The sequence below is a fragment of the Drosophila teissieri genome, chromosome X (genome assembly GCF_016746235.2).
Source record: "Drosophila teissieri strain GT53w chromosome X, Prin_Dtei_1.1, whole genome shotgun sequence".
In the NCBI taxonomy this organism is placed as follows: Eukaryota; Metazoa; Arthropoda; class Insecta; order Diptera; family Drosophilidae; genus Drosophila; species Drosophila teissieri.
This window is the reverse complement of record NC_053034.1, coordinates 21,949,265-22,077,985: the sequence shown is the minus strand read 5'-3', so window position 1 is coordinate 22,077,985 and position 128,721 is coordinate 21,949,265. Positions and strand designations below refer to the sequence as shown.

Here is a 128,721-nt window from a genome sequence, read left to right as displayed (position 1 = left end):
CTTCCATTGATGAAATTCTTTGTGTTCACATTGTTTTGAACCAACTGCTTTTGTGCGTCCAATCGCCGCCTCCCGGAGGTCAAAGGGAATCAAATGAAATAAAAACCATCTATTTTAATTTTTTGCTGTATAATTACTTAGCGATTTCGCGTTGCCGTGTCCGTCAAAAACAGTTTCTTTTTTAAATCAGAAGTTGGCGACACCGATGTGGCGACACCAGTGCCAACTTTCCACACCACACACTGCTGTGGACACCTTGTCCTCGGGCGCAGTTGAATTCCACTTTACCCCGGTCCGGCATTTTTATAGCTCTTAACTTGGCCAAGTGAAGCTGCCGAATGAAGACTGCCCGCTTAATTCACTTACCACTGAGCAGATTGTTGGCCATCGGGGCACTTTTTCCTTTTTTCCTGGTCCACTGCCAAGTGAAGCCAACCAAGTCAATGGATATCGAGCTGGCTTCTGCTTTTTTTCTCCTTTTACCTTTGCCCACTTAACAAGTATTTGAGCCGCCTCATGGACTTAAAGTGCACATTTTTTGTGGCACAACAATATCGTCTCCAAGAATCGATGTTACTTAAATTCCCGCGATTTCTTTCCAAAGAAAATTCGGGCAGGAAAAGGTTTCTTGGTTGATTACAGGAACATTACAAATTCACTATAAAAATGGTGTTTTTTTTATGGTTATAAATACGCATAACCACTTCAATAAATTCAAATTACCATTAGAAATTCGTTTCAAAATATATAATATATTATTAATACTATTTTTTGCGAAGCTTTCTCCTTACATGTATAATATATCCGATCTGATTTTTATTTATTTTCCCCAGCTTAGAGGTATTTGTTAGTAGCAGTAACAGCTTTCCAGCGTGTGTGCGCATTTTCTGACTGAACTTTATTATGCGATTTTCCTTGGCATCACCTCGTGCGTGTTTCCTTCGAACTCGAGCATTTCCCACTGCTGATTGTTTTATCGTTCGTTTCATTTTGTTGGCCTTTCAAGTGTTATTATCCTGGCCGTGCCGTGCCGTTTGTCCTTTTCAGATGCGCCCATCTCAGTCGGACGCCCATTAGATGGGAAGAACAATTACGTGTTGCGCTTTTATTGCGGCCAGCTCGTTTGGTTTGCCACCCTCTTCTCTGTTATGCATCCTTCGGCGAGGTCGGACAACGGACCCGGGACAAGTGCGAAAAAAGGATACGAGCCCGAGCCACGTGTGATTGCCCTTTGATGTGCCCCTGCCGTTGTTGTATTTTCTCTAATGTTTATTTGCCATTTCTGTGCCTGTTGTGTGCCATTTCACCTATCCTCGATCCTTTTCCGTTCGCTTCCTGCCCGCCAGTTTGCCGATTGTCCTGTTTGGCCAGGACAGGTGCGACATTTGGCATGTCCACGCAATTAGCGCCCTTGTCCGGTCCGCTTTCCGAAGTCCATTTTCCGTGCCCCTTCCCCCACCCCCACCCGCGCCCACTCATTCTTGCAGCCCTCGATTAACTCGTTTTCACCAGCCAGCCGCTAACGAGGCCGCATTTGTCCGGCCATCGAAAAGCGGACGAGGCAACACACCAAACAGACCAACATGCACTTTAAAAAATTCCACTGGTTGGTGGTGGAGATCGAAGCCACAGAATCAGGGCGTGATTACTTAACATAAATATCAAAGAATACGGATGAGTTATGTACTAAGATATTATAAATGGAATTTCTCTCGATTGCCCAGGGGTTTTCCTCAGTGGAAATGCTCGGGCATGAAGTGCCTGTTCTCTGCAAGTGCATTCTCTCCGTGTAATTTTATGATGGATGTGAGCACTCACGGGTGATCCGCCTTAATAGATGTGTAAAAGGGTTATGAGGTCGATACATGCACTACATGAAAAACATATTTATATATTCCGGAGTTTGTAACACTAAAAGTATACGGGCCATAGATGAGAGCGCCTCAAGCGGGACTTCAACAATACATCCATCTGTGGAATATTGGTCATACATTTAAGCAACCATTATCACTTTTGATATCAGGCTTCGAATTGCCTTCCTTTCAAATAATCCACACCTTAGACCTATTTTTGCCAATTGCATAGCTTATATTTCTTCAGCGACTCGTCATTTTGTGTCTAACTCATTATTTAGCATAATTATTTATGGTTTTATCTATCCCTTCCGACTAGGAAGGTGCCTCTGTCGCCCCCAAATAAAAGGTGTAGAAGCCAAAATGCAGGCAGAAGTTTCCCAGGCCAGGAAAAAAGGGAAAATCTTCTGTGGAGCGGAGGGATTTTGCGGGGTCCCACGGAGCTGCTGGGCAAGGCAAAACATTTAATATCAAATGGGGCAGGAGCAGGACGAGATTTTGATCCTGTTGTGCGCTGCACTGCCCCACCGGAATCGGAGGAGCGGGATATTTAACACTGTTAGAAACTCAAAGAAAGCGATTATAGTCCAACTTTAAGCTAAGACCCAAGTACTTGGAGAAAATATGTGGATAAACTGTAAGCTCCTGCTTGCTAAAAACAAATATATAGAATATTCTGTATAGACTATTTTGTATTCAGAGAATCTGTAATTATTCACCATGTGCATGGTGTTTTTCATGAGGCTGGGGACTTCGATTTTTCTGAGTGTTCTTTCTCCGCTTGCCTTGGGCCAGTCTTAGTGCCTTAAATAGTTGCACCTTTGGCCACTCCAAGCCAGAAGAAATCCAGTGCAGAGGGCCAGTGGGAAAGTGGAGTGTGGAAAGAAGTGGAGTGCAGTCAAGTAGAGTGGCTGGCAGTGGAGTGGACTGGATTGTTGTGCTGTTTTCTGCTTTTATTTTCTATTTTTTATTTTTTTCGTTTTTCGTATACCTCGGACACTGCTGCCGGATTACCGAGCACATGCTTAGTGCCTATTATTTATGGACTCTTGAAACTGCAGCAGCTGGCTGCAGTGCACTGCAGTGGCAGCCACAAGAAGCCATCGCCACGGCATGGTCAATTGATTTCCGGATTCTTCGTCCTGCGTCCTGCGTCCATTGTCCGGCGTCCTTTGTACGGCTAAATACAGATCCCTTGCCATGGTAACAGCAACACAACATCAACATTACTTCGTCTTTGGTTCGGCAATCAGGTGTTGAGGAGCTTCCTCCTGACCAAGTTAATGTAAGAAGCAAAAGCTCACTTTGTGGTCAACTGCCTTTGTTGAGTCGCTTCTCAATATTAGCTTTTACCCTCTGCTGGGATTACATTTGTGATCAGCTATTAAGGCATAAGGATCCTGAGTTTGCTGCTGAATTGACTGCCTTTTATATACTACTACTATTGTTTTAGTATACTAATACTTTTAGTATACTACTACTACTTTTTTAGTATACTACTACTCCTTTTTAAGTGTACTACTACGTTTTAGTATACTACTACTTTTTTAGTATACTACTACTACTTTTTTAGTATGCTACTACTACTTTTATATACCACTTCTACTTTTATATGCTACTAATACATTTTTAGTACACTACTACTACTTTTTTTAGTATACTACTACTACTTTTATATACTACTTCTACTTTTATGTATATGCTACTACTACTTTTATGTATATGCTACTACTACTTTTATGTATATGCTACTACTACTTTTTTAGTATACTACTACTTATTTGACATACTACTACTTTTTTAGTATACTACTACTTATTTGACATACTACTACTTTTTTAGTATAATACTACTTTTTTAGTATACTAGTACTTTTATATTCTACTACTACTTATTTGACATACTACTACTTTTTTAGTATAATACTACTTTTTTAGTATACTAGTACTTTTATATTCTACTACTACTTATTTGACATACTACTACTTTTTTAGTATAATACTACTTTTTTAGTATACTAGTACTTTTATATTCTACTACTACTTTTATATACTACTACTATTTTTTTACTATACTACTACTACTTTTTTAGTATGCTACTACTACTTTTATATACTACTACTATTTTTTTACTATACTACTACTACTTTTTTAGTATGCTACTACTACTTTTATATACTACTACTATTTTTTTACTATACTACTACTACTTTTTTAGTATGCTACTACTACTTTTATATACTACTACTTCTTTTATATACTACTACTACTTTTATATACTACTACTACTTTTATATACTACTACTACTTTTATATACTACTACTACTTTTATATACTACTACTACTCTTATATACTACTACTACTCTTATATACTACTACTACTTTTATATACTCCTACTGCTTTTATACTACTACTGCTTTTATATACTCCTACTGCTTTTATATAAACACTAATTATAAACACTAAACACTTTTCAATACAATAAGCATAGCTACAATCATTCAAAATGGGAACTAAAATACATAATGTTTGATAATACTATGTTAATTGATTGATTTCGGAAAAGAGTGCCGGCTATTACCTTTCACTCTTTGAATTTCACCGCCATATCTTCTACAGCAATCGGCATTCTTAAGGTCTCGGTACACACCATCTAGTTTGGTTATCATAATAGCGGAATTATATATGAATTATATAAGATTATATGCCCCAAAATGATCAATTTCTACAAAGCTATAATTTGTAATGGTTTATTTTCCGATAGTTTAAGACAGTGCAGAATTATCGATACGCATAAAGACATATTCTGCGTAAGCAAGCTGAGCAATTAGGAGTTTTAACGAAAAATTTCAAAATCCTAGAAGTGGTATGGTGCAGCTGAAAAGTGTTAATTACGACTGCAAAGGACTCGTAATTCTATCCTTCTCCACTTTTTCGTTTTCTTTCCCATACATACATACATATATCCTAAACTCCTTGACTCAGTTTTTGGTCTTTTGGTCTCTTTTTGTGAACTTGCAACTCGGGGCCAACTTCGCTTTGGCAACAAATTGCACGGGCTTTGTCTTTGGGATGCGTTTTAATCTGGCCATTGTTCCTCGTCCCCTCTTTTTGCGCTTTTCTTTTCCTGCCACTCCGCCTTGTAAATTATGTGTTTTAATATTTTACAAAGACTCAAAAACTGAGCACTTTGTTTATAATCTTATGCCGTTTTTGCAGCTCCCTCTTCGCATCTTCGCATCTCCGGCTTTCATAAGCCCCGAATGCTTACACCGTGCTTGAAGTGGGCTTATGAAAGCCAGGGGGTGGTGGTAAATAAAAATAACTGCAACGGACAACTGAGACAAAGATCCGACAGGCGACGAGCAGAAATTATAGAAAAATCTTGCGGATGTAACTCTTCATTTCGCAAGAGGGAAACGAGTTTCAGCAGTTCTCATTTACTCGTATTTGCGTTTCCCCTGCTGCCTAACCCTTTGAAGACCCAACGGCGCTGTTAATTGCCGGATTCCGACTTGATTAGACAGAGCTTAAGCTGAAATTGGATATCGGACCGGACTACACGAAAATAAATCGAGCTGAAGAAACCAAATAAGAATCAAATGATTTCGCCCAACATAAACTGAAGTATTAAATACTAGTGCTAACTTCCGAGCCCATCGTAGACTAAAACTATAAGGAGTTAGAGGCTTGGTATGGTCTGAGTTGGTCAAATAGTTTGATTTCCCCACCAAGAAACGACGTCTTTTTCCGTGCACCTAGGAAATGAATTCGACAAATATGTTTGGGCCCTGGTAAATCGGAACGGAAGTGGATAGAAATATGTCTGCCAACTGCCATTTCGTGACCACTTTCCCCTCCAATTTCCTTCCGATTCCTATTCCTATTCCCAGGATGATCCTTTAATGGCCAGAACCATTGACCTGGGGCAAGCTCGGCACTGACTTACGAGTATAGGCGACTTAATTATCTGCGACAATTACAAGCAGGCAACAAATCTAAGCTGGAATGTCCTGTGTACATGGCGTGTGTATGTGTGTGTGTGTGTGTGTGGGCTGTCAGCACATTTGTCTACGTGGCGTATGAATAATTGCAAATGCCAACAATGGGCGGCATTTGTCGTTGTGGCTGTCGGTGTTTTGTCCTTGCTTCTCCTGCTGCTGCTCCTGCTCCTTCTCCAGCTTCTGCACATGCCCAATTTGAAATACAACGCACATACATGTATACCTGGCTCTGTGATCATTTGGATAAATAATTCCGAATGTTAATTGAGTGCAAGGGTTTTGCAGGCGGACAAAAGTTTCTGGCCTGGCCTGTGTGAAAATTAATTAACTAAATTATTAAGTGGCTGGCAAAGGCAAGAGTCCGTCCGCCCGCCCGTCCGTCCGTCCGCCCAAAATGAATATTGTAAATTATGCTTTTATTATTGCCGCAAGTCGTTCAGTTGTTCACTTGTTCAGTTGTTCAGTTGTTCAGCACGATAATGACGATGTCCTGGCCATGTGCCGGCTTTCAGCTTTCAGCTTTCGGCATTCGGCATTAATTGCGGCCTAGTGGCCAAAAATTACCTGACCCAAAGTCCCCATTACTGGTCAAGACATTAAGCAGTATTTATGACAGACTCGCCCGCAAATTGCAACGCCAAATGCTTATTTAATGAGTTAATTATTTTTTGTATTTATTGCAATGCCGAAATATGCGAATGAGCAAACGTGAAAATATGCGCAATTAAACGTTAAGCACACGAGCAGTGGAGAAAGAGCCATTAGAATTTTTGGGGTTTTCCTTTTCCCCAGGCAAACTCAATTAGTGAGGGGTCTTTATTGTGAAAAGACTGTGGAAAATTGGGGAAAATTGGGGAATATACGAGGAACAGCCCACAAATCATGCATGTAAGCCTTGCGCATATTCCCCCAATATTTGGATAGTTTTTAGTTCACTTTTAATTAAAATCTCGACACTGCTATTGGAAATATTTCATTGCTTCTATCGGAAGTGAAATGCATTTTAGAAATGGAAACAGCATTTCTCATAATCAAAACAATTCCTACGTTCTGGTTGTCTTAGGTTTATGCTTAAATACAATTCCATTCCATTTCTTACCTACTTAAATATTCCTTCTGTTTCGAAATTCTCAAATATTTAACCAGAGGTTGTTTAAGCAAGTTCATACTTTTTTTATTTCATCTTTTCCATTATTTCGCCATTTGATGTGATTTATTGTCTGAAAACAATTGAGAGCCACGACGACCTGCACGAAGAAGGCCGAAAGAGTTCAAATGATGGAAGGCCAAGAGCCACGCCATCGTTAACCAGAATTAACTTGTTTAACCCATTCGTGGCCGGCCGCAGAAATTAAAGGCGAGCATGATTTCAGTTTTCGGGCGCGCAGACAAAGGAAACTTTTCCAATTTTCCGAGCACATTGGCCCGATTCCTGCTGCTGCGTCAATCAATCAATCAGGCAATCGTTCATGCGCACATTAATTTATTCATTTTAGCGGAATCGCCACGAGAAATATTTTTCCCCATTTAATTGCTCTCTTACCAATTTTGGCGCGGAGCGGGCGCAAAACGCTTTTAATTACTTAACCGGAAATTGGCAATTAAAGCGATTTAACGGCCCACATGAATGCCGGCGAAAGCCGACGCAAACATAAGAATTTCGGCGAAGGCATTCGCCAGTCTCCAGTCGGCAGTCCCTCTTTTAATAGGCATTTTCCGCGCTGCTCCTCGCTTTCTCATCAACTAACGTCATCGTTCAGGGCCCTAATCAAGTTTTAAATGGCCACAACCCCCACACTTCCACACTCCCATTCTCCCGCTTTTCCACATTTCCCGCTTTTCCACTTTTCCACCACCCCCTGGTTTCCGCAGCCCCCTCAAGGTGCTGCCAACTCGTTCATTGTTATTTATTGTGTGCTGTTGTTATTGCCGGAAATTTATTTCAATTTTCGCCGAGCAGCAAACTTTTGTATTGTCATTGCGAACGTTCGCCTTTTTCCAATTAGAGATGGGCGATGGCTGGAATGGACAACCAGGGTTTGGTTTCAGGGGTTCGGGCGTTCAGGGGTTAAGGGGGTGTTTCCAGGGGGAGCGTAAAAACTCATTTAACTTTTTTGCCGACGAAACGTCAAACGCCCAGCGAAAGTTGCCGCGGCACATTGGTTTTTCCGAGCGACCCCCCGATATCTGTTGCATAGTTCTCGGGGCCCTGCATAATTAATTATTTGCCCCCCAGCGGAATGGAACGGAACTAAGTTGACCGGAAGTGGAACGGAAGTGGAAAGTGTGTGCGGAACGAAACGAAGAATGAAAGAAGTATTCCTCGAAATGGCTCTGGCCTGTTTACAAGGTCTTAATTTGAGGGGAACTTAAAGCGGGAGAAGTCACAATTGCACGGGAAACAGCCAATTATATTTCAGCTCGCTTAAAACCCAATGTTGTACAACGAGACGTAAATTAAAATCAAATACTTTCTTTGAAAACTTGGGACTCAGTGCTTTTGTGCGTATAAGTAAACATGTTTAATATTCGTTGGTGATTTCAACGCTCTGTCGATCTCCGCTTTTCCAGAGTCAAAGTGCCCTATGTACTACACCTGACTTTTCACAGATATCAGGTGTCAGCTACCTTCCGCCAATCAGTTCCCACCTCAAGTGATATCACCTAGATTGCCATCAAAATGTTTTCTGCATTAAACGAATTAATGAATTGAAGTGACTCGGAATAAGATGAATCCCGCTACCCCTTGTTACTCGCAATTTTCCGGTAAATGGCCGCACTATTTACCAGTTCATTCTTGTGGTTCGCCGCCGCTGATGAATTGAAGTTCTTAAATTCAGTGGGACATGTTCGCCGGAGATCGCTCCCTGCGGTGGGAAAACGGGAAATGGGGAAATGGGAAATGGAAAACGGAGCGAGGAAAGCGGATGACTTGCGGCTGGCCGCTTAATTTTCGGTCTTTGCCAAGCGTCCAATTTGCCGCCACATTGCAGGCAAAGTTATTCGCGAAAAACTTACAACTTTGCCACCATCTATCCCCCAAAGTGAAGTCCCTCCGACTAAAGCACTAATTTCAATTGCTCTCGGCTAATGTGGGACAAGTCGCGAACCCTTCGTCCTCCCCTCGCTAGTTTATGGCGAAAGTTGAGCTGAAAAATGCGCGGAGAAAATGTCAAGTGCAATTTATACAAATTTCACGGTTACTGCTAAAGTGTCGAAAACTTTTCATGGTTACTCGGCTACTCGGCCAACTGACGGCCACGGAATTAGCCCAAGTCCGTCGGAGCTTCAGTGTTGGTGTTGCCACTTTTGCTTGGCTTTCACCAAGCGTACCAGTTTCGACCATATCCCAGATATGTTTGCGAATTTCTCGAGTTCCATTCAGCGCGGCTGGTCCAACTTTGTCAAGATAGTTAATTAATCGATGGCGTGTGTGCATATGTTTGTGCTGCGAACCCTCTGGGGCAATCACAATATGCACTACCCACATTTCGCACCCGCATTCGCAATTCGCAATTCGCTATACGCAATTCTCGATTCGCGATTCGCGATTGACTGTTGAAGGACGCACAAAAAAGTTGGGGGTATTTGTTCAGAAAAATGGGAAGCTTCAGTGTACCGAAAGATTATACAAGCAAAACCTATATACCAAAACATATTGGAGAAATTAAATTTGCAAAATACTGAGTTTTTATAATCCTCGATAGATAGAGGTAATACTCGAATACATATAATAAAATTGTAATCCCCTCAGATACCTCACATATAGTGACTAATGATGATATTGGCTGTACATAATGTGAGCGCGGTATTTTCTTACCAACACACTTTCCACCAAAAAAAAAAAAACAAACGGAAAAGAAGTAAAAAATGCAGCCCCGTTCACCCGCACAGTTTGATTAAATATATATTCACAAATTCTTTTTCGTGTGCCACGTGCCACGTATGTATTTTTAAAACATTTCTGGCGGGGCTGAAAATGTTTGTGCATTCGATGCGCAAAACAAATGCAATCGCCAGAGTGGTCAGGGTTTTATATTTTTCCGCTGCAGCTGAATGTTTTATCTCGCCCGCTGCGTTTTGGGGGTTTTGTAATACTCCCCGGTGTCAGTTTGATGGCCAAAAAATACAAACTTTCCACAACAACAAACAACAAAAAACAAAAAACAAGCAACAAGCAACAAACAACAAGGGGCCGGCGGACGCAACAAAAAAGTTCGCCGTTTAATTGGAAAATTAAATTTTCCGCTGCTGCAGCGTGCAACAATGCGGGCGCGTAGTTGCTCAGCTTGGCCGGGCTGGCCGTACTTTTCACTTGCCAGGTAATATCTAAAGCGAAATGCATTTAAAACATTTTGCCTTGCTGCATTCCGGGGATTCCCCGGGCCACTCCAAGTGTCATGTCAAGTGTCCCCAGTGCGTCCGTGCGTCCGTGCGCTCCCCCTTCCCCACCGCTTTTCCTGCTTATGCAATTTTCCAAAATGACTCGGAATTCATTTGACAAATTGTCTGCCCAGAGGAGGAGTGGCCAAGGGGTGGCCAAGGAGTGGCCAAGGAGCGGCCGGGGAGCGGGTGCGGAGGCCAAATGCATCATTTCACTCCTCGGACTGCTGTCGGAATTCGTTTTGTGCCCTGTCATTGGTCGGGCAAGTGGCAAAATTAAATTTAACAAGACGAACGCCAGGGCTGCCACATTGTTTAAAGTGCTTAACAAGCGTCAGGATCACAAGGACGACCAGGCAGTCCCAGACCCGCTCCCAGACCCGCTCCCAGACCCAGACCCAGACCCAGACACCACAGCTCAGCTCAGCCCAGCTCGGCTCGGCTCGGTTCAGCCGGAGCCAACACCTTCGAAGGACCTTCACCACTCGCACCGCTCTCACCACTCTCCACACTCTCACCACTCTTACCACTCACACCACTCACTCTGCCCGGCCAGTTGACCCACTCGGCAGCAAGATGGAGTGGCATGAAAAATGAAATGAAAACCAGCAAGTAACCGCAATCATTGCTCGACTCGCCGCTCGTTAGCAGCTGCCGGGAAAATGGGAAAGCGGGAAGTGGCAAGTGGCAAGTGGGAAAGTGGCAAAAGCACGACGAAAATCGGGGGAAAGCGCTAGGAGTCCGTCAACCGACCTCAAAGAAAAGCGTCCGATGTATTTTCTTGCACTCTGATTCGGGCCGAATTTCCGTTGCTATCTTTTCAGCTTGACACTGCAGTACGACGATTTGCCTGCCACTAGTAGAAATACTCTACTCCAGATTTATGTTAATATACCAAAAGATCATTCACTGAGTATTTAAATTGCATTAATACTATCTATTTGTACACATATACCCTACAATTAGATTACTGATAGTTAAAGCTTTGACCAAAAACAGAATTCAAAGAATAAAGTTTAGCTTCAGTGCTGCATTTATCACTAGTTTTTATGAACCAATCAAAACCCGCATGACTTTGAAATGTTAAGAAAGCATCAATTCCTTAGTGCCAGTACATATGCATGTATATATTATATATCTTTAAAATTGTTTATTTCGCAAACTAAATACAAGTACCGCTTTGCAAGTGAATATAGGTATTTTGAATGGCTAATGTGATTTCTCTATAGAATTTTCCGGACTGTAGTAAACAAATGCTCGAACTAGGTATTAAATCATTCAGCATGGCCAGAAAACAGTTGCCTTTCCAACTTTCCCACATTGCTCTCCTCCATTCCCATTCCCATTCCGAGTTCCATTCCCGTTTCCATTCCCATTCCCGCTCCACCTTCCCCTGCCAATGCCCCCCTTTTGTCTCTGCCTGCGGGCGCTGAACTCATTTGGCTTTGGTGTCGGCCTGCTTAGCAGGAGAATGGCTACAAGTGCTGGCCAGCAGGACGAGAATGGTTGCAACCCAGTCATCCGGCCATCCAGTCATCTAGTCAGCCATTCAGCCAGGGAGCCAGTCAGCCAGTCATCCAGTCACTCATCCTGTGATCCTTCTGTCTGGCATATTGTTTGTGTGCCCGTGTGTCTGCTTGGGGGGAGAGGACGATGAAGGAGCTTTGATTTTGCGGTTGTGGGTTGTGCCACGCCCATACTCCCTTGCCCCCGCCCTCTTGCATTAGGTAATTACTTCTTTGTGACGCCCGATGAAGTGCAAATTCATTAAGCTGATGCACTCAGTCCTTGAGTTGCGGACTGCGTTTTTACAATTAATCAATATGCAGCGGCGTTTCCACAATCAAATTAAGTCGCTCTTGGCAATTTTTGTTGCCTAAACTTGAAGTTTAATGTAATTCCACTTCGTCAGATGGCACAAAATATTCTGCGCATCTGGTGCATGTGCCACAAAAGGTTGTACCAGTGGTAATATGTCCCTTTTAATTAATTCGAGCTGAATTTGGTTAGATAAACATGTGTTTGATTGTGAATCCCCTTTGTCCTTTCCTCAAAAGAGCTATGATCATGTTATAGGTGCAGTTAGTGCTTGAAGGACTTAAGGTAAAGCTAAAGGTAGCTAAAATTAAATGTGTATATATATTAAAAAGTTCGAATTCGTGTCCGAAAAGTTTAAATTCTTGCGAGCTCAACGGTCCTGTTTTGTGGTGCCTGGTGCCTATGTGGTGCCATGTGCGCCATGTGTGCCGATAATTTCACAGGTGGCAGCTTGATAGCTTCGTCCTGCAGGCGCCTTGCAGGCCCAGCTAGGCTTTCACAGGACCCATCGCCCACAGCCATCGGCTCGAATGTCTATAGCTGCTTGCAGAAGATCAGGCGGACGTGTAAAACAGAGGAAGTCGGCACTTGGCAGGCCTGCATCGGATTATGGCAGGGAAATGCAATTTGGGCGCTAAGACCCGGGCTGGCCGAAGCTAGAAGCTAGAAATTCGAGCTCAAAGCAAAGGATAAAGGATCTGGCCAGCTGGTAACGAACCCGAATTTGAAGGATGCACTTGCCCGGCCAGGCTCCGTTCGCCATTTGGCCCCGGCTTCGGCAAAGGAATAAACTTGCTTAGTGCATTGAAATGCAATTCCAGCTTGCTACATTCATGAACTGCTCGCTACACGGACTACATAGTGTTTGGGATTGGGTTTGGGTTTGGGCAGCGGATGCGAAATAAATTTCCCAGCAGCAGCGGCCAAAAGAACGGAAATTTCCTTCATAATTTCGTTGGTAGTTGGTGGTTGGCTGGTGGGTTTTATAATAAATAATTTTTACCAAAATTCCAGCACACAGACAGAAGATGGCCACTCAATAAAAAAATAAATAAGGACACTGGCGCAGCAGGAGAAAAAGGACGAACAAAGCTGAGCGCAATACAAATAAATGGGAGTGAAGCCAAAAACGGGGGAAATGGAAAAGAAAAGCGGAATGTGGTAAGTGCATGCCAGCAACAGAAACACTCAAAGTTTATGAAAGGCGCGACGACGTCGCCGCCAAAGTTTTCCCAATACCCTGCAGAGAGCGGCACTCGCGCATTTCCCATCCAGTATAAAGTATATACTTTACACTTCCAATATTTTGCGATCATACAAAACGATATTTGAACAGCGAAGATTACACATGACCGCACATGAACACACCGAAGCAACGGACGTTTAAACATTCGAAAAGAACCGAATCTTCTGCTTATAGGGCATCCAGCGGTCGGTCTTTGGTTCAGGACACATACCTAGCTTTTTTCAGCCCACCGCTTCGTAAGACAAAGTAGAGGTCTATCACGGACCGCACCCTACGTGTGCGTGTGTTGGCCGTGGTGTATCGCCAATTACTGTGTCTGTTTGAGCGTACAAAGCGTTTTATAAACCAACTCTGACTTTCGAACGGCGAACGGCGACCGCCTTGGTTTTCCGATGCCAGTCACGCTTGGACTTTGTCGAGGAACTTTTCCAGCCCTCGCCTGCTGCCGATACAGTTTCCCCACCACCCAACCACCCCACCTCCGGACCCTCCACTGGAGCTGTCGCTGCTCTTGAACTTTTTTCGCGTTTGATTTTATTGCCAATTGACCAAGTTTTTGGGTCGATTGCTTATGCTATCGCAGGCGCTGTGCGGGAAGGGCCGAGTTCGGTCACTTAAGATGCCAAGACAGCTGTCTCGGATGAGTATCTCGGCCTGGTATCTGTATTTGTATTTGTATATGTATCCGAATCTGTATCTGCAGCCGCGTATCCGTATCCGTATCTGTGCCCTAGCCGTCGGGCAATTCCCTGGATGGGTGCAGCATATTAAAAATATTTTCAACTCACCTTAACAGACACGTGGCGCTCACTGAACTGTGGATGAAAAGAGAGAGAGCAGATGCCGATGGTGAATAAGAAAGTTTATAATGTATGTAGATGGTTTGAACCAAATTAAAACTGCCTGATACTGACTTAACTTAGCGTACTGATACTTCCCATTAAATTGAAATATAGGGGGTACGAGTATCTTAAAAGACTTAGAGAATCATTAGGAAAGAACGAGAGCCAGGTGGAAAACGTTTCGAAACCCATCTTAGATGTGCGCAATGTAGTCTTTAGAATAATATTATATAGAATATGATATAATATTTGAATATTATTATTATCGTTATCCTGCACTGCCTTTGGCAATGGCCATACACCGACATACATGTTTACTTTAATGCTGCGAAGTACTTCATCGTCCCGGAAAACTCATCGACTGATTGCAGGCACTCGCCACTCCGACGAAAGGCCGCGGCGACGGCGACACTGGTAACTGGTTCCTTAGTCGGCCAGCCACAACAATGCCCCTAATTATCGACTTACCGGCATTACACTGCCTGTTAGCTTATTGGACGGCGAACCGCAGGGCAAACAGCAGGCGGCCGGCCAAATACGCAGGGTCAAGTACTTTGGGCCACTGCCTGGGGAGATGGGGTCGGAAGGGAAAACAGGAGTGGGTCTGGAGTCTGGGGTCTGGAGTCTGGGGTCTGGAATCGAAAGCAGCAGTGCAGGTGGGACTGGGGCTTTGTGGGGGCCTCACGTGGAGCTGCGAAATCTGTGCGGATTAGCTCGTGGCATAATAATAGTGATAACACAACACAATAACAATGATCAAATTGTGGGCAAAGTGGTGGTACCCGAAAAAGAAAGGGACACCAAAACCCAAAAAAGTGGGGCGGTTGCACTGTAAAAAAGACTTTTCCAATACTCCATATATCTTTTTTATTAAATCAAATCGATGCATTCATTTCATTTAAAGAAGTCCGAAGTTGGTTGCAATACGCTGTGTAAATGGTTTACGCCTTGTGCTTTCAGGTCAACGCTTTTCGCGCAGTGCACCGCCTCAAATGAGAGCGCATTAAATAAATAAGGGCATCATGTGTGTGTTTTGGTGCAGGGCATGAGCGTAATAATGCGCGATTATTTGTAGCTTTTATTAGCCGTTCTAGGGAGGCGGAGCTCTTCTGCTGGCTGCCGTCGGAAAATCGGAAAAGCCGAGTGGAAAAGCGGGAAATGCGCGCAACAAAAGGCAGCCGGAAGCCGTGAGGCTGTTGGAAAGGTAAGGAATCGAGGTAATCCCGTCCCACTCCAGCTTTGCCATCATCTCAAACGGCCGACGCACTGCCTCAAGTGGTTGAGGAATCAGACGGGAATAAGTTAATGGTAATAGAAGGAATTATTTCCTTACCCCTGATCAAGTCGCAGCTCTTTTAAGCCAGAAAAATCTGTAAGGAATAGGAAAGGTATTGAACTTTGGATTGTTGAACCGATGCCTTGCTTATAGAAAATGCCCCGAATGATTAGACTAAGTAGAGGCTTTCTATAATGTGCGGATCGTATCTGTGCCAAACGCGTGTTAGTTCTGAATTAATTAGATTCAAGTTCAAGTATATAATTTAATTCATAATTATAAGAAATATATGTGCTACCAACATGCCAATGAAGTACTTCAGTTAGACTAGAGGAACTGCTTCGGAACATGGCTTCATCGACTCACTACCTTGCAAAGGATAAAAACTAGCATTGATTAAGCATTAATTGGTATTTTTACCAAACAAGTGATGTTTTTTATCAGCACTGTACGTAGATATTGGGAGTATATTCCTGAACTCATCCGATTAACAAAAAGTTTCACTTTGCACTTTGATGGCCAATTTTAAATTCGATTTTCGGGAATTAAAGCCCAATTACCTGTTGACCCTTTAGGTGTTCGCCATTGTTTAGTTTGCTCGGCTGCTACAAATTAGCCGTCGTTGTCGCCTTTTGTTTGCCGGATGTACGCACACCATATACACACAGACACACAGACACACACACTATGTCGCGAGTGCCGCCGCGAGTGTGTGTAAGAGGTATCTGTGTGACGACTGGGTTTGGTGTTGGCCAAAATCAACACTGGCCAACCGCTCAGATTGAAAGCGGCGCAAGGCAGGCGAGCCAAAGCAAAATAAAAAAACAGCGGAAATCAACAAATTGAAACTAAATTGAATCAGTCGGACGCGTCGACTATTATTATAATAGATAGAGCCGTTTACAAAACTAAACGAACTTAAGTAATATAGCACTGGCTGCAATGCAGTCCATTAATAAAGATTTCGTTTATGTTCCCGGCCAAGTTGAATGCAGTTTCTAGCTTATCGTTTCTATATAATCTATAATAATCTTGAAAGTATAAAATGCTATCCTTGTCATCCACTCATTTGCTCACTTTGTGAAAATCATTATAGTAAATCAGCCTCAAATATGAAAATGTTCGTTTTGGGCCACTGGAGTGCTCTTTGATGTTCGGAAAATATGTAAGAATTGTTAAATTCATTTTCAATTTTAATTATATGCTTGTACTTGTCTAGCCCTATTAATTGTGAGTTTTATTGAGTGATTGAAGTGGCAAGATTCGGCGCCTGCAGCTTTCTTTTCCTGGATTTGAAATGGCCTCGGGCCCATTTCGAAATTAAACTTTTCGGCAGCCACAGTGCCATAGTTCCTGTTGGGTTTTTCCCCGCACTCCCCTTTTGCCCGTTGAAAGCACTTTCTCCGCACTTTCTCCGCACTCCAGTGAATCTGCATATGCGTTGAGAACACAGAACAGAAACTCAACAGGAGCCTTCAAAAATGCGCTCATGTCGCAAGAGCGCAAAACTTTATTGCGCCATATTTTCTCGAGATGCAACAACACACCCACGAACAGGTGCACTGAGAAAAAACGCTGCTGGAATTTGAATTTGGTTCTTTTAATTATTAGGAAAACCTACAAAGATTGTATTGACAAGCTAGGCAACCTTATGTATTTCCGTACTAACCATATCGGGCTTGATTGGATCCAGCTTACGCGGAATACACTATGATTACTATATAATGCACTCCTCCGCATTTCGCTGTGCATGCATGCATGCAATTTTTATCAGCGAAGCAGCGGAAAACATTTGTCCTGATCCTTTTTGCCAGGCCAAACTTGTTGGGTAACTTTTAATACCCGTCGTCTGACTCGAGGGTATTACTGCATTCCCGGCGCCTCGGAGCCTCGGAGTTTTGGAGTCTCGGAATCCGGCACCCAGCCAGATAATACCCTGCTGCTGCTCCTTTGGTCTGCTCCGAGGGCAAATACCCAGCTGATTGCAGGGTATGGAAGGGAGCGTCATCCGCGGAAGCGAACGGCGATGATCTCCTTTGCAGCGACACAAAAATGCTCGACGAAATTTCATTGAAAGCCGACGACATAGCGCTGTTGGGACAATTTCGGCGATTTACGTGGCGCGCACACCCCCTTTTGAAAAATGGCCAAAAACGGGGTTGCGACGGGGGAGTTTTCAAAATGGGTTCGCACTGCGACAATTAAACCCTCGCACACAGAGATACTGATACGTTGCTGCGAAGGGCAGCGAAATTCTGCCAGGAGCCGACTGGCGAATAAAATTGGCAAAGAGCGGCGCGGAAAAGCGAGAAGGCCGAGAAGGGCGGGGAAAGCCAGAAGAAAAGCCACTCAGACTAACGAGGCCAAATGCATGCGAACGGCAAACATAAATGCTGCAGATACAAATGTAAGACGGTGAATGGAAACGCCACGGCATCCGTTTTTTCCCAATCGGATTCATTTGGAGCGATTAAACACTGCTATTTTCATTGGTCACAGAGAGCACTTTGGTTTAAGGTGCAAGTACCGTTCTTCCATTTCTTACTCGTTATAAGTGTCACCTCCCTTCGAGACTTTGTCTTGTTTTCTTGAACAAACATACATTGGGGGAGTTTTTAGCTAAGCAACGATTCAGTATCTCACGTGATTTGCTCAGAATACGCCTAGTTGTACCATATGTACCATATAATTAATTAGCTATTGAGGACACATATAACAGCTTTCTTTCCCCATGAAAACTGGGAGACGATGGACTGCCATTCATGTTGGGCTTCCAGGGCGAGCTACCATGTTGAGCTACCATGTTGAGCTACCATGTTGGGTGCAAGGCGTGGGTGCGCGGAGGTTAAACACATGTAAATCACGTATCACGTTTTTCCAGCAACAGCAACAGAAACAGAAACAGAAACAAGGGGCAGGAACCGAACCAAGCCCCACAAATCAAGTGGCCAGCTCAGCACATAATGGCCATTTGGTGTTCAATGCGGCGTCGCCAGTGCTCCCGCAACAATTTCAATGGGGAATGGGAAATGGGAAATGGGAAGTGGGGAATGGGGTTCGGTTAAGGGCCAAAGTGTTGAATTGATTGCCAAGGCTGGTGGACAGCTCACTGAATTTGCAATCCGGTTAGGGCCAAGAAGGGGTCTGCGAGCCAGGCTTGCTGTCAAATTGTTCGCAGGAAATCAGGAATTGATTTCAGGTGAGAGGCGAGAGGTGGGACTCTGTGTGAAACCCCAAATACATTTAGGATTTAAGTGCAAAATATACGAAATATCAACCCACTGGCCGCAGTATTGGGCCAACAGAATCATTGCCAGAATGTGTAAAGTTATTTGTTTTGGGAGCCTGGGCTTTGGGCGTTAAGAAACTGAAGTACGAGAACGAGTACGAGTACGAGTATGTATGTATGTTATGGTGAGGTCACCCTTCGGTGGCAGCTTATTGATTACTGATTACGGATTACTGATTACGGATTACTGATTACCGCCTAACATCTTTATATTGTCGGACCAGATTCCCGCCGTTGCAGAACGTTTTCCATTCATTTTCGCCTCCAGTTTCCTCTGGACCTTTGTTGTGATTTTCTATGGCGAAGGCAAGAAGATGGGATCCGTTTTGTAAGGCGACAATGTAATCAACAGGAACCGCTGAAAGCAGACATCAGCCCTTCAATATGGGTGCCCCCTTACCACTTTCTCTGCTCTATCTTTTCCCTTTTCTTCTCGACGCTGTCCTTTTTACTTCCTTTCGTGTTTCGTGCTTGGTGTTTCGTTGTTCCTTTCCTCTGGCTTTTACTTTTTCCCCACTTGTTTTTCTACCTACTCACTTACATTTGTTCTTCCTTTCCCTTTCCCTTTCCCCTTTCCTTTCCCTTCATTTCTCTACATTTTTAAAAAATATTCTGCGTTTTTATCGTCCCTGTCGTTCTGCTTAAGCGGATTGATTGTGGCTAATAAAAATGGTAGCAACAACAGAGCTTAACAATGCGGTTGGGCCTTTAATGTTGCATGGCATACAGCCCCCCTGCTTCCCCCCTTCTTTCCCCTCTGGCCCCACCCATTTCCGTTTGCACTTTGGGCACAATCCACTGAAGAAGCGAAAAAAGAGCGGCTGCGAAAAAGTCGGAAGTGGCTTTCTTCGATGCCTTCCTGTCGGAAGCTCAGGGGAATTTTCCCGGGGCGGGGCTATCGGGGGGGAAAGGGGCAGAGGAACAGAGGAACGGAGGGGCATTCTTCGGGGGCTAAGGGTGACTTCGCAAGGGCTAAGGGGGCGTGACAACCTTGTCAACCAGCGACGGCTGCAGTTTCCCCCATCCGCAGATCACATAATGGCAACAATAAGGAAATCGCATGTGCAGAGGCCGCAGGCATCTGGATTGGGGGAAAGGGGCTTCGGAAGTGGGAATGGAATGGAGTGGAATGGGGAGGGATAGTGCTGGAAAACGGGGAACGTCGAGGACAAAAATCTGTGCGAAAGAGGACCCTGTTTTCCCTGTTTTCCCTGTTGCTGTTGCTGCGTCATCAAATGTTTATGAACAGTAAAGCGCGTAACATGGCAGTGCAGTGGGCGGGCCAGGCGGAAGTGGTGACAAGCGCAGAAAGCAGGGAAAATTGCGGGAAAACGGCACAGGATGTTTGACAGGAGAGCACGCCGCCTTATGCCGGGCAATTTCGAAGGCGTTGAATCGAAGTCGAAGTCGAAGCCGAGCAGAGCTTCCACATCCTCTGATTTCTTCGGTCATTTTTTCCAGGGTATTGCCATTTTGTTGGGCGAATGGTTCCTTTTATATTCAGAATGAAGTACGCAGCGGTTAAGCAAATTCCGAAATAAAACATAAAACTGGTATAACCGACGTTTTTATACCCTTGCAGTTAATAATCGAGACTGCAAAGCCATTTGCTTCTCTTTGATCTACGTATCGTATTTAATGAACATCTCATTTACTTTTGATATCTGTGGGCGTGTGTCAGATTGGGCGTGGCAAAGGTTTAAGAAAAAGTCAAGTTTATGTAGTAGTTTATGCTGTGTAGCATAAGCCAACTCTGCTGCTATTGCAGGGCCTTGGCAAATTTGGTATATTAAGAATATTTTCCCATTTGCTTTTGGGCTCTGTGGGTGGTTTTCTGTGCTGCTTTTCTTTTCTTGGCCGGCGGCAGTTTTTGCATTGCTTTTGAAGTGGCAACAATTTCGCCATGTTTCTCTTGGCCTTTCTTCGGCGGCTGCTGCTGGAGGAGCCTCCATTCTTCTTCCGCCGCCACATGCCATATATTCTCCATCTGCTGCTGTCACTTGTTTGGCTTTTCCCGCCCAAGTGGGTGGCTGCTAATGAACGAAAACTCACTTAAAGCGGCACTCTCAGCAGCCAGCATCACCAGCAGCCGCACCCCCACACACGCGAAGGTATAATTTCATTTGTATTTCGATTGAAAAATTCTTGCAACTTTCTTAGGCCGGCGAGCCCGGAAAAATATGCTATGAAATATTGCAAAAGCGCGAAGAGCGCACGCTTTTGATGTTTTGCATGAATGGCTTTCCTACCCACGCACACATACACTTCGCCTGTCACTGTGTGCGTGTGTGTGTGTGTGTGTGCGTGTGCGTTCTTGGTCTTGGCTTCTCCTCGACGCTTTTTCATACATTTTAATTGCATTTTTCGTATCAAATTCATATTTATTATGTGAGTGAGCTTTTCCCATTAACAAGAGGAAATTAAAACGAAAAACTCATAAAGCAACCCGCACACACAAACACACAAGCACACAAACACTCGCACACTCGCACACTCGCACACATGGCGGGAACAATTTATGATTGCCCCATCCAAGCCGCTAATTGCGTTATTTTTGTGTGTTTGATTTTCATAAAATTGATATTTTGTTGGCCTTTCATGTCGTTGTGAGTGTTTTTTACATCTGACCGAAATGAGGGATGCCCAGCCAAACATAAATAATTAATTGAATACTGTGTTTTATAAAAGCAAAACAAATTTGTTCCAAGCCAAACCAAATTTAGTTGAAAATTCAATGACAATTATCCGGTAAAACAAGGAACCTGGCAATAAATTAAACGTTAGCAAAGAGTGACTTTTACCAATCGACTCAGCTTTTCTGATTCAAATATACTTCTTATATCGCCAATGTCGCTGTATACAGTACTTCATCGATAGTGCGAACGAGAACATCAATTCCCAGCGCTCATTTGAAGGAATACGTTCCCTGGTTGCCGTCATATTCAATCGAACTGTTATCGCCAATTTCCGGAACTAAACTTTCCGCTTAATCGAAAAATGCAAACAGATACAAATAAATGGCAAATGTTTCAGCTGCTCTGCCCGCCTTTGAAGTTCCCATTTCGGCATCCACCCTCCAAAAAAGAACCCAAAAGAGCATACGGCCCAAGCAATCTTCCTCTCGATAGGCGAACCGGGCATTTTTGTTGTCTTTTCCGGCACTCTTCCTTTTGGTTTTGAATTTTCGGCGAAGTCTTGCTCCGGCACTTGAGCTTTCCCGCGCCCTTCCTTCCCCTTGCTTCCTCCTCCTTTCCCCTCCTTCCCCAGCATTTTCTCGTTTTCCAACATCAACTAACCGCGTGGCAAGAAAAAGTTTTGTTTTGGGATTTCTGTTCTTCTGCGCCTCGATGTAGGCTGCAGTTGCAGTTGCACTTCAGAGACGCCGCACCATCGCCAAAGGAGCAGCAGCTGCTCCTGCCCAGCCTCCTCCTCCTCCTGCCCCTGCTCCCGGTTCTGATCCTGCCTCCGCTCCTGGCTCCCGAGCTCCAACTAATAACAGTTTCAATGCGAAAAGGACTTCGACACTGTGAGAAACCGTACAAGTGCCCGTGTAAACTCCTGGAAAACCTTGGAAACACCTGAGTAACGGATTAACCGTCGAGTATTTAGACACAAGGCAAGGGTCTAAATATTTTGATTTGTTTTTGATGCTTCGATTTGTGGGTATCTCATCAGATTGGGCCATTCAAGACAGAGTAATATTTTCGGCAGTGTATTACGACTGGGGCTGTGGGCACTGGCAGAAAACGATTTACGCTGAAAGTGCCAACAAAGGTGCAAAAGTTGCCTTCCCAAGGTGGTCCTGGTCTGGTTTCGAATCCTCCCCTGCCTCTCCCTGCCCTTAGTCATCCTTTTACATTGCGCATACGCCAGGGTGGCTGGGGCATCTGCGTGTGAACGAGTGTGCGGGTGTGTGGGTGTGTGCGAGTGTGCCGAAGGAAGTTTGGCGCTGAGCGTTTTAATTTAATACACAAACTTCGGTGGGCGGTGGCTAGACTGCCAGTTGACTCGAGCTCCTGCAGCGACTCATTCTGCAATGCGAGCTCATCCAAGTGGATTGGCGGTGCATTTATTTAAAGTCAAGTCTGTTGATTTGTTGCACTGGCACTGGCAACAAATATCAGGAAAAATATGTAACACTCCCCAGCGATCGCTTGCGCCTGTGTTCTCTTTTTTCTGACAATTAATGCAAGCATTTGGCACTGGAGCGTAGGAAATGGTAGGGAAATGGAAAACGTTTCCTGACAGCTCCCAGAGGTTATTCAGGTGGGTCGATGTCTGAACTCCATCTCCTCCTGCCGCTCCGCCTGCCGCTCCCTACATCCGGTTGCTTTACTTTGGGGAGTTCGCTTTGTGACCAAGTCAAAGTCCTGCCAAAGGAAAATTAACAACGGCAGGACAACGAGACTTCACAGCCACCTGCCACCCTGCCACCTGCCACCTGCCACCTGCCACCGATACTCGGACATTGTGCCCAAAAAGAAAGGTACAAAGTTCGACCAACAAAGGGCATAAAATTCGTGCACAGAAAATAATCATCCGCCTTATTTTAATATCAAGCCATGCGAACAGTTGGCTGGGCCCAAATTGTATACTAAAAGCGACTTGATCTTCGGTGCTATTACTATGGAACTTTTTTATATACGAGCACCATCAGCTAAAAGTGTTCCATGAATCCTTTCAAAAGCAGTTCTATGTGTTCAATCTAAAATCAGTATTTGGCTATTAATATTCGTTTCAAAGGAGCTAAGTAGCCAAGTCAACAGTCTACACTCGAGTTCGCTTTAATCGCTTGCTTTAAATAAATTCAAGTCAAACCTTCGCTGTCGCTGCTGATTAGGAATCGATGTCCTTGCCGTTGTCTCCGGCATTTTTCCTTATAATTTGTCATTCTCTTTGTATCTATCAATCCACATTACGTCTTCGGCTTGCCTCGACTTGATTCTCTCAACGAGGCCGGATGGATGAATTGATGCCTGGCACTGACTGACTGATAAGCCCCGGGCTGCAAAAGAAACTGAACTGAACTGAAACTGAAACTGAAACTGGAAAAGAAACAGCAACAGAAACAGAAACAGAAACAGGTGTCCGGATACAAAAGGAAGATGGACGGCAGTTCAGGGTCTCGGGAAACGGAAAACGGGAAACAATAAAAAAGGACAAGGCCTAAAAATAAAATTCGTGTCGAGTCCCTTTTACGACTTGCTGACAAATGAATGCGTAGACAAATTTAATGAGAGGCGGAAATGTCTTTTCGGTTTCGGTTTCGGTTTCAGTTTCAGTTTTCGGCTTGAAACAAATTTATGGTTCTGTGGGTCCCAAAGCCTTGTTTCCATCTTTAAGCCCCTGGGCAATAGCGCCCCATAAAAACGGCCGCCTGCACTGTAAAGTCTACATATGCTCGTCCAGCGGGAGAAGTCCTTGCAAGCGTGGTAGGCAGCCGAGCTGTTTAACCGGAAGCAGAGGAAAGAAAGTGAAATAAATGATGGCAATATAATATAAATAAATAAATAAAATTAACTCATAACCACTTAGCCGACCGCAGGACACTCCCTGGTCTCCCTAGTCTCCCTGCTATCGCCCTCCCTTTCTGGCCCACGTACATATGCCCGTCTCTTTCGCATTCCGACCGCAGATGAAGTGAAACTAACAACAACATAATTTAGTGCGGCAATGGACTTGGGACTTCCGCACAAAAGGGACAATCTTAATTTTCCTTGCTGACCGGGGGATAGCCCATGTACATGTACATGTACATAAGTGTTTTTGTATGCGCCAGTGAGCGCGTGTGTGTGCCACAACTTTTTTGCCAACGAGAACGAGAACGAGAACGGGATACGGATGCGACTTCAAAAATGCCGCTACGAAACCTTCATTTATCAAGTTGACATTTTAATTTATTAAAACAAAATGGAACGAAATGAAATGAGACGCAGGCGCTGGCGCCGATGGGGGCGGAAGTAGGCTCAGTCGCAGGAGTGGGCAAAGGGCGGCGACAACCCGAGAAGGGTGTGGGCGTGGCTGTCCAGTCCTTGAGCTGAAGTCCCTTGTCCCGGGGATTCGGTAAGCAACGTAGCACACTGGAGCAGGATCAGTTTTCCGAGGAAGTAATCGGATTGAATCATTCCTATTATTTTAAAAATTAAATATACTTTGTAATGCAACTCATCCACAAAAGTGAATCTACTCTTTATAGGATTACAGATAACTGGTATATGGAACATATGTATATCATCGCAAAAACAGGAAAGTCTGCAAGTACAAAACAGTACTTCAGTTTGTGTTAAGTTAAAGTTCACTAGTTACAGATTCCATACACTGGAGTCCCTTTAAAAACTGCCAAGGTTCAGTGCCCCTCTGCATAATCGGGAAAACAGGAGGTTTTTCATATGCAGGCTTTTCCGCGCTCACTGCAGCAGTGTGCCATGGAAATGGGAAGCCTGGGCAACAGGACACGCTCTGGTCGAACTAAATGGCGTAGCAAATGAATGCGTTAAAGATGACAGGACTCTCGCAGAAGGCCACTTGAAGGTACGGGAAAAGCTGAAATGAAAAAATGAGGGGGTGGGAGTATCTTAACTGACGCATGACCAAGCGGAAAAAGTTGTGAACGGAATTTTGCAGCAAATATGACAGAGGACATCTAGAAAAGCTGTTTAAGCAGCATAAGTAGCAAAGTTGATTTTGTACAGTTCAGCAAAACGAGGGGTAACCCCAGAAAATAAATTAAAAAGACTAAATGTATGGAATGCAATTAACTTGAATTATTAAGGAATTTAATTTATATCCTTTTAAAAAAATGGTTTACATAAAATATCATAAAGTTATGGAGGTTAGGGACAAAAAGTGAAGGACTATTTTTAAAACTAGTTATGGCTTTGAAAGTATGTGGAGAGCCAACTGTTTTCTGAGTGCATTATGGCGGAAGTCAAAATATGCAAGTCGGTCACATGGGATTTTCCGGTTCTACTACAAAGTCAACAAGAAAGAACACAGCAGTCGAGTTCCTCGCCTATCAGATACCCGATACTCCGAGTGTCAAGTACAAATTTTAAAATTCCTCTAAATGTCGATAGAAATTCCCAAAAAAGAATAGAAACAGAGCAACACATTTAAACAGTTTGGGCGTGACAACGCTTCCTGCCATCTGTTACATACTTTTCAGCGAGTCCAGCATACCCTTTCACCTTACGAGCAACGGATATAGTAGCTGTGAGGAAGTCCTTTTGGTCAAAGGGTGGACGCCAGTTGAAGTGGACGAAAACTAAAGAGATCACTTTAAATCGATTATAATTGATAGCAAAGAGGACAACATTTTTCATTCGATTATATCCGCATCTGCTGCTTGAGTCCAACAATTTTTCTCCACGGTCCCCGAGAAGCTTGAATAAATCGACGTACTTGTTCAGGGTAATATTTGGAAAACGTGTCACTGTTCTTGTGGTTATATCCGCCCTCGTACAATTCCTTTTGTTCTCTGCCAAAGAAAAAAGGGGAATTTACGGAAAGCAGGCAAGACATAATATTGTATATTAAAATGACAGCGGTGAAATGCGAAATAAAATAAAATATAAATTCCGAAGCAGGCCAACAAAAGGTGCACAGCCGCAAACCCTTTTCCCATCCCACTTCCTCCTCCTGCACCACCCACTCGGAAAAGCCAAGAAGGCGTGCTGCTCCGGCGCACGGCGAATGTGGCGGTAAAGTTTTTCCGCGCCCTGAAACTCGCTAAGAAAATGTTCTTATTTATGGCTCAGCCGCGGCCGCAACCACCGCCATCACCGTCGCCCCTGTCGCTCAAAGAATCCTCATTTTAATATTCAAAAATGTTGATTTCGCCGTCCATTAAAGTAACTTAGAATGTTATGAACAACAACAACAGCAGCAGCAGCAGCAGCAGCCGTGGCAGTTGAGAAATTAAAATGAGGGACAGCCAGTGGCAAGGGTTAACATCCAGCGGGTTCAGGGGTCAGGGGTCAGCGGGTCATCTGGTGTTGGTCATTCGCATGAATGGCGGTTGCTGAATGCTTTTGAGCGATTTCTCTACCTTGATTCACTTGGCCATTGCTCAGCCCCCCCCTCAACCCCGCCAACCCCCAGCCACCGTCTCATTCCATTTTCCCCGCTTTTCCTGTTCCGCACGGGTAGCATTTCGTGGCGCCACGCCCCACCCGTTTGCCGCCCACTGCCCCACCTTCAGCGGCGTAAATTGCTTTTCATTTGTTAACACTGGGGTAGGGGCGATCTGGATCCGGGATCTGAATCGGGAACGGGGTGAGCTGGAAAAGCGGAGTGCCGGAAGAGTGGAAAAGTGGAAGAGTGGAACGGTGGACTGTCGCAGGGAGGTGGAAGAGGAGGCGGAGGTGGAGGGGCAGTGGATGTGGGGCTGTCCGGCAACAGCTGTCATGCCGTGGAGCGGTGGCAACAGTTTCGACTGCCCTTAAAAAATATGAAATTTAACCACAACCGCAACGACTACGACAACGACGCCCTCACAAAGGAGAACGTTTTACAAATTGAAACGAAATTTCCTCGTGCAAGGCAAAATGAAAGAAAATGAATGAGCAACGAGCAACGAGCGGCGAGAAGAGGTGGCCAGCTAGTTGTCCTGGAAAAGTGGGAGTGCGGTGGCAGGCCGCTGGATGAATGGTCGGGAAAGTAGGAAAAGTCGGGGAAGTGGCAGTGGCATAATCATATTCGCCAAGATGCTTGTGGTTATTAAAGGTATGGCCCTAACTCAAAGCAGATGAGCTGAAAGGATCCTTTCAATGCAGTTGTAATGAGCCCAGCTTTGGTAAGGTCAGAGGTAAATGTATATTCATCATATGCCCCACCCGAAATGCCATTCACTGCATAACTAGCGTGTCTTTAAAAACAGAAAAAAATCCTGAGCGAGTGCCGGCGACACTCAAAATGACTTGTCTTATATTTATCATAGTCACCAGGATGTGGCTATCAAAGGTATTGCCACAGCTCAAGGCAACTGATCTGAACTGATAGGGCTAGAAGTTATTAAAAGTAGTTGCTCGAAGAGTAAAAGTGTTCGAAATGAATTTAAATTGAGTGCTAGGACCTCTTAAATGCCCATCGGTTTTGCAATTGAAGCATGAAATTGAAGCGAATCATTCGAATGAAAATCTATCGAAATGCTGATTGATTCCAAATACAATTACTAAATAAAGGCAATAAATTTACGTGATTAATCCGCTGTAAACTTCTTATTTGTTGAATGCGTATTAAATTGTCTCTGCAAATGTGAAAAATAAAATAAAGTGGGAAACTATTTAAATTGCTCATTCACGTTTAATACCGTGAAACAATGAATAGGGCTTGAATGAGCCCGCAAATAAATAGGTTAATTCGTACAATTTATTCCCGCTGCGGCGACATTCACCCATTAACCCGTTGCCTTTCCGTTCCCCCGCCGCCTCCGTAGTGGCCCACTCCACTTGGCGAATACCCCCCGTCCGTGATTCGGTTTCCACGGCTGCTTTTACCTTGGGACAACCAATCTCCATTCATGTCCACCTGATCCACTGCGGCCACCGTCGACATTCCGCGAATCCATTCAAAATGAATGCATGTCCATGCCAAGGGATCGGCGTACTGGTGGACTGGAGGACTGTAGGACTGGAGGACTGGAGGACTGGAGAACTGGTGGGTTTTTGCCCGTTTCGCGGCTTTCCTGAGCGAGTGGCATTGGCGGTGGCAATGGCGAAGCTTTCACCGTGTTGCAGGCCGAACATTAAGCAAAGTGGCCAGCGTTCCATTTGCAAATGGCGTTGGCTGCTTTTGATTTTAATGGTTATGCTACTTATCATGTTCTACAATGAGCTGCAACCAGGGCAGCCCCGATACAAATGGCGAGCTGGCCAAAGAAAGACGGCTTCGCGTTACAGTAGGCGGGGCACAACACCTGTCCATCAGGGCGGCGTGAAATATTGAATGCCCGACCATTGCATACCCAGTGCTATTATTATTATTGTTTTGAGAACTACCTAAGGTGCTTGCAAACTATTTGAAGTTACTGTAAACAGAAGACTGTACCTCGAAGGTGCCACTTTAGTCGAGGGCTTTAACTATCAATTGCAGTCAACTCAGGAAGGGAAACTTTTCGAAAACGCCATTTTCCCACTGCTAAACACTTTTCAGCGAGTATAGAATACCCATTTCCCCGAAGAGTGTCGAATACCCGATTAAAATTAATTCCAAACATGTATTGCTAACCGTTTTCCTTTTTAATAATTAACTATTTATCTATATTATCAATGAATCAGTACAATTGTGTTGGATGTTGTGGAATTGCATCCATTCGATTCCTGGTTGGCGTCATTGCTGCGGCAGCTGAGGAAAATCGGTGGGGAGTTTTCCCATTCAGCGAAACATTCGCGGTTGCATTTTTCAGAGGTTTTCCATCGCCAGCGAGGCCAGAGAGAAAGGGGGGGAAGGGGGGAAAAAAAGAATAAGTGAGCCAAATATGTTTGCACAAATGAGTTTGGCTGCCATTAATGATTTGTTTGCTCTGCTCGAAATGGAAATCGAAATCGAATTAAAGACGGAAAAAGGTCAGAAACGGGCAGAGTGGGTGGGCTGCTCACCAAGTGGGCGTGGCACGTATGCAATTTGTCGTCTGCGGCGGAAATTTACATGGGAGCCAATCCAAAAAATATGAAAATAAAAATCGCTGAGAGGAACAAACGAACAATGGAATAAACAAGGAGCTTACTTTATCGTCCCCTCACATTCCGTCTATAAATAAATTAGCATGGCAAACAAGTTGGCACAGTGTTGGTGTGCGGCTTGTTACGGCTAAAAAGCTGTTTCCGCAATGAGCTTGTTTCCTGTCCGCAAGGACATGGCTCCTGCTACTGGAATGCTGCTGCTCCTGTCATTGACAAGTTGGCTATAAAAACTAAATGTGCTGCCCAACACTGGACTCGCTGCCCACTGGTCGCCGCCGAAATGGGAGGCGTGGCAGCAAAAAGCAAGAACAACAAAAACAACAAAACCAGGGGGAAAAAATCTAATTTCCTGTGAACAACATAAAGTAAATGTTTCAAAACTGACGCCCCAGGATGGTGCAGCAAACAGGGGCAACGGTTGTAGTGATGGGGGATGGAGGGGATTGGGAAAACCCCCTGGCCATGTGTGTGTGTGTGTGTGCGGCAGTGTGTGTGTGACAACATGGCCGTGGTAACAAATGCGCTACTTCGGCCCGCCATTTGCCATTTTTTGGTAACGAAGCGCAGGATGGGAGCGGGGACCTCTGGCATAAGTTATGAGGCCCGCCGTTCGCCGAGCGCAGCAGCGCCACCCACAACCCAGTACACTGGCAAAATAAAGGCCTGCGAAGCAAATCGGCAAATCATCAAAAAGGAATCACTAGTCTGCAATAACCTCCACGTTTTCACCGCACACTCCTGCTCCTCAGATCTTGTATGAATCAGGCAAATGGACGGACTGACGAGCATTGCTGGATACTAAGTTTCCAATGCATGTAGTTACTGGGAGTTACGTTGATCTGAGGCCTCTGAAAAATCGTTCAGTGCAGTCCGCCAATCCGCTGTAGCTGGCATGAAACATGTGACCGAAGCGAAAAATGGGTGGGCTGACCAAGCAGCGCCCCCTGTCGTCTGCAGATGAAACCGCAGCACCAAGCGCCCTTCCTAAAAAAGGAAAACTGCAAAGGAAAAGGAACAAAAATTGAAGAGATCAACCTCCTTCCCCACAGGCAAGGGATAGAAGGGCATACAGAGTGCTTAGGATAACTGGCCGCAGAAATGATGGAAACTGGAGAGTTTAAGTAACATTGCCCTTGTGTAAAATCAATAAATGTAATACCAATTGGCGAAGGAGTTATGCGCCACATTCGTAAAATGCTGTGTGTTAATGTCCAGAACGGTCTATTTCCGCAGAAGTATCAGCATAAATGCCTGTAGAGATATGTTTAGAACAATGAAAAGAGGAACTTGCTTCCTAAATAGCCGCTTATTTATTTATTAATTTATTTATTAACCGTTCAGCAGGTTGTGCGCAAGGCGCAAGCAGTTAATTGCCAAACCAGCAGCTAAAGAGGCGCCAATAAAATATTTACACAGCATTTACCTTATTGGCAAATCCGGTTGCGAAGCCAGCAGAGTTATCTTCACGTTTATCCTCGATCGTTTGCAGGAGTGGAGGACGTGATAGGCAAACCGCACACCGTTAGGGCACGGAAAAGGTGAAAGGCAACTCCCAAAGGACCAGCTCGCTGGCGTGTGTGGTGTGTGTGGAAATTGGCTAAAACGAATTTACACAAATTTATCAACGTGGCCAACTGAAAGCCAACGAAGCGAGTCCGCCAAGAACACGGCTGCACGTACACGAATGCGTCCACACACACACACACACTCAAGCACAACCACAGCGAAAAGAAAGTGTCAAGCGGAAGACACCCTCCCACACATAGCACACACAGAGCACACACACGCACACAAGCACACAACGCCAGAGCGGAAAGCGGAAATGAATCATTTCATTAGAGTTGGCAACGCCTACAACATGAGACACAAGAGCATTAGGCGCCTCGGGCGAAGCGTGTGTGCGGGGTGTGCGGGGTGTGTGAGCCACAGCGAACGGAACGACCCAAGAAATTGCCAAGTAAAATGTGTTTGACACTTAACGTAGGTCGCTTGACCGGCCAAAAAACAAAAAACGGAGGGGAATCCACCCAGCTTGTGCCAGGTGCCAGGAGCCAGGAGCCAGGTGCCAGGTGAGCGGGCTGAACACTTAACACGTGTAGAGCGGAGCAGCGATGCGGAAACCAGGCCAACGCTGGCGCAAAAAGAACCCGCCCCATACAGGATGAATTTTGAGCACCCAAAGTTGAAGAGCAGCTGGCGCGTGGGAAAATCAATAGCCGAATACACCCAGACTCAATCTCAATCTCAATCTCAACCGCAACCGTAATCGCAATCGCAATCCTTGAGGCCGCAGGAGAAACCCCAAAATAAAGCTTAGCCTAATTCTACGGGTGAAATATGCTTACTCAGACGCATTGTCAACTGTCGCATTTTAAATTCGTAAAGTATTCCGGTAAATATGGAACAAACTGCCTGCAATATGAAACAGACGGCAGTGAAAAATTGGTCGTGAATTCTGCAATATTCAAGTACACTTCAAAAAATCCAGGTCGAAATGTTTTCTTTCCAATTGATAAATGTTACCAAAATTGTAGGCTTATATTTACACGAAAAAAATACAGAGTAAACTTTCATTCTATAATTTGCATTTACTTTTTATTACATTTGCTGGAGAGTGACTCAAAAAAGTTGAAAGTAGTTGGCTCCTTGAAACCGAAATTAAAATTTACGAAGAAAGAGCTTAAGGATTAGTCCATATTTTCGGTTTATTTCAACAGTGTACGTATTTTTCGCTTTCTCTATTAATTGAGACTCGGGTTTGAGGCTCTCGACTTCGCCAGCTCGCCAGTTCGCCAGACTATATATTTTTGATTTATATTCAAATGCAATTTGCCCATCCCCGAGGAGCTAACGAATGCCTCGATGACTGCAATTTATTTGAGAAAATATTCATTTCCTTACCCTTTAAGCTTTCGTAGTTTTCAGCATTTTTCCTGAGATTAGTTGGTAAGCCCAACTGCAATGCCTGCAAAGTTTTCCTATAGTATACTGTTCGTGCTGCATCATCATCAGGAATATCAACATCCTCATCCTCATCATGAGCATCCTAATCCCAATCTCTGGCGGTTTTTTGTTAATCAAATTGGCTTTTGGCTCGGCTTAACTGGCTCGATCCCTTGGGCGAGTGATGGGGCGTATGCGTAATATTCACTTTTATGGCCCAATCACACACATTCTGTTGCTTCTTTTGTGCTCGGTTCAATCAATGCGTGTGTGTGCGTGCGTATGGGTGTGTGTGTTTGTATTAAATACAATTGATTTTTTTCTGATGCGTTTACGCGATAAAGGCTCCAAAAATGCTTTTATGTTTATTCATACCTGCCATGCCACCAAGGAAACGATTCGGCCTTAGAAACCCAACACCACCCATTCTCAATTTACCCCCTTTGGATTACCCTTTTCCGCACACACACACACATGCAAGGCAGATGACAGGCGTGTTGTTTTCTCCAACATTTTTGCATATTTCTTATCAGAGTTTCTGCTAATTCAACATTTTCGTTCAACTTTTGGCCACGCAGTTCCCGGGATACAACCTCTTGTCGAACGCTTTATATGCTATTTTATTTAGATGCTTGATTAACATCCGCCATTTCGTTGACTTTGTAAATAAGCTGAATATACTTACATTTTGTGTGGGGAAAAATAAATATTTTTTGCCTTAAAGAAATCCCCTTTGGTGGGGTGCTAAAATTGTTCATTTGAATTTGCTAGTATAAGTCCCAGCCTTTTATTCTGGCTTTTTTAAATTCCTAAGCAGGTTGAGAGAAAGACACCTTGTTTGTACTTCCATTAGCCAAATATTTGAATTCCGTAATAGCAGAATATACTTTAAGGGGCACTGCTGCTGAAATTTTGTATTTCACTTTTGACAGATAGAAAACCTTCGGGAATGTTGCAACCACATGGTTCGAGTAGGTTGTTAAAGCAGATCGAGACATAGACACGCCCGACTTACTTAAATTATTATAATTGTTATTATAATTAGTAATAATTGGAAAAAAAAGATAGGACGGTATTGGCTTAAATTTATTTTCCTTTGTGAAACGAAAATTTGGAATAACAAATAGGAAAATAGAGGAAAGAAGAAAATAAGAGCATTTTTTACATTTTACGGAGTAGATTTTAGGCAAAACATAAATTCAACTTGATTGTTACTTTAAACAATTGATTCCCATGGATAAAATCCCTGAATCTCTGAATGAATCGCCATAGTAGCTCCCTTGTTGCATAGGCAATGATTGCATTTCTATATGAATTATGCAGCGCAACAGGACCAAAAATCTGGGGGCAGGGGCGGCGTGGGGACTGTAGTTACTTAATCCTGCCAGAGCTGGCTACGAAACATCTTTCAATATAAATTTCAACGGCTTGTCAAGCTGTTTCCTGCAAAATGCCGCTGGCAACTGTAATGGCTTCGTTGGTCCTTCGTCCTGGGGCCGCCTCCCTCCCCCTGACTGTGCAATCCTCCGGCCAGAGGAGTCCAGTGTCCTGAGTCCGGCTTTTGCAGGCGTTGTTGTCCTCGTCCTCGTCGTCGTCGTCGTCGTCGTCTCTATTACATTACTGATTGTTTTCGTATGTGTGTCCTGCCATTTTGCCAACCCGCTCCATCCACTCGTCCGACTTTCAGTCGTAATTCTGCAATATTTTGCTCTTCTTTTCCCATCAATCCCTGGCTGCGCGTGTGTGTGTACATGTGTGTTATTCCAACTGTCGTTTACCATTCATTCTGGATAAATACAAAATGAAGATGATCCTCCGGGAGCTTTAGTTATTCAATTTGAAATGTAGTAAATTTAATCTAGCAAACAACCGTCGCGTCCAGCTTTCTCTCTGTGAAATTCCCAATATTGCCTTGGCCTCCCACTGACCCAAGTATACCTATAAAGCACGTTACAACTTCTGGACCGAGCCAACGATTTACTATTTGGGCACAGAGCAAAATTGGCAGACACATTTTAAGGCGATTGGCAATTTCGGCGTGCGACTAATTCCACCGGCAGAGTGGGTTGGCATACCATCGCAAAATTATTGCTGATGCTAAAATTTGTAACATTACATTTGTTTGCTTAGCGTCGAATTTCATTTGATTTGCTAAGTTGTTTTTTCAGTACCACGATGTTCAGGGTAAAAGGGTATCCTAAATTAATTGAATAGTATGAAGCAGTTAGTGGGTAGTGTATTAAACACTTCCTTATCAGAACCACTAACCGAGTCGATCTGACCACGTCCGTCAGTCCGTCTGAACGTTCAGATCTCGGAATTATAATGAATTATAGGGCAAGAAAGTTAAGATTACACGTAATTGATACGTATTATACGTACTATAGCTGTTCTAGATGCTCTCTAAGGACCAGAAACCTCACAAACCTGTCACGCCCATAGTTTTGAAAAACGATTTAATTTTTTTTCTTTACATTTTCGAGTACGTACTGGAATTATTTTCGAAGCGAAATTAGTTCCAAGGTACACCAGTTAACCTCGCAGAACGCTGTGACTGCGTGTTAATATTTTCGCAGTCCTAAAAGAGACAATATTTCTTCTACGTGTGTCATTTCCTTTGGCTGCGCTTCGCCACACGGTGTGTGTTTGTTGGCCTCCCAAGTTTTTTCTTTCACAGTATGTTTGTGTGCCAAATCCCCGCTGGAGCTTCAAGATTCGAAATCTATCTATTTTGCCGTGTCTCGGGCTCGGTCTCCTGCCCATGTCCTGCTGACAGGCTCAGTCACACAAGCGGACAGTTGGCATTTTTATGCGACTCCCTCCTGTCTGCACTCTGTCGCTCAGTCGCAGTGTTGGTGTATTGGTGTATTGGTGTATTGGTGAGTTGGTGTGTTGGTGAGCTGGTGAGTGTCCTTCTGGCTGTTTCTCATTGCGTTTCCCAAATGCGTTTTGCCGCCTTTGGCACCCGTGAAAGTGTGTGTGTGTGTGTGTGTGTGCAGGCTGGCTTGTTTACCCGTTTGAGTCGAAAGCCTGGCACTGCAACCAGTACACAGGAAGAAATTAGGCTTAAGTGTTGCTTCTGTAATTAGTATAGGATGGTCAGAAGCGGTTTCTAGCCCATAAGGAGCTCAATCATTTCGAAAGTAAAGACAAAGTGTATATTGCTCTCCAACAGAAAGAGTAAATAACCAAAATCGCTCTTTAAACTATTACAATCAGATTGATTTGCGCGAGCTGCGAAATTGTTCTGTGTGTAGGTCTCCCACATTTAGCCACCTCTTTCCGGCATGTTTGTTTGCTCATCTTGTTTGCCTACTGCTGCCTATTTATCTTTTCCACATCCAGCATTTGGCTTTGGGTTTCCCTCGAGCTGCTTCACCCACCTTGCCACTTCCCCGCCTCTCCTGCTGCCGCCACTTTGGTATTGCTGCATTATCTTTCAAATGGCATATTTATAGGATTTCGCTTGCTTTCCTCGAGATCAATGCACACTGCCCTGCATGTATGTATGTATGTATGTACATATATACAGATATATAAATCGGAATCTGGGGAAGCAGGCACATAGTTTATTGGCAGTGGCTCAGTGCGCCTGATGCGCATTTCCTCAATCAGCTCGTCAGCCGTCCAGCATCGGCAAACAGTTAAACAAACCCGGCCAAAGGGACACATTCGCTGGCCAAAAAGCACGTTGTTGAGTTCCGGGCCAGGGAACGAGACCAGGAGCACGGCTAGGCCGGCGGCCAAGTCCCGAAACTGGGTTACACTTGGCCGCACAGTGGTGAAAATGGCTGAATGGTGTGAACTTGAAATACTCTGCGAGTATTGTGCATCTTGGTTGGGATATAACAGACGTATGAACACTAATTCGTTTAACTTATATTGCTCAACCAACTCACATCTGCCGCATATATTGTTATAGAGTAGGAAAAACACTTGTTTTTTGGCAACATATCCACTGAAATATAAGAAAAACAAGGCAATATTAAGAAATATTAAGAAACCATTCAACTCAGGCGAGTCGGGCATTTCCGCACTTAAGCCCACTGTGCCCGTTCGACTTTCAGCCACTTTGTCTGTCTGCCCTCCCTGGCTTCGATACACAAACTTTTACTTAACCATTTCGAACACAGTAAATTCATTTTCTCAATTGCCTCTCGCCGATGTCGCTATCGCCGGAGATTCGCTTGCTTTTCCTTCTCGGCCGTCGTCCTGGGCCATATTTTATTTGTGTTTATTTGTATGCATGTGTAAATATTTTATTTTCCCTTGATTTTTATTATATTTGTACGACGCTGTCCGGCCTGCTGAATTGCAATTCCCATTGACCTCACATTCAGTTTTCAGTGTTTTGTGTTTTATGGCGAGAAATCAAGGCGCGTCATACGGCGCGATTGAATGAGGAATGCCGCGTGGCCGGCATTTAATCAGCTAAGAGAGAGGGGAAAGTAAAACGATGCTTTCGATTGTCGCCGCTTGCATGATTTTTCCGTTAAACTATGACGGAAAATTCAATTTCCCACGTCCCCAAATCCACGCCGCTTTCAGGCGTGGACTCGCTACCGCAATCCGCACACCAAACGAGGTAATGGGTATGGGTCGGCCACGCCAATGGAAATGCTAATTGGTAATCCATACCCGCCGAATCGGAATGCGAATGTGAATGTAAATGCGGATGCGGATGCGGATCCAGATGCGGAGGGAGGTGCGGAAAAGTTCGTACTTTCTCGCAGCTCGATTTCTCCGAGATATCTAATGCGAGCACTCAAAAGCATTCGACCAGATACTAATGCTTCACATCGCGCACAATGGGTTCATTATTGGAGAAGAGGGAAAATAATACAACAGTTTTGCGCACTCTGTTCACTATTGTGCTGGAAATATAGTTTCGACACTTATATAATTTGCTAGTTTCTTGATAATGAAATTAATTGTAAACAAGGCAACTACTAAGAATGATTGGATTAATTGTTTTTGTCCCTTCTGTTCTGAGCATACATCTGAGTCACTGACATTTTTGGGAGGTTCTGTGATAAGAGGACAGATACCCACCGTGGCTATTACTTTAGCTGAATCCACTCCCAGTCGTAACGCTGTTATTCACTTCTACCAAGCAACCTACTGAATCATTCATGTGGCCCGTTCGCATGCCAAGTTAATAGCAACTTGTGATCGAACGCATTAAATCAGAACTCGCTTATATGCTTGGATGCGCTGAAACACCTTTTAATTTAACGCCGACTTTTTATTATCATTACTATGCTGGATTTATTAACTCGAGGTGTACTACACTCGGCGGAAAGGACCAAAGAACCCACACCCACACAACCCACGCGATTAGGGAAACGAACAGAAGGTGGCCACGGAATTATCTATCAAGCTCGTGCGAATCTTGGTGGATGTGGGTTTTGCTTTTCGGACGGGCCACCATGAATTATTTATTTGTGCGGACATGAATTATTGTTATGAAGTTTATTGCAAACAAATTGCGTCCTGGGACAGTGGAAATCAATAGCAAATAAATAAAAGAGCCAACAGTTTTTGTGGCTTTCGCTGAAACAACAGTACGGAGGGTGGCTCGGTTTGGCTAGGTATTCCCAGCCTGGGTGGTTTGGCGGTTCGGTTCGGTTATAGGATGGTCAGGATACGTATACGGGCGTGTCCTGACCGTGTCCTGGCCGTGTCCTGGCCGAGGAGAGTTATGTTTGAGCAGACAACAATGGCAGATGATATACCCGCAGCCCCTCTCCGCACCGTAATCCCCACGGCGTTTTGTGGGCAAAGCCATCAACAACATGCACAGGATATGGCTGAGCGCTGCGGGCGATTCATGAAATTTAATGAACCAGGGCGTGGAGCGGAGCTCGGGCTGTTCGGCGACCCGGAGGCTTCGGAGTAACCACCATTGGTGCTCCACTCGCGGCGCTACACGGCGGAAAATGGAAAAAATAGGAGACAAATACATATGGCAAATTTAAAGATTTTCCGGGAGAGGTGCAAAGCTGAATGTGATAAGTGTAAGAGGTTTGTTAAGCCCAAATTCCAAACGGTGAGCTCATTCACTTTCTAGAGTGTGAGCAACACACAACAAGCTGTGCAAAAGATACTTGGTAATTGTAAAAGCCACATATGATATCAATTACAAAACGAAGCCATTATAAAATCATTAAGCAATTTGACTGAAAGTTACTGAAGGACAAGCCGGTTTCGCGCAGTACAAAGGCCACTGCCAGCAACGGATGGGGATAAGATGTGTTTTTGAAGTTGGCTTTTTAATTAAAATAAATATTTAATTAAAATTGTAATTAGGAATTAGTTGCGGGCAATGAGTCAATGCGATGACAACGAGAATTGTAAAAAGGACACGAATCCGCCGTCCATTGTCTATTGTATCTGACGGGGTAATCTTATCTGTATCTGAATCCGTATCCCTATCCCAATCCCTATCCCTATCCGCAACTCGCTATCCCATCATCGATGGCTGTGAAAAGGCAGCGCATCAATTTCTGATTAAAAGGGATAAACACTGCAGGATGCTTCGCTGAACAGCTGCGGGGAAAGCCAGAAGACGATGATGACGATGGTGACGGCGGTGGGAACATACAGTCTCGCAGATACAAGGACATTAAGGATATTAAAAGCAACCGCAACGCACCGAGGCCAATGGCAAGTGACTGGGTGACTGGGTGGCTGGTGGCTTCCTTCCAGCTTCCACTCAGGACGCAGGGCCCGGGCCAACGTATTCGATTTCAATAACATTTAGTGGCAATTTCTTTTCGCCCGTTTGCCGCATTTAACGACAGCGGCAGTAAGCCAGAGTCAAAGTCAAACCCGAACGGCGAAGGATTCCAGGAAGTGGATCGCAGGAGAGCAGTCGGCGGAAAACCAGCGACAGGACTAATGTCCTGCCATTACGCAGAGAAGCTTTCTCCCAGATTTTTGGGGCAATGCGGTGTACAATTACACACCGCGCAGCTACCACAAAATTATCAATGGAAAGTGCTAATTGTGGGCCTCCTTCAAAAGCAGTTCAATTTGAAGAATATTTAAAAATGTCATGTTCTAAAGCAAGACGTCAAGCAAGCAGTCCAACCGGTATTTTCATCTTCTTTTGTCTAAGCTTTACAACGCCCACAGTCGCACTTAACTCCAAAGTCTCTAGCGCTATAAATACACTAATGCGTGCAAAAATTATTCAAATCGAAACGATATATAACTATTAAAAGGTGATGAGAAAGGAATAAAGGCCAAACGAAGTTTGCACACCCTTACGTCATAAGATATAATACAAATGCAAGGGTATAAAAATACGAATTTAGGTAAACTTTTCATAACTGCATATGATCCATTCGATTATTATATAACTAAAAGTTAAAGTTAAAGTTAAATGTATAAAAACAAATCTAGAGTTTTTCTATGTACCAATATTCATAACATACAAAAAAAAAACATTTTGTTTCTTTTGTTTTTCGATAAGTTCTATGCTTACTTTGGGAGCATAGTTGTTTTATTGCCACTTACTTACTATTCGTAAAAATATTCCGTGTTTCGTACACAATTGTTTTAATCCACTTACCTACGTACTCTCCGGTTCACAGGTGATTGCCAGTTAGCCTGTAAGAATGCAGAAAACAAGAGCAAATCAATTTCCCAGCCGTATTTCATTTTGTTTAACTAATGTTAATTCCAGTGCGAAAGTAGCAAAGAAATGCAAAGTGCAGATATTGCATGTAGAGCGTCAGGATAAGGAGACAGGATAACGCTGATGAATGCCTGCCAGCCAGGGCAAAAAAAGTGAGAATGAATAACTGACGGGTAGACTGACAGGTGGGCGTGGAAAAGCGGGAAAAGTGGGAAAAGTGGGAAAATGGGGAAATGGGGTGTGGCCCCGCCAGCAATTGCAGTTTCAACTGAATTTTAATGTATTTGCAGCAAGACAACTCGAAGTATCTGTATCAGTGGTGGTGGGCGTGGCAGTGGGCGGCATTACAAGAGCAACATCAAGGTAAGCTTACGAGGTTTCTCATTGCAACAGACGGTGTTTGCCCCAATCGCAAATGGTGTTCGATACAAATGCAAATGAGGAACGAAAATTGCAATCAATATATGTATCCATGGGAAACTGAAGCAACTCGTTTTCAAGTCTGCAATTCTGCACTCAACATTAATTTAAGTCAATGGAAAGTATTTTACAACACAATCTGAACTTAAAATGTTGATTAATATTCATTTCGTATAATACGATACTTATATGCAATAATTCTAGTTCCGATACTTAGACCAAGTGGTATCAAGAGTGTTTGAGGTAATATCAAAGTAACTTTAAGATGGCTATTTACAGATCATAGGTATCCATATCCGAGATTATATGTGTGCCAATCATGATCTTACACTATAATCAGCTGCATTTTTTCATGACAGTCCAAATTGTGTCTAGAGCTTTATCAAAAGGTGAACACCACAAACACCGTTATTGGTCTGTTGAGTATGTAGAAGATCCCAACAATATAGCAGATTTTATTACTAAAATAATACAGTCGCAGAAATCTGTAGAAAAACTCCCCAACGCAAACATAAAAGATGACTCTAATAGGAAGTTGACACCGCTTAAAACGGATTTTTAATAAACTAGCAGAGAAATCACCATAGTGTTATTTCTAGGTCGAATTTTAAAAACCGGATTCACGTTCTTTAAACGACCCAAAGGCAACCTATATAAACGAGAACAGCAATATATTTTTAACCATACGGGAATGTCATTAATTTACTGATAATGCACACATGTGTTTAAATTTAATTACTCAGAGTTCTGGCATTGAATGCAACTCGTGAGTTGGACGACACATATCGATAATCGTAATACGATTATTACGATATACGATAACCAGTTTCCTGCCTCCCCTTGGCTACCCTTTGTTCATTAAATTAGCTGAATTAAATGCAACCAGTACATCCTGTTGTCGTTGTCGTCAGATTTCCGATTGCTGCAATCGGATGAGCAGTCGGCGGCAGGGGACCTCAAAAGGGGGCAGGGAAATGGAAAACGTGGTCGGGAGGAAAAGCGGAAAACGGAGTGGGAAACTGATTGGGTTAGATGGTGACACGCTAGCGGCGCTGGGCATAGATAAATCGTTGGTAAATTTTATATAATCTAATAAAAAATTGATGGCTTTGGAGTGCGGCGCTGCGAGCTGGCAATAAATAGCAACAGACGGGTTGCCCCTGGTTTTAAGGATCCTCCGATCCCGATGCCAATCCCTGCTTCCTCCTCCTTCCCTGCTATCAACTTAGAGGGATGCATGCGAAGCGATGCCAATCCGTTGAAAAGCGCTTGCCAATAAATGATGAGACATCGACGACGACGACGAGGACGACGACGACGACGACGACGGCAAGGCAGCCGGAAAAGTCGGGAAAGCTGCCGGAAAATGGGGGTTTGAGGAGCGCATTAGCTCGTCCTTTCCCCCGTACTTTTTTGTGCAGCGCCGAGCTTAATGAAATGAGTTTGTCGAACTTATTGCTCACTGAGGCATGCAACATGCCATGCCTGCCTTTCTCCTTTCCGGGTTTTCCGCTTTTCCAGGATTGGATGGTGCCTGCACTTATGCAGATACAATTTGCCCGAGGACCCTTAATTTCTTGGGTACATTTTAAGTTGGCTAAACAAGTTAGCTGCATCGATAAGCGCTCGAGATTTCAGTGACTTAGCCAGCAAAAATTCTTACAGATGAAGCAGAAAAGCAAAGGCCCCCTTTGGCAGCAAATTGAGTGAATTGGGCCTATGTCTTGGGGCTCATGAAGTTAATTAAATGAATTCAAAACGAATCGTGGCTAGCTTCGCCTTATTCGTATTATTTACATTCGAGAATCTCTAGAATATTGGTTTAAAGCCACATTTAAATGTTTGAGGCGTAGACGGATGATGGCGTATCAGATGACTCTTTACAATTCACTGATTTCAATGTCATGTTTTTTAAAGTCTTGCTTTTAAAAATACTTCAGTCGAAGGTAGAATAACTTATAGAGCACTTAATGACTCACAAACTGCTCCATATATACAATAAATCATATAATCTTTTGTATTTGCGGTTGCGGTAAGTAAAATATTATACCAATAATGTACAGAAGAGACTTTGTTCATAATAAGCAAGATACAATTTCTGAATCTTAGAGCAATGAGAAATAACAAGTAAGAAACTGAGATGTATACTGAGAAGTCGCTGTACAATGTTGACCACCATAAATGATGAAGATTTTCTTTAATGAAAGTTTTCGTTTACAGAGGGCCCAAGTACTCGTCCGAGAAACGACTTACAAGAATAAGTTTTCCCATTGATTTCTTGACGGAATGTGTTTTTAAATACAGCTAGCACTCTTCGACTTTCCCAAGGAGCGTGCTGAGCCAATCGATGAATATGGCCGCTGGAAAACTTGAGGCTTCGCATAACATTGACCCAAGTCTAAAATCAACAGCTACGCAACCCGACCAGATTGTGTATTGTATCCAGTGAAACAACAGACTTGTTCAAAGTATCCTTCCCCCTTTGCCCCTTTGCCCCTTTGCCCCTTTGGCCCTTCGCTGTCTTCCTTTGAGCCCTCTTGGTTATCCGTTATCGCACTTGGCGGGACGTGAACTTCGAGTAGTTCGCTGGCAATCTCGCAATGTGCGGATGGGCCAATAGTCTTCCGAGTGGCCAACAATTAAGTGGGTCACCAGCCGCAGGTCGCGCCTCGTTGGCAAGTCAATCAGCCCATCAGCCCATCAGCCAATCAGCCAATCAAGCAGTTAGCCCATGACCCACTCAGTTAGTCAATCTTTCAATATGCCAGCTTAAAGTGGGAAAATTCAAAGCAGAGAAAGAAAATGGGGGGTGGAGAATGTTGTTGGTTGAAGAGCCAACAAGATCTTATGACCTTCTCTAATGGTTACTTAAATTTTTAAACATTAGTGGTGCTCAATGAAATAATTTAATTTTAATTCACAATTCAATCATGTGAAACCAAATGATCTCGATTATTTCACAATATATGTTAACTTCATGTATCACTTGTGGTGCGCAAAAAAGGGAATTAGCATATTCTACCACAAACTACACTAAGTGCCATTTTGCTTATGTATACATTTCACTGCTTTCACTGATTTTTCAGTGTAGGAGTCGCTCTGCAGAAAACTTTTGCTTTGTTATCTTGCAAACGTTTCAAAAGTTACACAAACCAGTGGTCCAGTGGGCTTGGACTCACAAAAGGGGGAATGTAAACAGTTTCAAATTACAACCAAGCAACTTTCGTCTATTAACAAATTGGCACGCGTCGCGCCTCGGCCAAAAGTCTTAGCCTTAAAGGCGTCCCCAAATCTGCTCAAAATGTTAGCCAAGAAAATATTTATTTATGACTAAAGTTCGCACCCCAGCTCCGCGCACTCTCATCACATGTGGGGGCAACGTTAATGTTTTTATTAGCAGGGGCATGAAGTTCGGAAATCACTAGCGGGGGTGGAAAGTCGGAAAGGCGGAAAAGTGGGAGTGGGAGTGGGAGGCGCTGAAATCTGTCGAAGACTTGGCAAACTTTCTGACACCGCGTTTTATGCTCGACTTCGACGACAACGATGATGATTATGACTGGATCGCAATGATGCCCTATGGTGATAGGGCAATGGTGATGACTTCTCCACCGACTGTGATGAAGGCATGCATACGTGCAGTAGTATAGGTCGGAAAATTGGGCTTCCCGCGGGAGGTGAGCTACTCTTTATATCAGCTGTATGACAGAGCCCCAGTTCTGTGGCAAATAGGAAATAGTTATTGTCCAACTAAATAAAGTAAAAACGAATATAAAAGGGAAGGATTACATTGAACTTAACTGTTTGCTTTTGAAATAATCAGTTTCGTTTTCAAGCCGTTTTGCTGTCCATGAAGATCGCCACCATATTCAGTCCTAGTTCGTTGTCCGCACTTGTTCGAGCTTTGGGTAGGCGTGGCAGTTCGCCTGTTTGCCCCGCTCGATGTTGACTTTGAAAAGGAGTCATTCCGCGCATTTCAGCGAGAGTCTGTGTTTTTTAATGCCTACGAAAACGTTTGGCAGTGCCCGAAATGGGCAATCAAGCGAAATGGGCCGCCGAACACACCGCACATTTCCCACAAACAAACACGCAGCACACAAATCAATGCCAAACAGTTTTGCAATGAGCCTTTAAAGAGGACGAAAGGACAGCGCCAGTCAGATTTGAGCAGTCACTCAGCAGCAGTTGACAGACATTGAGAATCTGGGCAGGATTGGGCTAGCATAGAAAGGAGCAACCAGGACACATGTGGTAATGTCCCCGGGCACTAAAAGCCACTCAGTCAGTCATTCAGTCAGTAAGTTTTTCGTGTCGCCCGAATCGCCGAGAAAAAAGTACCAGCGACAGATTCAGGCCAGGGGAACTAACACAAATAGAAGCAAGCAAAATTAAATTCAGTTGGTGAAAATTCTGGAACTGGAGTCAAAGGGACCACAAGCCTTCAGAACGACGTGTTCCAGCCACGAACTTGGGAGTGTCAGCCCAGCTTCACTGTCGCCCCTACTGCAATATAATTGTTTTAAATCTATGTGCTTAACTGGCAGCCGCACCTGCTCCGTCCATCTTGCGTATGAAACTGCATCAGTATTTTCTAAAAGTGTATACCCTTGCGGCTCAGCCATGTTTAACAAACCGAACAAATCGTAATTTAATAATTTATGTTTATGTATACAAAAGGGGAAAAAAACCTTGATACTCTTTGGATTTTTCAGTAAACTCGTTGCTCAATTAATTGGGAAGTTCTGGGGATGCTAGAGGAAGGAAAACATGCACATTCCTTATATTAATTGGTTTAATTATTAAAATTTATTTAAATTGCTACAAAAAAATAAAGGATAAGTATTTTAAAATGTACGTTTTGAAAGGAAATGAATTGCCATACATAAGTTTGATTAGCGGTAACGGTTACAACATCTTACCACATCTTTCGGGCAAAAAGTAATTAGTTTGCGATTTTCTTAACCAACATTTGGTTTTTACCACCAATCATTAAGCAGATATCTGTAAGTGCTTCCCCTACATCGCTGATAATGCGCTTGGCCCATCTACACATCTAGAGTGTCTAGGGTATTGAAATTCCGCAGTTCCCGGCCTGATGGACAGTTGTGTAATTCAGAGAGCTGTCAGTTGCAGGGAAACTTTTCGGGCGGCACGTCAGCAAAATAAAAAATAGGCTATTAAGCGAAAATCATAACAGCGAAGCACACACACCCGCAGTTCCACTTCACAATATTGGATGTGGATATACGAGTATATGGGCTGGAAGGCATTGATATCATTCTCGCCGCAGTAGATGGAAATGCATTTCGAGCTTATTAGGAATGCCCGGTGGCCAATGCAAATGTCAAATGCGAGTTTCTGAATGCCAAACGGCATGGCGAATGCAAATGAAAATGCCGCAGTCCAGACACAAAACTAAAAATTGATTGTCGTCTGCCATTTGCATAAAATGCGATGCACTGAGGCATTGTCAGTCAGATAGTTGGTCAGTCAGTCACTCACCCAGTCAGTCAGTCAGTCAGTCAGTCAGCCAGTCACTCAGTCAGTCGGTCATTCGGGCGGCCACCGAGTCTGCCATTTGGCCACCGAATGCACTCATCCTGGCTTTGTTGATCCATCGACAATCGACAATCGCCTCTGGTCTCTGGTCTCTGGTCAATCCCAACCGATGTCTATATCGAGTGCGTTACCATCGCATTACACACACAGTCGGAGGCATATATCAATCTGTTGGACGCACAACACACACAATCAATGTCGGTAAATCAACAACAGTGGTTTGGGGACTTAGCATACTCGCAGATGCGAGTGGATGGTACTTGCTGTTTCCAGTGTCCAGTGTCCGAAGTGTTTAAGATTTCTTACAGTTACCTGATAACCTTGTATCGGGAGCCCGAGTTTCCCAAATTCCCAGAGAATTAGTTCATTAAATTAAATTAAATTAATTTTCATGACATATTTTATCACCACTTGCTTTAAATAAAATACATAAAATATAATTTATATTTTAATCGTAACTTTCTCTTTGTTAATCCGTATTATTTCGCCCGCCGAACTAATCTACCCCTGCTGGCCAACTCAATGGGCAATGGGTTATGCCAAAAATACCGAATAAAGAAAATCAAATAGAAAGGAAGTCTGTTGCCATTGCCACGCCCCCACAGCCGCCGCAGCCCATTGTCGCCCTTGTTTTCCCGGGGCAAAGGGGCGCCTCACTTCAGGAGGGGGGGGTGCTGGGTTGGGGGCTGTGCAGAAAAAGCAAAAAGTCAAATGGATTGAATATTGAGTTTATGATGTTGTCGCTGGCAATTTTCGTTGGCTTTAAGCGGTTTGGCATTGGATGGCTGGCGGAGCTATTGTGTTGGTTGCGTATACGCAATATGGCCAGCGTATACGCAATATGTGTGGCGGTATGTGTGAGGCGGCCTAGGGTGTTTCTGTGTGTTTTGTCGATTATATGCTTCACAGAGCTGCCAACACACGCAGCTCGATACGCTTCACAGGCTGGAACCCTGGAACCCTGGAACCCTGAAACCCGTTTTCCCTTGTTCTTGTTCCTGTTTTTGTTCTTCTCCCTGCAACTGTGTGGGTGGCTGGGTGTGTGGTTGGTTGTGCCCATCTCGTGTGTGTGCCGTATCTGTGAGAGTCCGCCGCGCGTGTGTGTGTGTGTGTGCTATGGAGTCATGCAGTAAATTGAATTTTGCCCACAACAACGACATTAGCCATCTCAGCGGCTAAGGGCGCCCAGCGAAAATAAATAAAGAGCGGGCCCGGCCCGAAATTGTTCTGATTTTTTGTGATGTGGAACTTCGTCTTTTGTTTTTAATTTTGTTTCTTGCGGTTCTCATTGTATAGGGGATTTTGGGAGAGCAAAGGGGTGGGACTGTGTCCTCCCAGATTCCCAGCTCGGTCTGGGCTTTATCGCCAGGCATAATTTTATATGCCAACGCGCGCCACGTATTAGCATATGCATGATGTCTGGTTTCTTGGAATCCGACTCTCGGACCGATTTACATCTATTCAGGCAGCCGTGAGTAATGATTGTCGAAGAGCTGAACTTGGGCAAATATTAAGGGGGAACTGCAATATTTGGGTACTGTAAATTTAATAATACTATTTTCAATGTTTAAGGCGTTCTACAGTGAACAATTTCTGGATTTTGTTTATATGCTTAGCCTTAAAAACCAATGTATTAGGAGGAAATAATTTTGTGTTTGGTGGGCCAAACAAATGGTTTTAACATCATCATTTGCAAACGAGAGAATACTTATAGTATTACAAGACATGAATATTGATAATAGGCCAAAATAGTACAACTTAACTGCCCGCCGTTTGTAGCACATTTATTCCATTTATTTTAAGCAACTTAAAAGATTTTTTCGACCACAAACTTTAATTTGACGGCAACTTAATTTTTAATTTCTTTGTTTGTTTTAATTCAAGGCGTATTAACCAAAATATCTTCATACTTTGGAAGCTTACTACAGCCTTCTCTTTTAGTTTCATTGAACTAAATGGTTAGTTTTTATCTATTCATTTAAAAAAACGGTCAGATAGCAATGCTTTTTGTTGATAAGGGATGAAAGCTTTAAAAAACAAGACGTGATCTCTTAAGTGTTTGAAACTAATGCTTCGATAGCAGATGTTCTCTTCATATATGTGTGACATATATATAACCAATAAATTTATTTCATTATTTAGATCAATTAGTCGAAGACGACACATCAGATTCATGGGTAGTGACAATAAATTCCGTTTTAACAATATTTGCTTGAGTGTTTCTACATTTTTGTCTTCACATTTGTCACACAATCCGACAACTTTTGGCCAAACTACTTTGCGCTTTTCACTTTCCAACAGCTTCGACTATTGCCACGACCACGCCCCTTTCTCCGCGCTCCGCCCAAAACGCCCATCGCTTAGGTAATTTGAGTCAAACTTTATGCGAAAGTTGCAAATTTGCACCGCAATTTGCGCAAACTTTTTCAGCTGAGCATTGAAATGACATCATCATCAGAAGCAGCTCGCTGCAATCGAAGAGGAGCGCAAATCAATGGAGGAAAATTGGGGAATGGGAAAAGATTGGAAAAGATTGGAGTGCTGGAGAAAGCGAGAAAGCGAAGGGAAAATGGGTGCGAAGATCGAGGGGAAACCGGAGCCAGCATCAACAAAAATCAATTTGCACTCGTCAAAAAGTGTTGCCAAGTGGTGCATTTAAAACTAACTTGAATGACAATTATGCCAGCTATAATGTGCCACGCCCAAACAGCCGTACGCCCGACCGCCCGCCCGCCCTGCGCCCACCAGACTGATTTGCATTCGCATTTTGCAGATTTCCCCATTTTCATACCAATTTTCCCGCAACTTTTGGGCCAAGTTTGCCACCGCATTTCACAGTCCGTTTGCCGTTTGTTATTTTTATTGTTGCCCCTGATTTGATTTAAATCATTTTTATTACTCCCGGGCAGCCTGTGGGTTTCTGAAAGGGGTTGCCAACCCAATTTACCCCCAATAAAGTGAAATGAACTGAAGTGAAACTTAATGGTAGGTCAACTCTGACCCCAAACATTTCAAGTGGCTCCAGTCCTCGAGTGTTTGCTCAGCCATTAATTTGTTCTAACTCTCAGACTTATTTGGCTTTTAATTGGGTTGTAAACTGCAGATATACACTCGATTTGATAACTGCGGTTTAATTCAGTCCTCTCGCAATTCATCAAGGGAAAATGCCCATTTATGAGGTCCAATTTCGTAAAGTTCGCTTCGTCCCCATATGTAAACTACAAAGTGCCTTTTAAAGTCAGTTTTCCCGGTGTGCTTCGTCACTATGTGAACTACGTTCTCAGTGACTATGAATTACAATGTCAGAATCAACCACAAATTATCGTTTGAATAAATCACTGGTAAAAGCTAAGATATGACTATATTGTAATTCATTTTGCTTTTAACATTGATAAAACATATTAATCATTTAAAACAATTTAGTTTCTGCCGGTAATAAACTACTCAATTATTCAAGTGTATACAATTGATCAATGGTATCGGCCAAGCAGTTGGAATACGGCAGTTAAATGAAATGAAGTGTCATGCCTGCTGTACATACGAGTATATTTAAAATTATTTCTTGTTAACTTTTAAACAAATTCAATTGCATGTTTAATGCACACTGAGTTCAAGTTTCCACACAATTTTCAAGGAATCCGGCAATCCACGAGTCACGGATATAAAAGATTGATCAGGATCTCTAACCGAGAACTAGTTCGTCCTTTCGCCTGTCCGTCCGTCTGTCCGTCTGTCTGTCCGTCCGTCTGTCCGTCCGTCTGTCCGTCCGTCTGTCCGTCCGTCTGTCCGTCCGTCTGTCCGTTCGTCTGTCCGTCCGTATGGCGTCGAGATCTCGGAAACTGTAAAAGCTACAACGTTAGGCAAGCAGATTCAAGGACGCGGACGCAGCCCAAGTTTGTTTCAGAGAACGGTCACGAGCACTCTAACGCTTTTTAATACTTTTTCCATTTTATTATTTGTCTCGCTAATTCCTGAACCTTTGCCAAAAGGATGTTGAATTTTCCTCCTCGTACTGATGGTAGGGAAACTCGACTATAGCGTTCTCTCTTGTTTTGGGTACACACAGTCTGGTGACTGGCAAGCAACCTGATTTTCTCGTTTGCGAAATTCGCAGGAATCAAGGCAATTGATGGCAATCTTTCCTCGCTTTGATGGCCCGAATAGCAGCGCCAAAACTTTCTGCGGGCAACTCAAAATCAGTTTAGACTCACTGTCATTTGAGCGACAGCCCATATCCGTTGGCAATTCAAGACGCCAAACGCGCACACAAGCGGGCTCCCTTATGAATCTATATATATGGCTATATGGCTATATGGGTACGTGTGTGGACACGGATTTATATTCAGTTGGATGCAGGATGGAGTATGGAGTATGAAGTGTGGAGCAGGGAGCGCGGAGAGCGGTGGCTGCCATGTCATTGAATCCCATTTAAAGTGTTCATTTTCCATTCGTAACGCGTTCGGAATGAGCGAAAAGCGTTGGCAAATGCGTTCTGTTTTGGTTTTTCATTTGGCTTCTACCACAACACTCGAACAAACAACCATTTGCATATGTGCACGAGTGGCCGACTGACTGGAATTCGGAATCCTGAACCCCGAGTCCTGAGTCCCGAATCCTTGTCAGCTGAATTACGCGCTTTAAAAACAATTTTGTCGATTCCTCGCGTGTTGTTGTGTGTTTTAGGTTTTTTAATATTTTATTGCGCATATCAAATTCGCATTCGAGCGGAAATCCCTAAACAGGGCCAAAACGCCTACCCGCCTACCCCGCAGAGTGCGACCAAGCCACATACGTGCCGTACACTGAGGCAAAATTGGGACTGGAACTGGCTTACTTACCTTCTTTTATCTAATTAAAGCTAAGATGTCACATTGTCGACCAAGTCGCATTTGGCAAACTAACAACTAGTGTGTCTTTCCATGGTGCCCTCTTAGTCTTAACGTCTAGGTGCGGAAACGCTTCCCTTTTTTCCTGATTCGAGGAGTGGAAAACAGATCCGAACTCCAGCGCTATTTTGCTCCGTGTGCTGGGTGCTGGGTTGCTGGGTTGCTGGGTGCTGGGTGTCGGCAGCCAGAGACAGACAGACAGATGCACGTGCTTCTGTCACTCGCTTGTTGGCTACGATGTTGTCTGGCCATGTTTATGAATACATTTGGCCCAACGAATGGGTGGCAATCGAGGGGGTGGGCCCTGGGCGTTGAGCGCTGAGTGTACCATATTGGTCGATGGCTGATTCGACGGATGGGTGGATGGATGGGTGGATGGATGGGTGGAGGGCGGGTCGGCGTCTGGTTACCTTGAGAGGTTTGTGCCTTTTTGTGGCCTCCGGCGCTTACAGAAATCAGCACGCAAAGTTATATTTTATTGATTCTAAACCGACTGTGATAGATGTTTGTATGTAGTGCCCGTCGAGCACTCGCACTCGCACTCGCACAGCGCCCCATGTGAGCCCCCATTATATGTGCATATATGTAGTATCTGTGCGCTTCGCTGGGCAAAATACCATCATGCTGATGTTAAAGTGCGCACGTGACGCTCCGGAATCGGGCAGAGGGATTTCGAGGGTCCAAAGGATCCCCAGACCAAGTGGTGCAATCAGTTTTCCCAGCCCACCCCCTCTATCTCCCTCTCTCTTTCCCTCTTTCTGCCTGTTAAATTTATTTTCCCGGCTATATAGGGTCCATTTTTCGTTCAAACTCAACGGCTTTACTTGCTTGTACGTTTTTTCACTCAGCCAACTTCGTCGGGATGGCGTTAGCTGCTTAATTTTTGGCAATATTACGAATGATTTTACAGTGAAACATCGACACATTAGTTCGTATGTTCTTTGCTTTACTTAAGGCTTTCTAAAGCAAACCATATCAGCTTACTTTTTTAACTGCATCTCGGTTCAGCTAAGATGGTTTCGCAACAGAAGGGTTCTGTGAAAACCTTAAACCAAACCTAAAAAGAAACATATTTTAAGTGAACATTTCTTACGTAACAATATTGGAACTGCATCGCTTTGTGCGCAGTGCTGTTGAAAATGTTTGCGGCCAGGTTGGCGTACCGTACAGCACGAGTACTCCACCCGTTTTCCAGGAAAAGCGGCGACGAACGTAAGCCTGCCCATATGTCGAGTGACTGAGGAAATGGTGGCAGCGAGGATGGGGCAGTGCACTGCAGTGGGAACGGCGGCAACGGAGTGGAATGGAGCATCAGCGGGTTGGCACTGGCGATTGACAGTTTAATAGTTTTCCCAGTCAATTTTATGCCATTTCATGATGCAGCCGCCATCTGCACAAATTGTGGATGCTGGCCGAGAATTTTCGACGGCCCTTTTCTGCCACTTCCCCCTCTGCCCCCTCTGCCCCCACTGCCCGAATTTTCTTGCGCACCTGCACGGGCTCCTTTTTTGCACCGCCAACTGGCAAGGCTCATTTGGCTCTTCGCAGTCTGATAGCATTTGCAATTTTGGCAATTTTTTCGGTTTAACTCCTGGGCGACGCCAAGGTGTGTTTGTGCGCCCGTAAAATATGCATATTTTATGCCGGAAATATAATTTTTGCTGCATTAGCGGCTGCCGCTGGTTCGCTGGTCCGCTGGCAACGCTGCGTATGCGCGATATTCGATTATAGTCACTAATTCGACCGTGCTAGAAACACAAAAAGTAGAGCAGGCATAGATGGAAGTTTTTGCTCGGTCAATTTGGCTGAGGATTAAAGTCAACGACCAAAAGTATCGGGCACCCTAATACCTGCTACATTATGTGTTGTATTAGCGAAGGGGTTTTCGGCGCTTTCGTTGTTTGCAACGAGTGCATCGGTATGCGCAAAATAATTTAAAGAATAAGGATATTAAAAGCCAACAAATCAATTGCGTGCCTCTTTTAGCTGGACCTCCCATTGCTGTTAGTTGTGTGAAATGAAACCTAATCAAATGTGCCAGAAATATGTACGATGCTGATTTAAAGTGTAATGTAATAAAGTCAAGCCACAGGTTCATTTTTCAAAGTATTACTTATTGACGGAAATAATGGACTGTGTTAACCCCTAAGAAAATCCCCCTCACATTTTGGCGTTAAGCACTTCATACAGTAAATTTGACAATTCCCTGAACTCTCCCTTCCGATTTTCCCCCAACTCATCTGGATTTGGTAGCAAATGCAAGAATCTGAACCAAACAAGAACGCAAATTCGAGGAAGTGAACTCTCGGCTGTAAAGAAAGCACCGCGACAAAGTTTTGAAAACGAACATCAGTGCAAATAAATACTAATATAATTAGAGTTCACTGTACATACAAATTCAAAATGGAAAATGGTTTATAGGTGATCATTTAAGTGGTATAGAAACAGTGAACAGTGAACTGTAGATAACAAAAACTATCACCTGGTAAGTATGTGTAAATTGGACTTTGTATGGCTTACAAAGCGGAAAGCAGGTTCATTGCCCAGTTCAGGTACGACTTTCTCTCGGTGTAATCAGTCTCGGTTCTGTTCGCTGCTTCGTGCTTAACATAAATTGAAACAGTGGCCGGGCGATGTTAGCCGCTTTCCCACAGCCCCATCGATAACTGGATTTGCTGCAAACAAATCGGTATGCTCACCCATCTCCACCCAACTCCCCCCAACTCCACCCACTTCCTCCCGTTTACAACCCTCTGTTCGCCGCTTTCCGATCTCTCGGCTCCATTCCATCTAACTTATGACACTGGCGCGTGTGTTTTTCGGCAACTTCATTATCGATTGCTGATCCATGGGATTAGATGGACGCAGGAAGACAATGGTCTCTCCGTCTTTCCAGGCTTTCCCCTCTGCCCACCGACCGCCCCTGAAGCATTCACATCCGTTGCGGCGCACAAATTTGTCCACAAATTAACACAAAGCGTGCGGAGAGGCCCCCCGGCCATCGCCCGTTTTCCATTTCCCAGCGTCCATTTGCCATCTCCCATTCCCATCTCCCATTCCCATCACCCATTCCCATCACCCATCGCCCATCGGGCGAATGAACAGTTCCATGGAGCACCTAAATTGTACCAGTTAGCATTTAGCCCCCTGCCCGGGAACACCGCCACCCACCACCCACCACACACGAGAGTGACCAGTTTGGTAGGCACTCGCACATTTGCTGGTAACATTTATCGCCGGATTTCCACTGTCATGCCGAAATGTTGAACAGAACACACTCACAGCGGCACACACGCACACACACACACACGTGCATGCAGGCACTGAAAAAAACTTGGGTGTCTCTGAGGGCAGAAATTGAGCTTTTGGTACTAAGCAACACATAGTTTGTCTAAATGGTATTCGCAGTTTTTGAATAATACTAGGCGTGGCTATCAGAAACGCAGGGATGTTAGGGTTTTTGTTTCGTCTTCAATAATCAGGCTTTCAACGTTAAATGAAAGTTGTGATTGATTAAGGCTTGAGCTTCATGACAAATGATTTCATCGTATATTTTTGAAGCAATTTAAGTTGTTATTACATTAACTACAATACAGAAGGCAGTATATATTTTTTCGAGTGCACTCAAGGGGCCAAAGGCTGGGGCATCGCTTGTTTTGCGGCTCGTCGTTTTGTCTCGTATGTTGAATAGAAATAAATTTGCGACTTAAGTCCTAGCGCGCATTAATTCGGCCTAATGTCGTGTAGTCGCATCCGACCGGCCTGCTTCGGACCCCCCACGCCGTGCTTACACTGTTTTCGGACTAACATTTTATTTATGGCCAAACACACACATGTGCGAATGTGCGAGGGTCCTTTGTCGCTTCGACCGCAGTCAGTGGCATAAGCTTAACGGCGAGGGGGTGAGGGTGGCGAGCGGGTGATGGGTGCAGGGTGAAGGAGGTGGGACCCACAAATCTCTCGCACCAATACCAATGCATTGTCCAGGACCGGTCAACAAAGCCGATTTATGGATTGTCCTGCCAGCAGGCGAGTGTATGTGTGCGTGTGTGCTTGTGCTTGTGTGGGTGAGTCCTGTTTTTGCGGCGCACACGAATGCGTGACGTGCGTGTGCTGTGGCTATTAAATTATTTGTAAACAATTTTTGATATCTGATTTTATGCACACACACTCACTGCCTCGCCTCTTCGACTGTTCCACTGTTCGACTGTCATAACTTCGAAGGGCCAACCGCGGAAAATACTCCCATTTATGTTAGTTCGAATAGTACGACAAATACTGCAAATACTTCGGCCACAGATCTATTGTTGTGTTCTTTAAATCGACAGAAATTTACAAGACCCATAAAGAAATGAAACTCTAACGGGTATAATAGTTTCGCAGGTCCTTAAAGAGTCGTTCCATTTGGCTGGCGAGGTTGGTTTGAGAAATTCGCCCAGGTTTTCCTTTGAGCAGCATATAGTTGCCCTATCTTGATAGAAATTGTGTGATTTATAGATATTCCTTCTGGTAGATCAGTTTTCAGTACAAAAGTCTATGGAAGAGCTGGGGTATGGCCAAATTTAAGGGGCTTGGCAATTTTGGTTGGTTTTCTGACTCCCCAAAATACACAAGTAGATGCTTCGGCGGGAATTGTAAGTGTGTTCGTTGATGCGGCATAGGTAATGCTCGGAAACTTTCAATGATTCCAAGGCGTTGCCCAACCAATTAAGTAATTTGAAGTAATCGAAGTCGGAGCTGTTTCGTAACATTTCAAATTAAGGGACTCCATGGGGCCCCTACCCTTTGAATGGGTTTTCCAGTTTGAGGTAATGAAAATTTTCAGCTACATTAGTCGGTTGGGCCGGGAGTGCAGATTTTCGTGTTGGCTTGGCTTGGCTTGGCTTTCATTTCATTAGGCCGTCGCCCGACGATGTGACAACTTTTGCAATGCCCGAAAACAAAGGCCAAACACAATCAGCTGTAAACAAAAGCCCAGCCTTCGGAGGCGGGGGCACTTCGGTGGGATTTGCCAGCCGGGGGTAAGACAAATTAGTTGCAAGTTGCAAGCAGCAAGCAGCAAGCTGCAAGCTGCAAGCGGAGCCGCTTCTTTGAAGTTTGCGGCAAAGTTTGCCAGCTCCCTCAGCGCCGCTGTTTATCGGTTCTGTGGGCTTTGTTTAAAGTTCTGTGCAAATGTGAAATAGAATTGGACAAGCAACGGAGCGCCACTTGGCCACCGAAAAAGTTATCCCTTGCACTTTCATTACTTTTCTCCTTGGCAAGCAAAAAAAATAAATGCAGCCACTTTGGCAATGCGCGAATTAGCCAAATAATAAATAAGTGCACGACAAAAGTGGCTAAGAAATTTCGAACAACAATGAAATTACTCGGCTGCTCTTTTGAAAGACTTTTTGCCTAATGCTCGGCAACTCGGCAACTTTTTCCCCATCTCCGCTTTTCGACCACACATCGAGGACAAACTTTACTTTGTATTCGAGTGTGTGTGCTGCCAGTTGATGATTCTCGAATTTCATTTCTGTTTTCCCCTTACATATTTCTTTATGGTTTCTTGTTTGTCGCCTGCAAAAGTTTCCGACCCCGAAGCCCTCACCTTTGGTCCCACCAAACCCCCATAACCCCCAAAACCTCCCAAGAACCTCCCCAAAAACCCCCGAAATGTAGTCATCAAGTCGGGCTGACCAAATTGTCGGAGTCTCTAATTATTTTGGCTGACATTGCGTTCGTTTCCTTTGTCGCTGATAAGAAAGTTGCCAGAATGTGAAGTGCGGCATGTGCAGATGCAGTTCACTTTTATTGCCACAGATAGCCGCAAGTTTCCGCTCGCCATTAACTGCAAATTTGGCCCAACTTTGAATATGGCTCATACGTCCTCTGGTGCGAAAGGACCTTGCCATCATCAGGTCGGCATTTAACTGCAACTTTCGCTGGGGATGCACACTCTTGCAACTTTGCAAAACGGCTGAAGGAACACGCAGCATCGAAAAAAGGACATCCACAAGGTTCTTAATGAATGTTTCATGAACTTCCTCGGATACCCGGCACAGCGAAAAAAGGCCACACAAGTATATGAAAAAATGCCACTGCACTTTAAGGGCTTGCAAAAGTGAAGGAAATGCATTGCATATACGTTGATATAAGTTGAAAAATAACGTTGATCGCTCATGATACCATATGTACTAAAGTTGTGTGCATTCAGATGTTTATACTGAACTATAATTATTTGAAGAAACCAATGCACACTCATTCATTCTTTAAAAATCACTTATCAATTACTGCACTGAGCCGAAGTCGCAACGCACTTTCAGTCCGCTGCTGTATGACCCATTTAGGTGTCGTTTCTCGCCGTGCAGCAGACGCTCGTCTAAGTGCAGTACTAACTTCATTTGCGCGGGGCAACGCGTCGTATGCGTAATTCCGGCTCTGAGGACTCGCAGTCCTGCGTCTAAACAAACAGCAGGGAAATGCGCCGGAATGGAGGATTCGGATTGGGATTGGGCTCGAGCTTGGGCTTGGGCTTGGGCTGGGAGGGTTATGAATGCGACTTTGACTGCGATGCGTTTAGTTGAGCGGATGTCGAGTGCTTCGGCAATTTGTAGCAAACTCTGGGTGCAGCTGCAGTCCCTTTGTTTGGCAGGATCGAGCGGAGCTCAGTCTGCGCTGAAGGGATATGCGGTAAATGAATGAATTAGGAAGCCAAATCCCGGATAAGCTTAAGTGTGTGGCGTGCTCAAGGCGAGGGTTCGGCACTCCAGTTCCCTTCGCCAAGTATTTGGTTTAGTTTGGTTTGGTTGGGTTTGGTTTGGTTGGGTTGGGCTTGGCTTGCCTGAGCTTATGCATTTGAGCAAAGCTCCCAGCGACTCGGAAATTATTTGAAAGAGACTCCGCACAAAGATGCAGGCAGCCCTTGACTCGCAAGGACATGCTACTATAAGTGGACATTTTCCTTGCATCCTGCCTTCTTTCTCTCTACTTCACGTAGGCTATTCCAATATACACATATGTATGTATGTACCTAGACGCGGAAAAAATTGCTGCTTCTGTTTGTATGGGCTGTGTTTGAGCAGTTTTTTGGAGCATATATTGAAATAATTTACATTGAATTGTGCAAATACATGAATAAATCTTTTTAATTACCAACATTTTTCCCCAGGCTCGCAGCAATGCGTTTTGTGCTTTCATAATTTCCGTCCGAAATTGCATTCCTTTCGTTTAGCCATTTCTCTTAATTTGTTTCACATTATGAACTTGGAACTTGGAATTCTGGGAGGATTTCACTCATTACTAGCATTTCGTTTTGAGTCCTTCAATCATTTCATTACTTCGCTTTGCACATTCTGTAAATATTCATTGCGTTCGAGGAAAAGCTTCCGCCCGCTTTTCGCCCGCTTTTCGCCGAAGGAAAAGCCAGTACCCAATGCTGCCATGTTTTCCTCTTTTCCTTGGCTCTTTGCTCGGCTTGCCGGGATGTTTTAACGTGTTTTGCTTTTGCTTTCGGCTTCATTACATTGAAGTTTTGTTTTACCCTGCCATTGCATTCAGTTGGTTTTTATTGTCTGCGTTTTTTTTAAGTATTTTCCTGTCGTTTTTGCTTGTTTGTGGAAATTAAGCTTTGAAAAATGGCGGTAAACACGGTCACACAATGCAACTACTGCACACATAAGTATTTGGAAAATTACTTTCATTTGTGTGTGCTTCGTTTGGCTTGTTATTGTCGAAGGAGTAGCCTGGCAACTGGCTTAGGTCCTGCCCCCTTAGATCCTGCCCCCCGCCGCTACTCCGCTGCTCTGCTGCTCTGCTACTCCGCTGCCAGCCAGTTTTTGTGGCTTTCGGAGAAAGCATTTTCATTTATATTTAGTTCTTCTCTCGCCGCTCTCCTTTCGGCCATTATCATGGACCCCTTCCCGTCAGCATTTGTAAATTACAAAAATGAAATTAAGTTCACACTTTGTCATGTGGGGACATTTACGGTTTTTAATTGTTTGTGCGCTGCGTTGAGCACTTGAGTTGGAGTGCCGTGGAAATGGGAAAAGCGGCCACTGAAGGCGAAGGCGGAGGCGAAGGCACAAGGGCGGGCTGTGGGGAAATGTTGCCTACTTTTCGGGATAAAATGAGTAATGAAAGCTCTCGTCCTGTCCTGTGTACATTAATAATTTCGTTAAATATTTGCCCATGTGTGTGTGCCCTTCTAATTAGAAATTATTCTTGGCATTAAATGAGGGACCCTTTAGTGGCGTTGGGCTCTTTTCCTTGAGGTTCTTGTACTCTTTAAGTCCTTTGGTGAACTCTTGGTTTCTGGCTCGTTGGTATCATCAGTAGTTCATCAACTGTGGTATCAGCGGTATACAAGCTTCAACTTGTAGATACTAACTTCCTTTTCTTTTATTGCAGCCATAGTTGCTCAAAAATGTTTCTTTCTAAAAAAAAGCTACAATATATGTTCCAGAATTACCGAGATTAATAGCTGAACTATTGTAAACTATATTGCAGATACTTACTTCTTGGCTGTGATTAGAAAAAACCCTATGCACATCAGTTTACCTGCCCCCAAACTCCTCCATCGCCCCACAAAATCCTCCACGGCAACTTATTTAGCAGGGTCTTAAGGCTCAATGGTGTGTAATTTTCGGATGTCTGTATTTAATCCGACTGTGAGTTTTCAGGCCGGTCTGTGAACTTTCCTGTTTCGCCTTTTTTGCTGCCTTCTCCCTGGTGGGTTTCTTTTTTCTAATACTTTTTCTCTGTTGGCTGGCTCATCAAGTTGTAATCGCATTTGAGGAGGAAACCAATTTCGCAACCGATTTACATTCGCTTGCTCTTTTTCGGGGATGGCAGCGGGGGAAATGCGGTGTGTTTAAGAAGTCTGGTCGCTTATCTGACGCCTTTGACTTGATATATGGCGCAGTGCTTTGTTTGAGTTACAGACACGGGAAAATAAAATCCAGGCCACCTGAAGGTATTTGCTACTTACCAATTAAAAGCAAAAAAGGGTAACCATGAATTGAAGATTACAAGCATAATTTTCAAATCATTCCCATGGCAGCTAAGTTGTCTCAGTTCAATACGTTTAATATGTATTGTCTTAAAACTGTGGGACTTGTTTTCCGAGGAAACTGACAGTCAGACAGACATGGCTGCATTGGATCGGCTGTGGAAGATTTCTCCTTTGCCTTCTTTGTCTTGCAGTGTTTTTCTCAGTGCACACATAACAGATATGACTGTAGCTTACCTAACTTCTGGGCTGATCCTGGATGTCCCCCGTTCCGCTCCAATCTGGCAGCAATTACATTCGCCCTAGCACCCGGCTTGATGACTTGGCTTTGCTTTCAATTTGGTTGCACTTGCCAAGAGCTTCGGACCCCCAAAAAACACAAAAAACCCAAAAACCCCGAAGAAAAATAGAAAACCAAAATGGCAAGCCAACCGACCGAACGACCGAACAACCGACCGACCGACGAATGGGAAATGAAAAACCAAACCAAACCAAACCAAACCAAGCCAAGCCAAAGCAAACCTAAAATGTTTTGATATTTGTTTTTGGCCCCAAGACTGTTTTGGCATCGGTGGATGCGGTCGGAGATTAGTTTGAGATTACAAAACACACAAGCGCAGCCCATAAAAATCTGAGCGTAATAAAACTGAGAGTAATTAGTAAGGACGATGAGGCAGGAGCTGCTGACAGTTTTCTTAATGTCAAATGGAACGGAAATTGATAAGGACGCATCAATTTGTAGCCATGTTGCGGTTGGTTGATGTTCGCCACCCCAAAATACCCAACTGCCCGAATGCCAGAATGCCCAAACGGCCCAAAAAGGACAAAGGATCCCCCGGGAATTTGCGCTGTTAAGTGTGGCCACAGCAAAATTTAATTGCACAGTGGAATGAATTATGAATTGATGAAATTCGCTTTTCAGCCAGTAATTGGAGCCACGCCCACGCTCCGATTCAATGGCCATTAAGTGCCCCCGACATGGCCTACAACAGCTGTTGCTACACGGCTCAACATGGCTCCCCACTGCCAGGACCCTGCCAGGACCCTGCCAGGACCCAGCCAGGACCCTGCTCCCACCCGAACTTCTTTCAGCAAATATTTGAATTTAGAGGCTTTCAAAGGCTGGGAAGTGGGAAATGGGAAATGGGAATTGGGAAGGGGGAAATGTTCGGCCAACTTTGGGGCAATCGTTGCCACTTCCCAGCCTGTTGCTCGCCCCACCCACAAATAATCCTCGAGGCCCAACGCCCCCAATCCGTAAACCAATGCGCCCAGCCGCTCCTTGCCGCTGTCTAACAATGCTGGGAAATGATTAATTTATTGAAATTTACGCTTATTGCCGTTCTCACAGCGTTTTTATTTATGCCCCTTTATTTGGACAAGCGGTGCCGATAATTTGTCAAAAAGTCGTAAATTATAATAATACAAAAACCAAAGAATCAGACACACAAGTCGCACTAAGCGAGAAAACGGAGGAAAGCTTGTGCTTCCCTTATCATACAGATGTAATACCCTATCTTCGAGCGGATTTTCCTTCCTTTGAGCCAGAAACTGTGAAACCGTTTAGCATATTAACTAAATAAATACCTGCGGTTGTGCCTAAATAGTTGCCACAGTGCAATTACAAGAAGTTTACTGCGGACTCCAGTTGAAATTGCACCGAAATCCCATCAAAAATGGTCCTAAGCCCACACATTAAACATTGCTCTTAGGCGGAATAAACGGAATATAAAATTCCTTAAGCCTTTTTGCAGGGTGCCACAATACGGAAACCACAAGAAAAATGGTCGTGTGTTTGACTGAGCCTCCCGAGAGTGGGGAAATGCAGGGGGACGGGGGGTGGATAATAAGAACCGAGCTTTCAATTTGCTTGTGGTTCATTCTGTTCCCTGAGCGGCGGAGGGTCGAGACGAAGAATTGGGGCTTGTGGTTCAGCCGCAGAACTTTGTGGGTCCAATGTCGGCCCTTCTCCAAGCCACCCACTTCTGAGTGTGTGTGTGTGTGTATGGGTGTGTGTGTGTGTGTGTGTGACAAGGACAAACACATTCCAGCATTTCGAAAGCGGCAACGATAACGCCTTCAATTATTAATTATTATCACCGCAAAGCCAAATGTAAAAGCTTCAATTAAAACTTACGAACACACTGATGGGGCAAGGATACCTGTACGCACTCACGCTTTCGGAATTTATGCACTGAGAACAAAAGTCGGTTAAGCACACTATGGGTTCAAGATGTTGCTCTTGGCACTTCTTTATTTGACTTGATTAAATTTGAACAGATATCAATTTTGCAATAATTTTTAATCAATCTACCGCAAAGTTTAAAAGCCAGCTTTAAAAGAATGACTAGTACGTGGAATTTACTGGTCTTTTTCTAATTTATTTCCACAATAGGTGGTTCCAGTTTTTCTCTGTGCACACACCGACACACACAAGGAAGAGAAATGCATTGCTCGACTCCTGTCCCAGATTTTATTTCCATTTTGTTTTTTCTCCGCCCCGTTGTTAATGATTTATACAAGGATTAATTTATACTCACTAATGGATTTCACTCGGCAATGTCCTGCCAGCATTCAATATTATCAATTACTCTCCTTCACAGCCGCTGAAGAGTCCGCCTGGAAAAACAAGACGGGCAAAGAGGAAAATTAAGCAAAATTAATTATGGCCCACTGAGCAACATTGCCACACCGCATGCGAATTGCTTGGCATTTATTTTATGGCATTTCTTTCGCATTGCGCTGCGCGGCTATTTTATTGATTTCCCCCTCAGGTGGATTCCCCTCCACCCACTAGCCTCCACCCACCACGGGGCTAAAAAGTGAAAATAAAATAACTCGAGTGCGAGATCAAACGGGGCTCGCATAAAAATCAACTAATTTGCACACTTAACCATGCAAAGGTCCCTCGAAGGACTGCAAATGGGGGAGGAAGCCCGGAAAAACGAGGAAGTGCGATGCGGAAATGGCTGTCAATAAAATAAATGAGCGCCATTAGCAGCGGAAAATGATGAACACTCGAAAGTGTTTCGTCGGCGAGCGCGGAGCATGCTGCAGACTCTAAGGCCACGCCCACTTGCCGTCGCCCCAGAAAAAGCATATAGATGGCGCAGTATGTACGGAAGTTATCTCCACGGAGGGAGCACAATGCAAAACACTGCCTGCGAAATGACCCGGAATGCCAGGCAGCGAGGCAGTGAGGCAAGAGATTTTGTTTGCGTATGGAAATCGACTGATATCGGATACATCGCGTTGGCTGATAGCCGGCAGCGGGCCAAGTGAAACTCACTCGACTGACGACTGGCAGAGGAACTATTTTCAATACTTTCAATTTTCTCAAGTCGCCTTCAGTAAAGTTGGAAAGCTAAGACAATGAGCACTTCTTGGCCAATTGCAATGCAGGAAAAAGAGGTTAGCGCTATCGCGAAATTATCGCGCCATATGAAATTTCAGTTTGCCAAAAGAAGTTATCAAACACAGTTAGTTGGAAAATCTGCAATCTCCCAAATGAGCGTTGCGGTAGTTCCCTCAAGTAAATTAAGTCGTGCATCTGGGATCTCGAGGAAAGTAAACGGCGTGATTTAATCACTGTAAATTGGCATTTTTCCACTGTGATTTTTCTGGATGCTGCCAGCTGACTAGATCGCACGATAGTCAGCCAGACGTCTGCTGGCGCTCGTTGGGTGGCGCTTTCCACCCAGTGGGCGGTGGGAGGTGGGAGTGGGTGGTGGAAGAGGGTGTGGGAGTGGGTGGTTGTGTGGGTCACAAAGCCGAAGGCAAACAAGTCGCGTACATTTGTGCAAATAAAATTTGCTTGAATAATTTTATGAATGGCATACACACTGAGCAAGGAGCAAGCGAACAAGAAGAGCAGAAGGGCAGAAGAGTAGAAGAGCGGGTAAAATGCGGTGAACAGGAGCCAGCTATTGCAGGGAAAGGCGGAAAAACGTGGAAACGTCGGGCGATGCAATTTATTATTACATCAAAGGGTTAATTGCGCCCATGAGTGTGAGCACGAGTTGAGCGTGTGTTGAGCAGCGCTTTCAGTGTATTTTCTTGCGGTGCACTTTCCACGTGCCGTCACACTCCCCATGTCTGTGTGTGCCTGGTGTTTAAATAAACGACAACACTTGAAATAAATTGCAGCAAATCAAGTTAAATAAATGGTGCGAGTGTGCGTGGGCCGCGGAGGAAAAGCGGAAAAGAGGAAAGGAGAAATGGAGGAAAGGACGGAGGAGTCGTTATCACTCACACACTCCCACCACAGTTTTCCATTTTCTTTTTATGCGCACACATGTGTGTGTGTGTGTGTGTGTGCTGGCATGTCGTCATCTGGAAAACTGGCATTGCTGCGGACCTAGAGCTTCATTCCCGCCGACTTTTCTGGAAAAGTTCCGCGGTATTCTTTTAGATTGATGTACGGCTTATGCGTGCGCGGTATCAGTTATTCGGGGCATTCAAGCCAGAAACTCTGGTGTGATTGCTTGCCAATATATCAATATATATATTGGAGCATTGAGTTCACGAACAGCTTAGAAATAGTGGCGAACTAATTACCCTTCACCTACCGACTAATTACCCTCGACTTTAATTAGTGGCAGTAGAGAGTCACATACACTTGGCGCCCAACACGGCGTCTCATTTGCGCCTGCGGTTGCAGGACGTCAGTTGAGCGTCAGGTGTCAACTTTTCTCATTAACATGTTTAAAATGTGCAGCAAGCTGGCTGGCAGCACGAATTCAGTTAACAATACACGGAAAAAAATGCCATACCACCACCCATCACCCATCAAGTCTCTGTGAACACTGATTGTAGTTTCGAAGTCACAAGAAAAAAACGCTTCGCCTGGCCCACACTGTTTGTTCGCAAAATATCAATTATCAATTGAAGCCCCCTCGAATGCGATGGAAACTACAAGCGGCATAATGTGCATTTACTGCCACGCCCCTTGGGCAGATTAGTTAGCTCGGGCGTGGCAGGATCAATTAACGGGGCAATTAACAGTGCGTAATCGGTTTCCACATTAATCGCTGGCATTAATCAATTGAGTTCGAATAGCGTTCAGCTCAAGTTGAGGCTCGACACATTTCCAGCGATTTTTTAACCAATATTCAAGCGCTTTTAATTTACATACTTGTTTTTAGCCAAGAGGAGCCTTTTTGTTCACCTGCGAGTGGGAAAATCTGGTTTCTTGGCAATTATCTTCAATGCAAATTTAATGTATGCATATTCTATTTATTTTATATTTAAATTAAATGGCTTACTCAACACCCTTTTTGAGAACTTAAAGTAGCAGTCCTAAGATTTCCCTCAGTCTTGGATTTTTCATTATCGCTCCCCAAAGGAAAGTACACTTTGATTAAGTGCGTGCTCCGACATTCCGGCTGGGAGATTGACTCATTTGCCCATTTTTGATGGAATGTCGCCAACTAAAATGTTTTCCACTTTCCCGCCCACTCAGGGCTGCCCCGCCCACCAGGCGCCGCCCCTGCTTTCCCATTTTCCGCAGCGCCGCCAAGTTTATCGCGTTGTTTGCCGTTTGCGTTGTTTGCCTTTGCCGCTTTGTCAACACAAAAAACGAAACGAAAAGAAAAGAAACGAAAAGAAAAGGCAACAAAGAAAAGTGGGGAAAGCCGGGAAAAGCTGCGCCAAAAGTAAACGAAAAGGGTTGTAAAAACGTAATGGCGAGTTAAATAAAAGAACGAACGTGCTGAGGGGGCCAGAAATATGCCAACACTCACACAGGCGAAAAAATGTACGAAAATATATATTCAAAAGTGTCATAAATGTAATACAACTTTTCCTTTATGACAACTGCATATGTGTGTGTGTGTGTGTGTGAGTGTGTGTGGGCCTTGTCGTTTGTGCTGGCGCGTTGTTCGAGTGCCACTCTGCTGAAACTTCTCCCGGCCAATGAAAATAAAAATAGAGTTCAAATAAAATAAAGCGAAGTGAAATGTGGGCAGGGGAGGGGAGGGGAGGGGAGGGGTGGGCAACTAAAAAACAAATATCGATGTAAACTTTGTCCGCACACTGCTACAGTGTGTGTGTGTGTGTGTCTGTCTATCTGTGTTTTCGTACCCCATAATGCGTTTCCATTTTCCATCGTAGGCAATTTGCCTGGGCTAAGCTTTTAGGTCAGGTAGCTGCACTGGCTTACTTCGGAGAAAAGCCGAAATGCTGAAATGCCGGAAAATTAACTGCACAAACTGAATTATAAATTTGGAAATGCTGCTTGACAATCGAACAATGTAGGAGCTCAATGACAAAGAACAGGCTATGGCTGAATAATAGTAAAATAATAATGAATCAGGCCATTTACAGGGACCATCCGTTTTCGCTTAGGCTAAGTAATAGTAAGTAATAGTAAACTGGTAAATAGAAACTGAGTAACAACCGCAAAATCGCCACTACGTGTCCTGCCATCCGCCACAGAGAAAATTGTATGGAATATAAGGTAAAACAATGGCGGATATAGTGTTAGTTTATTCGACTTGCTCGAAAAGTATCAAAATACAGTTCATCAAATGGCTTACCACCAATAAGATCGGTTAGCAAATATACTCGCCCATTATTTCCAGCTAATTAAGTGCACTTATCAATTAAATTGAGCTTAGGGCCGACCCGCTTTACAGACATGGAGTGCACCGTCTGTCTGGCTGCGTGAGTGCGTGGCAAAGTGCTCTTCAGTTTCCGCTTTCCACTGCAAGGATTGCAAGGAGTTTTCGCAAGTATTCGCAGAAATTTAAATATGGACTGAAGATTAAAAATATAAAGAGGACGAGCAATCGAAATCAGTTTTATTGAATGTGGAAAAGGCCGGGAAATGGGCAGGCAGGGCAGATGACACGTTGGCATGCAGATTTCCACCAGCAATGGCGCCGTCAAAATGACTGCCTACGGCCAGAAAACAAAAAGAAAACGAGCGGAAACGGGGAAATGCCGCTACTACAACTTCCGTTTCCACATCACTCATACTCGCACTCACACTCGCACTCACACTCGCACTCGCACTCACACTCACTCACTGACAGCCACGCTCACACTCATACTCGCGATACCTGAGAGAAGGAGACAGACAGCACAAAAGAACAAGGCAAAGAATTGAACCTGCAGTGAAAATAAATTAAAAACAACGAAAAATGAAGTGGGTGGCGAGCGGAAAAAGAAAGCAAAGTGGAGCACAGGAAGCCGCGAACTGAACTCAGCCAGACATGGAAAAAACAGCAGACAGCTAGACACTGAAAGAAACTGAACACGAGTTTTTCTTTTACTTGCAATCTGCAATGCGGCGAATGAGCGTCAAGTCGTCAAAAATTTGATCATATCGTATTTATTACAGGCATACTTTTAGGTTATACATTTTTCACAAGATGGAAATAGACTAACTACAGGTATATGGCAATACTATTAACTGAAACGCTAAATGGCGTACTAAATGTTAAACATATACACAGGAAGTAGCCCCAAACACACTACTTTTTCCATCGAACTGCCACATTAAAAGCCCAGTTTTGTTAAGCGAAAGCACGAAACATCTACCGAACTCTATAACCCCATAATACGGTCCTCTAAATCGTTCTCAGTGTAGAAACCAAGCCGGACCAACAGAACCAAACAGAAGCAAACCGAACCGAACTGAACCGTATGCGAGGCATTTGCGCCGAAAGTTATGCTGCAGGCAGTGGAGCTGCCCCTTAACCCACTGAAGCTGTGGAAGATTGCTTAAAGTTTTATTGGTTGTTGTTTGCAAAGCAAAAACTTTACTTTTGCGCGCTTTTCTAACGGTGCCGACACCCGCATACTCGTGCACGGGGGGAGATCGGGGCGGGGTCGTGTGTGTGTGGCTAAAGTTGCCAATGGATCCTTTTCAGGCGTGTACTCCCGCGTCCTGCGGACTCCTTTTGCTTTCGATTTGCCGTTCTCATTTTCCTGCTCGTTTTTTCGGCGCTTTCTTCGCCTTTGCGTCTATCGCTTTTCTATACAAGTCCAAGTACGTATTCCTTTTTTGTGGAAACTGAAACTGCCGTTAGTCAAGAGGAGCCATTTCCATTGCCATTTCAGATCCCATTTTCCCACCCACCGATTCCGCCAATCCTGCAGAAGAAGCCGGAAGTGGGGCCCAAAGTTGAAGTTGCAGTCCAAGTGGAAGCCAAAGTTAAAGTTAACGTTCAACTTTAAGCTGGGGTCATCGCCAACATCTCCCGTGTAATTTTCATAAACAAAATAGTTAAGCATCGCCGCCAGTTGTCTAATGGCAGCTCGTCCTTGGGGCTTCCGCCCATTGTAATAATAACCATAATCATCGACTTCATCTCCTGCTGCCCGGTCATTTCAAGTGCAAAAGTACACCAGAACAACGAAAGTTTGTTTCCCCCCCCTTGAAATGCAGATGGAAAGTACACCGGAATACAGCGGCAGAGTATTATCATTCCCGTTGACTATTAGGATGGATGGTGGCATAAAAAGGACATTTCTGCATTTCTGCAGTTGGTAATAGATCGGATCATGGATACTCTCCGCAGTCTTGCTTTCGATTTCAAATGAATGCTCTCTGTATTCATCTGAGGCATTTTTTGCGGACTTAAGGCCCATACTGAAGCCTTACATTATACACCAATTATTATCTCCGTGTACTCGAAGTAGAAGGGGGCATGGCTTATGCACGACTTACCTCGCCAGAGAACCGAGCAGATTAAGCTGGGAAAATTCCACTAAGCGATGCAAATTGAAGGCTCAGAAGAACTTCAAGTCCACGGAAACTCGCTGTTTTTGTTTTTGGAATTTGCAAGATTAGCTTAGACGGGCAGACAATGAATTTGATAAGGGTGGTTCGAGAATGTTCACAATTCACGTGGACTATTTGCAACTCATTGCTCTCAGCTGTTCGCCCTTAAAGATACCAATTAGCATCTGAAAACGGAAAACACGAAATCAAATACACATGGCTTGCGTTGGCCAGGTTTCCTCAAGTCCTAGCCATTTTCTTTATTCGGGCAGTTGCTCGTGAAGAACACACTTACATGGATGTATTTTCGTTGAAATTTCGAAACATTCCTTACTTTTCATCCAATTAACTTAAAAGGTATGCAAAGCCCCCATTTGCGAGTTTATAGCCCATCCAAATTATGATTTCATAGCCACCCACCGCTGGCACCCGGCTATTCATATTCATCAATCAGTTTAGTTCCCCAAACAGATCTGCACTCACATTTGTATTCAATCATTTGGGGAATCATTGCGGGCCCCCCGATGATTATCCTTTTCATTAGCGAAACACAAACCGGACACAAAGCCTTCGACCTCCCTCCCTTCACACACACACACACACACTAACACACACACGCAGACTAACGCACACACTCAGACTAACACACACACACACGCTCTAGCGCCCCTGGAATGGCACTTAATGGTCGCACACAAAACATGGCTAAACTTTGTGCAAACTTTTCACAAACACACTGCTCCGCCTGCGTGTGTGTGTGTGTGTATGCGAGTGTGTGTGTGTGCGAGTGTGTGTGTCCGGCTGGATGTCGGTGCGTGTGTGTGTGGAATGTCACTGGCGGAAATTGAAAGGCACATGACAATCCATTTCATCAGCAGTTTAGTTGCCTTCGGAACGTTTCGGTGACGGTGGAGTTGCTGTGTTTTACTGCTTTTCATAGCCAACTCTGGGTAATTTTTGCATTTTCTAGCGGCTTAAAACTTCTGAATATTCTTTTTATACGGACACATATTCCTATTTCCAGATAAGTACTACAACCAAAAAATATGCTATTAATGCCAGATGGTTTTCTTGGCAGTGATTTATTGATCACAACTTGTGAAACTGTATACAAACTTTGGGCTCGCATCGCACGAAGGATAATATATGTATGTATGCAATACATGTATGTAACTATATGGAGAATTGGCGGAAAATAGTTTCACTTTCCGCAAACGGAAAATGCCATATGTACATATATGATATTTAACCCCCCTTGGCAATATCTCTGTTGATCACGAAAAATAACTAATTATTATTATTACTACTGAGAATCCTAGAGATGTGCTGCAAGCTCCGCCTTCCTAGTCCGTCCGTTGAATCCTTGAGGATCCTTGCGTGAATTAGGTGGCACTCGGCCCCGAACTGGGAGCCGCTCCAATTGGGGAGTGGAGCGGAGTGTCCGGTGGGTGGGGCGGAGTAATCGATGCCTTGTGCCCTGATTGTACTGTATGCGTTCTTCGTGTGGGGCTGACTGAGCCAAATCAACGAAAGTCAACATTTCAACAACAAAGTCCTTGACTGTTAAACTTAACCCGCACACCCAGCACACACACACACACATTCCGAAAGAGAGGGGTATATGGCGGCAGAGGGAGAGGGAGACAGCGCATGCCATAACAGAGCATAATAGAAAAACCGTGTCTGCAAGCATCTTGGGGCTATAAGCTTCATGTCCACGACATTTTTTCGGGCTCTTCCGGGGCTCGTAGCATCCCCCGAGTGTATACTGTACAGTCAATGTCAGTCAATATTTTGCCAGACTGTTCGGGAGGGAGCGGGACGCAGAGCTGGGCTTCGGGGGAGTGGGACGGAGACCAGGCAGCTGGCAAATGGAATTGAATTGAAAAAGAATGAAGACCGAAGACCGAAGACCGACAACCGACAACCGAACTGAAAAGGAAAACGAGATCCGAAACGAGGGGCCACAATAACAAAACTAAATTACATATGCACACAAAACTTGTCACTGTTTGCAGTGAGAGAAAAGCCTGCTTAAATAGTCAGACATTTCCAAGGCAGCTTTCATTTGCCATCCATTTAGTTGCTTTTATGAGATTTCCTCTTTCATTGATAGATAATATTTATGGATTGAAGAATATCTTTCACAAAAATAAGCATAATGCAACATGTCGAATATGGCCAAAAAAGGAGCAACAATAGTTCGGTTCACTTCAAACAGCTATTTATGCGCAGTACCCCCGGTTTCTCGGCGTGTATGTGTGGCTCTCTGTGTGAGTAGTCGTTATGCGAAATGACAAGAAACAAACCGAGGAACAACAACAATGGCAAACACATTTTCTGATTAGTTTGCAGAGGCCACATTAGTCCCCAGTCGCTTAGAAACGCTGACAAGCGGCAAAAATCTGTATAAACTGCCGAACGAAAGAGACGGCTGCTGCGGCAAGGGTCAAGCGGCAAGAGCGAGAGGGAGGGAGGTAGGGAAAGATTGACAGCGCTGTCAAAAGTGTGGAAAACTTTCAAGGCGAAGAGCACACACTCACAAACTTATGAGTGTCTATATGTATGTATGTATATATATTGTGCAGAGCGAATTATCCAAACTTGAAGCTTTGCATTACTAATCAGCCCCACCTCACGATTGGCAAACTCCTCTAATTAGCTTTCAAATCGAATTTAAATTATTCAAGAGACTCCAAGAGCCCGAAACAAGGATTATGGAGCTGCAGCCCGAGTCGGGAATGAAACCTGCATTTTCCATTAGGCAAATTACGTCAAAGGAATAAAACAGGACCAATTCAATGAGCGGAGTGCACTTTCAAGTGGCCATATTCGGCAATACTCGGCAATATTATTGTATTGCAGCTACTCGCATGAGGATTTCATAATTAAAGCCATTTGATGACATACATATTACAAAGCAATTGTGCTGTAATGCCATCTTATTGGCTCTTTGTTCAAAGGTATTTTTGATTTTAATCAAGCTAATTCACAACGACAAGGGGCGCTGCAGCCGAAAGCCACGACTATCAGATGTCAGTTAATCAGCTAATCAATTCCAAAATAAATGTACGTCAGCTGACATTCCACAGACTCTTCATGCATCTACATCTACTGGCTTTGCTTTCTATGCCTTTTAAGCCGTATTTAACTAATTCCTTTGGAACCTCTATCGGATTTCAAAGTATTGGCATCTGTTGCCCGCTTCGTTCTGCCTGTTGTATACTTTCTAATAGGTGATTACTCCATCGAGTAAATGAAGAAATCCTAAGAGATTAAAGTTTGGTAGCTGCTAGATCACCTAACATCTTGTTAGAGTTCTAACATATCACTAATCTCTATGGGCCCTCCATAGAGTTTTTAGATGTCGTTTACGCATCCTTCTGCAAGCCTGCAAGTCTTTGGGGGCACTAAACGTTTCGCTTGGTCAGCGACACATTAACTGGCCACCTCCCCTCCCACAAACTCGAAAAATTAGCTCAGCAGTTCACTTTTGGGCATTTCGCCGATTTTTTGCAGCCAGTATGAGAGGCGTTCTTTCGGACCAAAGTCGCCTATTAGCCTCGTTTGTGGCCGGACTTGGTGAAATTCGTTTTTAATTTTCCACACTTTCTCTGCAGCTCTCTGCCATTTGTTGTAGAATTTTCCCCTTGGATTTTCGCACGCACTCCACCCACCTTTTCCTTTGTCACTGCTCTCCTGCCACGCCTACCGCATATTAATGAGCCGTCGTCCTTAACACGCTCTTGAATTAGTTGCCAAACGGGACTCGCTGTCGTTTTTTCACCTCGCGCAACTTTTGCTGGAATTCCGTGGGTTAAGCAACAAGCGAGAGTGTGCGCAAATGAGCGGGTGAAGGAAGGAAGGGGGAAGGGGGGAAGGCGGTTTGGGGCAACTTTCATTCCTTTCGCTACCCGAAGACACTTGCGGTCCTCCACTTTTCACCTCCGGCAGCCGCACCCAAGCATTTGCCGTTTTAATTTGCCTCGGATTTTGGGGCTTTGGCCGTTCAAATTTTGCTTACTGGCTGGCAAAAGCTTCACTGAAATGGGGAATGCTGCAAAAAGAGTTCTCCTCTCGACCATCTTGATGGGTATTTAATTTTCATTCTCTTTGGGTATTCAAAGGTGGAAGGAAAGGTGGAAATGAAAATCATGCTTTGATTAGTAAAGTTCCGTATCTATGTAAGATAGTATGAACATGTTTTAAAACCCATGTGTACGACAAAGCTCACCGAGACTACAACTTCTTAAACATGTGTTTAAGACTATGTTTCATAAATTGTTCATTTTAAAAATGCGTTCACTCAGTGCAAAGTACGCAAGGATCACGCAAAAGTGGCGACTATCGAATTAAAGGTCTTATCGACCTGGTAAATAAATTACTGCTGCATACTTTTGGGCAAGAAGTGTGTTTCTGAAACCCCCCCCCCCATTGATTGCCACAACTCCTAGTCATAGTTTCCAAAATGAATATTGGAAAATTCGTAGGAGGGGGTTTTCACATTCGACGTGAACCGCTCAGTGCAACTAACAAGTTGTATAACTTCGTCTGGGGTTAGCTTCTCGTTTTCTCTTAATTTCGCTCTCGCCGGTTCTGAGCCTTCTTTTTGCTGCTGCTCATTTTGCGCCTAATTTCCGTTTTAATTTTCTCGTTTTATTCAAAACCTTTCTCCTCTGAAGTCATCCCAAGTTCCTTTTCTTGGCGGCGAACGCGTTTGGAATTCGTCCGACGAAGAGAAAGACATTTGGCCCATAACAATTAGGCAGGCTTTTGGCCGTGTACATCCTGCGTAGGCCAGCATGTTTCCATTGGATTCGTCCTTTGGCTCCTGTCTTTGACTTTGACTTTCAATGACTGGCTGGGCTTTTGTGTAATCCCCGCACCTTTTCAGTTGCTGCTGGTCAGTGCTGACGTAGGCGGCCCACACAAATACAAACACAAATACAAATAGAAGTGGGATACACTGTGAGAAATGCGGGCGCTCTTAAAGAGGCGTCGAACCCAATGGCTTTTACAAGTTTTTGTGTCAAATGTTTTCATTTATCGCAATGGAAAACATAAAATAAAAACAACAATATTAGCTTTATTGGGTATTTGAAAGTATTCTGTAGCATTGGAAAGAGAACATATTTCAAGAATTTATTGTGGCTAATTGCTTGGACTTGGGAGTATCTTTTCATATCAGAGTACAAGGTAATAATATAAGGTAATAATAATCGAAATAATCATAACTTCAAAATTGGGCCTGTCAACATATCTAGAGTGCAAGCAAGTGATTGGACACATTGATCTTTGATTTCATTAAAAAGTTTCTGCTCAATAATAAAAGGCAACTTTATCATTGCCTAAATCTCACTTGACGCCGTACATTTTAGGATTACATTTTTTCTCTGCATACAGGAGCCCCAAGCTTCCTCACACACGTGGGCACGTGTGTGTGTGTGTGTGTGTGTGTGTGTGTGAGTTTGCGTAAAAATTTCATACGCCAGCAGAAAATTCATTCGCGCGTGTCCTCGTCTGCCCCTTGCCCCTGCCCCTGCCCCTTCCCCCGCCACCACTGTCCCCGCCACGAACTTGATCCTTGCCATAAATTGACCCTTTGCGAGGAGGGGCGGGTGTGTGGGGGTGGGTATGATTTATAAATGAGATGATGCACTACGCCTCTCGTTCGGTCACTCGCACTGCCGGTCACTCGCGCGGCTTGCTATCCCTGTCACAGCTGCCACCTTGGGCGGCAGTTCCAATTGACCTGCTCATAAATGTTGCAGTGGATTTGACACCACAGGAGCGGGGTGGGGTCCTGGCCACCGCACATTGTTCGCCCGACCGCAACTAGAAGGCAGTTTGAATAGCTTGAGGACCTCCTAATCACCAGCGAGAAGCTTCCCACCGCAGAAGGGAAGCCAAGTAAAAAGGAGAGCTAACTCAGCCGCGGCTCTGCTGATTAGTTAGGCCCATGAATACTGAGTTGTCCTCGGAGTAAACATGGCCAGTTGATTAATGATTAGCTCTTGCACGAGGTAATTGCAAGTCGAGTAGTGCAGCTGTCGACGACTAAACGCTATACCCCTATATCCATGCACTTCGCGACTTGACTTCACTTCTTACACTTTACGTTTATTTTATTGATTTATTGTGTCCACACTGCGTATCAAAAAGGCATCCTTAAGCTCGACCTTTCCATGAAATATTTCCAGTTCCACTTGCTGTTTTAATTAAAACTCCACCCATTCGGCTACATATGATTTTTCTAGTACACCATTTACCCGTATCATTCCTTTCGCTTTTCTTATCTATGTACAGCTCTACCCCTTTGGGACTTAATTTGCTGGGCAATGCTGTCTTCGCTCTTGATTGTTTGTTTATTTTATTATTAAATTACCCATAATTTGCTCTGAGCTGGCGAGTGGGAGTGTGTTGTGTTGAGATGTGTTTGTGGAGCGGATCGGAGCGGAGGCAGGGACGTGGGCGGGGCAATCACCTGAGGGGTCAGTTCAATCACGAGGTAATTGAATAATACAAAGGATTCCCGCTTGAACCGCCCCTGCAACGGCTGTGGGGCGAGCGGAGGGCCCACGCAAAGCCCCTTCTGCAAACGACGCCCCTGTTCTTTGGGCTTTCGGCTTGGGCTTTGGGCTTTGGGCTCAGCAGTGATTTCGAGCCTATACGAGTACGAGTTTGTACGCAAGGACCTCGTGTGTGTATGTGTATGTGTAGGTATGTTCATGAGCGGTGGAGCATGGTAAATTAGACCATGTAGACGCCCTCGCACCCTCGCAGGCGAAAACGCTTGACTGCTCTCATTAGACAGCCGTTTGGTTACTTTCATGGTCCTTGCCTGGTTTTGACTTGACTTTTTAGCTTTGACTTACACTTTGCACTCCAGAAGCCGGCTCATATGTATCATATGTATCTGAGCATCTGTATCTGTAGCTGTATCTGTAGCTGTATCTGTAGCTGTATCTGCGGCTGTGTGCTGTGAGCTCGGTCTCGGTTGCTTTCGTTTTTATTTTGAGCATGAAATGTTTGTGTTGCCTTGTTTCTGTTTTGCGCCTGAATTGTTCAACGCTTTTGTCCTTGTCTTTATTAAAACTTGGCCTGCAGCAACAGCAGGAGCAAATACAGAAGTATGCGAGGAAAATGTGTGTCTTTTGAGTGTGTGCTGAATATTCCACATTTACTTCTTGAACTATCACTGAACGGTATAGCTCTTGGAAATTCGATTTTAAGTGGCACAACTACTGGGGCATCTGGCAAATACATAACTGTATAACTGTATTGGGTTAATTAGAGCCTCTAGGGCCTCAACCCAAGACTTGAAGCCCCCAATGCGCACAGGTTTTCGCCCTGTGTAGCAAATGACTAACAGAGATGGGAAATAGCAGAGCGAGATGGCCGGCGACCGCCATTAACATTTTCTTTGGCTTTCCTTCGCTTGTTTGCCCACACTTTCCCGGCCCTGTTTTCCGAATGTGGCTCTCTGGCCTTCCCCTTCGGCCTTCCCATGTGCATGTTGCCGCTGGTTAAATAATCTTGTTCTTGGCCACCGTCGAGTGGTGCCGTTGGGTGCCGTGGTGGTGGTCATGGTGGGAAAGTGGTGGCACAAGTGGTGTTCAGCTGACCAACAGTTGACCCCCAATCAGGCTGGGCTTCGTCTTTCAACTTGACTTTCTAGTAGTGCAACTCGCAGGCCTATCGCGCCCCTCCCGGCCCCTCCCGGCCCCTCCTGGCCCCTCCTCCTCGGACAGTGCAATTCGTATTCATGGCAGCATGTGCAGCATCCAAGTCCTGGCAAGGACATGCAGTTCTGCTCATCCACCTTTCATGGTGCTCACCATTGGCAGTGCAAAAAAGGGGGAGGCCCAGTCATAGTCGACTCGCAGGTACCCTTTAAATTGTAGGAGTGCTCCTACTTTTTCTATCAATGAAAATGTAGTTGGCAGCAGGTGATACTCTTAAATGAAGGTGATAATATATATTTGGATTTCGAATCATTACCTATTAATACGAACTGGCAATTCCCAAATATCTATTTGGAAACTATGGAACTACACAAGAACATGGCTACACGGATTTGGCAAAAATGCCTAGTTTCATATCCATTTGTATAAATAGCAGACAAATAGCAAGGGCAAATCAAGTTAATAGTAAAAATGCGACGCTAACAAAAACTGAGCCTTTTTTCGAGTGCACCCACTCGCATTGCCAGAAAGTCCTGCATATGTGCCCTCATGTACTCAGCCACATTGTATCCACTTTTGAACTCTTGATTTCTGATTTTTCCTTTGTGTCTCGACTGCGGTGTGCACTTGCCTTTGATTTTCCTTATTTTTCCAGCGTACTCTCCGGCTTTTCTTTTTCGCTTTATCCGCCGACGGCTAAAAACTCTTGATGGTGGGGCGTTGGCCACCGATTTGGGTTTCAGTTTACTCCTCTAACCTTTATTACGTTTTAGCCGAGGGGCAAAGTTGGCTATTCTTTAATGAGCACAATTTTATTAACCGCTTTAACGTTGTTTCTTGGCCTCGTGGCCAAGACCTCCCGCGACCTTACTGCCCACAAAAAGGAGAAAAATGAGAATGAAAAAGAAAAAATCCCGCCGCAGAATAATCTTTGCTTTTTGTCGGCGCCGTTTTATGTACAAAACGAATTTTTAACTTTTGTTTGACAATTTTTAGCATATTTGCCTTATACATTCCACGAAGAGGCCACTCCAAAATCAACTTGACCAATAACGAGAGCAAAGTAATGGTTGCCGTGCTTTTGTTCTTTTGATGCCAAGCGAAATTTAAAAGAAAATCATTTGCCTTATACACTTTTGAATACTAAATGTTAATTTTTAGAGTAAAATGTACAGCTTTAAAGGAAAGGACTAGAGTAACATATTCTTTCCAACGCAATAAACGCGGAGCACCTGAAGAGCAGAAGGCTCAAATCCTAAATCATCGACTTCTCGAACTGTTATGGCTACAAATTTAATTTAGTGATAGATCACACGAAACAAAGTTTGGGTAATGTATTGAAGTATGTTGTTTTCAAGAGTTCCTCCAAAAAAGGTTGCATTAAAGCAGAGGAAAAACAACTTCAAATGGTATTCCCTTTGCTGCCTTTGCCTTTTCCTTTTCCTCATCCAACAAAAGGTAAGCAGCGAGGGCAATAAATAAGGGAGTATGTGTGAGATGTGTGTGTGCTTGTATGTGTGTGTCTGGAGGAAGGACAGAACAGGAAGGACAACAAGACTCTGCCCGGCATCAACAAGAGCAAAATCTCCCGATCCTGGAAAATGCACTTGCAAAACACTACAAAATATTTCCCAACACATCACTTTACTGGCTTTGAATTCGTTATTTTAAAACAGTAATGTTAAAAGCTTAATGTTAAGGAATGGTACTTTAATTGAAAACCAAATAAAGAAATTATAAACAACTGGTGATCTTGCCTTGAGATAGGAAAGCAATAATAAACCACCAAGAAAGTGTGCTTGTCCAGTTTTGATCCTTACACCAATCGATTGTAGGGTTCTTTGCCTATTTTTCTTGCAGTGTCGGAGGATGCAGTATCCACTGCGGGTATCTGTGTGTGGGAACTATTTGTAGAAGTTAACGTGAATAATATTTACTTACTGGCATAATAAGTAGTGCTTTTGTATGGAGATTGGACGAACGCAGGACGCTCTGCTCCTCGGACAGGCCATCAAAATCTAAAGTATCATCTATGCGCCCTCCACCTTTTCCTTCCCTCTCGCACACACTGCCACTTATCCACACACACACACACACACACACACCCACACACACTGTAAGTACATCCATTTGTTTATACTTGCGAGCTGGCTCACGTTATTTGCTTAGACAACCAAATCAAATTGAAAAGTAAACTCAGTTAGCATTCAAATGCTACAAAATGTATTCCACCTATTGGTGTCTGCATATGTATAGCCATATCCGGGTGTGTGTATGTGTGCATTTGTATATGAGTGGGTGTCGGATGTCGGGTGTCCATGCAAAATGGCGGCGATTGGGTCAAGTTTTTGGTGTGGTCGGCTCCCCAGCAGTTGGCGAAGGAGCAGACCAAAAAAGTTCCATCTTTCTACATTTGCGAGTACAGGGAGTACCAACATCACGCGGCATTACCCTAGCTTTACATCTATGTGAAATAGGAGCCCTTCTTGTGATTACTTACAATAGATACTATTAATCTAATTTTAAAAACGAATCCATTTCCTGGTCTCCAAGAAGGAGCCGTCTGTGGAACGACTCGTGCTCACCACCCCTAAGTCGCAGAAAACCCCTTACAATCCCACTGTATCGACTGCTAGCTCGCTTTTTCGAAATCATGCAAATAGATTTACAATAATCATAAATATTAAGCCGTCGGAGGCTCGGGAGTTAGGCTGCATTGGGTATTTCAATGCTTGCTCCACATTTCAGTGCCGAGACAAAGGACAAAGACCTGGGATTTGGCAGCTCGAGCAGCTCGAGCAGCTGCGACCCAAAGGTGTCCTGGGAAGAAGTCCTGGGGCAGGACAGCTTCCAAATGATTCGGGCGAATGTCGAGCTGAGCCTTTGACTAAACAAATGACATTGACAAAATAGACACGGAGCAGCCGTGGGACGAGGCAGAGGGCAAGGGGTTGTGGATTCGGGATTCGAGAATGGAGAATGGATTCGGAATGGAGTCAAGTGGGAGGTTCAGGGTTGAGGGTGGAGGTTGGGGACGACGGTGAGGCGAGGTGAGGCGAGGTGAGGCGAGGTGAGGCGAGGTGAGGTGAGGTGAGGTGAGGTGAGAAGGAGGCGTTGCGAAGGCATAAAAAGAAATCGTCTTAATTTCACGTTGTTTATGCTGAGTAATAACGAATTATGCAAATTATTTTATAATAAATTTATGCCAGCAGACACAGCAACAACAGCGAATCGAACGCACAAACGAGCACAGAACGAGCACGAGGATATAAAACACAAGCCGCAACGCAAAAGGACAAACGAACGAACGAAGGAACGTCTAAGGACAGTCAACAAGGCGGCGCGGAATAAGGCTGAGAATAAGATAACTACGTTTAGCAGGAGGCGAGAAATGCTGTAACTGTGGACTTGGATGTGGATGTGGATAGGGGTCGGTGGCAGAGTTGAGCTATTCAGAGTTCAGCTATTTCAGCTATATCAGCGGCGATTTTGAATATTTGAAATAGTATTGAGTACTCACCGAGGTGAGGTGAGCTATGAGCGCACCATGGTCACACTGCCCCATAATGTTTACTTCAAGAGCATGGCCACACTGCACGAACTGTTCTAGAGTGAATAACTACTATCTAATAGATGTTCCTATTTGATTAATATATATTCTATACGTTTTCAAAGAACCAGAATGATTCGATAACAGCGTTGTTTCCGGCTGCTTTTCCCGCAGTCCATTGTCCACAGTCCACAGTTCACAGTCCAGAGTGGGCACCTCTGAGCCGAGGAAACTGTCCATGGGCGTGGCTCGGCCTTATGTCTCCATATTCATCGCCGACTCCAATCTCAATCTCGCCATCCGTTTCTGGGCTGCCTTTTGGGGCGCGTGTGACCAAGTATGCATGAAAATCCAATTTGCCTGCATGCTGCGTGGTGGGCGGGGGGGTGGTGTGAGGGGGGGAGATGGCGGAAAAGGGGGCGGGCGGGGCAGAAAACTCGAACGGTGCAGGCAACACGTAACAATCAAAGTGAAAACAAGGCTACACGGACATGGAAAACGTAATGGTTACTGTTACAGTAATATTTATGGATTTCACTTCTCCCACCGCCCACCACCAACCACCCACCACCAGCCACCCACCAAGCAACCAGCATCCACACACGTAACCACACAAACAGAGCCACAAACACACAATGGAGACAAACAATGGCTTTAAAAGCAAGAGCCAGATTATCCTTATGTATGGCTCTGTTAATGTTTTACCTGTATGCAGGCTGTATGTACGAGCATGAAATGAAAGTGGAAAACGGCAAGTGTCCCACTTCCGTCGTTGGCCAAGTCAATCGGGGATTTGCGAGGAAATCTCAAATCTGTGGCAGATTTGCGAGTGCCAAAATGTACATTCTTGGGGCAACATTGTATTTCTCCTTAAATTTAATCAACGCAGGCTCTTCCGTCGCGCACTGTGAACATGCAAGACTTAGAAGGCGCTTGTTTAATCTTCTTGTTTAATACACGGAAAAAAGTGGGCCGGAACAAAGAAAACACCTCTGAATTTATTGTTATTGATTGATAACATGTTCCACTTTGTCCTTCGGCTAGTTGGTAGCTTATCTTGTATCCTTAAAATAGGATGGTAAGTCCATTCTTTGACAAGCGTAAGGAATCCGAAAACTCAATGCTAGAAATAAGCCGATAAAGCCAAAACTAAGCGCGTAATTAAAATTTCAACTACAGTTCGGGCCATCAAATATTTCTGCAGAGCAAATACAATTAGAGTAATTGCCAAATTTTTGCCAGTCAAATACGCTCGACTGTTTCGCAAAATTAATTAATTATTCTATGTAATATGACGGCGAGTGGATGGCTGGCGGATTTCTGGGAAGGCAGGTGCAGGAGCAGGAGGCAGGAGGCAGGAGGGCAAGGTAAATTTCATACTGTTCCAGTCTGACAGCCTTCAAATAAAGAACAAGCTAATAAAAGTTTTCGCCATCCACTGGAAATTAATTACACGCACAGCTCACCTGCCAGCACAATCTATGTACAGATCTGCTTGTATGCTAGTTTTCTATAGTCGCCTCTATCTCAAGACCTCTGTGCGCGGTCTCTTTGCATAATAAAATATTGGACCAGTAATTGAACGCAGGCCAGTGGTGAATTTGCTGACTGATTGGGTTTATCGATGGACATTTTCACTTAACCCCCCGCCGCTCGTAAAACCATATTTTTCTTTATGGCGCAGCGTTGGCATATGGCCATAAAAGCCAAAGTCAGCCAACTGCCAAAATGAAGACGCTTAAGGCCGCAGAAAACGGGAAACAGGACGAAACGGGACGAATCAGGACGAAAGGGCAGAGAGAGAGAGAGAGAGAGAGAACAGAAGAGCCCAGCCCAGAACGGCACAGCAAACATTAAACGTAGCAGAAAAGTTTAGTGGCGGTCAGTGGCTGGGGTGCGAGTCCTTTCGAGGCGCTTTTCCTTTTGGCAAATGGCAAACGGCGAAACGGCACTGCGAGCGACCGGAGCAATCCTTTCGTGTCTATTTACATTTTTATTGTTGGTTGGTCGTAAAAAATCTGATTAAATACCACGTAATAGATCCCTTTGATGGCCGCACTGGACTGGGCCGCCTTTCCCCGCTTTCCCTGCTTTTCCCGCTTTCCCAGCTTTTCCCCGGTGTCGCCGCTTGCTCCGTTTTACTGCGATTGGCCGAGCGCCCTTGAGCGGGTTAAGTGTTGTTAAATTACATTCAATAAACAAGCAATGAATATTTTATTGTTGTCTTCAACAAGGTGGACGAAATTATTTATGATTTTCTGAGCGATGATGACGGGCAACTAAGTCGCTGAGGGGGCAGATTGATTTCCGCTTGATTGGCACAAATCTCAATTTAATAGAATCATTTGCTTTTACAGCGCCCGAAAGCCGTTTTCTTCTATCGTCCAACAACTCCAACATCTCCTCCAACTTTTTTATTGAGTCCCAAAGTTATGTTGCCCCATAAATGAAGTAAATTGTTGTGCTGAATTTTAATCGCTTTTCCTGCGGTTAAGCGGAGGTCCTGTTCCCCCCTCGTCCCGCTCTCGCAGCCCTGAATTGTGCTGCGTGGTGCTGCTAATGCAGGCACTTAAAACCGCGTAAACAAATGCAATTTTCTTTCTGGTTTTAGGTTTTAGGCGGACGAGCAGCAGCACGGTGCACGGAGCACCTGATTAACATGCCATGGGAAAGGAGTAATAAACCTGATATTGATTAAGCTAGACCTGCCTTTCCCGCACTCTCTTGAATACAGTTTAGCAAATGTATTTTAATCAGCTCCTCGCACGCACCAAGCTCACTGAGTTCATTTTAGCAGCATGCATACTAAAACCTTGAGCCGTAAGCTCAACTAAAATCAGTACTGATTCTCGTAAAACTCCGAGTAACTATGGCAAGTTATCCACTGATTTGCACGATGTTTTGCAGCACTTTTCCCCGTCGGACTTTCATGATTATCGGGCGGAATTTTCGTTTGTCCTGTTGCACTTTTAAACGCATTGCCCCCACAAGATATTATGTCATTTTCTAGACCAAGCAGCGTAAATCTTCGACATTTTACGACTGCCATTTGGGCAACAGAGTTGCTCGATGAACGGACGGGCGGACGGAGCGGGGTGGGAGCGGGAGCGGGGGGAAGTCATGAGGATCCTTAAGGAACTGTTAAGTGGTCTTAGAAGGAAGCTGCAGTGCAGTTTTTATGCTCCTTCGGTGTTTGCCGTTTTTAATTGCTGTCGCTTTCCGAACATTTACTGCTTCAAATGAGCTGAGGCGTCGAGATTTATGGCCCACATACTCGTACTCGTGCACACTCGACGCCGTCATTGATGTATTTCCCAACAAAGTCGCCAAGCGCAGTCGGGCGCACTAATACATTTTAATTTGGACACTGAAAGCTGCTGGCCCAGCTGCAAGGAAATGCCGGGGCGTTAGCAGGAAGTCCTCTGCCCGCCACTTCACAGTGCTTCGAATCGCCGTTTTGGCCCTCGCTGCAATGTCGCATTTCCTGCCGCAAACAGTGGTGCAAAACCGGCGTAAAAGCCAGCAATGTGTTTTACGTCTTAATGATGGAAAATGGTTTCTATATTGTTACAAATAGTAGCAGGTTTTAATATTGCTTCGATCAGTTCGACAACGTAGTGGTAGGTAGGTTTTTATGAAATTTATTTGTATACCCCAGAACAACTTCTCTTCCATTATCAATCTATGTATAAGTGGTGATTAAACTAACTTGTAATTCTAAACAATTGAAAAACTGCGAAGCTGGTTTGGTTAAAGGCGGATGGATGGACATGGCTAGATTGACTGGCTTTTTCCTCATGACCCTCTTGAATCGGAGATCTTCAATTACATCTGCTGGCGGATTATTATAATTGCAGTTTTCGATAAGTGCGCCACAGTGTGGGTTCGTTCGTTCAACCTTCAACGTTGAGCGTTCAACGTTCAACGTTCAACTTCATAACTTCTCGTTTTCCGAATGTTGTTTGGCAATTTCACTCCTTTGTACGACCATTGTTGCCTGTTGTTTGTTGATGCCATTTAATTATTTCGACTCAGCCGTCCACGCCCACTCAGCGCCCTTTGCCCACATCCCGGTGTCCTTGTGTCCTGGTGTCCTGTTATTACTGTTATTGTTACAGTTATTGTTATTATATTGCGTTTTATTTTACTTTTATGACAGGGCTGCGACAGACTGCGCCGCTGCCCGTTGATGACTACAAACTATGCAGCTGGGATGGCGCTTAGATGTTAGAGAGGTCCTGAGCGGGCAGGCGGCAGGATAACTCGGCATTGTTAACGTTTCCCAGTCCGGAATGAACGCAAATTGTCATCACTGTGCAGGGCTTTTAGCGAGGAGAATGGGTCTTACTTGAATCGATTTAGGGGCGCTCCATATAGCAATTATAGCTGAAAGGCTGTTCTATACGGATGTACCAAACACTCTGGTTAACACCACAGTTGGTTTTTTGTGCTTGGAATTTATGGAATAAGACCAATTCATTAGGAATAACTCCGTAACAAATTCAAAGGGCAATGGCTCCTCCCAATTCATAGGCATATGGGACAAAGTGTCTAATATAATGATCATTTCCGCCTCATTTAGCCAAACGAATAACACTAACTTAAGCTGAGGAAGCCGAAGAAAATCTGCGGGCAGACCGTGAGGATTACGGGGGCTGCGGAGGCTGCGAGGGGCGCAGCAACCTCAGTCGAGTGAGTGCATTCATTATGGATTCACTTCACAGCAAATACTTTCCTCGCATTGTTCCTGTTGGCGAAAGATTTTCCACGAGTGACCCCAAATGTTTTCCCAGCACATTGTTACGGCGACGGGGGAGCTCGGGGATTTCCTCGCAGCTGGCAGTGCGCTATTCGCATTTCGCCTTTCGCTAAGTAGCGACAAGTTCGCACAAAGGCGCAGAAGGAGGACTTTGTGGGGCATTACGTATACGCCGGGTGGTACGCAGCTGCTCCTTTCAACGCTCGCCACTTGACGCCGCCTGTACTGCAACTACGATTCGAGCTCGTAGTCAGTCCCTCGCTCGTCCCTCGAAGACGACACTGGAGTGGCATTGTCTTCCGAGGTGGCCATTGAGCTCTTTTCCAGGGGAAATCTGTGTATTACCAGGGGCATACCGCCGAATATGCCACACATCCCAGCTATGCTGGGCACCATTTGAAGTTCTAGTGATACGACACGATAATACCCAACGTCCGCTTTTTCGATTGGATTCCCAACGATTAATATGAGCAACTAGTTGCGCAAGTCCTTATCTTAATCTGGGTATGTGCAGAGTTCAGACCGAAATTAAAATGAATAAAGTCTTAAGTCAGGGTTTGCCAAAACATCCACATATTCCGTGGGTATATCTGCACTGCTTGCAGTGTTTACTGCCAGTAATCCACTGTGGGCCACCACTGTCGCTCTCTTATGCAGCGTCGTGGGCGCTTGGGGGCGTGGCCAGAAAGTGGGTAGGTGGTGGTAGTAGGTGCTCAGAAAGTCAGACAGACAGCGGAGTCTTTCATATTTAAACTGACAGTTTATTGTGCTTTTCATTACAATTTTGTTTGTTAGTTTTATTTCGCAAACAAAGCTCGGCAACGGCAGCTGCCTTCGGTGGCCAAGAGCAGACAATTGGGGGTGGCCTTGGGCGGCTTTCGGTGGCTTTCGGTGGGTTCAAGCGCACTCGAGCGTGGAGTCAAACTGCAGCTGCCACTGCCACTGCCACTGCCGCTGCCACTGCACCACCCCGGTCGAATCTTGCACCACAGTCGTGCCCCGTTGCGGCATTTTAGCCAAACGGAAGTCATAAAAGACGCGCACTTTCCTCTTCTTCTTCTTCTTATTTTCGCTCCTCTGGTGACAAGGACAGCAGCAATAACAATAACACTAACACTAACGCTAACGCTAACGCTGACAATAACAATAAGAATAAGAATACGAATAAGTAGGAAACAACAATGCAGCCATAATTTCTCGTTAAAAAGAAAATGCCCAGAACAGCGTTAGATTTTAATGGCCAAGATAATTCCAATAATGTAGATAAATTCATTTGCCACGCGTCTAATTGAGTGGCACTGCATTTTGGCCATAACTACGTTTGATTCCATTTATCCTCTGACTTTTATGGCACATGGCTGACGCTGGCCATCGTCGTCGGCGCTCGAATCATTAATCAAGGGCCAGAAGCCTATGGAGACAGGCGGGGATATCGGGGATATTGGGGATACTGGGGATGGACTGGATCGGAATGCGATATCCTGGGGGACGGATCCGGGAGATGAACGGCCCAGCGAAGGCACCGACTCGGCTTAATGCATCAATCAGCCGAGAGAAGGGTAATAAACCGCAAAAAAGGCCAGCACGGAAATTTGATGAGTATTTTTGGTCGTATCACTTAACAGGGTCACTCAGATTTGGCGTTTAAAAAGTGAATTCTTTTCGTTATTGGCTTTACGCTGCACACAACTTATAACAAGTTACATAGTTGTAAATTAACTAAAATTTGTAGTTATACAAAGTCCTCAATAGTTGTTAGTTACATATGTTCCCTGATTACCTATCAGTGAATCATTATTTTTTACTCAGTAATACCTTATACAACATTTTAGGTTTATGAGAAATAACAATATCAGTACGCTGATATGTTTTCTAAAACTTCTCCTGCATTTTTCCACTGCTCTCGATCCCCATTGACGGCCCCTATTAACTTTTTTCCCTTGTTCTTGGCCAACATCAATTTGTAGAACAATGTCGGTCGGCAAAGGCCAGCAAAAAACGGGCTTAAGTGGAATGGTGTAAACCGAATGAATGAATCAATGAATGAACGAATGAATGAATGATGCTGGGCCACGGGATGTGCACGCACAAATGGAAAATGGATAATGATGCGTTTGTGTATTGGGAGCGGTTTTATTAGACAAACAAACACCAGCATCGCTCGCCTGGGGATCCCCCGAATTCTTCAAGTTAAAATGGAGCACTCACACTCACACTCTCAAACTTGCTCTTTTTCAAGTTGTGCTGAAGTTTTCCCTGCTCAACACAAAAGGAAAGCTCGAGAGAGAGGTTTTCCTTGGCGAGATTCAATTGTAAAAGGAGACCAGCTCCTTAAAACTGACAGTTTTGGCCGCCTTTGTGCAGTTAGTCGATGCTTTAACAGCTTTCGCACCCTTTCTTTCGACTTAATTTTCCCCATCATCGTACACGCAAAAAAAGTACCATAGTTATCGCAATTTACGCGTGAGAAGAGTATCTTTTTGGAGTGCGAAATTGCTGATTGCTTCCCTTGTATATGGTGAGTGAATACAAATAAGTAAAACAACTACAGCTTCTGGAAACTTAAAAAAGAGCTGTTCCTCAGATTACACAAGTGGCCCATTTACTGAAATTTGCGTTCCCTGGCGAGGGAAATTGATAACGTAGAGCGATACTTTATTTTCCGTGCAGTCGCCTATTGTTCGCCTGCTACACGCAGCTGTCAAATCACAATACTTGCTAAGAATTTCCATTAACTCATTTTCCTCTCTCATTTTCGCATCCTGCGTGTGTGTGTGGGTGTGTGGGTGTGTGCGTGTATTGATTGTGTTAAGTGTTCGGTGCACTTGAGGCGATGGGCGACTTGGTGGTGGGGAGTGGAGAGTGGGGAGTGGGGAGTGGGAAGGCACTGAACCATCGGCTTGTGGCCATTGCTCGAAACTTTCGCCATTGTTATAACAAAATAATGGCCCTCATACACTCGCACTCTCATGCACCCGCTCACCCACACAGCCGCAGCCTTGCCAGGACTCCACACGCACACACACACACACACACACGTAAACAGTTTAAAAAGCCTCAAACTTGCTTGCACTTGTCGCTTAATTCAATATGCACAAGTCCTCTTCACACTCTTTTATTCCGGCTTTCCTTGGTCGGCTTGGTCGCCGCCGTCTTTTGTTTCTTTTTATGGCACCGACTTTCACTTCTCCCCTGTGGTGCTCAGCGTCTACTCGTATTCCTCGGATGCACTAGGAGATTGACTATTCTCGGAGAGCTGGCCGAGCTGCAAATTTTAAAGGACTTACTTATCGGCGATTACCGAAAAAGCATTCTTTAATACCACATTTTACAGCCAATGCAAACACATAATAGTTACTCCTTTCGAAGGACTTAGGACTCAGGACTCGTTCCCGCTCAATTTGAGTTTTTTTCAGTGTTCTTCGGTCTGTGAAAGCTGATAGCGCATCTAGGCATCTAGGCATCCGGATTTGGTCAACAGGAGTGAAAGGGGCGTGTAGTTCGAGTGCCGTACTCACCTTCACACATTGACTCGTGATTGTGGATCGTTTATTCAATTACCTCGGACTCTACGGCTCTGGAAAGAAAGAGAAGAACGGGAAGACGTGGGTCGTGAGCATGAGGCTTCAAAGTTTCCGCCCACCTATCCCAGGTGAGGACCTATCGTGGGTGAATCGCATGCAATGGGTTCCCAAGTTGAAGTTTCTCTTCAATCGTCCTGGTGCTTGTAATTTTTATAATCTTGTAAGCTGTTTTTCCGTGCACTGCGGCCACGTTTTTCTATTCTATTGATATATTCGATTTTATTACAATCGCTTGTTAAAATGTAACATGCATGTATACGGTAATATATATATATATATATACGGTACATATTCCCCTTATATTATATTAGGAAAAGCTAATCACCAACTAGTTTATGACCAATTTCGGAGAGCGTTACCTATGTTTAAATTTCCCGACGTGCTAAGCAACCTTCTGGCACATTTCGTGCCCCACTGTACCGCTTCGCAAATCTCCCTTAAAATTAAAAACTCATAGACATCGTGTTGTCGTGAGACCCCCAAGTGCTTCAACAATTTTTATAGCATTTCATGCAGCATTTTTTGATGTTTCATCAGCCTGGGGATAAGCGCGCCTTAAAGTTGAATTTCCCTCGCACTTCAAAAATGTTTCTGCAATATTTATAACGTTCCCATTTCCTTGGTTTTTTTCCTTGAAGGGGCTTCATGTTCTTTTTTTTGTTTTTTTTTTTTGAGCAGTTTTCGGTTCCGTGCACTCGCTTCTGCAGTTTGACTAACGAAATTTTGGACTGCGGCGAAATGCTTAAAAATTCGGAATTCAATCAATCCCAACGCTTTGTGTTATTTCCTCCTTTTTGTTCAACTCTCGGTGTGCTCGGTGTTCTCGGGGTTCTCTGTTTTATTATTTTGTTGTTACCTCTGCAATTGTATCAGCAAAGCGTTCTTTGTCAAGAAAAAACTCGCAAAAACAAAGAACACAAAAACAAAACAGGAAGAGCGTAGGATTCAAGTCGAAAAACAAAGTGGGTGGTTGGGCTGGGTGTCGGATGGCAAAGGTAAACACGTTAAGCCAAAGGCCAAGGGCCGCTTAACCCGTAAAAAAGATTAAAAACAGGTGGGACGCCTGCGTGGCGTTGCTCGACATTTTTATACGCTCTAATTTGCGAAAAGGTTATCGTGATGCTAGCCAATTGGCTACCGATTCATTCGAGGGTCTGATGTCTTAATATGGCATCCAGCTGGTTCTATGAACGTAGTATCTTAGTATCTTAGAGGCAAGAACGAAGGTGGATAATATCGTATTTTATTATATATACGCTCTAATTTGCGAAAAAGGTTATCTTGGTGTTAGCCAATTGGCTACCGATTCATTCGAGAGTCTGATGTCTTAATATGGCATCCAGCTGGTTCTATGAACGTAGTATCTCAGTATCTTAGAGGCAAGAACGAAGGTGGATAACATCGTATTTTATTAAGATACAGCACCAAGGATACAGCAGCCACTGGTGCTCCTGCCTAAAGTGCGGAAAGCACATCTGCGGGCCACGTGCAACGCGGCGTATGAGCGACATCAAAGGCAGAAATTGCATCAGAAAATACTGCCTCTGGCAAGGAGACGCACAATTTGTAAGCAATACGCCAGCCCGAGGGCCACAACAATCCGGGTATCAAGCCCGGATCCCGGATCCCGGAGCATCGGGAGCATCGGGAGTACGGGAGTACGGCGGAGAAGGTGCACGACATAACCGGATGGTTAAGCGAGCCAAAGGCAACGTGCAAATCCGCCGGAGCGCGAGGCTAAAAAGGAAAATGCGGTAATAATTCTTCTTACGCATTCGACGCTCGCAAGGCGCCCAAAAGCCGCCTGAAGAGGCTTGTACTTAGCGCGCAAAAAGCGAGAGGCCAAAAAAATATGCGGAAAACCTAAAAAAGCTAAAAACAAAAAAACTGCAAAACCTAAAAAACACGGCGAAAAACAGGAACAACCGAGAAAAGCGCAGGCGAACCTGGCGAAAACCCAAAGCCAACGACATGCAAAAATCAACGGGAACAACGCTGCAGAAACAAAGCAGGAAGACGGGGCCAGCATAAAATGGCTAGCAAGTGCGGGCGGGGGGAAAGGTGGAAAGGGGGAGGGGAAAGTGGGGAGGAGCAAGTGCAGGAGCGAAGAGCAAGGACCAAGGACCAAGCGTAATGGGAAACGGCCGCGCGTGCTAAGGATAACATGTTAATCCTTGTGAAGATAATGAGCAACAATATGCTTTGCATAAGCACCGTCCGAACGGGGCGCACCGAAAAAGGGGGCGTGGTCGGTGGGATGGGGTGGGGTGGGGTGAACTCCCGTGGGAGCGTGGCAAATTGCAGATAAGTTCGCTGCAGAGCCGGCGGCGGAGAAGTGCAGCAAAGTAGTACGGGCACCGGCGAATGTGAAAACCAATATCTGGACAAAGGTTCGTGCAGCATCAAGGATGAGCGCCGGGGAGCACATATCATTGGGACTTTACTCCACTTGCGGGTGGATTTCGTGGAGCAATTAGTTTGACGCATGGCAAAGAGCAGGCAGCACCCTGTTTTTTTGCGTTTTTTGGAATTTACTATGTAAAGCGAATCTAAAAACGGTGACTGACTGGCTGAAGGCTGTAATTTGAAGTAATAAATTTTTTTTTATTTATTTATACTCTGGTTCCGGGGCAATTACAAATTACCTCTAACCGATTGTTAAGCTATAGCTACTAGGCCTTAAGCTATATTTACATACTTGGATTTACATTAAATTGAGTTTTAATAGTAATATGAGTAGATATTGGTTAGAATAAAAGTATTGTCTATGTTTTACATTAAGTGATATAAGTTTGTAGCCTTTAGGAATTTCAGGGAAGAGATGATATTCATGGTACTTGGGGATAGGGAATCAATTGGGTTAGCTGGTAGGAACTTCTTTCTTTCCGCCTCAAAAAGAGGACACTCTAGAAAAATGTGGCGTATCGTGATACTGGCGTTGCAGAGCCCACATTGGGGTGCAGGTTGCTTGTTAAATAAGTGTTCTTTTGTGTATTTGGTGTGTCCGAACCTTAGTCTTATAAATTTCACCATATCTTTGCGGTTGATGTTGTCTTGTGGAGTAATATTATAGTTTTTAATTGATGTTTTGTTGGGGTTGATGTATTTGTAGTGTTCCGATGTATTTTCCCATATTGATATGGATTCTTTTTTAAATAAGTTTTTAATATATATTTGTGTATCTTTATAATTTTTATTGATTTCGAATATTTGTGGGAAGATATGAGCTTCCCTAGCAGCTAAATCTGCCGTGTCGTTCCCAGTAATATTTGTGTGGCCTGGGATCCACAATAATATTATTTTTGGTTGGCATCGGTTAAGGATGTCCCTGATTTGGGACGTATAAAAAGTTTGATTATTAATATTGCCTATTGATTGTAGTGATGACAGCGAGTCAGAGCAGACAATAAATCTCTGCTTCTGGCTTTCCGCGTATTGGCAGGCAGCATAAATGGCTGCCACTTCTGCCGTGTATATAGTGCTATGTGCTGGTAGGAGAGTGGATTTGATAACGTGTGTGTCAGTCGTAATGCTGTAAGAGACTCCTTTTGTAGATTTCGATCCATCTGTGTAAATGAATGTGTAGGTGTTATAGAGTTCTTTGAGGGAGAGGAACTTTCTTTGAAATACTTCTGGTGGGGTGGAGGATTTTAAGGTGTAGTGTAAAGTTAAGTTTATTGTGTCTTTTGAAAAAGACCATGGGGGAGTTTTTTGTTTTCCTGATTTTAAAGGAGGAATAAATAAACCATTTTCGTATCTAAATTTGGATACTCTGTGTATGATAGAAGGAATTCTGGGTTTTCGTCTAGATTTTTTAATTTTTTGTAGGACGCTTTGAAGAGGAGTGTTGTTTGCGAAATGGAACGACTTACATATTCTTGCAGATGTCAGACTAAGTCTTAACTCTATTGGCATAATTTCAGCTTCAAAGAGAAGATTATTAATAGGTGTGGTGCGGAAGGCACCAAAAGCGAACCTTAAGGCAGCGTGGTAGAGCGTTTTCAGTTTTTTTAGGTATGAGGTTGGGCAATTCCCGTAAAACGGTAGGCAGTAGTCGATTTTAGACATTAAGAGGGCATTTATTGTACTTACTAGAGATCTGAAGTCGCAGTTGAGTCGTTGGTTCCCTAACCATTTTATAATATCTAATCTTTTGGAGATCTGAATTGCCAATGACTCTATGTGGTCTTTCCACCTGTATTTGTTCGAGATTATTAATCCAAGGATTTTAAGGGAGTTAGTTTGGATAAGGGGGTAAGCCTGAGAATTGATCTTGAAGTTGCATCTGTGTTTTCTGCATATGTGTAGGTGCTGGCATTTATGAATCGAGAGTTTCGCTCCAGAATACTCGCACCATTTTATTATGTCTTTGAAAAGGGGATTGATTTGCAAGGAATTTACGTTTTTGTTTATTTTCTTTACAATAGTGAAGTCGTCTGCGTAGGAGAAGAACTGGAAGCCCCTATGGACTTCGATGGTACGACAGAGTTTGTTGAAGGCTATTAAAAATAGAACCACTGATAATGGGGAACCTTGTGGAATCCCATTGTAGAGTGGTTGGTTGTCTGAAAATTCGTTGCTGACTTGGACTTTAATTTTACGGTTGGTCAGGAAGTTTTTTATAAAATTCAGTATTTTTGGGCCGATTTTCCATCTATGCAATTCGTCGATTATACTGTGTATTCCAATTTTATCATAGGCTTTTTCAAAGTCAAGGCTTATGACTGATAGGTGGCTTCTAGTGGATAGGGCTGCTGTAGTCTGGTAATCTAACAGAGTTAGGCACTCAGATACTGACATTCCCTTCCGAAATCCGAGTTGTCGACTATCGAGAAGTTTGCTGTTAACCGCAAGCCACCATAGTCGGTTTGCTATGATTTTTTCTAGTACCTTAGATATGCAAGGGTTTAGAGAAATCGGTCGATATGAGTTTATGGATATTTTGGCTGTGTTGGGTTTATGGATTGGTAGTATTGTGCTGTTCTTAAAATGCTGTGGAATGTGGCTATCGAGAATGTTATTAAATAAGTCTATAAGGCGGAGTGATACAGGGTAACTGATGTTTTTTAACATGGGATATGAAATCCGGTCAAGCCCTGGGGTCTTCCCTTTAAGGCTATTTAGTGCTGCTCTAAATTCTATGTATGAGATTTTACTTTCTATCAAAAATGACTCTGATGATGTTTCGTAGGTGGGGATTATAGCTTTTGATCGTGTCTTATTTGCTTGAAAAGAGTCGCTGAAATTAGAGTCGGAAGACGATTCTGACCAGTGGGTGGCGAAAATTTGGGCGATGGTTTTTTTATCAATAATGTTTAGGGTAGGAATAGTGGGAGAGGTTATGCAGTGAATGTCATTTCTAATCTTTCTGCCACAAAAGGTGTTGATGTTTGCCCAAATCTTTGAAGGAGATGAGCTGGGATTAATTTCCGCAGTGAAGTTTTGGAGTGAGCTACGTTTTGCTTGCTTTATTTCTCTTCTCAGTAAAGCCTTGGCTTTTTTAAACTGTATAATGTTTTCAATGTTAATACACCTTCTTAATTTGTACCATGAATTGTTTTTATTTCTTTTTAATTGGTCGAGAGTTTTACTCCACCAAGGCACAGTGTGTTTTTTATTAAAGATTGGGTTTGTTTGGGGTATTGCGATGTTGGCACTTTGCCGAATAATCTTAATGATGTTGGCGGCTTCTTGGTTAACTTGGTTGCCAATTGGTTTTTCAATGTGGTATGTCAACGTTAGAGATGTAAAGAGGGGCCAATTCGCAGAGTCTACTTTAAACTTGGGTAATCGGTGGTTCGTTCCCGTTACCTCATTTTCAAAGAGGGAAATGTGGATTGGGAAATGGTCACTTCCGTAGAGATCGTGGTCAGTTTTCCATTTAGTGAAAGTGAAAAGGTTTGGAGTTATAATTGTTAGGTCTACATGTGTCATAGTATGGTGTGTTGAGAAGTGAGTGGGAGATCCATCGTTAATTGTTATTAAGTTTGACTGGCTAACATATTTAAAAATAGTGTTGCCCTTCTTGTTATTATTCGGCGATCCCCAGCTCTGATGCCAGCTGTTGAAGTCGCCAGTTATAATAGTGTTGTCGTTAGGGTTTCCAAACATGTTTTCTAAATTGTGTAATTCAACTTTTTTGTCTGGGGCAATATACGTTGATATAAGTCGTATTTTTTGTTTGGAGTGCAAAAGTACTCCAACCGCATCGAAGTCGTTACTTATTACATATTACATATTGGATAGAGTTGTGGACAAGTATTGCTACTCCTCCGTGAGTGTTATTTGACGTGTTTTCGTGTATAAGTGTGAAGTTGATAGGGATAGGGATGTTATGAAGGGAGTGAAGATGGGTTTCTTGCAGGCATATGGCTTTTGGCTTATAATATTTTAATAGTAATTGAAGTTGGTCGTAATTATTTAGGTAACCGTTACAGTTCCATTGAACAATTAATATCATCAAAAATACTTATGTAAAGGGAAAATGCAAATGAAATGAGAATTAAACTTTATAAATAAGTGCTTAGAGCTCTTCTTCGGAGCTGTTGTTATTGGCTATTTTACTTAATTCTTCTGCCAGACTTAAGGAGTTAGGTTTAATTTTTTCGGTTTTGTTTTTGGCTTTTAAAGAGGGTTTTGCAATAGGGTTAGACTTATCTTTAACTTGGCTTCTAAGTTTACGATCAGTTTCTGGAATTAGTCTGTTAGAGTGGGTCATCTTGGGGGCTGCTGAAGTTTCGGTATCCATTTTTTCGTCGACGAATTCTTTTCTTGGGTTTATTGACTTCGATGAGGTACTGGGCTGGGTGTCGATGATGTCGCTGTACGATCTTATTTGGCGATTGAGTTGGTGTGCGCTAGGGTTTTTGTGTGTAGATCCTTGGGATTTGTCATTCTGTTGTGTTGGCATCATTATTTTTTCAGGTTGTTGAGCAGATGTTATCTTGGAGTACGGAGTAGGCTGATGGATATGTCGAAGATTGTATATTCTTGTTGCGGTTTTATGGTCCACTTTTTCAAGAGTCTTAATTGTTGTTATCTCTTTTTGCTTTATAAAAGCGGGGCATGATTTATCTAGGGGGCTGTGGTTGAATTGGTCATTGATGTCGTACTTGCAGTTTACACAGAATTTTGGCTTGTCGCATTCCTGGTCTTCTGTAGTATGTTCTTCTGCCGAGCAGTTCTTGCAGGCTTTATGGCTTTTACAGGCTTTAGAAGGGTGTCCAAATCGGAGGCAGTTGCGGCATTTGAGTGGGTTAGGGACATGGGGTCGAACCTTAACTCGTTCATATCCGATCATCATTGTTTCTGGTAGAATAGTTGATCCAAAAGTGACAATTATTAGTCCAGATTCCTGCAGCTCGTTGTTCCTAAACATACGAATCTTTTCAATGTTAATAACTTTTTGGTGTTTAAGTTCTTCTAATATTTCCGTTTCGTCAATGTTGCGTAGTTCGTTGGAGTAAATAACACCTTTTGAATAGTTTAAGGATTGATGTTCATATGAGGATACGGTAAAGTCATGGAAAGCTGTTAGTTTCAGTAGCCTACTAGCTTGTATTAGGTTCTTGGTCTTCACTAATAAGGTTCCGTTCCGAGTTTTATTACATGACTCTACTTCGCTTCCGCATGTAAAGTCAATTACTTTTTTAATCACAAATGGTGATACGTTTTCAAATGTTTTGGTGTCTGTTCTAGTGATAGTTATAAACTTCGATTCGGTTATGGGGGTCTTGCCACAAAGTGCGGGGTAATTTAAGTCAGGCGGTTTCGTCATTTCGTTTGTGCTTGGGCTGCTGCCCGGTACACTTGCGTTTGTGTAACTGTTTTCCTGTATAATTGTTTTTGTGCTTTTTTCTTAGATCTTCTTTGTGCGCTTATTTGTTTTTACCAAACTTGGTAGAACTTTGTTTTTGTGATTGGTGGATTTACCGAAGCTCTTCCGATAGCACGTCTTTACCGATTCGTTGCTATTCTCGAACTGTCAGCGAGAAGTATTCTCCGCGATTCTGAGGTTTTTGCCAATTTGTTGCGCTTCTACGACGGCATCTGCCAGTGGGAGGAGGATAGCTTGACTCCCATTCTGCATATTGGTTGGGCTAAGCCCTTGGTGAATAATATCACCAAGTTCGATTACGACATTCGGTCCCAGGTGGTCATCAAATTGCCCGAGGATCTGGAGGCGGAGCAGGCGAAGGCGGAACTCGCGAGGGCGGAGCAGGAAGCCAAGGAGGCTAAGGATAAGGAGTCGAAGGAAGCTGCAGGATCGGAGGCTTTGGAAGGCAATAACAACAGGCTTGTCGCAAAGGAAGAGGTAAGCAGAATGATTAGTTCACTTTAACAATTTTATTAATCAATTAATTCCCAAATACGAGTTAATTCAACGAGTTTAAGTTTGAAATTGGAAAATAATAATCCTTGAAATTCGTTTTCAATCATTTGGAACCAACTTTCGAAATTTTTTTGTATATTTCTTTTTTTCATAAAGTTAAGTATTAAAATCAAATTATTATCTGATGGAGTTATTCGTCGATTGTCATGTATAAGCCATTTTAAAGGTCAGTGGCGCACTTTCGTGGATGTTTTACATTTTGAGGGTTTTAAACTGGCCTCGCAACCGCAAAGCTTTTCTTAGACATATCAGATTGGGAATTGCAACTGGAATAAAGGGCATGCCTCGTCACATCTGTATCCTCTGAGCCAGGAGATGAAAATTCCATGCACGTCTGGAATTCCTTGCTATAACGAGGAGGCATTTGCCCAATGGCTGATCCTTCTACTTTCTGTGTATCTTTATCTATTGAGGTTCTACGCGGATGCACTTCTACCATATTTGGACTCTGCTGCAACCGTTTATTTATTTTGCAAACTGCAATCGATGGTTTAGTAGCGTATTTGAGCAGTGTACGCTCCACATAAATCAACTTTTTTGTCAGCTGTTCATTATCCATCTGTAAGTCTTGTAGCTTGGATCGCAGCTCCCCAGTTTCCTGCTCATAACTCTTGCATAGGGCGTTCCCACACTTTAATTGATGGATTTGTGGATACTGTTTTGGAATTCCTGGGTCATTAGACGGTGCGCCATTAACTTTCTTTGCATTTTTGAGTTTTTTCGCTATATGATTGTGCAAATAGCGTTTCTGGGCACTAAGTTCCAACTCGTCCTCGCTTTCCGAAGGCAGGGAAATGTTCTTGCTTTCGGCGAGGAATTGCGAGGTCTTTGAGATTTTCTTTTTCTGCGATGATTTTGGATTCGGCTGATTGGTTTGCTTTTTCCGCTGAATATTTTTAAAGATGCCCGGTCTGGACACTTGAATATCTAGGCTATTTCGCCTCTCTAACCTGGCAGGATTTCTAGCATAATTAAAGACCATCGACTGACACTTGTGCATGGCATTCGTGCTGCCAGTTGAGAAGGAGGCTAGCTCATAACTTTTGCATAGCCCGATTTGCGAGCCTTTTCTCGCCTTTTTGGCATCGTATTCCCTCCCAATGTCGTTCGCTTTAAAGAACTTGTACATCCAGTTGCAGAAGTCCACGTGATTGTGTCCCAGTATCAACTCATTCATCGGCAAGGACCGCGTTACTCGTAGTTTTTCAAAGCTATGGTTCAGAAATCGAAAATTTGCCTCGAAGTCGCTTCTGTTGCTCGTAAAGAACCTTACTTTTTGAATTTGAATCGTCTCGGGGTAGAGTTTGTGCATTAGTTGGCAGTAGACTGCTCCTGTTTTGAGATCATCCAGGCCCCGCAGTTCACAGTCTAGGGTGTGGTTCACAAAGCTCAGCAGATTCCTGATGGAGACCACCTCGCTTTTGCGCACTACCACATTTTTCGCCATTGGTGGCTGATTTTGGGCGATTTTGGGCAAAACTGCCATGGTACTTAATAGATGTTAAATCTGTTGATCAAGCCGATGTCAGTTCTTTGAACTTTGGTTGGGCAATTCGGCTACGAAATCGCATTGATTGAGAGTTAGTAAAAGGTAATAAAGATTAATTATTTAAGCTTTGTTGTGCAGTTTGCAGCAGTTCTTACCGAATCTGTGTTTAAGATTATGTAGGTTGGGGGGCTGGTATTGTGCTTGATTTTTCAAGGATTCTCAGATGGAAGAAAACAGGCTCACAACCTACCATGATTGTGGGTTTCCACCTGTTGGTATTCCAATAAATGATTTCAAAGTTATTCATATACTTCTCGCTCTTCGACAGAAATCCAAAAATTCGGAGCTACCGACTACCTTGGCCGATTTGACAGCTGCCTGCGGCGAGAAGATTCTCAATCCGGACTTCCTGCTCCAGGGCGGAGGACAGCCGTTCGCCGATCAGAAGCAACAGCCTTCTGGCGGCGAATCCGAAAATGCAGAGCTCCACAATAACAACAATAACAGCAACAGCAATAACAACAACCACCATTCGGACAAAAAGGAGGCCGCAGCCACCGCAACTACGGCAACTACCACAAGCAATGGCAGCGGCACCTCTGGCCAGTTGCCCGCTTCTGGTGAAGCACAATCCCAAGTTCAACTAAATGAGCAAAAGGGAAAACCACAGCACAAAGAAGCTAAAAAAGAGGAGACAAGCGACGACTACGATCCCTTCGAGATAATGCTCAAGCGGCCGGTCATCACCTTGTACAGCCAAAAGATGAAGGGCCTGAAGGATCTGCTGCTGGCCGAGAAGCTCAACACTCACGCCATCTCCCTCCAAGTCACCGCCCAGTCAGTGGCCTCGCGAAAGGTTCGGGGAGTGGAGAAACAATCGGCCACCATTTCGGCGACCATCACTGCAATCTCTTCCAGTTCCGGAGACAGTGTCCTGAGCGGAGTCGGTGGTGGAGGCGCTGGTGGAGGGGGCAGTGGTTCAGCAGTCACCGGTGGAGCGTCCTTGGCATCATCGTCCCTAGGAGGAGATTCTATAGCCGCCTCACGGCCAAAAAGAACGCGTCGCGAGTAATTCTCATTGTTGTATATTACGTATTGGAAAATTTCTTATTAATCATATGTGCAAGCTAAGGTGGTTCGATTTTTGTTGTGTGTCAGGCAACTTTCTAATCCAGAGTAGTGTGAACTCTTTATATTTTAAAAATAATAATAATAAATAATAATAAATAATAATAAATTAATAATGCACATTTAATGGAGTATTGACTTTTACTTTTTGCTGAAAACCACAAATAAGCCACGTTAACTAAATAAGCATTGCGTTCATTTAGAGTGATAATGTTCATTGCCATTCAGTACCCGGTAGCTTAATGTTTTTACGGTGGCAATCATGGCATATTTCTTGTGGTCTGCAAACCTATTTACTCGGATTGTTTATATGACAGCTGCAGAAGAGGTAAGTAATGCTACTAAAGTTAAGCTATAATATATTTGAGAGTAACACTTGATACTCTATGTTTCAGTAATAAATTCCAGTCGTGCAAGTAACTCAGCCCAAGCGACATTGCAATACCCAGCCCCATTGCATATTCAAAGTCAGGTCGAGTTGCTCGGATCCTTGGCTCCTCTGTCATCGCTGCAGTAATGAACGACCTTCACATCATTTCTGCCACCTGGCGGTGTGCAAATTGAGGCATTGGAGCATTGAGGCAGCAGCCACAGAAGCAGTGGCAGCAGCAGCAGCAGCAGCTTTGATGCGTTTCTAATCAAATTCAATAAAACTGCATTGCACTCGCGCATAAATTTTGTGCAGAAATGGAAATCGAATTGGTTGTTGCACACACACACACACTCTTAAAAGGGAAGCTATGCATATTTATGCTCCTTTGGATACCTGCATGTGGATATACATATGTGCATGTTTATGAAGGTCTTCTACAGTGGGAGCATGCATGCATGCAAAAAACTGTGTATAAACACAAGAGATCTTAATTCATGGCGTGATATGTACTTTACCTCAAAGGCCACACTGTGTAGCATACTTTTCAGGGGCGAATTACTTTCAATCAAGGCAACGTGGGTGGTGATGCGATTAATAATAATAGAGGACAAGTGGGAGAATGTTTGGAAGCTGTGTGCTTAAAAGGCCTTTCAGATTGTTGTGTCCAACGTGAATTACGGATTCATGCTTTAAACATACTTGTTAAAGCTCAGATAACAGCATCAATACAATACAATACATACAATACAATACTGACAAGCTTAAGTTCAATATTTCAATTTCGCATAACCCTATACGTTTTATTGCCATTGTATGGAAGATTATATTTCTCGTGCGGCAGAAAACTTGGCATGTGATAAAAATAATTTGGCTCCTCACAGGTTGTTGTTGTGCTCTCCAAAATACACACATATCGAGCATTACCAATTAAAATAAAATAATTTGACTGGGCATGGCCAAAATGTATTTTGCATATCAATTAAAGTTATCAAGACAAATAGTTAATCAGAAAATCGAAATATTTTGCTGTTTTATTCGGACTGGAGTGGGGGAGTGGCCAACATGTTTTGGCACATTGATAGAAATTGGGAGATCAAATAATAAAATAAGTGTAACCAAGATATGGTCTGCTTGGAAAGAAATACCGTAGGAGTCCCCAGAAACTGCATCTCATATGGCAACTTTCTGGCTCTTGTAGCTTCCGAGATCTCGACGTTCATACGGACGTTTATACGGACGTTTATACGGACGGACACGGCTAGGGCAAGTCGCTTAGTGATCCTGATTGGGCATCGGATAGGGGTCCTTCTGCCTGTTGAATACTTTCCAACAAGTGCGGAATACCTTTTAGTTATACGAGGGACGCAAATAAATAAATAGTTTTGCCCATGGGTAGCACAAAACACAGTGATAACTTGTATCTCGCATACTGTTGCGACAGACCCTTAATGTACACTTTCTGCTGATTCTCATGGAGTGCCTATTACCGATTAAAAGTAACATATATGCCCTCAGTGCAATCGGTGACGAAAGTAATGCGCCAGAGTTCATATTTTTCCCGTTTTCCGATTTTGTATGGACGCGAGGCCTCTATGCACTCGGATATATGGATATATGCACGGCTGTATGGATATATATACATATATATGGAACAACTCGCACAAAGTGCCGTCACATTGGCAGAGCTGCGGTTAATCCAAGCTGTGGGCGGGTGGCGAAGGGGGTGGCGGGGCACTGGCGGCAGCTCATAAATATACAGATGTGTTTGCGCTCGTGTTTGATCAAACAAGATGGCGGGCGCATAAACAAATACGACGAGCACGCATCCATATGCATGAGGGCGCAAGTCAATGTGGTTGTTGTTCCCCCAAGGGGTGGCGATGGGCGGTGGGTGGTGGCTGGTTGTTTGTTGGGCGGGGAGGAGAGGGGAGGGTTAGGGGAGGGTGGGGTGGTTGCCGCCACCGCATGCATTTGCCACCGATGGCCCGCAAGGCCGCCTTTGATTTGCATAATCTCGGTTTAGTGTTTTTTCTTTATTATTTCCCCGCGGCCCAGGACGCTCTTATCGGCATAGTGCGAGTGAGAGTGAGAGAAAGTGAATCGATTGCAGTGCACTGCACGGCAGAACGGGGATCGAATGCCACTGCATTCGGCCAGGTGGCAGTGTTGACATGCCGGTTAGGTTGGCACTAGTCACTCAAACTTGGCTCTAATCTTACATGCTGAGCACACTTAGTTGTTCCAGCCATTATGCTTGCAAAATGTGAGCCAGATCATCGGTAAAATAGGTAACTCATAAATAAATAATATACTCTCTGACATCATCTACTAGGTGGATTTGAACAGTTAAGTGACCGAATCCAGAGCCCATTATTCGGCACTTGTTCATCCACAATCCATTGTGGACAACATATAGAGTATCTATTGATAAGATGGATTGTCCTGCGGCACCAGTCCACTATCGTGCGAATACAAAAACCCTCAGACTGCAACAGATTCCCTTATTCACTTAGGCCTCAATAGTTGGCGATTTTTATCAGGTCGAATCTTCCGTGCAATATTGCACACTTGAGTCGCTGTCAATCCCTTTATTTAGTGCCCACCGTCGGGTTTCCTTCTCTCTGATGGCACTGCGGTTGCATATGAAAATGAAAATGAAAATGCGAAATGAAAAGCGAGATGCGGAGCACTCAACCACCCACCCACAACCCACAACCCACCACCCATCCCCACATGACAATGCAATTGAATTCGCCCTTGTCGAACTGCGATGACGGATCGGAGAATGGGAAGAAATGAAATGGCGATGGCGATAGCGATGGAAGTGGAAATGGAATGCAATGGAATGAAATGGCCTAAGCCGGGACTTACAGAAGCCCCCGAGGCATCTCTGCCGTCATCCTCATCCCGTCACTCCATCACTCCCTCACCGCGTCACTCCGTCAGTCTGCCCCCGAACCCGACCCCCCCCCCCGCCACCAGCAGTGCATTGCGTCTTCAGAATCCTGGTCTCCAGCACTCCGTGTGCCCAAGACTCCGTGTGCAACCGCTGGAGGCGGTCTCCCGGATTAAGCAAATTTCGCTGTAAAACTATGGAAATTTCCGCCAGCCAGGAACAGCTTGCCAAAAAACTTCTCTCCCGCCAGTTGTGCCACGCGGAGCGAGAGGCGGTTGTACGGCTGTTCGGCTGCACGGCTGCACACATGCGATATTCCGTATTGCATATTCCGTATGCACGGACACACAAACGAGTGTTCGCGAAATTCTGCATATGAGTGTGTGTGGCATCTGTGTGTACATTAAGCTGGAGGAAAGTTGGTGCTTGGGCTAGATGCCTGGCAAATATTAAATGAGAAAAGTTGGTGCCCGGGGTTACCTGTTGCCGAAGACTTTGCTTCTTAGCGTACGACAACAACGGGAATCTCTGGGGATTAAAAACCCTCCAAGCCCCGCCTTCAAGTAGGTCAATCAATAGTCAGCTTCGGTTGATTGAAATGCAAGTTCCTGCTAATTACCCACCGCGGTGGCCCAAACTCGTTCCTAGCTCCACACCACACCACCGACCACTTGACCCCAAAAGGTATCAAACTTTCCACGCACTTCTCCCATTTATCAAAGCCACATGATAACAATAATAATGCGAATTCAAGCGGCCAATGCGAGGGGCGTCCAGGACTTTCGCAATGACCACCGCAATTAATAAACATTTGTCGCACAATTGGTCAAAATACTAGCCAAAAGTTATCCCCCATAAATTTGACTTAAGCACAAGCGTAAGCCAAACACATTTGCATACAAAGTGGGAAAGTGGGAAAGTGGGCCGGCACGAGGATGGTGAAAATGGTGAAGCCGGAAAAAACGTGGAACGGGAAATGGAGAATGGAGAACGGAGAATGGGGGGAATGGGGAAAGCAAATGGGAGGAGGGAGGGAAATGCCAAAGTCATGTTGCCATAATACGCAGCTGTAAACAGCCTAGACAGCCTGTCTACTGACTTTGTGGGCCATCAGAGGTGCTGGCTTAGCTGGGTGGCGTTCTGGTGAAAGTGGGTGGTGTCAGTGGGTGGGTGGAAAGCGCCTGTCAAAATATTACACATTAGCATGCATGAAAAATGAAGAAATGCGCAGAACGCGGCCAAATTAGGTTGTAGAGTGCGGCGAGCGACACCGAGACAGATAAGTATGCAAACAAAGGGAAGCGGCGCGTGTGCTGCGCACAGACACGGCCACGACAATAGCACTATGTGCAGGGATGCCACGTTCCCAAACACTGGGTGCGTGTCCCAACATCTTGGCCTGGTTGGCCTTGGCTATCATAGGGCAATGCTTTAGGACCACGCTCAGATGCAATATACGCGCCCTTCACACTTCTGGCACTATTGGACTGATCAGCGCTGTGTGGGCGCCGCTTGTGGGAGGGACAAGTTCTCCGCTGACACACAAACTTATTTATATTTATATGCCTCACTCACACATGCACAGCCCCACGCAGACATTTGTCAGAGGTCTTACACATGTTTGGGCCCGTGTCGAAGGAAATACGCAAAGTTCATATTATGGAGCATATAAGGCACATAATGGGGCGAATGGGGAACGAGAATTGGGGTATGGGGGATGGGGAATGGGGCGCATGCCACAGACACGCACACACACTTCAGCCTCCCGAGCACGAGCACTCGGCATCACTTGCAACTACTTGTGTGTCTGCGAGTTTACTTGGCGCGCAAAAAATGAACTTGCCAAACACGTAACGAAGGTCACACAGCAGCACAGCAGCACAGCAGCCAACCAAGCAACACAACAGCACAACAACACAGCAACACAACAACACAACATCACAACACACCAAACACGCCATTAGAGCTGGAAAATGGGGAAAAACAAAGGCTCTGGCAGAGAGTCGGCGAAGCGACGAGGAGCAACACGCTGAAATAAGGCCAAGCCTTGGGGATCGAAGTTTCGAGTGCCCTTATTTACATGATATACAACACAGTGTCAGTGGAAAATGGGCGTAAGTTTACCACTGCGCGAATTGGTTTGGACTTCTTAGATATTCGCTCAGCTTGTTCAGTTTGTTTTTCATAATCGTGCGCCACGCTGGTGTGTTTCACTTTAAAACGCAGTGTCTACAGCACTCGTTCTTGGAGGACTAGAACAAACTCGCTAGAACAAACTCACTAGAACAAACTCGCTAAAACAAACTCGCTAAAACAAACTCGCTAGAAGAAACTCGCTAGAACCAACTCGCTAGAACAAACTCGCTAGAATAAACTCGCTAAAACAAACTCGCTAAAAGCATGCAGTAAATATCGCTCTCCTCGTGATTGTTGCTGCATACCTTGAGCCTCTCCTTTAAATGTGAAAGTAGTTTCCATGGAAAAGGGTATCGAACCCAACGCATCGCCTTCCGGGGCTCGAAAGTTGGCCAACAAACACACAGGCTTACGCGCATGCATACCTAAAGACACCATGTCTTTGTGTTGGTATATTGACTGACAGCTCTTTGGCTGGCTCTGCCGTGGTATTAGTGTCATTTGCCGTTTGCTTTCCCAACATTCTGACATTCTCACGAACTTTCGGCGAGCGGCATGCAAAGTCAAAGCAAACCAGCAAGCAAACTAGCAAACTAGCGAACTCACAAACTAGCAAACTGGCAAACTGGCAAACTGGCAAACTAGCAGGCTAGCACACAACGCACAGAGTGCATAAGAAACAAAGAACTACAAAACAGAGCAGCCGAAAAAACACCATAAGACTGGAAGCTGAACTTAAAAAAGTAATGGAGCGAGCGGCAAAATAGAACTATAAAGTCGGAGCAAATAGTCCTTACAAATAGTCGACCAGCGGGACATGAAAAATATTGAGAGCTTGCTACCCCTCTTATTTGTCTCTACCAGCAAACTGCCGACGGGATGACTGACGAGCACAGTGACTGCAAATAGTTTACGCTCCTCATTCACTAGTTGCTACGAAGGACTTGGGCACTTACTCGTACATACCTAAATTTGGTAGGGATAAGCATTGAGAAAAGCTCTTTCTGTCCGCTATTTTCAACGAAGATTACGGCCAAGACTGCAAAACATATAATGTAATAAATGAGGGCTAAGAATATTGACAAACTGCTTTGCTTTAGACTTATCAGAAATTGTACATTGTATTGTATAGTCATACATATATATATTAGTATTTAACTGCTCTTTGTTCATCTCAACCACGCAATTGCTATAATATTTATTCAAATACAGCCAACGATTTGTGGCACAGACTGTGCTCAAGGCGCCCCTGTTCGCACTCTCATGTTCGCATACAAAGCGAAGTGTTTATGTGATTTCGGATGCTGTTTTCAGTTTTTATTTTATGTTGTTATAATGCGGGGTCCTTCGGGACTTTGCCTCTCGATGGCTGTCCGTGTGTCTGCTAGAGAGTCTGAGTTTTGCGTCAGCAATCGGAATTTCAGCCCGTCTTGTCGGCATCGATTGTGCTTATCAAACGGCTCAGCTCGTGTTGCAGCAAGCAACTTGGAAATTCCGACTCCACCCACAAGAGATGGTGACTATTGGAGAGGAATATAAGGCGTATTTGAAGTATGTTCATGGCTATATGTGCGTACGTACAACATACATACAACACTTTGCGTTCAAAATGATCTTGAATCTAAATTTCTTGGTAAGCAACTTTGCGCTAGTTTACGTTGTTTGGCATTTAATTGACTAGAGCATAATTTTGTATTCTTCCTTTTCATTACATGAAACACTTCTTATATTGTTGTATTTACTTGCAGCCTAAAACTCGAAGTGGTAGAGAGTATCAGTATCGCGTAGTCGAAACCCCATGGCACATCTCCAAGTCCTTACTCCCCATTCATCAGCACATTTGCAGCACGTCCTGGACGCTCGGATATCAAAGGAGTCGCGCTAAAGAGGAGTCCTTGGGCGGAGTAGAGTTTAATGAAAACCGATTAGGGCATAGCTGGCGTGAAATCACCGCAATATATCCGGTCGGTGAAATTCCTGGCCAAATGCAAATGTTCAACTCGGAAAAGTCACCAAGTGTATATTTAACAATAATCGAATTATAACTACTATAAGTATATATTTAAAACAAATTAAGAGGCATTTTAAATCAAATAATATATATTGAAGCCAGCAAGAAGATTTTTAATTTTCAACATTCCCTTTTTTCTGCGGTGTAAATGGACAGAGTGGCGCTGTAATCGCGCGCATTGCGGCACGTCCTTTGTCCTTCGTCCTTGGTCCTTGGTCCTTGGTCCTTATTCGTCTTCTCTCACCGGTTACTTCGATTGTCACCTGTGCGTAGCGGCACGCACCGCCACCTCGGAGGCAGCCCTTCTGGGAAAAGCTGTTGCTCTTTCCGGCCGCGGAAATAGTTAGCATAGCGACGCGTCGTCGAAAACCAGGAGCAGGTGCAAATGAATGCCTAGATTTATGCGTAATAAATTTCAATCTGTTGCCAACAAGACGGAGATTAGAGGCCAGGTCCCTTGGCGAGTCGCTCGCCCGACTTGCGGTTCATTTTGGGGTCGGTATTTTGGGGTAGGTATTTTGAGGTCCCGTGATAAATGGTTGGGTAACTCTGAGCGGCGACTGACCACCACGCTGCCACGACGCCACGATGAACTGGCTAAAAAGATACCCCGAGGCCCCACAGATACCCAACACAAAACAAAAAAAAAAACAAAAAACAGAAGGAAAAAATGGGCGGAAGCTTAATGAAGTCGAATATGCAAATCGTAAGCGACAAGACGGCTTTATCCCAGCACAAGAAGGTTCCGAGCACTCGATACCCAAGGGTGGCATTTCAGCGCGGTGTGAGCCGAAGGTCTCCCCAGGTAAACACTGCTCCCTCCCCCAAAAGGGATTGCGATTATTTGGCCGCTCCAAATGGAGTTATTAGTATGATAACGTAAAGCGAATATGTTGATCTAGGGGATATGGAAGGAATATCCACTTGAGCATGAAGAATATTCTAGAAACCACAGAGGCAGTTGATTGGGATGAATTGTGCTTTAAAGCCGCGTAAGTAAACGCACATCTTTCTTCCCCAAAAAAGTGGTGAAACAAAACTTAGAAAGAGGGAGAGCCACTTCCATCAACTGGTCGCTCCACAAAACAAAGGAAAACTTAAGGACGAGTTTCCCAGGGCAGGAAAATGCCTCATTGTCGTCATCATCGTCGTCCTTGCGGTTACTGCTTTTGGGGGGCGGAGGAGCCAACGCCTTGTTAAATGAGTTGTAAAAATGCCAGATGGCCACTGACTGTTGTTTCTGCCCGTCGGCTTGGGATGCAAAAACCACAGAAGCAACAAGGGTATTTTCGAAATAGAAGTTAATATGCCAATTGTGGCATTTTGAGATTAATGCGAATTCATAACTCAGCCAACTGGGAAGTATCCATACTCGTAATCGCCGTCTTAAGGCAGCATAAGTATGGCCGAATTCCACCTTAAAAACTTTTTGGGAACTTAAAACTTGTGTTTGTTCTTTTTCCAGTATGTTTTAATCCTTTGCAGTGCCTCAGCCATTTTGTTGCTTATTGAGTGCTCGCCCGAGTTGTCATTATCCTTTGGTGTATTTGTCGCAGGTGCTCCTTTGAAATACACACAGCGTCTATGCGACCACGCCCAGGTGGCTAACCCAGTTTCCCCACATTACCCGCCCTCGTGGAGGAGCAGGGCAACCGGAGCAGATGGAGAGACGGGGAGACGGGTAGAACGGAGCCCAAAACACCGCCCCTTTGGGGAAAACCCGCCCGTTCCAAGTTTTAGCCTGTCAACAAGTCGCAATTTCAGTTGCATTTGTCGTCTCAGCCGACGTCGTCGTTTGCCATTTCACTTTGAAAATTGCCATTTCCGTTCAATTTCGCTTGCAAATTAGAATTCCAGTGATACGCTCTGTGCGCCTCCATGCATATAGAATGAATACATTCACATTCGCATTCGCATTCGCATTCGCTTGCATGTGGGTGTTTTTTGGCATCTGTGCGCATTTGTTTTTGCCAGTTTAAACTGTTGCATTTTCGCCCCCTGGATATATCTTTCATATGGATACGTATGTGTACGGTCTGATGAGTATACGTATTTGTACCTAAAAAAGAAACGCCTGCCATGTGAACATTTTTTCCTGCCTTCAAGCACATGTTCGAAGCTCACTAGCTGAGGTTATTGGTATTTAGATAGGATTTAAGTTACAAAGTTAAAGAATTAAACATTATTAAATTGCACACTTAATAAGGCTATTACGTTTCCCCACAAGTATTCACAATTTCTAAACAGAGTATTCCTTCCTCTTATGAAATCGAAGAACTTAAACAATCTAAAGGACACGAAAAGATCCTAAGGATACGATACAATATTTTCCAGAGTATTCAGTGCGTCGTTCTTCGCCGAAAGCGCTTCTCCTTTTTCTATTTTTGCACTTGGCGTATATGAAAGTTTCGCAGTTTATTCCCCGGGCTAAAATTACATTCCAGAATGTCGACGACGGCGTCTGTCTGACTTTTCTGGTTATGCGTTTTTCCGCCGCCTCAGCCGGCGAGCTGCAACTGCATCTGTTTATCATTCGGCGTCGTCCCCCGATTCCCACTGCAACCCATGCCCTGCATACTTGTGGCAAATAAATACACATGTAATTTCAAGATTTGCATTTAATGGCAAATGTTGCTGCGTGGCGTGGCCAAGAAGCAGAGAGTGCGAAGTGGAGCGGCTCAGAGGTGAACCGGCTGAGTGGCATCCCTTGGGTAGCATCCCATGGCCCGAGGTGCGGGGAACTCGCGGTATTAAATATGAAGTGTGGCGTCTAGTCAACAATCAGCGATCAAATGCTAATGAACACATTCATAACTCCACGACCGAGAACGAAACCACTAAACCGCGAGCAGGAGTACGATGTTTTCTCGAGCAGATATCCTTCTTCGTTTGAGAATCGAGGCCATAGTATTGAAGAGCTTATGGCTCGAATTTATCAGTCGACTTTCTTAATGCGACCTTAAAATTAAGATGTGGACTCCAATATTTCGTATTTTTATGTCTCATTCGGGCTCACTGAAGTGCAAGAATGCTAAGAGTTTATGCCTCCTTCTTCTAGATTATTACCCATAATTTTATGGGAAAACAGCAAAGGAAAATGTTTTCCATTCGCATTACGGTACCTCTTTCTGGCCCGCATTTTTCTTCTGCCCACAGTTTTCAGCGCTTCCACCAGTTTAGCCCTTTTTGCCCACAACGAGTTCATTATTTTATAAAGTTTGGCATAGAAACGTTCCGACGAAGACAACTGTAAACAACATCGAGGCACTGGCATCGTACACAGATTGCCACCATTCGATTATCTCAGATGAATGAATTGTCTTATTCGATTCGATGAGCGACTGGCTGACTGACTGACTGAATGAATGACAGACTGTCTGACTGACTGGCTGACTGAATGGGCGAATGGGTGAATGGGCGAATGGGTGAATGGCTGAATGGCTGAGTGGGTGAAGGGATGTTGACTTGGGTCGGGGCTGAAAAATAGCAGCTCCGGATGGGATGGATATATAGTTATTTGCATGAACTGATTGCAAAAACCTTGAGACATGCCAAGACATATGGCCCGAGTTAACGACATTATGCAAATTGGATTTAAACATTTACACTGCGCATCGCTGGATCCATCTAAATTGCACCGGATGAGTTTGAAAAAACTATAGCATCGATTGTTCTTAATACATCCCAAACCAATCAGTGATAAGTAATTAAGCCTAATTGAAAAAACACGTGCTCTTTCGAAATTATTCGGTGTGCCTCAGAAATCTCTGAAAGCCAAAGATGGTTGTATTGAGTTGTATTGAGGAACGAGTGGACTCCAATCCAATACTGCTTGTTAAATAGTATTTATTTGTAATAGATGGAATGTTAAATAGTATTTATTTGTAATAGATGGAATGTCGAAATCACGCCTACATACCGCAAATATTTGACGACCAGCTCTAATTTATTTATTTGGAATTTTAATGGAATATAATGGGAATTAATTACTTGTTATCAGTTCTGTTGTCTTAGTGTTACCCACACTTGACCATGACATTCCGTTTGACGAATTTTGCCTCTCAAACTAATGGTATATTTATTTTAGGCACAATTTGGGCGCTTAGTCGGGGTAACATTAAATTAGTGCTTAGAGGAAATTCAGGAGGAAACAGGGATCTTCTATTTGGGTTTTATTATTTCATTGATTCGGGCCATTAAATTGATAGCAGATCATAAACATTGCCCGGCCACGTGACCTGGAGGCCAATCATTGAAAATTTGATTTTTCCTCTCGGAAAAGTGCGGCGGGGGAGGCAAAAAGGAGCCGTGAGGCATTGCAAATGGCAACTTGGCCATAAATCAAAACAATGTTTGACATAATGTCGATTTTTTGGGCGCACAGCTGGCAGCGCAGGGCAGAAGTCGAAAAGCAAATGTAAAATGAGTTTTGGATTATTTGCGTTTTGATTCCAAATGTATTCAAAGCGACGTGTCGGCAGTGAGGGTTAATTGTGAGTGTAACTAGAGCTATTGGCACTCATTTATCAACTGCCAAAATTAATGCCCGAATGAAAGTTTTCGTGAAATTGTCCGATGTACATATACTGGCTTTAATGTTCATTTAATATTATTGATCCAAAGAACTTGTTATAGTATACATATATGTACATACATTCGCTGCAAATCAACTTCAGTTTTTAAAAAAAACAAATATCTAGACAACCATGTAATAAATATATAATACCAGAACGATGAGCATTTAATACGGACTTATTCGAACTTCCCTTCCATTCATACAATTCATAATTTTTCAGCTGCCAAGCGGACGCATTCAATTCGATTTTAACAGCTTCAATCATTTCTCAATTTTCTTGGTGGAGCAGCAGTAACTTTCCTACAAATTGTCCAAAAACCCCCTGAAACCCCCCAAAAACGCCCTTAAACATGACCAAGCAATTCATCTTAGTCGCCACCCATCAATTGACAGATTCGCGCATTGCGCTGAATTGTTTTTCCCACTTTCTCCGACTTTTCACTGGGTTTTCCACAGCTCCACTGTGTGCTCGCCTGTGTGCTGCCTTTTATCGGGATCTTTTTATCATAATTTGCTTGCTCGAGAGGCGAAACAGGGCGAAGAAAATATATACTTTATACATACTTTTCACATAATTTCAATGTCAAATTAGTTTGCCAAAAAAAGTGCAGCAGCATGGAGCGGGAAGACGTGGAAGCTGTAGTAGTTGGGCAAATATTTTTTTATCCCATCGCCGCTCGGCCGTCAGCTGGAAAAGTCCGGAAAATAAGCAGGGGAAACGTCAATTTGCATAATAAATGAAAATGCATTGAAAAGTGGCAGGGACAGCTGCAAAGGAGGCGCCGGCAACGTCATTAAATGCAAAAGGAGCATGCTGAACAAATAAAACAATCGACCAGGAGCCGGGAGCCAGGAGCCAGGATCCGAGGGGAAGGCGTAGAAGTGTAAGTGGAATGCATAGCCTGGCAATCTAAGAAAAATCCCGACAAAACGTGCACTGCCTGAAAAATCACTTCCGCACTTCCGCAGATCCGCACTTCCTCTGGCTTGCGGATAATAGTTTTCTTGTTAGCATTTTTGGCCCAGCAACACACATTTGAACCACTTACTGTCATTTGCCAAGGCGCCGACCAGGCGCATTTTATGTAAAAAGCTAAAAAATATAATAATAAGACTCGAAGTGCGAATAACCATTCGCTAGCAGCCACATGCAAATACTCTAATTTCCTACTCCCTATTCCCAAGCCAGCGTATTGCTTGGTATTTATGTCCTGCAGTTTATAGAGCATGTTTTTAGATGTCAAAACGTAGATTGGTTTGTATTCCATCTCTCATCTAGCTCTGCGATATTAAGCAATGTGATTTTTAATCCGAAGGCCTTTAATCTCCATCCAAAGACTGTGGAATAGTAGGGTCATCTGTTATTTTCGCAATGCATTGGGCAATCCATTGCTGTCCACAGTCGCTGCTGTGGAGTGTGGAGTAGCGACAGCATTATGCCCTCAGCTTAGGGCATATAAGTAAGCATACTTATGGGGGCAAGTGTGTGTGGCACACACTTATTGGTGAAAATTGTTGTGGAAAAGCAGGAAAAGTACTTGAGCTGGCTAAAAGTGGCCAGGGCAACCGAAGACGCTTCCTGGCCTGCAGAGTGGCTCTCGTGGCAGTTGCCCTTAAATTGCTAGCATTTTGCTGCCGAACAAGCTGCACACTTTGCCGCCCATTTAGCTTCGATGGCAAATGGTAAATGGCGAATGGCGAATGGCGAATGGAGAATGGCGATGCTTTGGCGAAATTATGCAAGGAATTTCACACAGACACATGGACACATAGACACACAGACAGAGCTGGCTGCGAAAAACAAATGTGAGCGCAGGCAGGCAGGCACACAGGCCCACAGACACAGGGAAACAGGGAAACGGGGAAACAATGGGAAACTGGAAGCGGGAAAAGGGAAAATGCATTTGTGGCATCGACTGCCAGTTGACACACATATTTGCCATGCCAGCGACTTGGGGACATCGCCATGCGAGTCAATGACACGGCAACCACTCTCCTACACAGTCACATATCATCGTCCCAACACCCACCAGCTACACTGAGAGTCCAGTGGTGGTGATATTAATGTAATGGTTAAAGATATTCCTTTTAGCTAATCGCAGGTTATTCTTCTTATACTAACTGTGTTCTTAGGGTTGCGGAAGTGATCACAGCTTGATCTTAGGCACTCATATTTATATACAAGTAAAGTAAAGGCCCCAAATCCAATTTCCCAGATACAAGTTCGCAGCACTTGAAGTCGTAAGCAATGCAATCACAACTAAACCGACTTCATTCACGGCTTAGCCAGCTCCTTTGCATTGAGTATCCGTGGGGTTTTTCCCTGTGCAGCAGACACCCACCTCCTGACGCCCGGAAAACTGTCTGGGGAAATGACAGGCATCAGGAGTCAGCATCAACTTAAGCATCATTTTAACGTGTCACTTCAGCGTTTTGTGACGGAAATGTTTTGCATCATCGATACACTCACTCACTTCGCACTTGATCGCAACCTGCATGAGTGTGCAGGCTGCATTTGCATTCAGTGATTTAATCACTCAGCTCGCCGGGCCAGCTCTTTGTTAATTCCCCCAAATCAAATTTAGCCATTGCAGTGCGATTCAAAGGCGAAGGGAAAATAATCTAAGAAAGTGCCGGGAGTTCTAGCTTTTAGCTTTTAGCTGAAGCGCTTGTAAGCCGACTTCAGTGAACGAAAATAATGAACTCTGAAGTGGTTAAACGAACGATTTTACGGATCCATAACCAAAACATAAAAATATAAATGATTGGTGAATTAACATGCTTAAGTAAATGCATAGACTGATTGCCGTCAATTGGAACTACATGGCTTGAGGTTAGCTCAGTGATGCATGTCTATATTTTTCCGCAGTGTACGTATATGTGAATTAATTTCCAGCAAGGTGCCATTTAATGATTAAATGTGCAGCCGATGAAATCGCGCTTGTGGATTTGAAGTTATAGTTTACAGCCTGCACAAAATGCGTTTACAAACTGTAGGTTTTTCAAAATTAAATACTTTTGCACTTAAAGCTCTATATGTTATACTTTTTGGGGTCAAGGATTTCAGGATTTACGATTTAGGGGTAGTGGTTTGCGATTCTTTGCACTTCTATAATCGCTGCATGGAAATGTCTTTGCTTCTTCCCGATTTCCCTAATCACATTATGTGGCTTCTGTCAAAAAATGGGCAATCACAGCCAGACAGCGCTTACAGATTTCGTGGAAGTCATAAATTTATAATTGAAACGAATCTGAATCAACAAAAACAAATGTGCCGGAAAAATAAACAGAAACGGTGGCTACAAATTCCCTGTGTTGTTTTTCCATTTACAAATGTCACATAAATCGGCTGTCAATTATATGGCATTATCATTCGATTCTCGGGGTTTTGTGGCCAATAAATATTGGATAATTTTCAGTGATTCAGTTTCGCAGTCATTGGCTGAGGGGCGAGTGTCGAACAATTCGCGTACATTCGTACATATTTAGTTGCGATTTGCCTGCTACAATTATGGCATTTCTAACGAGTAATCGCGTTCAGTAATTCTGAAATGCAGAATCGCATACTGCTCTTTTTTGGGCAGCATTAAAGCCGCTTTGCCAGTTTTTGACGAGCGCCCACATTCCGCCCGCACAACACATTGTGGCCACTGGGCAGTAAAATGGCCACTGCCCCAAAGGCGGTTGTCGCAGTTCGATAACACATAATAGACATGTTTCGGATGTCGTTTTTTATAGTGCAACATTACTTTGGCGATACTGTTGCAAGCCTTTGTGTGTTTGTGCACCGTTATCGGCTAATTATTTACAGTTTGCCACCGCCCCCTCTGGATGGGTGGCTTCAGGGGTTTGGTTCTTGTGTTTGCGCCAAATTGCCAAATTTGCATTTAATTGTGAGGCCCAGTTCAAATTATAATTGTCCTTGGTGCAGATAATTTAATAACAAAACGCATAGATTGCCGAAGGGAGGGGATTGCCGCGCAATTAGCGTATGAGTGGCGCCATATGGGGTTAACCGATGTAATAATGCATACTAAAATGATAGTTAATTCTGTAGCGATGGATTGGCAAATAAAGAAGGTGACAACAATGCAGGACGAAATCGGATTTGGCTCCAAAACTGGAATGTTACAATTACATTCGTTGAACTCGTTGAATGAAATACATAAAATAAGCTTTTCACATTACCTTAGGTTGTTTGTCTCTATTAAAAACACCTTAGGTAAGCTTCTTTAAAGCGACATATGAGTGAACAATTATTGGATGACTGCCTGACCTCTGGGCCGCACCCATGTCACCCCACATTAAAGTCAAAATGTGTGAACGCTCAGTGTTTTTCGTGGCCAAGTGCCAACTCATGCGAAACGGCGATAAAATTGCATTCAATGGTGTGCGTCTATCTGTTTGCATATGTGTGCAAAGATTGCACATAATTACAGTCGTTTAATAATGAAATAATATAGCAGTGCTATAAAATTAAAATAATAAAATCCAGTTCACACCACACGGCCTTCTCGGGCGAACATGGTGTGACCACTCGCGCTCGCCATTATCGAAAAGTAAATAAGTCCGCTCGCACACCCCCGCACACGCACACTCACACACACACTCCCACGCACACGCACACGCACACAGGCACGCATGCGGATATGCGAACTGTGAAATTGCGTAAGTGGGCGTGAAAGTAGGCGGCAGCCGTGTGCGCGCACTTCTGCTTCCGGTCATACATCACTCAGAGGCCCCATCTTCTCGGTTCTTGGACCCGGCTTACGTGTCTGGGCCGCTATCTTTCGGTACACAGAGGAAAATCGGACTTCCCGTTTAATTGCGCAGCAATAAGTTAGACTCTCAACATACCCACATCACTGAGCGTTTGTAAATGACCTAATAACTTGACTTTAGTTAAGCTACAACAGACATATTGAGAGTATCGATTGAGAAAAGTTGGTTCGATTTCTTTTGGAGTAGATCTGATTTTAGTTCATTTTAATCCAACTTTGAGTATATTCGAGTATACGCTGGAGTTCAGCTAAGTGATTGCGTAAATAAAAGTTTATTATAAAGCATAATAAGTAATATTGTCTTTTCTCAGTGCTCCCAAACACACGTTCCAGCAGCGCCCAATTTGTGGCCAAAAGCATAAGGGAACGAAAAGGGTATTCAGTGTGCGAGAGAGGGGGAGTGGAGGGGCAGCGAATAAAGGGGCCACCTAACCCAAAGCCGTAAACGCAGCATAACATAAAGTATAAAACGGGAGCAAAACAAAAAGAAACTTTTTTGATGTTTAAATTATGTTGACATCCTTCTTATGTGAGCTCTCATAAAGTATAACAAAAATAAATAAGAATAACAGCAGCCTCCGTGGCGACGACGCAGAAGTCGTGTCTCCATTCGAGAACGGGTTGAAACCCAAATCGGCATTCGGCATTTAAGTGCAGACAGTGGAGAGAAGTTATCATAAGATGTATAGTATTGGGATGTAATTTAATTAAATTGGATGGCGTCGCATTTACTCATCACCCATCATATATTATTTCGTATTTGAACCTCCCTGCTTTTACTAGCTGTCCACCAACGAGCGAAAATCCCATACTTATGTATAGTTCAGCATACCTATGAGCAGCTTTAAAAGTGACCCATGCACCTTGCAAAAGCTTCAGTCAGATTTGTTAATTTCAGATCTAGACAGCGTGCCAAGTTCTATGATTGCACAATCATTAAGAGTGCATCGGAAACTCGATCCCACTGTGCCTTCGAGCAGTGCAGCACGGAATGGGCCTAGACAGTGTCCCAAAAACTCTCCAGTCGAGTCCAATGAAGGATGAGGGTACTGCTAAACGGACGAGTCCTGATCCCCATCCGGCTGCCTATCCGGGCTTGAGTTCGGGACCGGGTCCGGGTCCGGGTTCGGGTTCGAGTTCTGGTTTGGGTCGCTGATTAGCGCATATGACGTATACGACATGTGTCTGTGTCCCTTTTGCGCCCACCTCGCAAGTGAGTGAGTCTATCTGTGAGTGTGCTATGTGTGGTGTGGCGTGGTGTGGTGTGTGGTGTGTGCTGTTGCTTTGTCTTGTCCGTTTGAAAACCCTTTTTTGCCAAAGCATCTGTTCTTGTTTTCCCATGTCCCTTTTCCAGCATTTCCAGCATTATTTCGTACACAAAGTTTGTTGGTGTTTGCCGTATTGTAGCTATTATATTATTTTAAGCCCCACAAAGAGCTCATTAATTTCCACACATAAACAGACCAAAAGAGGGACATGTGTATATTCTCATGAAGTCGGAAATGTAACCATAAAAACAAGGGGTAAATAAAAACAAGAGAGAACGCTATAGTCGAGTTCCCCGACTATCTGATACCTAGTGAAATAGCGAAGGAGAGTCTTCAGCACTGACAGTTTTTGGCGGTTTGTGGGCGTTAGAGTGGGCGTGGCAAAAAGTTTTTTGGCAAATCGATAGAAATTTACAAGACTAATACAAAAATGAAAAAATATCAAAACATTTTTCAATAGTGTGGGCGTGGCAGTTTTGGGCGGTTTGTGGGCGTTAGAGTGGGCGTGGCAACATGAATCGACAAACTTGCGCTGCGTCTATGTCTCTGGAGTCTGTATGCTGAGTCTCAACTTTTTACCTTTTGTAGTTCCTGAGATCTCGACGTTCATACGGACGGACAGACAGACGGACAGACGGACAGACGGACGGACAGACGGACATGGCCAGATCGACTCGGCTACTGATCCTGATCAAGAATATATATACTTTATATGGTCGGAAACGCTTCCTTCTGCCTGTTACATACTTTTCAACGAATCTAGTACACCCTTTTACTCTACGAGTAACGGGTATAAAAAAACATTTTTTTTTGGTAAACACAGTTTGATTGGAAATTGAATTACGAATTCAACGAGATATGACATTCCACATTCGGACCAATATTTCGAATATTCTGATCAAAATACTGATATTTAAATCGCAGAAAAACAGAAAATCAAAACTTAAAAAAAATTTGACAAAAAAAAAACATTTTTTTTGGTAAACACAGTTTGATTGGAAATTTAATTACGAATTCAACGAGATATGACATTCCATATTTGACCCAATATTTCGAATGTTCTGATCAAAATACTGATATTTAAACCAAAAAAAAGAGGAAAAATCAATTTTCGGGCGATATCCAAAAATCATCATCAAAAATTTTAAAAAAAAATATTTTTTTGGTAAACACAGTTTGATTGGAAATTTAATTACGAATTCAACGAGATATGACATTCCATATTTGGACCAATATTTCGAATGTTCTGATCAAAATACTGATATTTAAATCGCAGAAAAACAGAAAATCAATTTTCGGCCAAAATCCAAAAATCATCATCAAATATTGGAAAAAATTTGACCCCTTGACAGAGTTGTTGAAGAAAGGGGGTCCTTTTCCACTGAATGATGAGCAATTAAAAGCGTTTAAAGATTTAAAGAACGCTTTAGCTAATCCCCCAGTTTTAGCCATTTTCAGTCCTGGTCGAGAAACCGAGCTCCATACGGATGCCAGTGCCCATGGATTTGGAGCTATACTATTGCAGCGACAAGATGATGGAAAAATGCATCCTATTTCGTTTTATTCCGATAAAACCACTGCGACAGAATCCCGGTACCATAGTTTTGAGCTGGAAACACTAGAGATAATAAATGCGTTGCGTCGGTTTAGAGTATACCTTGAGCATAGACCGTTTAAGATAATTACGGATTGCAATTCGTTAGTGCAAACTCTTCGTAGAAAAGCTATTAATCCTAGGATTGCCAGATGGTCCCTTGAGTTAGAGAATTACGATTATTCGATTATGCATAGACCGGGTGTAAATATAGCCCATGTGGACGCTTTAAGCAGACAGATAGAAGTTGTCAAGTTGTAAAAAGATAGTGAGTTTGGCGATAATGAAGACTTGTTAGAAAACCTTGAGGAAACCCGTAGAGACATCCGTAGAGACCAACTTCTAGAGAACCGTAGAGACCAACTTGTTGAGACCGTAGAGACATCCGTAGAGACCTACCTTAGAGACAACAGTAGAGACAGCATAATTCTTGGAGAGAACGCGCTCTATTATTGCTCTCTTTGTTCTCTCTCGTTGTTGCCTCTCACATGCTTATTATAAAGTTATCGTTCTATTCGCTTGGAGACTACTAAAGAGTGCGGTTCGGTGGCTTAATAAATTAAGTATTTCACTAATTGGCTGAAGGGCTGGATTATAATAAACATAAACGTGAATTATAATCATAACTTCAATATATTGTTACAAAAATATGTAAACGATTTACATTTACACACCATCTTAACACCGACATAAAGTTTGATATTCCCCCAAATTGATAAGGGGAGATAAGGCACCTGTGGCAGTCGAATCAGGTCATCTATTACTGGAAGTTTTTGAAGTTCTAGTCCCCGATAAATACAGTCTTACCCACCTCCGACGGACAGAAGTACTTCTGAGTTCGGTCGGAGAGGAACACCACAGCAATGCAAGGGTTGCCAACGACTTACGATGCGAGGGATCGCATCTGGAGTGGAGCCAAGCGGGCTAACACCTACACCGATGAGACATCCATTGGTAGTGTGATTTGCAAGGGGATGAGGAACTGGCCCAGAAACGTTTGTCAGGTGAGTCCAGTCGGTGGCAATGGAAAAAGTAACTGCTTTAAAAACACTGACAATCTGCTCAACAGATAAACGATGTAGATGGTGTGGAATTGACCTTTGGACAGGGAATTACTTGGGCCATTCGGATTGCCCAGATCCTCAAGAAGAAAGGACTAAAGCATCCAGATGTAATTGGGATTGCGGCCAGAAACTCCACGCCTTCCACGCGGTTAATCCCGTGACGGACGAAGGTTAGTGTTCAAAGGGCATTTGATTTACGTAACCATAATAATCTTCCAGATTTCAGCCACCTTGACACACATTTTCTCGATAACCAATCCAACTGTGATATTCTGCGATGGACAGGACTACGAGAAGCTTCGTGCTGCGACTAAAGGATGGCAGCCAGAGATTTTCACGATTACGGACTCCGTTGAAGGAGTGCCCCATATCGATACCCTTCTCGAGCCAACACCCACAGAAATGTTTTACCAGTGAGTGCTCAATGTGATATATACACAAATGGGAAACTAATAATTGCTATCCTAGGCCAGAACCACTGAGGGAAGGAGGTGGACAGACCGTGGCCATCCTCTGCTCTTCAGGAACCACTGGCTTACCCAAGGCTGTCTGCATTTCCAACAGAGCTCTCTTCTTGGACACCAGGTGAGAATTTTTGATACATTATTTTATAAAGTTTCTTCATTGCTTATTTCTCTGACAGTGGGATGAACAGCGAATTGGTCTCAGTGGTCTGGATTGGTACAGTGGACTAAGCATATTCCTCTTTAGCACTGTGGTGGGATGCACCCGGATTATAACTAACAAACCATTTTCACCCGAATACTTTGTAAAGCTTGTTGAGAAGTACAGGATCAACATAGTGATATTGCCTCCTCGCCATATGTCTACTCTGATCGCATTTCCCGGGGCGACGAAAGAAGCTTTGGCCTCCCTTCGCAGCGTATCCTATGGGGGCGGATCCACGTCCATGACCACATTGAAGAAAATGCAGGAGCTCTGTCCAAATGCAATGTTGTGTTCAGGATACGGATTGACTGAGGTGGGTTTAGTATCCTATAATATCGGACTCGGAAACGTCAACACTGCAGGCAAGCCCCTTCCGGGCATAAAGATTCGGATCGTGGACGATGATGGCAAGAGCCTGGGTTACAACGAGCAGGGAGAGATCTATGTGCACACAGGCCGTCCCTGGAAAGGATACTATGGCAACCCCGTGGAGACTCAACAAACGCAGGACCATAAGGGATGGTTTCATACCGGCGATATAGGCTACTTTGATGACCAGAACCAGCTCTATGTGGTGGACCGCAGGAAGGAGGTGCTCAAATACCAGGGAAACCACTACTGGCCCTCTGAGATCGAGGGCGTCATCTCAGAGTTGCCCAACGTGGAGGAAGTGTGCGTCATTAGCATCTACGATGAGCAGCAGGGCGATGCTGCTGGTGCACTGGTGGTTAAGCGTGGTGGTTCCTCAATTACCGCCAAGGAGATTGCAGATCATGTGGCCAGAAGGCTTCCCTCCATTCAGAAGCAGCTCCATGCTGGCGTCCAGTTTACGGATAAGCTACCAGCCAATCCAAATGGAAAGACACTTCGTCGAGTGGCGCGAGAGGAATTCGTTGCGAGAAAGGGTTCTAGGAAATAAGATTTCAATAACACTCCTGGTAAAATTCAAATATTTTGTTTCATACCGTGTCGTGTGAATTCCAAGACTTTGTATAAGTGAACTTTAGCTGTACAAAATTGTTATAAAATAAAAACAAGAGAGAACGCTATAGTCGAGTTCCCCGACTATCTGATACCCGTTACTCAGCTAGTGGAAGTGCGAAGGCGAGTCTTCAACACTGACAGTTTTTTTCGGTTTGAGGGCGTTAGAGTGGGCGTGGCAAAAAGTTTTTTGGCAAATCGATAGAAATTTACAAGTCTAATACAAAAATGAAAAAATATCAAAACATTTTTCAAAAGTGTGCGCGTGGCAGTTTTATGCGGTTTGTGGGCGTTAGAGTGGGCGTGGCAACATGAATCAACAAACTTGCGCTGCGTCTATGTCTCTGGAGTCCGTATGTTTAATCTCAACTTTCTAGCTTTTGTAGTTCCTGAGATCTCGACGTTCATACGGACAGACGGACGGACAGACGGACGGACGGACGGACAGACGGACGGACAGACGGACATGGCCAGATCGACTCGGCTACTGATCCTGATCAAGAATATATATACTTTATATGGTCGGAAACGCTTCCTTCTGCCTGTTACATACTTTTCAACGAATCTAGTATACCCTTTTACTCTACGAGTAACGGGTATAAATATCTGAGGGTGTGTGTTTTGTTAAAGAAGGACAAGATTGATCTGAAGATGGGCTTTCGGCTTTATATTATACAACTTAATTTTTTGATCTCTGTATTTCATTGCTTGTACTCCAATAATTCATATTTATTCATGCCATTTTCGGTATCTTTTGATCTGTTGCTGCTTTGTTATCCATTAATGGCATATGCTTCAGTACGTTTAAACACAGTTGTGTTCAGAATAATAATGCACAACATTCAAAATAATATTTAACAGTGGAATAAATAGATTACTGTACTGCAAATGCATTTCCTCATGTTTCCTATATTTTAAAACTGCTATTCATAACACTATAGCTCATTTTTAGATGGGTTATCACTATTATTACTATTGTTTCTATCTGTTATAATTTTGTTAGGTGAATTGAACAGATTGATTACCAGAAGCAACTACTACTTTTCCGGACGCAGCTGTGTGCATTAAGTACGTCTTCCCTCTAACAAACTTTACCAATGGAGCCATAAATTATGAAACAGATTTGTGCTGTTTAAGCATATCATAATACGACGAGCCTCAAAGAGCCATCTTAGTCGTGTGTGTATAGGCATATATGTATGAGAGTATGCGTGTTTGTATGTGTGTTTGTATATACCTACCTCGCCACTGGACAGCCACAAATCTTCCCCTGCCCCAACCGTTTTTTCTCTGTGTGAGTCCGCAAGGACTTTCATGTTCATGTCTCTTATTTATTATTATGCAAGCCAGGAAAATCCTAAACCCCTGAAACGATGCCGCAAAATAATTTAAAAGTAATCAGGCAACAAATGTTTGCCTTGTTCCGAGGCACAAACATTCCACCACTCTTTTGTCCCCAGTTCTTGGGATTATATATATACATATGTATACTACGAGGTACACCCGATTGCAGGGGAGAAGGGCACAAGTTTCCCGGGTATTCCTGCATGCATAGCCATCTCCACTAATTGCCAGGCCCACTATAAATTTATTAAAGACGACTGGCAAATATGTTACTCCAAGGCATTTATAATTAATTAGCAGCACTAATTTGAAGCCCTCGAGTGGCCACAACAGTTGCCGCAATTTGTTTCCAGACGGAAGACGGAAGACGTTAGCCCCTTCTAGCCAACATTTAAATGCGCAGCCCAAGGTCAGATGGGCGAACTATGTAGTTTCAGCGAAAGTATTTCCATGGGCGCAGAGGATAGGGACTGCCACCCAAGAGGGATGGAAATGCAGAGTGATTGCTCATAATTTTGAGGATTCGGGGAAGAAAAGCCGATAGCCTGGGCGATGGTTTTGAAATTCAGCTTTTATTTCTTTAATTTTATCCATATGTATGATTTTTCATTTGATGGTCAGTTAGAAACAATGATGATGATCTAATTATTCTTTCAGAAGATTGCCATGTCCACTCTTATGGCCGCAATCCTTACAAAGGACAAAGAATATTTTCACTTTGTTCACAGTTTATCCAAATACAAACTAGTCACTCAGTTTTCAGGCTTTATAGTGCAGGTAGTATGTAAGTCGGATCGGACCACTATATCATAAAGCTGGCTGGGAATAATCGAAAGAGAAAGGAAACAATTTGATTACAATGTGCTCTAATTCGGTATACACCACTTATCGACAATAAAAAAGTAATCAAAACAGTTGGAAAACGGATTAATATTAATAGAATATATATCATAGATTTGTTGTTGTAGGTCATTAAGGGTTTATACCATTGTATAAAATGTTAAATATATAAATACAGCAAGGGTATACATATAAGCCTCGGCTTCCAAAAGCTAGTTCTCTTTCTTGTTTCTTTACAACTTTGACTTAGATAATCAAAACAAACAAAAGAGTGGCAAACTTAGGTCAAAAACTCATACCATCAGAATATTAATAAAATAATAAATTCATTTATCGGGCTTGTAAATGCAAAGAAATGGTAATAATGGTAATGAATTGATTTGAAATTATTAGATTACAATTAGAGCTCTGTGTAGCACAAAAGGCACTTGTATTCCTGATAAATTAAAGGTCATTAAAAATGTTATTTTGAAAACCGCTGCTGCTTACTAGTAGTATAATTTATTTATTACAGTACTTAATTTATTTCGAAACAAAATACATAAATGTTGCTATAATAACCAAGCCTCACAATATGTTATTTTTGGTTGTTGAATTCAGTGGGTTGTCCCTGAGAATCGTATATAAATGGGAAAGCAAACAGTGCGTCCGTTGACTTTAGCCCATTTCCGACGGCTCGTCAGCTCCAGAAACACAGATTGCATCGAAAGTGGATCGGGGAATTAGTTCGGGGTCAGCTTCATTGGCGAAGTGCATGCGGGAACACGTAGTCGGGTGCCCAGCCCTCGGAGAAGCCGCCAAGTCCATTATGCAGTGCATTAATGAGTGGCCAGAGACGCATTAATATGCCAGTCGACTGAAGTGTATTTGTGTTGTGTTGTGTTGTGTTGTGATGTTTTTTCTGCAAGCACTTTGACAAATTGAATTAAGCCAGAGCGGACACAAAAAACAAATACGATTCGGATAAAGCAAAACACATGACACTTGAGACAATGGCAGACACTGGCCGACGATGGACGACAATGGACCATGGAGATGTGCGAGTGAAGCATTCAAGTGCTCAAGTGATTTAAGCGGAAGGAAGATGCGTCGGTCAATACAATTAGTTTTACTCGAGAAGCACTCAAATAATTTAAATTTAATTGGGGTCAAGAGTGCCAGTGTGCGAGTGTGTGCGAGTGTGTGCGAGCGGGGAGTCAGCTGCAGACATGTCCTCCGCTCCGACGTCCGCTGCATCTGACATTATCTAATTAGGCAGAAGGCACCAGGCAGCCCCCCTCCGCCCCACTGACTGCATGCCCCCCTTCGAAATGATTTATTTCCTTTCCCAGCCAATGCCCTTCCCACCAAGGAGTCCCGCTCCGATGACAACGAGTGCCAATGTCCCAATGTCCCAATGTCAGGGCTGCCCGGAGACGGAAGTCGGTTCCCCAATGGCGATGATAAAGAGGGGATTTAAATGGGCAGAACGGGGCTCCAATGGGGCGCTCAAGTGGGTGGTCAGCGGCTGCGGGAGGGGTGCCAAATGGGATCTACACAAGAAAGGAAGCCAGGTTCGGCTAGTCGAAGTTCATGTACCCTTGCAGGCAGAGCCATGCCATACAGTGCTCACCTCTCAACAAATTTCAAATGTCGGAATGGTAATGGTAATTTGCACACAGCTTCTTTCTATTTAAGATAATTTGCCACTGTACCGATCATTAAAATGGATATCCATCAATCCGATCCAAGCATAGAACAAGCACAGGAATAGTAATCCTGATGAATAAACGCATCTCCTCTAGAGCCCCAAAAGCCGCTTCAATGCCTTGTTTAAGTCATAAAGCCCAGGAATAAAGCAAGGGAATAAAAGGAGAATTACTGGTTCTAATGCGGATGTTGCAGACACTTGCAATTGACCAGCGTTTCGGTGCTGACCCCTATGTATGTGAGAAACCCCCACTCACAGTCCAGTGCAAATCACTTTAAAAAGAGCGATTATCTAGGAGTCAAGGATCAACTGATGCCCCTTCAAAGCAATGCATCCGTTTGATATGCCGTTTTGCATAGCCTCAAATATGTATCAAGTATATGTTTAACTATTTGGAAATAAGGGGGAGGAACAAAAGTATTTTCCCATTCATACCTCTTTAGTAAATAATGATAATAATACATGTCATTTACGCTTTGATAGTCGCCCAACGAATTAGCCAACTAGTCAGTTGGGTAGCTGCGTGGTTTTGGTTCAGAGCTATGTTCTCTTACCAAATCAATTGCCAAACCCAAAGCCAACCAAGTGTGTGGGCCAGCAATAGGCTGGCGAGTCAGCGATGGAGGATGGTGAATGGCGGATGGTGAATGGATGGTGAATCGGTTATGCCCAGATGCAATAATCGAAATTCACCGCAGAACCCAATTTTGTGCGACAGTGTAGGAGGAGGAGGACTCTACGGCTCCTTTGTGCGGCCCACTTGGGCGCTCGCATGCGGGGCCACCTTAAATATTAAGCAAGTTTCGGAATGGGAAGACACTCACACATGCACTGAGAGAAACCGGAGTTTCACCGACCTCATTTTGGCCAGGACAATGGCCTTCCAAAACGCAGCTTATTGCAGATAGTCGATTTAAATGGCGCTAAATGCCAACAAAAGTTCCCTGCGACAGAATATGTTTCGTATTAAGTCCAGATGTTTCATTTTGCCAAGTGTATCGGTTTGGGGGGCGTGGCTGTGGGAGGGAATGACGGTAACCGCAACATTTTAGTTGCATTTGCGACATTCACCGCAAGAGGCAACGCCACAAGGACCAAGGACATTTACCTAAATTAAAGCTAATGAATTGCCTCTTCGCAGAGAGTCCTACCCCCCTCCGCCACGCCCCCTTTTGCGCCCACAAAACCACACACCTCCCCCTCCTCACCCCGCAGCGCAGCCACTTTGCTGTCTGCTTTAATTTGCATTGCACTTGTGTATGTTTACATTTTTTATTTCATTCATTTTCATTCTTTTTGCGCCTTCTCGCCATCTATTTTTTCCGCATTCCCCCTCTCCCACACCCTTCCCATGCCACTGCCCTTCGCCGCGCCTCTTATTCATTTATTTTTATATTTTTGTGCTTTAGTTTAATGAATAAGTGCATTAAATGGCCAAGGGGAGGGGCCGGGGGGCGGGGGCAGGAAGCAGGGGGCTGTGGAGCGGAAACGGACATGGCAAATGAGTGAATGGCAGCTAAGCCTTAGACACTCACCCCCCACACACCACCCGCTACCCCCCCGGCCCACCGAGCAATATGAATAAATGTACTTAAATGTGTGCGAGCGAGGGGGGGGGGGGTGGGGGGGCGTGAGGGCGCTAAAGTGAGGCCTCGAAATGAATGCCAAAACCGAAAGACATGAATGGCCGAGAGCGGCGCACTGTGCCTCAATTTTAGCAGCCCAAAGTGCCGTGTACCTTGGCATATATGTATAAGTCGAATAAATCTGAAATTTAATCCATAATAAAAGCAGTAAAAACAATGTATTTGGGTTTTTCCAACAAATGAGCTAATGAAATGAACTTCAAAGTCAGTAAAGTTAAAGGTGGACAATCGGAAAGTGGGCAACTTTGGAGGTACAGTGAGTAACTGGGGTAAAGTGCTAAAGTGCATTTGAATGACGGTCGAGTAATTAGGAAAGAAAAGTAAATGCAATCCCTCCAATGAGATAGAGATTCATTAGAGACACACCTATGGACTGCCAGTTCTGGCTTGAATAAATGATATCCATGATATCCATATCCCCAAGTTACATACTGCAAGTCCAGCTTCATGCGGCTAGAAACACTTCCTAATTGCGCCGCACACGCAAATGCAACTGGTTGCGTACGCGTAATGCACTCGAAGACGCAGTTGTCGTATCCATGGCAATGCAATTGCCAATCCCAGGACACCAAGTCGCTGTCCTGGCACTCACGTGAGCACAGGCTCGCAGGCTCGGTATCCGCCTCCCGCCGACTGCTTTGCCCCACTGTGCAATGAGGCGGGTGGCACAAATAATTGCCTTAAATTAGCGCTGCATTCGGGGAACTGGGACTGGGAACTGCGAACTGGGAGCTGGGAACTGGGAGTGCTGCTTTCTGGCTGGGCGGACAGACAGAAGGACGCTGGCTGGCATCAACATCAACATCAGCTCCAGCTCCAGCTTCAGCATCAGATTCAGCTCCGGATTCGGAGTCGGAGTCGGAGTCGGCTCCAGTGGCAGCGGCAGTTGCCTCGTTACAAGTACTTTATGCAGTAATTGCAGTACTTGTCCCGGCTGCTGCTGCATTCAAGTGCAATTCTTTTTCGCTAATGAAAAGCGCAGCGCACAGATACAAAAATATATCTCATCCCATCTCAACTCGCCAAATGGAATAAAGTTATCTGCTCGCCAGCAGCAGCTGCAGATCCCACATAGAAAGGGCTTAAAGACAACGAATGAATGAATATGATTTTCGGGCGAAAGTCGCTTCCCGAATTTCCGAATTACAAAGGCGCGCCAGTCCCTCATAATGGCAAATAAAAATAAGAGCGAAATTTCGCAGCATAAGCCAACAGTGTACTTTAAAGAAGCAGAAGCGCAAAGTGCAGTAAGTTCATAGCCGTCTTAATACGAGGGTCGTTTGATAAGTCCGTGACTTTTTGTATTTGCCGCGCACCTGCTCTAAATACAACACTGCTCCTGTCAGCAGTTATCGATTAACAGCTGACTGTAAAATTTTGAGAAAGCTGCGTTTTTTGGTTTGCGTTTTATAGGCATTGAAAGCAGACGATCTCGTGAATTTTTTTGTCCATCAGGACAATGCACGGGTGCACACGTGTGTAGTCAGCATGGCAAAATTTCATAAATTGGGCTACGAACTGCTACCCCATCCAGCATATTCTCCAGATTTAGCCCCCTGTGACTATTTTTTGTTTCCAAACATGAAGAAATGGCTCGGCGGTAAGAGATTCGGGTCAAATGAAGAGGTCATCACAGAAACAAACGACTATTTTGAGGGCCTTGAGAAAACCTATTATTTGGAAGGAATAAAAAAATTGGAAAAAC

The 128,721-nt window shown here is 44.0% G+C and overlaps 2 protein-coding genes and 1 pseudogene across 2 annotated transcripts; 2 read left to right on the top strand and 1 right to left on the bottom strand.

The window, feature by feature from the left end:
* Positions 1 to 36,956: 36,956 nt before the first annotated feature.
* Positions 36,957 to 99,212, top strand: LOC122624977. Its single transcript, XM_043804786.1, has 3 exons — positions 36,957 to 37,044; positions 96,127 to 96,452; positions 98,348 to 99,212. The coding sequence occupies exons 1-3, from the start codon at positions 36,957 to 36,959 to the stop codon at positions 99,089 to 99,091; spliced, it is 1,158 nt and encodes a 385-aa protein (XP_043660721.1). The 3' UTR covers positions 99,092 to 99,212.
* On the bottom strand, positions 96,554 to 98,310 carry LOC122624643. Its single transcript, XM_043804301.1, has 2 exons — positions 98,175 to 98,310; positions 96,554 to 98,087 (listed from the first exon to the last, which is right to left on the bottom strand). The coding sequence occupies exon 2, from the start codon at positions 98,014 to 98,016 to the stop codon at positions 96,739 to 96,741; it is 1,278 nt and encodes a 425-aa protein (XP_043660236.1). The 5' UTR covers positions 98,017 to 98,087; positions 98,175 to 98,310; the 3' UTR covers positions 96,554 to 96,738.
* A 20,382-nt stretch (positions 99,213 to 119,594) lies between the features above and the next one.
* On the top strand, positions 119,595 to 121,544 carry LOC122624642 (annotated as a pseudogene).
* Positions 121,545 to 128,721: the final 7,177 nt, after the last annotated feature.

Bases quoted from the DNA above. Each gene is read 5' to 3' on its own strand.
- LOC122624643 (XM_043804301.1), bottom strand. From the start codon at position 98,016: ATGGCAGTTTTGCCCAAAATCGCCCAAAATCAGCCACCAATGGCGAAA.
- LOC122624977 (XM_043804786.1), top strand. From the start codon at position 36,957: ATGCTAATTGGTAATCCATACCCGCCGAATCGGAATGCGAATGTGAAT. The intron at 37,045-96,126 runs GTGCGGAAAAGT...TCGAACTGTCAG, and splicing joins GGATCCAGATGCGGAGGGAG to CGAGAAGTATTCTCCGCGAT. The intron at 96,453-98,347 runs GTAAGCAGAATG...GCTCTTCGACAG, and splicing joins GGCTTGTCGCAAAGGAAGAG to AAATCCAAAAATTCGGAGCT.